This window comes from Lagopus muta, chromosome 1 (genome assembly GCF_023343835.1).
Source record: "Lagopus muta isolate bLagMut1 chromosome 1, bLagMut1 primary, whole genome shotgun sequence".
NCBI classification, from domain to species: Eukaryota; Metazoa; Chordata; class Aves; order Galliformes; family Phasianidae; genus Lagopus; species Lagopus muta.
In genome coordinates, this window is record NC_064433.1 from 132,890,670 (window position 1) to 133,034,848 (window position 144,179).

At 39.6% G+C, this 144,179-nt stretch overlaps 3 protein-coding genes across 3 annotated transcripts; 2 read left to right on the forward strand and 1 right to left on the reverse strand.

Annotated features, from left to right (window-relative positions):
- The first annotated feature begins 409 nt into the window (after positions 1 to 409).
- Positions 410 to 39,553, forward strand: LOC125698313 (sodium/hydrogen exchanger 2-like). The gene is made up of 13 exons (XM_048956540.1): positions 410 to 652; positions 3,676 to 4,207; positions 9,498 to 9,961; positions 14,717 to 14,967; positions 20,706 to 20,923; positions 21,818 to 22,020; positions 24,453 to 24,542; positions 25,900 to 25,970; positions 27,449 to 27,610; positions 28,200 to 28,296; positions 29,187 to 29,318; positions 31,375 to 31,465; positions 33,579 to 39,553. The coding sequence occupies exons 1-13, from the start codon at positions 410 to 412 to the stop codon at positions 33,947 to 33,949; spliced, it is 2,925 nt and encodes a 974-aa protein (XP_048812497.1). The 3' UTR covers positions 33,950 to 39,553.
- Positions 39,554 to 40,120: 567 nt separating this feature from the next.
- MFSD9 (major facilitator superfamily domain containing 9) lies at positions 40,121 to 51,196 on the reverse strand. The gene is made up of 6 exons (XM_048934271.1): positions 51,059 to 51,196; positions 47,222 to 47,309; positions 45,846 to 45,889; positions 44,530 to 44,659; positions 43,077 to 43,286; positions 40,121 to 42,572 (listed from the first exon to the last, which is right to left on the reverse strand). The coding sequence occupies exons 1-6, from the start codon at positions 51,143 to 51,145 to the stop codon at positions 41,782 to 41,784; spliced, it is 1,350 nt and encodes a 449-aa protein (XP_048790228.1). The 5' UTR covers positions 51,146 to 51,196; the 3' UTR covers positions 40,121 to 41,781.
- Positions 51,197 to 61,719: 10,523 nt separating this feature from the next.
- Positions 61,720 to 85,291, forward strand: TMEM182 (transmembrane protein 182). Its single transcript, XM_048934272.1, has 5 exons — positions 61,720 to 62,085; positions 62,471 to 62,570; positions 63,576 to 63,674; positions 72,742 to 72,879; positions 83,839 to 85,291. Exons 1-5 carry the CDS (start codon positions 61,945 to 61,947, stop codon positions 84,060 to 84,062), a joined length of 702 nt encoding a protein of 233 aa, XP_048790229.1. The 5' UTR covers positions 61,720 to 61,944; the 3' UTR covers positions 84,063 to 85,291.
- Positions 85,292 to 144,179: the final 58,888 nt, after the last annotated feature.

Genomic DNA, 144,179 nt, shown 5'->3' on the forward strand with positions numbered 1-144,179 from the left:
GTGGTGACTCCCATGAGCACACTGCGGGTACCAGAGCTGTTCCTTGCTCTAGTAGTAACTGACAGCAGTAATCAATAGATGGATTAAAAGGTAAATACAGTAAATTATGTGGGTTACTCTCTTGAGGTATAAACCAGCATGTATTCTGTCACGTGAAGCACTGTTAGCACTGTCTCTGATAGAACAGGCAATGCAGAGTAGAACAAGGGATGAAAGTACACACGGGTGCAGATGGCAGGGTGCAGTGGGGGCAATGAAGCATTGGTGGGTGTATGGTGGGAAGGCCCTTATGTCTCAGCTGCATTCAGGCGTGATTCTGTTTGTGCTGTCCATGAAACAGTGCGGAGCGACCTGACACCAAATTGTTCTGAGGCAGGAGCAGATGCATTGAGCTGTCAGGGGCAGAGCCATGACGAGGCGCCGTGGTGCCGGGGACACACCTGCACATCTCCTTGGCTGGGAGACCCCCCCTTCTCTGATGGGCTGTCTTGTGCCTTGGGAACATTCTTCTCCATATTACAATTTCCCCAAGAGCAGAGTCCCCAACATCTCCGGGACCAGCGAGGGTACAGAACTTCAGCACAGGACTGGTGGAGATGGAAAGCAGCATGAGCTGCAGACACTGACCCTCAGCATCTCATATCACGCTCAGGTACACGGCACCTATGTCAACAAGCTTGAAAGCCAAATATTCCCTGCTGTATGGTGTGTCATGAAGCAGAGGTAATTCCCATCTCAGTGCTAGATAAACTCAGCTATATAATCTACCAAAAAATAGATAATTTATTTTGGCATAACAATAATTGGTATCAGCTCTAGTAACTGCTTGCTGCCCACATTCTCTTCACTCTCACTGTCTATCAAGGTCTGTGTCAATGTACTTACTATCTCTATTTTTATCACTGCAGTGGAAATCACCAGTATCAAGATTAATTATGTCTTTCACTCATTTTATTTTTTTTTCACATTTACCAGCTTCTCACTTTTCATATCAAAGAAAAGAAAAAAAAAGAAGAGGAGAGGAGAGGAGAGGAGAGGAGAGGAGAGGAGAGGAGAGGAGAGGAGAGGAGAGGAGAGGAGAGGAGAGGAGAGGAGAGGAGAGGAGAGGAGAGGAGAGGAGAGGAGAGGAGAGGAGGGAAAACAAAAAAGGAGAAGAAATGAGGAGAAGAAAAAGGAAAAGGAGAACAAACAGCAGCAGCAGTGAAAAACGTTTCCCATGAGAAGAGCTCTTCCATCACATCTGTGGGCTTTAGCACCTTCCCACCCAATGCCTTCTTTCCCCTCTTGTGGCAAATTGAAAACCCTCAGCTTGTTGGTCAAATGGGCATTATGAAGTGTTACTAGAGAACAGGGCAATTGTGAGTCATGCTGTCTTGATCCAACCAATTCTTTTCCACTGACATTATTGAAGCTAATGCTCAGTTCACTGTGATATCCTAAGGCACAAGTCAGATAACTGGAGAGGATGTGTAGCACTGCTCTTTTCATAGAATCACAGAATGATAGAATCATAGAATCACAGTATCATAGTATCATAGAATCCTTAGAGTTGGAAGGGACCTCTGAAGGCCACCTAGTCCAACTCCCCTACAATGAACAGGAATAGGTTGCCCAGAGCCTTATCCAGACTAACCTCATTAGTCTCCAGGGGTGAGACACTTACCACAACACTAGGTAATAACCTGTTCCTGTCTCACCATCCTCACTGTAAAAGATTTTTTCCTTATATCCACCCTAAATCCACCCTCCCTGAGCATGACATTAGGACAGCAGTTACTGACACTTTTGCAGCAGTATTTTCCAGAAAGATTTTCTTCATTTGCAGGAAAAGTCATAAGAAGAGACATGGATCTTATGATTTTAGAATGAATTCCATTTGTGATTTACAGTATGGTTTGTATGTGAGAGAACACTGTCTACTTCCTTCACCTGAAGGAGCTTCTCCTCTCACGGGCAGTATTCTGACTGGATCTGGAGATTCAGGAATGAAAGAGTATCATAAACTCATAGAATCACAGAATTGTTTGGGTTGGAAGGGACCTCAAAGCCCACCCAGTCCCAAACCCTGCCATGGGCAGAGCTGCCCTCCACCAGTTCAGGTTTCCCAGGGTCCCATCCAACCTGGCCTTGAGTACCTCCAGAGATGGGCCACAGGTTCTATGGGCAGTCTGCTCCAAGTTTTTTTTTTTAATTTTTTTTTTTAATTTTTTTTCCTTGCCCCTATAAAGAGAATGTCCTCAGAAGTACCAATGTTCAGTTGTTTCCCTCATTTCAAAGAATATACTGTAACAAGTAAAAGGATGTGTTAAGCTATCGCATGCAACCATAGGGCTAGATGATGTGTATGCCGGCTAGAAATTTAAATGTGTTCTCCTGAATGAGTTGTATATAAAATAGAAAAGTCTTTTATTGGTGACATGCTTTGAAATTTGTCATCAGAACCCCAGGTTTAGTGCCCTGCTTTTAGGCTCTGGGGTAAATAAATGGTTGCCACAGATGTTCCTCAGTGCCACATCCATACAGTTCTTTAGCACCTCCAGAAACCATGACTCTACCACTTCCCTGGGCAGCCTGTGCCACTGGTTTTGGTTTGTTTGAGGTCAAGGAAGATAGATAGACTTTGCCATAAAGTCATGTACAGTGGTGTGTGCCAATAAAGATTTTATTAGTTTGAACTTTGGAATACCACATTACTCATAAGTGATGATGTTGTGTGTAAATCCATTGTTTCAGGAAATACAGGAGGCTGATGCTCAGTGTAATGTGAGAGAATCCTTGCCCTGCTGAAAGATGAGACCAATTTCCGGTGCCTTCAGCACGAGCAGCATTTTGCCAGTGACATGTTCAGTAGCAGCAACACACACACACACACACACACATATTTATGCGAACATATATATGCATACATGCATGTAGGCTGCACCGAAAATAGTGCCTTTTATTTATTTTCATGGAAACTACAATAAAGAGCATAATAATATTATGTGACAGAGCAAATTCTCAACAAACACTACTTTTCAACATAGTCACCACTGTTAGCTACGTGTTTTCACCAGAAATGAACAAGAGCCTGCGTGCCATGCTCATAAAAGTGACACCACTGGAGGTGACCCACTGTCACCACTTCTAAAGGCACCACCCACTACCACACTGTGCTCACATCCAGTGTTTGGTGTCCATAAACGTTTAGTAAGTGCTGATGAATGTTAATGAGTGCCATTTTTGCATGTGGAGGGATTTGATGACACACCTGTGCTCCATCTGCGCTTCCACGTCAGACACCATTCTGTCAGACCACCCCTCTGCTGCCACCTGTCACACGACAATAGCATGTAATGGAATATTGGTGGGAAGGTTCAGCCTCTACGTTTGCGTTTGATGTAATGGGCCAGCATCATAACATAGGAGGCATTACTTTTGGAGCAGCCTCCACATAAATAAACATATATGTGTGTGTGTGTGTTCTCAAATTTTGGCACTGTATGAGCAACAGACATAATATATAGCAGTTAATATATACACTTATACATATTTTAGATATAGTATATTCTATACTATATAGCATACATATAGATATATATACACGTACACATCCATCGACGTCTGTAGCGCCTCACTCCCTCCTGCCGTACGTACGCACACACGCACATACAACACTCCTTTCGACTAACTCAGACTTCGGCACTCCGGCGCCCGGCCCCAGCACCATCGCGCCGTCTGACAGCGGCTGGGCGGCGGCCGGGGGCAGCGGGGGCGGCCCCGGGGCTCGCGGAGAGCCGGGCGGGGGCTCGCCCAGTCACCGGCGGGAGGCGGAGCCGGCGGGGCCGTGGCGGCGGCAGGTGTCCGCGGCGCTGGCGGCGGGATGGTGGCGGCGGCCGGCGCGGGGCCGTAGGGCGGCGGCGGGACCGGCAGCGGGGTGGCGGTGGGGGCGCCATGGGCGGCGGCGGTGGCGGCCCCCCGCGCCGCGGCGCGCCGCGGAAGCTGCTGGCGGTGCTGGCGGTGCTCGCGGCCACGGTGGCGGAGGCGCGGGGCACTGCGGGGAGTCAAGCGCCCGGCGCGGCGGCGATGGGTACCGGCACCCCGCCGAGCCCCAGCGGCACCGCCTTCGAGGAGACGCGGCTGCACGTCTTCACCTTGGACTACCCCCACGTGCAGATCCCCTTCGAGATCACCCTCTGGATCCTGCTCGCCTCCCTCGCCAAGATCGGTGAGCGCGGCCCAAGGGGACTCCCGTGCTCCGCAGCCCGGGACCGCCGCGGGAGCCCGGCGCGGGGAGCGAAGCACCGGGCGGGGGGCGCGGGGCGGGGCTCCCGGGGTCGGCGATGCCACTTCTCAGCGTCACGCCCCGGGACGGGCTCGTTCGGAGGGTTTGAGGTGGGAAGGTGTAGGTGAGCAGCGGTTACCTGCAGCCCGCTAAAGCACGGGCTGGTAGGATTGGAAAGCTGAGAGTTCAGCCGGGCACGGCAGGGTGTTCCTTGATCGCTCTGCTGCCGTCGGAGCTCTGTTTTCTTCCTCTTAAAATAACACCGGCTATAATGACAGTTTCCTAACAGAACAACAGATCGATGGAGAGCAAATATTTATGAGGAAGACTCCTCGTTGTACTTTCCCCACCATTCACTCGTGTCCCGAGAAAGATAGAAAGTGCGGCACTGAATGAGTGAGAAAGGCTGCTTATTCCCTCATGTGGAAATTATTTGTATTGCATAGTTTCACTGTTTTGTGTGGTTTACAGACCGTGTGTCTAATGAGCTTTCTGTGCCCCAGACCAAATTAACAGGTACAGCAGAATCATCTAAAGATGTCAGGAAAATGCATACTAGAGACCTATTTTAGAGTAAGTAAAACTGCATATGATGGACTCTGTCTCAACTAAAAGATAATGGCAGGGATAGAGCTGTGGAAACCCAATAAAAAAGTCTGCACTTTCTTGGTTTAAATGGGAAATCTCATTTTGCATCACAGATTTGGCTGGTCCTGTGGGCAGCCAGGAGTTGGACTCAATGCTCCTTGTTGGTCTCTTCCAACTCCAGTTATCCTATTCTGTGATTTCAGTCAAAGCTGTGGTCATACTTTGATAGAACAGCTTGATAAAACTTTGACTGACTTCTTTTGACATTTAAATGGGGTCACATTATTTACACATTACATGTCAGGTAGTTGAGTTTCTGCAAAAATGAACATTGCTCTCCAGCCACAGTCAGCATTGAGCTGGGGGCCTGATCCTCCACCCCAGTACCTCACTGTAGCTTCATTGCTTGGTGCAGAAATACCTTTATCTTGAAGCCAGCCATTCAGGCTGCACATCTGAATGCATTAAAGGTGCATACTTAGCCTTGAGAATGAATGTAGGTGTTTGCAGAATCAGGATATACTTCCAGAGTGATGCACTCAGATAAATCATGAACCGTCATGGCCAGAACATGAGGGATTTGGGAAAGAACTCAGCCATTCGAGTGCTGCAGATTTGTTCCAGCTTCTGAGCCTAGATGCAGCAAGAACTGTTGAATCAACTAACACTTTGTTTGCTTCATTAACAATGAAAGGAAATCCATCTGAAACATGTCAGCACATACATACGCAGTAATAGATTCTGCAGGACTGTATACATTGTAACTGTCATGGCATTTTGCTAGTGCGCTGGCATCTAAAAAGTAAGAAAATCAGAGTTGCCTACTTTTACTTCCCAAGCTGACTGCAGAGCAATGAATAAGCTAGGAGTGTAAATGAGGAGAAATGCCTATAATTGTCAGATCCCTTCAGCTACACCAAACGAAGGCTGATGTGGCAGATGTAGGGCACTGTCTCTGCTGTTAGCAGCATGCTGCAAGCAACCAGGGCCAGGTCCCAGGTGTGGCCACACCAGCTCCACCACGCCTACCTTAAGGGCCCCGGCTGTGGGGCTGGAATTAGGAACATCCAGTTCTGGCTCCCAGGCTCCGGCTGTGCTCCTTATCCAGTGACTGCATCGCGCGCACCTGCCCAACGCGGGATCTCTTTGCTCCCAAGCCTAAGTCTGTAGGACAGGGTGGTTTGCCTCAGTTCAAAGGGATGGAGAGGAGTGTTGAGCTCCTTCTGCAAGGCAGCTCTCGGGGACATCCCTCTCTCCACGTTTCTTCCAGGCAGCGCAGGCCTGTGTCGTGCCACCTCAAGGCGCGCGCACTGCCCAGGAAAGTTGGGTGCTTAATCTGGCATCACACATTCCTTTCTGGGGCTGGGCACAAGGTGCTTACTTATAGCACTGCTGAGCAGCAAACCTTTATGAACAGAGCCCTGAGTTCTGCTCAGCTGCAGGAAGCATGGAAGATAAGGTCACGTTTAATAACAGCACTCACCACATCCTTAGGATCCCAAAGAACTGTATCCTAACACTTGCTTACTGCCTTTTTGAAAGAAAATGCATGTTTTTGCAGAAGTGCAGTTCGGTTGAAGTGGAAGCATTCGAAGATATGCTCTTTGTTACGAGGGATATCTAACTAAAAGGCTTCTCAGATCTCCTGATTGTAGACTAGGATTATCAAGAGCACAAAGGACAGCATAAGAAAGGAAAAGTTGTCAGGGAGATCCTAAGCATTTTGGTGAAGTACATAGAAATTAGGAGCTTAGTATTTATATTCCAACAGAGAGCAAGAGCACCTTTTGAAATCTAAGAAATTGCCTTGAGCAGAATTGCTAATTTCTGTCTACCTCTAGTTACTTATCTTGTGTGGTGATACCTTACGTGAGGTGTGTCAGTAACATGCTGATGAGCTCACAGGTGCATTAGGTGGAATCCAATGCACCCCAAACATGCTGTAATCTCTAAGCAGTGAGACTGGTCTGCTTACTGCCCCGTATTGCTGAACTCCTGTGCCCCTAAACTTAGAAAACGTTGTCTAACTCACCCAGATTGTTGTTACTTATATGCTTAATCACAAGCACAATTAGAAGTGCTGCCTCTCAGACCTGACCTGATGCCCCATCCCTGGAGGTGCTCAAGGCCAGGTTGAATGGGGCCCTGGGCAGGCCTGAGCTGGTGGGGGGCAGCCCTGCCTATGGCAGGGTTTGGGGCTTGGTGAGCTGTGAGGTCCCTTCCAGCCCAAAGCATTCTACGATGCCCTTCCAGCACTTCTCTCCCTAATAAAAAGTTCTTCTGAATAAAACTGTTCAGCACCTCAACCCTGAGAGTTGGACCACTCACACGTAATCGAAAGTACATGTCTCGGTGGCATTGTCAGCAACAGAAAACACTGGACTTCACCCAAGAATAGAAAACCAGGACTCCAAGGTCCTTTCAGCTTGAAGAATATTGAACTTGCACATTAGGCAATGCCCAGTGGCCTGAGGGTAAACATCTTCCATGCTTCTACTGCATAGTCAGGAGTCCAAGAACAAGGTCAGAAGAGGAGAAAGTAGCTATGATCTTGGGTTCAGCCAAAGGTCATTCATGTGCTGCATAGTGGGAGCCCTTCAAGAATGAGATAGAGTACCAATTGCTCTGGGAAGGTATGAACTATCTAAAGAGTGACTTGTAAAGGAAAAAAAAACAAGAAAAAGATTTTTATTTTATGTTCATAATAGACATTTCATTGCTTTTGCATTAGACCTGCTTGGAAGCTTTTTTTTTTTTTTTTTTCCCTCATTAAAGCTGCATTTGTATAAATACCCTTGTTTTCACTTTTTATTGAAAAAAAATGTTTTAAGATACTTTCCAAGGGCTTTTAAATCTTCCAGCAAAAACTGTTTGCTCAGGAGAATCTTCTTAATCACTCTGTCAGAAATTTTGGCATCCTGCCACTGCAGAAATGAAGACAGACCATAATATGTTCAAGTGGAAGTGTCTGAAAGGTGAAGAGACGAGTGTGCAAGAGGCAATTCTTATCTTCCCAGGGTCATTACCTGCTCTGCTCATACAGCAGACTGGATCCTAGTGATTCCTGTTCCAAAGAATGATAGTGAATTTAGCAATCCTAATGCGTCACAAGGCTGTTTCCGTATATTAAAAAGCACTCTGTTCATCCAGAAGGGAGAAAGAAAGGAGGCTTGAACTGCTTATTTTTAAAAACAGCTTTAATAGTTATTGAAAACATAAGTAAAATTCTGTAGATTAGAGCAACTTCCCCCTTAGTCTTGTTTAACCATTTGTTTTCCATAATTGTAAAGTCAGGCTTTCTTTTGCCTGGAAAAAAATCAGTGATGAAAGGAGAATTAACAGAATAAGTGCCACAAGATGCAGAAGCCTCAGACTGGGAACCTGGATGCGAACTGTTCCAAGTTTGCAGAAGTTTAACTGTTTCGACTCCAGGTGTGAATTTTACTGAAATAGTTTTACTGAAATAGACGCCCGTTATTACCACACCCAGTGTTTCCGCGCAGCTCTCATTTAAAATAATTTAAATGCTTTTTACTTAGGCGGGAATTGTAGGATCTTGTGGGTGTGGATAGTTTTCTATATAATTATATGGGCCAAATATAGATAAGGAGGAGCCTGGAAAAGATTGGTATCGCCACGACCTGGAATGTGACCTTTGTGCATAGGGTTGACCATTCCATTAGATTGGCCAAAGTAAGTTCCTTTCAAACATCTGTCATTCATTACTGGAAGTCACCCCTGCAATAATCAACTTCTGAAAGTAATTGGAATCTTTAAATCAAAACTACATGGCTTTGAGAACTTTAGTAGGCAGTGGAACACTCAACCATTAGGTCTTCATCCAGAGCATTTTTTAATTTTTTTTTAATTTTTTTTTTATCACTGTGCACAGATTTTTGTGACAGACTCTTGGAACTACCATAATTCATATAATAGAGAAGGATTAATATAATAATACAAGCTGCAATTTATTGTCCCTTTATAGAAAACATACATCTTTTTGTTGTTGTGAAATCAATTTGGAGGCTCTGTTAAAGAGTAATGTGGCTGATGATGCTTCCTCATGGTCACTGAGAAAGTACCTTGGCTGAGTGGATGCAGGTCATATGCTATTGCTCTTGGTTTTCAGACTCAAGAAACCTAAAAATAAAAAGAATGTGTTTGTTTCTTACGTTCCTTTGGGAAGCTGTGCACGGAGGAAGGGGTAGTTATCCTGATTTTTTTTTCTCTACCTAGCTGTCACTTGCCCTTTAGAAGAAGCCTTTGGAACGTGTTCCTGTTGGATTCTAAGTTACAAACAGCCACAGCAGTAACAAAACAGCAACTAAAGAGCTTGAAAAAAGCAACAAGAAACGACAATGTAGTTTCACAAACAAAGCATCAGTTGCTCTACCAACCTAGCTATTGGCAGGAAACTCTAGCTATTAAACTGCTTCTCCATCAAATTAATTGAATTAACTATGCTGGATGACAGGTTTGGATTGGCCTGTGATGGTGGTCCATTTCAGTCTTGTCAGTGAAAATGAAACTGCTCTGCAGTTGATGTTTGTTTACTACAGAGACTAAGATAACAGAATGTAGAGCAGTTGTTTGGATTCTTTGCAAATAACTTTTTCATTTTCTTGTGTTTGAATTTCCTTTGAAGGCTTCCATCTCTATCACAAGTTGCCCTCAATAGTACCTGAAAGCTGTCTCCTTATTCTGGTTGGATTGCTTCTTGGAGGGATTATTTTTGGAGCAGAGGAGAAGTCCCCACCTGTAATGAACAGTGATGTGTTTTTCTTATATCTCCTACCACCAATTGTACTCGATGCTGGATATTTCATGCCAACTCGTCTTTTCTTTGAGAACTTTGGTACTATATTCTGGTATGCCGTGGTGGGCACTCTTTGGAATGCCATTGGCATTGGAATTTCACTTTTTGGAATTTGCCAAATCAGTGCATTTGGTTTGACTGATATCACCTTGCTGCAGAATTTGCTCTTTGGCAGCCTTATTTCAGCTGTGGATCCTGTGGCAGTACTGGCTGTGTTTGAAAATATCCATGTCAATGAGCAGCTCTACATCCTGGTGTTTGGAGAATCGTTGCTGAATGATGCTATAACTGTGGTAAGTTACCTGATAAATGATTAGTTGATTAAAATGATAAATGATTGCTTGTATGCCACTATGTGGCCTGTTTGAACGTATGTGGTTATTGCAATTTGCCAAAAGAGGAAAATCAGTAAGTGCTAATGCATCTACGTAATTCTCTGAACTTTAGATTTAGGAACTACAATAGTCTAGCTACAGCAGAGCAATGAGTAATGGTACCATATTTGTTCAAGTCATTTTACTACCTGACCTCTTTAGTTTCTGTATGTTTGAATTCTATCACTTCTGTAATCTTAAACTGGAGGCTTGCCTCGCCTGCAGAACTAATTGGATGGGACAGGCAAAAGGGCCAGTGTGAGGTGTTATGTGTATTCTTAGGGAGAACGGGTGAGTTATTGAGCTACCATGAGCATGGGATCCAGGCAATGCCAGGTGTTCACATGTGTCTGTCTGGTTCCGACTGCCCAGAGCCCACCTGTACATTCTCCCAAGTTACAGATGAGCCAGGAAAGCCACCTGGAGGTAGCAGTTTCTAATCATTAACCAGCTGCATCAGGTTTGTGGTGCTGACCCGAGGACAGAAATCTGTAAATTCCATTAACACTCCCAGTGCCCCTTGTTTGTACCTGATGACACTGTGTCTGGAACATTACTCCCATTTATCTATACCTTACTTGAAATCCTGCCTATGTTAACTATGTCATGGCATGCTTTATGTTTGTGAGCCTTGGAAATCCATTTTTTTCATATGACAGAATGATCGGGAAGATTGATTAATTGGGTCCTCACCTTCACTTTCTCTGGCTTCTTATCAACTGTCCCACTCCTTACAGAATTCTGCTGCAGTTTTCCTCCTTTCTGGGGCATTCCCTCACCTGCTTAACACCTGTGTGTCTCAAGCTTTTAATCCGAGCCTTGGTACTGATAATTTCTTATATGCCCTGAGGCGTACTGTTCTATACAGTCTATGCTTTACCAGACTCTATGTCGCATCCCCTTGTGTGGCCTTGACTTGAAGCCTAGCTGTACTCATCAGCTTATACCTGCATCTGCCTGTTGATACTGAACTGGCACCTAAGACAGTCGGGGAAAACAGTGGGTGTAAATTCTGAGTTTCAAACAGTTCAGCCATGGCTGTGTCTGTCTATACTCATTCTTAATGAGCACACGTAAAAAGGAATCCTTTTTGTATTATTTTTCAAAAGGAAAAAAAGAGTTACTTTAATGTTAATAAAAACATTTTATTTTTTTATTTTTCCTTCCAAAATTGCTTTTTCCGATAACAAAATCAATTGCCTTTCTACAGGAACAGCAGTTAATCTAGCAAGTTTTGCTAGCAAAGCACTTCATCTTGATGGTGAAAATGTGTGTGCATGCCAATGCCCAGTGGTGGGATACTTCATGGCACCCTTTTCTTAGGCGCTGGCATGGCACTGATTTGTGGCTTTCCTATAGGCATCATTGTTGCCTTCTTCAGAGTCCTTTCTCACGAAGTGCCTGCCCAAGTGCCCCACCATGGGGAGAGGTACTCTCAGGAGCCTGTAGGGCCAACCCAGCAGGTACACTGGCTGTACTTTTATTCATGGGAAGTGAAAGGGATTTAGAGTCTGTTCAGTCTAAATTCCCAGCTATTGCTTACCGGTGATTCCGGGCAGGAGACCAAGTGGTTTCCACATGCTAAGCACTGGTCTGTTAATGGCTCCTTGTTATGGTTTTGCACACCTGCAATCGTGCTTAAACTCAAATTGCAACTCAGGCCATCTCATGAGGCTGCTCTGGAGTGCCCTGGTAGACCTTGCTCCCACACCATGGCGGGGCTGCTGGAGCAGTCCTTGCTGCAGCGGCCTGTGGTGGGACGAGTGATGGGGCAGGAAGGGTGCTGAAGTCAGGCTGGCCTGGCTCCAGTAAACATGCTTCCTAAATACTTAAAGCTCTTCATCCTGCTAACCTGCTTGCACTGCTGGGCTGCTGCTTTTCTTAGGAAAGCAGCATCATCTGTGCTTTCCCTTTTCAGGAAACTTGCTATCCCACCTTCGTTTTAGCTATAAAGCGGGGTGTACATTCTCAGAAATCTTGTCTCTGCTGTGCTTCTCATATGGCTTTCATGCCTAACTGGTTTCACAATTTGGATGATCCCACTGGTGAAATTTTGAAGCTTGAATTTAGTTGAGGACAATATTTGGCAGTCAGTTGTATTGCTTCTCATTTGTTGCCTTACCACCCACCCGGTTCAGTGACAACTACTATGAGGATGCTAAATGGCAAAATCACAGTTGAAGCTGAGTTTTAGAGGTTCAAATTCCAATTTTGGGCTTAAAATCACACAGAAGGAGCCAGTTTTATTGCAATAATATTATTCCTGCATTAAAAAACATTACAGCAGCACTCTGCATTCTACCTCTACCAAAAACATTATTTTTACATTATTTATATTATTTATACTTTTGAGTAATTTCAGAATTAAAAACAACTGAAAACTGATGAAAATAAGTAATTAGAGTCTAGGAGGAGCATATATACTCTGAGACATGATTAGAACCATTAGTGACTGATGCCTCCTTGGTGTAACCTTCAGCGAGTTCAGCTAAAGGATGTTGAGTAAATCCTGAACTTGAATAAAAACAGTTTGCATGCCAAGTGCATTGCAAAATGCGGCTGGTGTTACTGTTGTTTAACTCACCTGAAAGCTTAATGAGAGTTGAACTACCTGTGCAGTAAAAGGGAATGGAACCTGATTGTGATCTCATGTACAGTAGTGCAAATAAAGAACAATAAGAAGGAGATTAAAATCATTTTCTTGACATTCTGTAGTCCTAGCTACTGCTTCCAGCATGGCATGGTTTTCATGTACATTGCATTTCTTCTTTCAAATAAATTGTGACAGTAGACTCTAGATTTATGTCTATGCTGGAAACAGGCTCCATTCTGTTTGCAGGTTGAGTTCTTTGTGGTTGAGATGAGGTGATGCTATGGAAAGTCTGTTGCTTGAGTAGGTCAAAATTATATGCTTTACAAGCAGCTGTCAGTGACCTTTCTTCAGATACTCGCCAAACATATATATAAATTTATATACACACTTATATAGTTACTTTTGAAAATGTAAAACAAGGCTTTTTGACTCACAGAAAATGATCATGTTCCAAAATCCATACCGTGGTAGATGAGATTCTACAGGTTTCTTGAAGAATAGTGCAATACAGGGGCAATTGCAAGTGCCAAGAGGTGACTCAGGGAGACTTCTCTCCTTTCTTGACACAAAACAGCAGTTGTTTTTTTTTTCAGCCTGTGATTCAGGGAGCCCTGTAAGTCTGTGGAATGAAGGGTCTTTGTAAAATGAAAAATGAAGGCACACCTTGTCAGGAGGCTTAATTCTGGTATGCTTCTTCTGGTATGCAAATTCATAAGGTCTAGAAATCAAAACATTGAAAACCAGTGGAGCATATGACATTACTTTCCTGTCCATTTCCTTTTGTGTGTGAATGGGAAATAAATATCGAGGAACAGGGCGAAAAAAAAAAGCCTTGCAGCAGGAAGGTGAATGGGTTTGCCCAGGTGAAAAATACACTTCTCCCAGGTGGACTCATCCTAAGAGCATCACGCTTATGAAGCAAGCAGCTCATGCTCCTGCTCTTCCCCTGCTTGTTGCTCTGAAGTGGAAATCAGAAATTACTGGTGAACCTGCTATGTTTGATTTACCCTTGTTTTTTTCACGCTTGTGCTGGAATATGTTTTTTTTTCTTTTTCAGTTGTTCTTTCCTTTTTTCTTTCCTTTCATTTAGCTCAAAGGACCCTTGTTAGTCCATGTCCTCAATTACTCTTTACTGAGGACTTTTACCTATGTAAGTCTTCTCAAATTTTGGCTAAGAAGAGCTGTGAAGCTAATTTTCTGTCACGTGAGAGAGCAAAACTGCAAAGGCGACAATTCCTTCCCTGTGTTCAAATACCTACAATGTTGGCACTATGCAAGTACTGATAAAAGATTGTTCTTTCAAATAGTATTTCTGATAGAGAAGTCTATTTGATTCGCTAAGAAGTCCATAAAGAAAGCAGATATTTAACTCCTGTAGCTGCCCAAGCTGGTATTTGTTGTGAACATGGTGGCTAAACCTGTGACCCCAGTTTCTACTTCTGGCTTAGGTGTGCTCTGTGCTCGGAATAGGACCAAACTTTGGCCTGTACACAGAGATCATGTAGCCATCGTGATATCACAAGGCTGGAAGCACACATGTAACATTGGGCAATGCTTGAATCTTCCAAATCTATCTGCAACTGTGAAAACCATTTAAGATTTTTTTAAAGAGTGATTTTTTAAAGATTGATTCCATCTTTTTAGTAGTAACTACTGATTAGAGGAACTTGGACTTTATATTATTGTTTTAGGTATAGAGAGAAAAGGAGATCTGATCAAGAAAATATTATAATCCCATTCACCTTATTTATTTAGGAGGGCAGTTGTAAGAATTTTGAAAATGAAACTGGGCAAATACACAGGTCTTCTATGGGAATTAAATCCAAATCTCGAGACAAAATATGAAGTTTGGAAAGTCCTTAAACTATTGGATTCCAAATGGTTAGTATATCAGAGAAAGGCCACTGCATGGATGCCATGTTTCACGTAATCTCTGGGGTGGCTGCAGTCCAGTGTTTCTCAAAAATGGATTCAAGGTAGACAGAGAAAGACAAAGTCCAACCATGAAGCAGAGAAATGCAATGGCACAAAGGGAAATTAAGAAGAATTCAGAAACATAATGTGCTTTCTTTTTCTCATAGGTCCTGTACAATTTGTTCAAGTCTTTCTGCCAGATGCGCACAATTCAGGTTATTGACATATTCGCTGGGATTGCTAACTTCTTTATAGTGGGGATCGGTGGAGTATTGATTGGAATCCTTTTGGGATTTGTAGCAGCCTTTACCACCCGTTTCACCCATAAAATCCGAGTGATTGAGCCACTTTTTGTCTTCCTGTACAGTTACTTGTCATACATAACAGCTGAAATGTTTCATCTCTCGGGCATCATGGCGTAAGTACCCCAAACTTCAGTAATAATAGCATCCAAATAAAAATGGGAACTGCAGAGAGGACCAGATTTTGCAAACCCTGCCATATAGCCTCATTTCCACTGTGCATGGCAGTGGAGCTGGCTTGAGGATTTGTGGCTTCTCCCATTCTGCTCCCACCCCATTGTCTCAGCTTGCCACCACACCAGCTGTGTCACTAAAACTGCCTGTGGCATCGCACCATAAACCATATCTTTGAAACGTTTCAAATTAAAAATAATCCCTAGTATTTTTGGTGGGGTTATTTTTACTCCAGATCAGTTGGGTGACCCGTGTCCTCACGAGACCCTGCCACTGGTCACACAGCATGGCCCAGGGGTGGCACACAACGATGTGGGGGCAGCCATGGCAGGCAGGGAGTGGCAGTGGTAGCTGCAAACCTCATGAGCTGGCTTTGCTGCCGATGCCAAGATATTGTGAAACTGCATCTTTGTGTAGTCATGTGAGCAGCCAGCAAATGCCATTCAGTGGAGACAATGCATGTGTCATCCAGGCAAACTCCTGCTGCATTACAAATACAGTAAGATTTGCAGAATCTAGTCCTATGATGATATAAACGTTCAGTTTAATAACTTGATACATGTACCTGTGTGTTACAATGCTCTCTGAATACATTGTTATGTACAAAATAATATTATTCTTCCTGCTGCTAACAGATAAAAATATTTTCCCTCTGTGGGCTTTCTGTCCTGGACTTCAAAAAAGAGACAGCATAGCCTTTTTCTTGATGCTGTTTATACTCTAACAGCTTCATCTTTAGAAAGAGCCTTTATGACACTTGATATGCCTAAACGGTTTTCTCAGGTTCCAAGTAATATTTTTAAAAGGCTGACCTTCTTTAATGACTTTGTGTTGTTCTAGCAGCAAATGTGAGTCACTCAGGATAAGAAACATAGATATTTGAGAGCCTATATGTTACTACTGAGTGTCACTAAGACTCAATAATTCCTGATTTGATAATTATCCTGTATGTGAATGTGAAGGTAGGTTTGATATCGTAGCCCTGACAGTATGAGGTTTTCTGGGTCTGAGAAACAATTTACATGGAAACTGACGGCTGATAAAAAAATAAATATGCCAGGAAACCACAAGGGTCAGTACTTTAATGTAAGTAAAGAGCTAAGGATTGCATGGGTTTCTTTCTCTGATATGAGCCTAAATAAAGCAACGTATGTATCCACTTTGACCGAGTTCATAAATGAGCCATCTCTTTCCCCACCTTCTATTCATAGCATTTGTGTGGTTTCTAGTTTCCTCCACTTCTTAAGACAAATGTTCTTGACATCCTATGATCAAATACTCAAAGGGCTTCAAAGCCAAATATGTGTGGCTAAACTGCACATGGAAAAAGTTGTATCAGCATGCAGGAAAATACTAAACTGGACATTCTGCATCCGGGATAAAATAGGAAGGGCAGAGTGGGAACCAGCACAGTATTGCTTCATGTGGCACCAGTGAGCTATTCATTTCTGTTTGCAATGGCAACCCTTGAATGGGTGCAAAACAGTGTACGAAGCCTCCAGGTTTTTTTGTTTTATTTTGTTTTTTTTCATCCAGCAGTATGACAGAAAATTAGTTATCTTTAAAAATCCTATGTATGTTTTGACTCTAAGTAGACTTCAAAACAGCTGAGGGAGCTGAATACCTTGGTGGCACTGCTGGGAAGGAGGAGGGAACCTCTGCAGAGGTGTAGACACTCTGATACCATAAGACATACAGCATAGCCCCCTTTCTGCAGTGATGCTGAGCACCTGCAGCTCCCATAACCCCCACATCACCTTGGAGGGAACTGGTATTGTTCAGTCTGGAGAATAGGCTCAGGGGAGACCTTATCGCTCCCTACATCTACCTGAAAGGAGATTGTGGTGAGGCTGACCCCTTCTCCCCGGTAACAGTGAAAGGACAAGAGGTGATGGCCTGAAGTTGAGCCAGTGGAGTTTCAGGCTGGATATTAGGAAAAATTATTTGTCTGGAAGAATGATGAGGCTCTAGAACAGGATGCCCAGAGAGGTGATGGAGTCACTGTCCCTGGAGATACTGAAGAGCCAACCGTTTGGATGTGGCACTGAGGGATATGGTTAGTGGGCGTGGTGGGGATTGGCTGATAGCTGGACTAAATGATGTTAGTGGTTTTCTCTAGCCTTAATGATTCTATGATTCTGTAACCTGTGCTCATTGCATTTACTTAGGCTTTGAACTCTGGAGAGTATTCTGCCCTGTGTTGTAGTGCAGTGTAGTGCTGATCCCTGATGCCATGCTCTGCAGTGAGTGCACTGGTCCCAGTCACTCAGTTCTGGTCTCAGAGTCAGCCTGAGCCAAATGACCTTGAGATGCCCCTTGCAACCTGGCTTGTTCCAGGATTCTGTGGTCATTTGTAGCTCAGCCTGTAGGGAAGAAATGCCCAGTTTCCCTCCTTTCACCTGTACCCCATGTGCTGAACTACTGATACCCTCTTCCTTCATATCCAGATTCTTAAAGATTCACTGCAAGGCCTCGCACATACACTCTGTGACACGCTTCAGGCAGAAAACATGAACACGTAATGTTTTATAGCATATAAAAGACCCATGCACAGAGTGCCTCTTTCCTGTGCAAGCAGGAAATCATTGGCAAAAAGGAGCAGAGGGAAATGAGAGGTGCTTTCTTGTTTCTCTGATAAGTCCGCATACTCGCTCTGGGGACAGATGATTCCTGAAGCACCCATGTGTTGTCCATGCACAGGGTCACTCGGCCAAAATATCTCCGGGGCTGACTCAGTCCTCACCAGCTGCTGTGAAAAAGTGCTCTGCAGCAGAGGAAGGAGGTCCTCCTGTAACTAGAGCTGGGCTGGAATCAGGATCGGGGTGCGAAAACTACAGATGTAAATCTGAACATTACCTGCCTGGTTCCCATTTCTAATTATAATGCTGTATTTGCTGCTTACTCATTTGTTATGAAGGCAATGAAGTGGCAAGACTATTATTTTTTTATATTATTATTATTATTATTATTATTAATAATATTAATATTAATATTAATATTAATGTTAATATTAATATTAATATTAATATTTTTGCAACAGTGATTTAGCAGGCTGGAAGGAAAAACTTTGAAACTACTGTAAAGTTAGTAGGTCAGGGAAACTTGAGGATTGAACACAGGGGCCTAGTTTATTGCACTCCTGACAGAAACTCTACTGTTTGTACAGGAGTGCTCTTCAGTGGCATAAAAGGCTAAAAGGCTGCAAGTTAATTGCAACTACTGTTTTTCCCTCCATTTCTTGATAAAGGCAACTGCCTCAGGTCACATAAATCAAAGCTGGAAGTGAACAGTGATTAGCTGTGGAATAGTACTTATTAGTATTTAATAGTACTTAACAGTACAAAGAATGTACAACGCTATTTGTTATACTGGTGAATCATCTCAGCTGTCAACACTAATTGGATAAATGCAAAATGTGACTGAAAAGGATATTCTATATATAAGAGCATAGTCCCTTTAAATTCTTGTAGTTAAACATGGTAGGTGTTTTAGGTTACAGCTTGTAAAGATCCAGATTAATCTGGTGACAGATTCTTACCAGACATCTATTTCAGTGTCTCCATTACCTCAGAATCCAAAAACAAACTGTTCGGAGCTTCCTTCCTCACTCCCCAAGCTGCAGGGCTTTCCTAAATGGACATAATCATGAAAACTATTTTAAGGGGGTAATAGATAGTACTGACTGTTGTGTTTTTTCTTTGATGCAGACCCAACAGCCGTAATGCTTCGGACAGTGTGCTGCAGCTGTGAGACCCTGAAATGACCATGTGTCTGAAAGGGGCTGTTTTACAGCCTGCCCATTGCTTTCTTGCTAAATTGCCTTTACTGCCTCTGCACTTGCCCCAGTGCCATCCATACTGTGTGTGCAGTTGATTGAAGGTAGCCAGGACTTGTTACACCTGTGCAGTTAAACTTCACAGGAGGGCTATCATTGGCCGTGACATAACCTGACATATCTGTAGTCCGATCAGTGCAGTCTCTGTCTTGACAAGAGCTGATTTGCCAATGAAGGAGTTCTGGAGGCTTAAAATGATAAGGAGATCTGACACCCTTCTTCACATGTATTTTTGAAGCTGCTGAACTGAAGAACCCAGGAATATTTCCAAGGCTTGAGTATATGTTCCTGGCTGGATCATCACTACATGCCAGGACAAAATCCATGTATAGCCAAGATCCTCTACCACTTTCTTCCAGAAGTGTATGGGCATATATATATTTGAGATCTATGGTGGCATCTATTCTGAGATCCTTTTGGAGCTACTGCTCATTCTGAGATTCCGTTTTCCACTTTGCAAAAAAGTTTTTCATGGAATTGTTGGAAGTTGGAATGGACCTCTAAAGTTCACCTAATCCAACTCTTCTGCAATGAACAAGGGCACCTACAGCTCAATCACGTTGCTCAGAGCCCCGTCCATCCTGATCTTGAACATCTTATGGGAAGGGGCATCCACCACCTCTCTGGGCAACCTGTGCCAGTGCCTCACCACAGAATCATATAATCACAGAATGGCCTGGGTTGGAAGGGTTCTCAAGGATCATGAATCTCCAGTCCCCTCCTGCTATAGTCAGGGCCACCAGCCTCCACATTTAACACTAGACCAGGCTGCCCAGGGCCCCATCCAACCTGGCCTTGAACACCTCCAGGGATGGGGCATCCACAACCTCTCTGGGCAGCCTGTTCCAGCACCTCACCACTCTCTCTGTAAAGAACTTCCCCCTGACATCTAACCTATATCTTCCCTCCCTCAACTTCAAACCACTTCCCCTTGTCCTGCTATCTACCCTTTCAAAGAGTTGACTCCCCTCCTGTTTGTAGGCTCCTTTCAGGTACTGAAAGGCTGCAATGAGATCACCCTGCAGCCTTCTTTTCTTCAGTCTGACCAAAACCAGCTCCCTCAGCCTGTCTTCATAGGGAGATGTTCCAGCGTTCTGATCATCTTTGTGGCCCTTCTCTGGACTCCCTGATTAGAGAAATTATGCTTACTAACACAGGCCTAGAGAATGGACATATAGGCATAGTAAGCCCTATCTGTTCTTTCACTTATTAGATGATATCCCCATTTCATTCTTTTTTGGGTGCTTTAAATGCTTAATAGCAGGTTGTGTTTTTCTCCTCTGAGGCCTTGCTCAGCTCTATGCATATGGAAAGCAGGCAGTAGCCTAGAATGGAGAAGTTTTCTGTGGCCTTGCTGCTAATGTTCCCTGGAAAAAGGAGCTGGCTGCTGTCATTGTCATCAAGGGGGAGATGATATGGTGGGCAAACTACTAATGGGAAGGGAGTGCAGTCCTGCCCCAGGGCTTAAGTTGCCATCCTGTCTGTTAGTATCTGAATAATGTCTTTCTGATGTCCTTCAGCAGCAATAGGAGTAGCAATTCCTGTTCTCCAGAGCTGTTCTGGCTCTCCTTAGCTCTGCCTATCTCTAAGCGCATAGTTTGAGTGACATCTGAACATCGCATGTGGATTTGGAAGATGGCAAAACTCTCCATACTCTTATGTGTTCTCAGAAAACTTCCTATCATGGAGAAAAAAAAAGAAAAAAATCACGTGCCCCAAACAGGATTTCACTAAATCTATAACTTCGAGATTTGTTGGTGATAGAATAAGTCATACTTTGTATCTTAAAGAGCAGTATGGAAAGGTGAAAAGCCAATGAAACAGAGAATTGTGTTTCCCTTTCAGAATTACAGCTTGTGCCATGACCATGAATAAATATGTGGAGGAAAATGTTTCCCAAAAATCCTATACAACAATAAAATATTTCATGAAGATGTTGAGCAGTGTCAGTGAGACCCTGATCTTCATTTTCATGGGAGTGTCTACAGTTGGAAAGAACCATGAGTGGAACTGGGCCTTTGTTAGCTTCACTCTCCTGTTCTGTTTAATCTGGAGGGCACTGGGTAAGCAAGTCTCAGAGCATTTGTTATTATATTATATGTTATTTACAAGTGATACTTCCTACTTTTCTTCCAACAGAAAATAACAATATTTAGAAAGCCCCATAATCTTGTTTGTAACATATCCTAGATCTCAGAGTTAGCTTCCATCTTGCCCCAAAATGAAATCCAGAAATCATTTTGATCTTGGTCCTGCCCATCTGAAGGCAGAGGCAACCAAGTTTGTTAATCAGAGTGAATGTATCTAATTACTCATTTCTTTACAAACACTTTTCTTAAAAGAATATGCTATTCTGCTCAAACTTTATGCTGAAAAATACCCTGACTGCCCCTACTCCTGGCACCTAGGCTTGCTCCCTTATGCCCTGCCCTTATGTTTTCTCCAGCCTTCTGCATCTCTGTAGCCTGTGCCTTTGGTACACCACCATGCACTGATATTTTCTTGTTCCATTCCCAGTCCTCCATCTTTCCTGTCTAAGGAAATAAAGTTAAGTAACTGAGTAGGATTGTGAAGATACTTCAATCACAGCCCAGATTGTTGGAGGTGGCAAGCCGGAGTGCTCCAATGTAACATAAATCCCATTAAAAAAAGTAGTTTAGGATTCTGGCCCATGCTGAAACAAGACTTACTACAGCATTAGAAGTGGCTGTCTTGTGGATATCAGTTAGGTGCTTCAGGTCCTAAATCAAGCTGGCCTGAGGTCACTAAATATGATTAAGAAGAATTAAAAATCTTTCTTTGGTGGTATTTTCAAGCTGCTGTGTAACATTTTATTCCTTCAATAACATGCAAGTGCAGGTGTTTCAGAACAAGTGCTGGCACTGTGGGAGATTTCAGTGTGATTTTGATTTCCTTTTTTCTCTTTCTTGCATTTTCACTTTTTTTTTTTTCCTCAGGTGTTTTTGTTCTGACTCAGATCATTAACGTGTTCCGGACAATACCTCTCACTTTTAAGGACCAATTTATTATTGCCTATGGAGGCCTTCGAGGAGCTATTTGCTTTTCACTTGTATTTCTGCTTCCTCCTTCTGTGTTCCCCAGGAAGAAATTGTTCATCACTGCTGTTATCGTGGTGATATTTTTTACCGTTTTTATTCAGGTAATGCCTTTCCTCTTCTGGACCTTTTCTTTCTCAGGCAAGATGTAAATAAGCTGTGGGTAGAAAAATAGATGTCCTAAATTACTGGAAGGAATGTACTTGAAGTAACATACTTCTATATTGCTCCATGGTCATACTTAAGAAAAAAAAGCTATGCAGTCAGCGGACAGATAGCAAAACTATGTCAGATATTAAGTACTTAGGTGAATATTTAAGTAGTATTAAGCATTTAGGACCCAATGAGGTTGGAGTAGGGATTAAAGATAATCTGGGTAAAGCCCCAGTACTAATTCCTTGTTAGAATATTTAAGTTGTATGTTTACTAAGGAGCTGGGTATTGGGTGCAGAGAAGAGTGGAAAGAGGAATGGAAAGCACTTAAGGGCACTGAAAAGTGAACTGCAACATTTTAATCTGGGTGTTAAGCAGTAATATTGAATACCAGTTGAATGTCCATTCAAAAGCACCACTGATGTGAAAGAATGTGAAGAACATCTCTGGTATGACATTGGTCATGGAGAACTGGCCTGAATGAACAGGAAGAATGAGAAGAAGGAAGTGAACACTGACTTCGAAGGATAGAATACTTTAAAATGTGGATGTATCAGGAATGTGTTATGAAATGCATTGGGGTTTACTAAAGAGAAACCTGATATCATTCTTTGATAAAGAAATTTGAGAGTAATCTCATAAAACTAGATTATTGTAAAAGTTTCCCTTTTTTTTTATTTTTATTTTTTATTTTTATTTTTTTTTAGGGATGCGGAGGAAGACAGGGGAGCTGTACAGGAGATTATTAGCTTCAATGTTAGTAACACGTAGGTTTAGCTTGGCTTTCAGGTGATTGTAAAGTGAATGAGGAAGTGAGGAAGGAGCTAGCAATTTCTCCTATAAAGGGAAATAGACATATAGGGCAGTTTGGGTCTGAGGATGTCTAGTGCAACCTCATGCCCAGAACAAGGCCATCTGCAAAACAAGATTGACTTACTCATGAAGATGGCCAGTTTTATTAAGTATCTCCATGAATGGAGATTCCCCAGCCTCTCTTGGCAGCTGCTTCAGTGCTCAACCACCCTCATGAAATAATAGGCTGATGAGTTGTTGTTGACAGAATTCCTCAAAAGGTGATTCCAGGGGATGGTTTTGTTTAATATTGTTGTTACTGACCATAACATAGGAATTTTTTGGTGCTGATGTTTCTTAATGACAGGCCTTGGAAGGTGGCAACATGATGGCATTAAAGCATTAACAACATGAAGCATTAACTAGAAAGAAAAGAGTAAATGGGGACCAATATGATGGAAATAGAATGAACTTTAATAGCAGCATGTGCAAGTGTTGTTCTTTCTAGGACATTCTTAACTTTAATAAATAAATAGGCACCTCTCATTTGGAAAAAGAATAAAAAGGGAAAAAGGCACAGGTGCATTGGTTGATAATGTGCTGGAGCTTAAGCCACCAATGCACTCCAGGCATTAGAAAGATGTATTGAGACAGGTGTTTCCAACAGAGAACAGAGCTGTGTTCTAGAGTAATCACATTGGACTGGTAAGCTTGTTGTGTGAAAGAAGACCAGAATGTCTCGGTCTTGGCAAAATGAAGGAGAAGAGGGAATGTAATTACTGTTTATATCAGGGAGTGAACATCAGGGAAGGAGGAGCACTGTTTAAGCTAAAAACACAATGTTGGCAGAAGAACAAAGTGGTACAAAGTGACCATAGTGTAATTAAGAGGCAGCTTTCTAATTATCAGAACAATGAGGTTCAGGAGAAGTGTTCCACGTGAGCAATGGGGCAAAGAAACCTAACTATTTTTGAGATAAAGTTTAATTTGTTTATGAAAACAAGTACAGGGCACAGTTGTCTTGGATAGTGGGGACTGATCTCAACATGATGAGATTTCTCTCCTCTGTCCGTACGCCTGTACAAGTAAACAGTGATGTCAATTCTTCCACAAATAATTGTTCAAAAATCATTATATCATTCTGGGTCAGCCAAAACTTTTGTTCTTTCTCTGAGAACTGTGTAGTATGGATACGTATTTACCAAAAGTCTTTGTGTACTGGGTCTGGTCTGTGCCACTGTTGAGGCTACCTGAAGGTTACTCAACACAAATCCCATTAGCAGTACGTCATTTACTCATCTTGAGCCTCTCTGCTTTTAGACAGTGGGACTTTCTTTTCTTCTGTTGTATCAGTGGAGTTTGTGTGTTGACAAGAACTTTGCAACTGTGTGCAACACCTGCTTATTACAAGAATTATTTGCTATTAGGATTGTCAGACTGGATTTTTGGGAGCTAAAAGAAAAATTTTAGGAGCTAAAATGTTATCCTCTGCCATTTTCACTGCTCTGACAGAGATGGAGAAGATTGAAAGGTTTTGTTCTTCCTTAATGTTTATGGAAAAACACAGAAAGATTTGCTTTTTTCTTCACAGGGAATAACAATTCGTCCGTTGGTGGAGTTTCTTGATGTCAAAAGGTCAAATAAAAAGCAGCCTGCTGTCAGCGAAGAAATTTACAACAGGGTATGTTGTAGCTTCATTGTCACAGATGAAACCTTCATAGAGATGAAATTCCCAGTGGCTTTCAATATGATAAGGATTTAACGCACAGCATTACAGAGAAACATGCATTCTTTAAGATTTCTTTTCTAAATCTGTTTTAATCAAAACAACCACAAAGTTTATATTTTACTCTTGATAAGTATCAAAATTATCATTATTAGGTATTTTGTAATTTGAGATCTTCACTTGGTTTTGCTCACTTGTTGAGGTAAATTGTCTTTTTGTAATCTGCTTCACATAGGAGATCTGTGTTATTTTAGAACTTGACTACGTTGAGAAACCTTTGGCAATTTAATTACATTACATTATAGTTGAGCGAGTCTAATTAAACACATGTAAAATCCTCCTAAAGACGCATTTAAACTTCCTGAACTCTCACATCATCAGTGTCTTAATAGATTTGTGTTTTGAATGCATGTCGCTAATGATGGTGGTTCATTAGCTGTGCATTTTCTTGAATGTAATTATCCTTGCAGCAAATCAGCTGCAAAAACCCAGTGATTTTAAACTACAAAAATGAGGAATAATAAGGGTCACATCAGTAGAGAACCGAATCTAGGCACCCAAAAAGTCAGTCGTTTCTGAGCTTACCCTTTCAATATATCTAGCAGGATTTCCCCCTGAAATTTAGAGACCCCTGCTATGATACTTGAATCAAGAGCACAGTTGGCTGTGAGCTGCTGTGAGTATCCAGTGAGATCTTAGCTGAATTGATTTACCCTTTTGTAACTGGTAAAAAACTGAAGAAGAATGTGGTTCTAATACCAGTTGCTCAGGACATTTTGAGGTGAGGCTGGACCACAGTACCCTGAAACAGGAGCTCGGGATGTTGGTTATGGCAGATCTGTCCTGTGCATACAGAAGGGCAGTACTGGCTACCCACTTGGGCTGTCTCCTCCACAAAGTCACACCTGACTGACTGTCAAACCTGGGGAAGTCCCTGGAGAAGTTCCAGGCTTAGATCCAAGCAATTGGAGAACTTGAAAGAAATGAAAATATGGCAAAAACAACTCCAGATTTAGTCAGGAGCTCAGCAAGTTTGATGTTGTAGAGATTGGCTTCTGTCTTTCTGGGTCTATGAGCTCCAGGGGAGAGCAGGAACCAGGTGTCCCCCTGGGCATGTGAGTGAGGGAAAAACTGACCCCTTTCAATATCTGTAAGCCAGGCTCATGCTTATTTGCTTAGACTGCATTTAGTTAAGCATCGTCCTGAACTCTGCCTTGACTTTTCTGTTTCGAAGTAAGTTGAAAATTAAAGTCTAATGGTAAGCCAAATTATATCCATATATTTATGTAATGGATCAACATTTCTTATTTAGTTCTTTGATCACGTGAAGACAGGAATTGAAGATGTGTGTGGACATTGGGGTCACAACTTCTGGAGAGATAAGTAAGAACGGCATTTAAAACTCTCTTTGTTATAGAGGGAAGAATGAACTGGCTCTGCAGCAACAAACTAAAGCTGCTGGGCATCAGATTTCGTTTTCAGCATTTTATTCTTGAACGCAGATGGTTGTTTTTAGAACGCGTGGGTTACAAAGAGAGAGCGGTAAAACAATGTCTTTTTAACTAAACCACAAGCAAGTAGTACAAAATTTCCAGCTGGGAAAAAGCACAGCCCTTTGGTCCCAGGGTAGATTATTCTACCTTCTGAGGGTGTGGGTAATCTCACTCTTTCTGACGATTTCAGAGCATTTCCTGCATGTCTGCTGAGCTTTTGATCCTGAGCTGGCTTTCCTGCTGCAAACTATCTGTCTCCATGGTGTTAAGTGAGGGGTTAGTTCCCTAGCTGATGAGAAACAAGCAAAAGCTCTGGGACTTCCGCTAGGAAGATCAAGGCACTGGCTGGCATGAGGTGCATGAGGGATCCTAATGGCAGGCAGCTCCACAGTTCCTGATGGTATTATTTAAAACTCAGCATCAGTTAAGAGGATTACCAGTGGCTATACCTGAATTATTTATGTGTGCAGTTGAGCTGCTGAATCATCATCATTGTTTGTTTGGATCTTACTCCCTTTTCTCAGAAGCACATTCTTTTTCACCCAAATCCTTCAGAAACAAAGCAAGGGCATTGCTCACCCACCTTCTGGTCATTGCTCTGACAAGAATTTAAGCATTTTATACAAAGAGAAACCAGCATCAGCAGCAGAGTCTGAGGATCCCTCTCCAAATGACTTGAGGGCATGGCTGAAGATGCTGTCCTGACAGATGGATGACATGGCTACAGCTTTTCTTAGCTTGGTTCTCCACCAGTTTGTGTGAGATCTTTAACCAACAGATTACAGACTGAAGAAGGGTATCACCTCTTCGTGACCTTCTGAAACATTTTTGACTGAATTTCAAGAATAATTTCAGAATGACTGGAGTGCAGGATATTTTCTGACAAACAAAGTCACTCTGCTCCAATCAATATTTTTTCACTAAGCATCCAAGAGGGCTGAAGTTGCTCTAAATAAAAGGAGAACTTCCAAAATTTTACAAGGGCAGGCTAAAGTTTCAAAGAAAAAGCAGTGGGTGCAAACGTAGACCTTTTATTTGTTATTACAGTAAATATTTAATGTTCCCTTTGTCTCCATGAAAATGGAGAATTAGAAATAATATTGTGCAATAGAACAGAGTACATAGAAGCTAAAAGTTGCTGCTAGGGACACTGTGCTTTAGCAGATTAACCAAAACATAGGTTAAGACTATCTGAAGCAAGGATGAATTTGACCTTTTATTATGATACCCAGCAGTAAGTTACAAATATGAACAGACACATTCCCGAGGAATAAAATCCTTCACGATTGCTTTAGCAACAGTATGGAAACATTCCTCAGCTCTACCTAGTAAAAATTAACTGGTTGGGTTGGTTTGCTTCATGCACAGGTTTAAAAAGTTTGACAATAAATACCTGCGAAGACTTCTCATCCGGGAGAACCAGCCCAAATCCAGCATTGTTTCTTTGTACAAGAAGCTGGAAATAAAGCATGCCATCGAGATGGCAGAGAGTGGCATGATAAGCAAGGTGCCTTCATCAGTGTCTCTCAGGTAAGGCAGACAGGCCTTTTCAACTCAGTGTTACAGCAGGGCCACATTGTGTACTTCACAGTCTGGTCCGTAGGCAGGATAATTGCTTTGACTTAGGACATTCTGTGTCCTAATATCACATGAACAGTAACCAGACGTGGAACTGGATCATTTTGCAGCAGCTCACATACAAAGCATGAGTGAGCCTTGCTCTTCCGGAGCGTGTAGTTTTTCAGGGGCAGCTGCATCCAGCTTCCAGGGAACATTGCTGTGCTATGTGGGGCTGAACTGGGTTTGATCCAGTGCCTGCACATCTGCTGCCAGGAGCTACAGAGGAGCCTGAAGTATGTGAAAAGTGCCTTAGTCGAATTTACAACTCTGTGCAATCAATACAGATTTCAGAGGGTCAGTTTTGACCCTTATCACTTGAGTCAAATGAGATCAAGGTTTTGTTCTCACCCACTACATTTTCACCTTTTCCTCAGTTGTTTTAGAATGCTGTTTCCAATACAAAAGAAACAGTTAAAATGTAATTTCTAATCATAAAAACAAAAATATTCTCTCTTTCTCATTTTTTTTGTGTATCTTCCTGGGTTTTATTCTTCCACAGTGAATATCATGAAGGGAAAATAAAGCCACTCTCCCCCACTGAGATGGAAAACATGCGGGAAATACTAACAAAGAATCTCTACCAAATACGTCATCGAGTAAGAATAAAGTTTTGCATACGTAAATATCCCTCTACTCTTCAACTATACTTCTTACCTTCATTAAATATCTTTGGGCAAGTGTAGTTTCTGCTGTACAATATGTATCTTTTAATGCTGTTATTTACTTCTATTGCCTATGAATAAATGTCTATAACATTTTCAGCAACATATGCATACTCCTTCATGTAAACAGCGTATTTCATTTTATACTGTTGATAAAGTGTAATGTTTTTGCATATTATCTGCAATATACTTCCATTACTTAAAAAGGATCATAGGTGCAAATTCAACCCAATCTTGTCCCACTTCTATTAGTTTTTTGTTCACTTTACAATATGCGATTAGATTTCTCATTTGCCTCCAGTTGTGAAGTTGCTTGTATTAAATGCAGAGGTGATGAGCTGGAAAAATAGTGAAATAAAAGCAAAAGGACATTTCACAAAAACCATCCTGTGGCTAAGTAGTTTGAATGTCTGTGCCCTTGGAAGACGTTCAAAAGTTGAGCTTGTCTCAGCTTGCTGGAGGTAAAAATGACTTCCCCCTAGGTGACTCACCCTATCACTTTCAAATGTGCATCCTCCATTGACATATTGACTGAGCAAGTACAACGTGGGGATAAGCACTGTATTAAGCCAGCTTTTTCCAACTGCTCTTTCGTTATAAATATTGGCAGGCTTAAAAAACAAACAGGTGCTCATGAAGCCTCTGACTAAAAAAAAATCTGGTGTAGTTATTGCCCTTGTTCTTAATTGTCTTTAACGTGACTTTATTTGCAAGACTTTATGGTAATTATTAAAATAAGAAAGCAAAAAGGCCTGTTTTGTAATGTGCATAGAGATCAACACATTTGTGCTTTTCAGAAAGTAACCACAGCTTTTCTATTTCAGACCATGTCATATAACCGACATAGCCTGGCTGCAGATGCAAATGAGAAGCAGGCCAAAGAAATTCTGATCCGTCGCCGACACAGCCTTAGGGAGAGCCTGCGGAAAACTAACAGCCTGTCAAGAGAAAGACCGGTATTTGCCCTTTAGTTGATTTATAGAAAACGGTTCTCCATAGCTATATGCCACGCAGAAAAAATCTTCTGAAATGCAGGAAAAATAAATCCCCAACTTGAAAGACAGCTGCGTGTATAATGTCGCACTTACACCCTGAAATGCACACATAGGCCCCTTAGTTTGCATTGAACCCTTCTGAAAAGCTTCCATATTGTAGAATGTAATATGGAAGTGGGATCTGCTGCCATGATTTTATCTCAGAGGAACTGAGAAAGCTTCATACCCAATGTACCTCTGCGGCATGGTGAGAATTCTCTATCAGAATTCTGATGAAGAGTCGATGACTGAGGTAGAGTATGGCTTTGAGATAAACAAATTCCTTGCAGTACGCTCCAAAATGTGGGAAGGAGGAGAGCTTCTGGTCACACCAAAAAGTGTGAACACTTCATTTGAAAAATGCTGTGGGCTCCTTAGGATTCTTAAAAAGTGGCCAGTGCTTCAGGTTTTGACACAGGATAGGAAAACCACTACAATATGCAAGAAATGGTGTGTCATGGTGACATCTGACTTTCTGAAGCAGTCCTTTTATATCAGACTGTTTTTGAAAAGAGCACACTGATTAAACAGTAAATCCGAAGCCCCCCTTTTAACTCTGAAGGAAATTAATCCCCCTATAAATAGGTATTTTCAAGTTGCAGGAACACTTAGTGACCTCTACCTTCACTGATGCAGTTGTCCTTTAGCTATTGAGGCTGCTGCTGCTGATGTCCACAATAAATGTTATATCTCATTTGTGACCATTACCTGGGTTACCTGTGGCATTAGTTGTAACAGTAAGTCTGTTTCTGAATGATTTTTCTCCTTCTCAACCACAGTTACTTATATTGATTTTTTAGGGGGAGTAATGAAGAGGCTTGGCAGGAGTAAGGCATTTTTTTGGGTCTGAGAGAGAGGTGGTGTATGTCAGCTTTTTCAAACTCACAGGCTGTAATTTTAAAAATAATTGTCCTTGAGTAAATGATCATCCAGTTTCAACCCTCCTGCTACATGCAGGGTCGCCAACCACCAGACCAGGCTGCCCAGAGCCACATCCAGCCTTGAATGCTTCCAGGGATGGGGCATCCACAGCCTCCTTGGGCAACCTGTTCCAGTGCGTCACCACCCTCTGTGTGAAAAACTTCCTCCTAATATCTAACCTAAATGTCTTCTGTCACAGTTTAAAACCATTCCCCCTTGTCCTATCACTATCTACCCTCATAAACAGCCATTCCCCTCCTGTTCATATGCTTCCTTAGATTACTGGAAGGCTGCCATGAGGTCTGCCTTCTCTTCTCCAAGCTAAACAATTGCAGTCCTTCATCCTTTCCTTGTAGGAGAGGTGCTGCAGCCCTCTGATCATCAAAGGAAGGATACCCTTAAGAAATTTCTAAATTTTTAAGAATGGTCCTGTCCTGGAAAGAACCTCATATGTTCCAGGAAGCATGAGGTGCACTCTGCACCTAGAGACTGCAGAGTTTAAACTTGGGAAAACAAGGCTTCTGTGACCTGTGCTAAACAGTCACACTGGTGCCCAGCTTCCCCATCATCCTGAGCGTGATTAATCAACTGTGTAAAGTCATTTGTATGTATAAAACATTTGTGGGGTAGAATACAGATTAGCTTTTGTGCCCGAGCTTCAGTCTCAGCCTAATTTTTCCAGCTGAGTAATAAAGTTCCAAAACAGAACTGCACAAAATGAAGCTATGTTTGCCTTCCACTGAAAAACCTGTGCAGGTAAAGCTAGAGTCTGAGAGCATACATTTATTAACTCTGATCTCAGAGGGCACAGCAGTAGGTTTTGCTTTGATTGAACTGCTTGAGATTACTCAGTCCTTACCTTAGTTAGTAAAGACCTCAACCAGCAGTAAGTGTTAACTTGAGTATGTAATAAAAGATCACATATTAGCTAATCCCAAACTACTTGCGAGCCCTTGAGCTACGTAAGCCTATTCAAGCCTCAGCTGTGTATCTCAACATGCATTATGCAAGTACTTCAGTCTGCTATGTCTTAATGATTCTGTTATTCTTTGCACAGGCTGCTGCAAATACAAAAAGATTTCTTTCACTTCCTAAAAACACTAAGCTCCCAGAGAAACTACGTGTGAGAAACAAAACATCTTCCAGAGGTAATGGAAAATTTTTTGCCCTCTTGTGTGCTGCACTCATTTTGCCTACATAAAAGGAAGGTTTTTCCAGGGATGATGTACAGGAATTAGTATTTCAATTTCTAAAAGATATGAACTACTTTATCTGCAAGGGCTAGAATTTTTCTAGCACTTGTACTAAAACAGGTATTTTATTGTGAAGAAATGCCCCAACAAACAGTCCTGTGGAGTCCTTAGCCTAAAACATTTGCAGCAGAATTGCTGATTCTTTGTATCTTTATTGAATAATATCCAAATCTACCTCTTAGATTATGACCCTATGTGGTTTCTTTTCTCACTGAAGTCAGAGTAGGCAGTGCCCTGAGAACCAAAACAGTGAGGAAAATGAGTATGTGATGAGTGATATATAGATCTCACATAGAAATTTTCAAAATTCTCTGCTTAACAACCTGAATGTCTTTTTTTTTTTTATGCCTAAACTCACTAATGTGGCAATTTGGAGTTCTTGAATTATAAAATTAAAAAATAAAAATAAAAATCCAGAGGAATGCAACTATCTGATGTGAAAAGTTTGGTTAGTTTTGTACATTACTTTTGCTTGTTACCATTTGCATGACCACGCTTATGCCATGAACAGGAACAGTCTCTTGGTGGGATTAAATCTCTACACACTCACTAAAATTCCCTGACCACACCCCAGACCAATTAATTTCCCACTCTTCCAAATTAATTTAGCAATAGACTATGTCTTTGTCTGTTGCTAATTAAATCTTTGCTCTCCTGAGTGCAGGATGTCTTTTATTCTGTAGTTATGTCTACAGAGGTCACCTACTGTCACCTAGCATTAAATACTAAAGAGGAAATGTGCCTCCAGATTATTCAATTGTCAAAAAAATATACAGTTTGATATATCTAGGAGGAAAAAAGCCTGCAAACATAATCTGATGAAGACCTTCCTTGATATAAAATTATCTGGGTGAACGGATAACTATGTGGTGATAGGTTTTGTTGACCTCTTTCTCACCTTTTAAAAAGAAATAATATGCAGGCTACTAATGGAAGCTGTGCTTATGACAGTTGCACAATGTGCTATTCTTTGCTTTGATTTGTTTGAAATCCATATCTGACTTAAATCTGAGAACAAATTTGAGTCATTCATAAATAATTCTTAACATGAGTATTGAGTGACTGAAACGTGCCTGTTTTGTTGAAGGTATTGGTCAATTAAAAAGAAGGAAAAGGTTCTTCACTGAGTAGGTAGTCGGGCACTGAAACAAGGCAGTGGTCACAGCCCCAAGCTGCCAGAGCTCAAAAAGCATTTGGACACTGCTCTCAGACACAGGATTTGAATTTTGGGTGATCCCGTGTGGAACCAGGATTTGGACTCCATGATCCTCGTGGACCCCTTCCAACTTGGGATATTCTGTGCTTCTCAGTCTGCTGCAAAAACATATTGCACATCTACACAGCCTGATTGTTCCCAGCTTAGTTTACCTGATAGTGATCACTGCATTCCTTAAATGATTATCCCAGCTTTCCCTTGGCATTTTCTATTCTGCTGCAAGCAGGTGAAGGAGTCTGTGGCAAGCTGAGATTTGCAGGTGGTTGTCCTTTGATACTGTACATTCTGGCATCTTAAGGATGGGATGTTTCCTTTCATCTGGCCAATTGCCCTCCTTTGTTTGGTCAAGCATTGATGCTTCTTTTCCAAAGCCCAGTTTCTAGAGTCCCTGGAAATGCCTCAGATTAGGCTTGTTATGTGAGGATAAAAAAATCTCATTTCTTTGTCTTGCTTAGGCACCACGAGGGACTAGACCCTAAGTAACTCAGGGTCAGGCGTATTCCATTTATTCCATGTCCTGACAGATCTGAAAAGCTTAGGGAAATGTCAGCTTAAAAAGAGTAGCACCCTTTGACAGTGGAAGATTTCTAAATGTCACTGTTTTGAGGAAAGGGATGTTTGTAAGTCAAATCTTAAAGTGTTTGATGCTGGGCCTAATCTCAAAGCAATGAATTTAAGAAACCCAGTTAACCTTTTTACTATGGCTGTTGCTGCTCAGTGTGCTGTTGTATGAGTATTCCTGAAACACAAACATTTCACAGCTAAAATCTTTATTTTGTTTTCAATTAACAGTGGGTGACAGCAGTGACTCTGAAATGGATGCCACTACTACAGTGCTCAATTTAAGACCCAGAGCAGGAAAAATCTTGAGAGAGCAGAGACTGAGACAGCAGCGGCCACCCTCTGAGTTTAGCATGGAGTGGAAGAATGAAGTTGATGGAAGCCAGAATGGACAAGGAGAGCAGCAGGAGCCAGGCAGCCTGCCTCAGCCATCCATTGGGTTCAGGCAGCCGCTGCTGACAAGACCAAGATTTGGCACTTTGAGCAGGGAAGATTTGACTGCAGACCATGGGTTGGCAAGACCTGTGCCACCACCACGATTAGTTAGGCAGGCATCACAAGGGGAAAGGCAGAGAAGTAAGCCTGAGAACCAGCCATACTGAACATAGCAAAGATTGAACTGTTGATATCAAACCGTGGATGTACCAAATTCAGATTCTAAACTATCTGATCAGACGACGGGATCCATTAAAGAGAAGACAAACTTCAATGTGGATCTAAGCATTTCCATTTGGGTAAAGCCAATGCCATTAACTAAGTGAAAGGAATACTGCAGCAATTGCAAAACTGAAGACATAAAAAAAAAAATCTATTTTATAGATAACTTATGGCAATGCTTTGATTACATTATTTCCACTATTAAATAGGATGGAAATGTGCCTTATCACATCATCTCGTGGAACCAAATCATGCAGGCTCAATACCCAACTATCCAGTGAAAATCACTGCTGAAAGTCCAGTGATGAAGGGATTCTTTGCAGAAATCTGTGTCATTTCAGATTTTATTTATGATCAAATGATATTTGTTTTGACCAGAGCATTAATATGAGTAACACTGAAAATTGCACAATGCACCTATCATATAGACTTTGTAAGAAGCATAAATATATTCCTGAAGCCCAATTTGTTTGAAGAGCCATGATGTGGAAAAGAGGAAGAAGAGAAGGAACAAGCTATAGGAGGAGAATTGCATGTACAGTTCATAGAAGTTGCAACAAAGACAAGACCTGAATAGCTTGAACTTTTAGTTTCTGAATTTTTGCCAATATGTAGCTTTTAAAACAGTACTGAAAATCACCAAGGGAAATCTAAATGACTTTGATTGTCACTAATGTCAGTAAGAGCTGAGGGTACCTAAAGGTATACCAGAAGCCCTAAAATAGGAAACTTCAGGTAGATGACTAGTTCTCCTGTTCAAGATTGCTTTTTGCACCTTAGCATCTTTGCAGTGCAAACATGGCAGTAGAATAGTTGTGGAGCTCTGCACATAGAAAACTGAGTGGTGTCCTGTTTGAGTCAGGGACCACTGAGACTCAAGAAAGCTCCTTCCCTCGTGCTTGTGATCCTATTTTCTTTTTATTTCTTCATCTATAAAAGGGGAAGGATATCCTTTCTTTCTCTCCCACTGATTTGTTTGTACAGAAAAGTAGCACTCCAGGGGCTCTGGAATCAGTTGCAGTCACTGTGCACCTTAATAGCGCTCATAAGAAACGCAGACTTTCTTCATCCCAGCATAAATAGCAGTCACTTAAGAACACATGGGTAGGAAGGATGCATTAAAATAAATGATACTTAATAGGTCTCAGGAATTTGCACTTTCTGTCCCACTTTATCCTAAGTTTTGAGCTTGCTTCAGCACAGATACACATTTCAGCACAATGCAAAAATCATTTTAATTCTTCTTGTTACAAGATTCGTAACTTTCATTTGAGAATGTACACTGTGAAATCATAATTTTTCATTAGCACATTTCTAAATCTGTGGGCAATAAGATTCACTTTTTTATTTAAGCTTCTTTTGAGAGGACTATTAAAAATCAGAATTTGCTTTTAAAATCACAAGGTAGATTTCTTTGAAAAAATTTGTGGGCAGGGATGGTAAATGAGCTTAAAAAGGGATGATGACTTAACAGCTATTCCAAGATATTCGTTTCATGTACGTATTTGAAATGCCAAACTTGCCTAATGTCTTTTATTGGCTCATGTCTTTTAATTGTTTTACTATGTTCCAAGTATGTAATTTCTGCCAAATGCAAACTTTAAGCTGTGGAGAGATGGCTAGGTCAACCCTAGGAATCTTGGTCAGATATTCATGGCTATTCTCAAAAAAAATTTGTGGAAAGCGTTACTTATCTACCCTTTAATGGTCACCTCCTGTTTGGGAATAAAACTGGGCTCAAACAAGCTAATAAGCTTTAAAATCAAATGTGATTGTCTTTCTACATGGAAAATATGTTTCAGCTGTAAAGTTGTCAGCAAGCACTTTGTCACTATGTTACTGACAGAATGATTGAATAAGAAAGAGGCCTTGAATTTGGATTTCGTTATTGAAACTTCTTTGCAGATTGGACTGTTTAGGTTAGGTGTTTTATAGCAGACCCACCTGAAATCTGACCAAATAAATATGAAATGTTGCACATCAACCTTCAGTTAGTTCCCTGCAGAGCTTCTCCTTCATGCGCTGTTAATGATAAATTGACTTGTGTCTGGGGAAAGATGTCTTATTTTAAGAATTGAATTTGTTGGATTTGTTGGCATAATTTTAAGCAGTGAATGCGGGTTTCAGGAACCTGACAGCTTTGCTTGTCGCCCGTTAATGCAGCATGTGCTTGGATCATTGCTACTTAAACTAGGTTCTCCATAGCAAAAGCACAAAGTTGGAGGATGTTTGATGTAATAGGGTCCTAAGCTCTTCATGCTTCAAAACACACCAATATTTTGTTACTTTTTCAAAACACTTTGAAAGCCACAGAAGATGAGCAGTAAGGCAAATCTCCAGGATGGTTACACTGTGAAGCAGAATCACGGGTCTCCTGAGACTTGCACTCCTCCCAGGTACTCTCTCCCTTCCCCTCTGCTGCTTATCACACCCTTTTCAGGCTCTTTTCTGCAGCTGCTGGTCCAGAGTTAGTCACCTACAGAAGCTGCTTCCCTGGGCATTTGAATTTCAGTAACAAAGAGAACAGCAAGTGATATAGGCTATGTCCCAGGTAGTCCATCTCATTCAGCTCTTGCTCTCATTTAAATCTCATGTTTGAAGTTTGTCTCTTCCTTATTCTTTTACTTCCCTGCAAAAGGAAAACAAATTCAGTAGCACTTCTGGCTCTTCCTAAAGTGTCCATCAAGCTTCAGCTTGTGGAGGAGATTTTTCCTTAAGGTTGTAGCAAAGAAAAGTTTTCCTGCTAGAGAACGAGATGCCCAATAAATCTGTCCTTGAGCACCATCTGATGGGGAAAATCATGTATTGACTGGGAACGTTTTTTGCTTTGGAAAAACACATCTTCAGCAGTGACTGGGACATTTGCCAAATCCACAGGGGTTGTTTTTTTTTGTTGTTTCCAGATGGACTCCTCAGTGAAATCTGTATTATCAATATTTTACTGCCTTTTAAATGCCCAGCTGTCCAGTTTTAGGGATGAGAATGTAGAGAATACATTGTGTAAGCCCTTTCTGAGATTCTGAAATTCAGCTGCTGAATTTGAAATTGGAAGTAATTAGGATAAGAAAAGTGGCAAAGCAAAGGCTAGAGTGTAGACAGACACCAGCTACCTATTATAACCAGATATCTGACAATGAAAGCAACAATAATTTGCTGTAAGAGACCAGATTTTAAGGGCTTTGCTACCTGGTACTAAAGTGTAATGCAAGGGCCACTGAAAGCACAGGTATTTTGTTAAATAAGACCATGCTGCCTAACAATCTAGCAACTTGAGAACATCCTCTGTTGAAGCTGCATATAAATAACATAGGGGAACAAACTAGGTTGAAAATTTGGCCAAAATAACATGCTATTCTGCATGCTATTCTGAATAGTGCCTTAAGATCTCTGGAAGTAAACACAGTGCATCAGCTTTTTCAAGAGATGCCAAGTTCATCAGATCCAAACACCAGCAACATTTTAAGGCTGACACTGCAAGTAGTTTTTCAGCTGGTCACCATTCTCAGAATTGTTCTGCCAACTTCTCTCGGCTTCTGAAGAGAAGATGAAAGATCTTGAAATCAGCTAGAGGAATGCATTTTGTACTTCAAGAGCTCTGATTCTATAAAACTGTGCTTTTGAACATGCTTACAGCACAGCTATGCTGGCTGTGTTTTAATACTATATACAATGTATAGTAACACTACTATACACCGTGCCAGCCAGGCCAACAATAGACTGGAGGAGTAGCCTGGCAAATAAAATGCAGGAGGTATCAAGTCCAGGCAGTAGAAAGAGGATCTGCTATAGGACACAATAGAGAGGTAAGTCATAGGCTACCTAACTCACCTTATTCAGGTGCTATTTAAATTCTGGAGAGAAAGGACTAACAGTCCTAAAGTGATTTAGCATACTATGATGTAATTTGTACTTTCTAGATAAAGCTGTAGCTGTGCTTGACACTGTCAATTGTGTGAACCACCATGAGGAAGCTGTCTTAGGACACTCAAAAGGTTTAATATCCCTCTTGGCTTGTTAGATGGCCAGTTAAACAGGAAGCTACTTGAAAAAAAACACCAAAATTGTTAATAAAAATATATGGCAGCTTCAGCTTGATTCTCCTGCAAACATTTACAAATACCTCAGCATTTGGAAGCTGATCAGATTTGGGTTTGTTAAGTCTCTCTTGGATACTGTGCTGCACTGCTTGAAAGTTAACTTCATCAGAATTCCTCCTGCAGGTGCTAGGCAGTTTTCTAATAGGACAACACAATGGGACATTGGGTTAGCATCATTTCTAAGGCAAGTACTGATGCATTTCCTGTACAGGCGCACAGGAGAGATTGTGGAAGCTCTGGAAGCCTCTGTGTCCTGTAACATTCAACAGGATATCAGTGAGTAAACACAGGAGGGAATACAACAGTTATGGGGATTACTCCATTTCTTTATCTGAAATGTGCTGGGCTTTACATTTGTGTGTTGTGAATTGAACCCACATTCTCATTGCAAAAGGTTTTGTTTCAAGAAGTAAATTTTGGAAGCAAGAAGGTAAATTCATTTTAAATACTGCAAGTTATTTCGTTATTATTTTACATCATTTCCAAAATCTTCTGTTTACTACATTTGAGAGAACAGTCCCTGTTCCAAAGCTTTTGTCAGAAATAACTCCTAGATGCTAATATTGAGTTAAAAATAACTGAAAATGTATCTTAATTCCTCCTTGTAGGTTGAACTATGAGGTTTTCAAGGCTTACCTTTTAAAAAAAAAGCTCCCTTAGCTATTTTATTTCGCATAGGGAAGAGATCTGAGCTCCACTCAAAATAGGTTGATTCTCAAAATTCAGGCCACAAATAACTGCCTTGCAAGATTCCTGCACAGCTATTTGTAAGTGTTCAAAAAGTATCTGTTGGAGTGTATGAAACAGTAACCAAAATGCAAAATATATTTATTTATATAGAAAATAACAAATTGAGTATCTCTCATAACCCATCAGTTATTTTACAGAAAAATTATTGCACTGTATATGCAGCTCCTTCAGCGTCAGCTGATCATGAAGATAAGTGCTAAAAAAGTGAAAATTTCAAATGACAAACAAAACTACAACCAACACATCTGAGAAAACTAACTCAAAGAGTGAGCAAGGGAAAAATCTCATTTTGCAGTTATTTCAAGGTTGAACTTTCCACCTAAAGACACACACCTTTAGTCCTGGATCTTTCGTCCTTTGGAATCTTGAGATCCCAGAACTGGATTCAAGAAACTGCTGAGGAATTCAGTGTAGCCCCAAACAGCTGCAGCTTCTCCTCCCTCAGCTTCAAGGGAGGAGTCACACCTTCTCCTCCAGGGATGTCACTTACTCATCTTGCTGAATTTTATCATGGCAACCAAGAGACAACACAAGGGATTTAAATGAGGTCTCCACACACTAGGAATGCTAGCTTTCAGCATCCCGTCTCAAAACTGGTGAGTTCATTCTTTGCCTTTCTTTCTTCTTTTCCATTCACTGTCAGGTGACTTCTTGGTTGAATCCTAGGGCTCCTTCACCTTTTATGTGAAAAGTTTATTATTGTAAATAACAATTAGACCACGAAGAAAAAAAAAATTTGCACCTCTTTAAATTGACCATCTGTATTTCACACCATAGTTTCAGCAGAGTGAAAAAAAAAACCAAAAAAAAAAAACCCCAAAAAACAGTGACAAAACGATAAAAGTAGATCGTAACTTCATTTTATTACTTTTCCTTAATTAATAAATAAGTAAATAAATAAAATAGTGCAACTTTTCTGTAACTGAGGCTTTCCAAAGAAATGTTTGCACAGACCTTTATTTTGGCCTACAATTAAGAACCTTTTGTTCTGTAGCATTACTTGTAATGTCCCTGAGATCACAACCTCCTAAAGGTTTCTCAATGCAAATATTAATTTCATTTTTATTTAGTGTGTATTGAGACCTACTTTTCAAACAAAAACATTAAATGTGTAGGCTTTGAAGCTTTTATAAGCAGAAAAGTAACATTCCGGGAGTTTTACAGTAAAGCTGTATTTTGTGGTGTTTACAGAGTTTAGCTTTAAACAGTGCAGCAACTCTAAAGTGTTGTTACCTAGTATAACCAATAAGCATAATAACAATTACTAAATCTTTCAAATATGTTTATTTTTGAGAAATTCTCCACCTTCCCTTTTAACTTTTGCTACAGTTGCAAAACAGAAAACCCTGGTTTACAGAAGGATAGTTTTAGTTGCTATTTGAAAACATGGATTGAAAGAGGATAGGCAATGTTGGGTGAGAATGTCTTGAAGCATCTGCCAAGCAAAACAAGGAGATAACATACTTAAAAATGCCTCAAGTTCCTCTAGTAAATTCAACATAGATCATTGCAGTAATTATCTATGATGATAGCTACTGAAATCATAGCAGCAATAAAACATTTATTATGTCAACATATAAAATTAACTCAGAGTTCTCTATATTGTCATGGTGGCATCACTGAAATGACTGAGGTTTCAACAAGGACTTACACAATCTCAGGCACTGGAAAAAGAAGGAAGTGCAGAACATTACCTGTGACTCTCTTGAAGTAGCAACATCATTTGCACAGATGTGTTGAGGGAGACAGCCAAATGGTTATTAATGCAAAATTTGACATAGTGGATGGTAGCTTCAAGTAGTTTTAGAAAAAGTGCATGGAACATCACCAGTGCAAAGTATGTTTCAAAACAAATTCAAACAACGACTAGTAAGCAATATGTGCTTGAACAACAAATAGCAAAGTTGCAGAGTACTACGACTCTCACTACAGCTCTGAGAGTAAAGTCATTACTTAAGCAGTTCAGACCAAGACTGAAATATAAATAAATATTTTTCGTCCTGTCACTAAAATGTCACCTATGCCTCCAGAGATGAGAGAGAATGTATTTACTCAAAGTCACCTTTGAACTCTTCTCCAGCAAATCTTGAACAGTCAATCAAAAGACTTGAGAAGCAAATTTATTCTTAAAATGAAGGCAGGAAAACTGCACAGGAAGCATTAGAAGATAATTTATGACAACGTTTCTCAGTAAAGTTATCACTAAACACGAACTAGCAGTTCAAGTTTCAGTAAAGTTTAGGTTCAGTCTCAGTTTCAGTCTGAATGACTCCATGTTATTCCAAAATTGTCCATTTTAAGCTTGCTAATACAAAATTAGCATACATCTAAATCTGTTGCCTGGGAAAGATGGTAATCAAGGCCAGATGGCTACCTTAAATTTCAAAGACAATGTACACTCAACAAAATCATACAAACAAACATCTTGTTAATTATCTATTGTCACAGCAGAAAATGGCAACAGACCACAGCATAAGAAATTAAGCCTGGTAAGTTATGATCCAAATTTTCCTGATAAAATAATAAAAGCTCACCTCTAATTAAATAACACAAATTAACTTGTCTGTACATTTTACAAGATATCAGTCTAAATTCTGTTTCAAAATCAGCTACAAACAGCATCTGTGTACGTAAGTCATTCTTCTATTCCCTCCAAGAAAGTTAGAAGTTCTTAAAAAAACCCAGCCAGTGCTATACATTAACACTTGTCCCTCTTGTAAGAATTCTAGTGGTCCCAGTTCAGAAAGACAACTGTCCTGCAGCATTTATTTCTATGTGTGTATATATACACTTGTCTCTGCATCAACAAAATTGGCCCTCTTAAAAGATCCTGTTCCTACTGTACAGGTCTGGCAGGTGTATGTATCAACCCTGGTTGATTCACTGTGCTTCTTCTGTAAAATACATCCGTGCAATCCAAATTGCAGCTATTACTGATTTTTTAACTTAACATTTCCACTACTGCAATATTTTTGCTTGTTTATGTTCATTATGAGAATAGCTATTAAAGCTAAGACAACCCCCAGACTTGGAGGGCCGCAGGGACTGAATTCCTGAGCAATTCCAGAAAGGAGTGGGGCAATTATACGTCCCACTGATGTCACAGACTGTCCAACACCCAGGAGCGTACCGCTGGCCTCATTGCCACCAATGGTCAATTCGAGGTCAATGATGCAAGTACGACCTATAGTAGTCGAAAAGGCTAAGAATGTGGAAGACAAAACGACCATCCACATGCCAGGTGCTGATGCATACAGAAGAATCAACACGCAGGTAAAAGTGCTAGAGTGCAACAGAAGTCTGTAAGTGTTGTGCTGATACAGTCTTGTTATTGGTCCAAGAAGACAACCAGCCAGAACTCCAAGTGTACTGCTATAGCTCATTAGGTATCCAGAGAACAGGGGTTTCACCCCAAATCTCTCATCCAAAGCCAGAGTAAAATTACTGTAGTACAGCAGTATAGCAACAGACATCAGTAACCGTATTAAAAATATATCCCACAAATCAGATGATGCAATTTCTTTAATCCTCTTCAGCACTGTTGTAATTTGGACCCACGGAGACTGGAAAGGCACATCATTTACCATAGCTCCATTAGTTACTGGTTTCAAGTGCGAGTCACAATCTCTTTTTGCTGAGGAATTGTCTGTCCTTTTCTTGCCATGTTCATGTTTCTTGTTGACAATGTTTTCTTCATTCCAGGGTAACATCCAGACAAGACCTATACAGACAAAAATATTAGTTGATTGTATTTAATTGCATAATTTTTACACGGTTTCCCATTAGTCTGATGGTAACAGTTTACAGAGTGTAAAAAACAAAGTTTAAAAAGGAATTGAACTACTTTTTAAAAATCACTGTAAAAAATTACAAGGATTACATATAGTGTTATTCACAGTTCAACTTCAAATGCAATGAAAGCAAGGAAGGAAAGCACTGAGACAACACACAGCATGCAAACCTAAGGGCTGAAGCCAAAACTCTGATTTTCAGTTGTCATTTTTGGGCACTTAAGTTCCTATTCCCATGCTTGTAAAAGCAATATAAATAATTTAACAGAGAAGCAACTGGAGGTTATCTGCTTCAAAATTCCTATTCTTCTCAACAGCCGTGTATTCATAATACAAAACATGTATGCCAAATATGATAAGAAACACTACAAATTCCAGGTATTACAAACAGCATAAATACAGAAGAGCGGAGCAAAAAAAGATACAAAACCTACCAGCATTCAAAAGGAAGATAGAGGCACAGATGAAAGACGTTTGATAAAAGCCGTTTTCCAACTCCGTAAGGTAGCCACCAACAACAGGCCCCAGAATGAAGCCCACACCAGAGGCTGCATTGAAACGGCCCATTACTAAAGGGCGGTCTCTCTCAGAAACCAAGTCGGAAAGCAGGGCTTTAGAGATGGAAAGTGTGTGTTTGAAAATACCTGCAACATAAATAAAAACCCAAAATGCAAAAGATTAAAAACCACGTAAGCTATCTGATGTATCAATGTAAAACTTGTACAATTCCTATAATTAATATTACAGATAAAAAATTCTTTGTGCTCGAATCATAGTGTGTTGAGCCACAATCATGGTCCTGCTTGTTCAAGGATTTGGAAGTAGCTATCTAAATTATTTAGGCATTTGTTTTAAGGGAACATTCCTCCAACCCTACATGGAAGGATAAGTAAATAAGCTTGTGCTGGAGCACTCTAGGAATAGCATAGCCTCTAAAATAGGATCCTGTGGGTAAAGGTGGAGTAGAAATGGCTTGTTTGTTTATAAACGTAGCTCTGTAACAACTTTGCTGAGTATGGAGATTTCCAGGATTACAAGGCATTATAAGAGACTGGTGTGGGCAGACAAGTGTGCTGCAGGAATAGCAATAGCACAAACTTTTATATTCCTTCACCCTGATCAGAGCTATGCTATCCATCACAGGCACAGTGCTGTTAGAACTAAAAATCATTACTTCTACTGTGTAATCAAACACCAACCACATCATTCATTGGCAATTTTTCTTTAAGTAAAGAAACAGTATGAAGAGTTTCTAGACCAGGACCATAGGCCACAAAAGTACCCTTTTGTAAATGTGTTCCAAGCAAAAGCAATGCTTATTATATCAGAATATGTAAGTAGCATATCAGAATACATGATAAATATTCAGCTACTGTAAGAATTGATACAAACCTTGCCACAAACTTAGTTTCAGTGTTGCAAACACACTTGCTTTGGCACATATTCTATTGAAGTGCTGACCTAAATTTTCAGCCAGATTTTGCAGTTATCACTTTGAAATATGCAATCAGCATAAGAGAAAATCAATAATGAACCAGTTCATTCATAATTCCATTCTGCCTAGTGAGCACAGGTCACGATTTCCAGCAGATATACCAGGTATTTCTAATGACTAACAGTACAACTTTCAAGGAATTGCTGCACTCCAGTCCTACAAAATTCAGCTGCTTAAAGCGGTATAAAAATTTTGACAGTTTGAGTACATATTTCAATTGTTAGAAAAATCATAAGAATGTTTAACCTGTAGAAATGCCTCTACTACCAGGGTCCAGTAGGTACTGCTGGATGATGCTATGTCAGTACCTACATACCACCACTTCTCTAGTAGTAATTCTTAAGCTGAGACAACGTGAAATTTAAGCTGCAAAACGCCAAGTGTTTACTCACCTATAGGGACTCTAGAAAGGGCAAACAGGAACACAGTGGTGCACGTTCCAAGAAGGAAGTAACCCAGTGCACTGAGAAGAATACAAGTAAGCAGAGAGTACCGTCTTCCTACTATATCACTCCAGCAGCCCTTCACAAAACAGGAAATTAAGAACATTTTATAACATTTAACTACGTACAATGAGCAATCAGTTTATCTAAGTTAAACTGAGAAAGAAGTTCAAAGGACTGTTAGCAGAAGCTTAATAAGCTTATTACACAACTTTACTAAGTGCATGAAGTTTGGAAGTGATGAGCAGAGTTCTGCCCTGCTGGGAGTGCATCTGCTGAAACTGTACTCTATTTCATACCATGTAGAGGGATTTTTTTATTTTTATTTTTTTTAATACTTTCTCCCTTTAAAAACCACAATCCTGGCAATAAACATCGTCAAATACTACTATTACTAGCACTCCAAACACATTAGCACAACCAACCACAAATATTAGGTAGCTATGCTCAGACACTTGCTGAGCATCCTAAAAGGAACAGTAGGAGGAGTTTGTCATCCCAAAGCAGATGAACAGTAAGTAGATATGAGAAGGGAGAACAGCAAACTTGCTGTAGTATGTTTATAAAACAGCTTGATTCCAAGAAGGAAGTAGATTTTTCAAGAAGAAGGTAAAGGTCTTGCAGTTCACAGAAAATGCCACATTAGAGAAGCAAATTATCCCAGGTGTCCTATAGAACAAACTCTGAAAGGCTTTTTCACAAGATGCTCAAAATCTGCTCTCCTGAGAGACAGGAGATAGCAGGATAAAATTAAAGGTTTTCCTAGTTAAATACAGGGATCTATGGTATTTAAAAGTAAAGCATGCTTTCAGGATGCATGGCCTTGACAAAGTTCAAAGACACACAACATGAGAGCTTAGGCCGTATGGGAGATTACAAGACACTGCTTATTAAGCAGGGAAAGCAAGCTCTCTATAACAGGCTTATAAAGAGCTGACTCATGAGATTGCTTTCTGGATGGGCTATTGAATTAAGAGAACTGCTTTACTAGTGCTTACATTGGAGACAGAATGGCCTGGGTTGGAAGGGACCACAAGGATCATGAATCTCCAACTCACCTGGCACAGGCAGGGCCACCAACCTCCCTGTTTGATACTAGACCAGGCTGGGGAGGTTGGAAAATAAAGCAAAACAAAAAAACAAAAACAAACAAGGAGACAACCGTGTTTGATTGAGAATTAGCTCAATAGAGATAAGAGAATTAGATCCCCCCATAAAATCCATAGAAATGACAACGTACTTAAAAACACAGTGTTAGAACTCACCACAAACGTGCTGGAAAATAGTTGCATTATACCATAGAGAGATCCTAAAACAAACAAGTAAAATACCAAGAGTAAAAATTATTATTTTCTTCTATGAAAACTGCATGAAATTTTAAATGAGAAAACATGAAAGTAATTCTGGGAATAATTTACTAAAAGAAGAGGAAAGGATGAAGCTTAAAAAGCAAGGGAAATAGTTTAAGGAATGGGAAAAAAAGCCCACAATAAAGTGACTGCTAATCAAACTTATACAACTTTGTAATGTAGAAGGATGTTGCTTTGGGTGGTGCATTAAGCAAAAGAGATCTCAGCATTTGTGATTCCTTTCTCAGAATCAGAAGAGAATTTCATTACTGGGAGGCTGTAATTACTTTCCACTCAGCTCTTCAACGTATTACAAGGCACCACAGAAACCCTAAAGAAACCACACACCCTACTCTTTCATTTGGGAGTCTGAGTTTAGCTGCAGTTAGTGACAGAAGAGAAGCAGAAAAGACAAGCACATAGAAACATCTACCAAACCTTTTCATTTATAAGAATACATCTCAAAATCTATTTTTTTTTCAAGTTTAAATCAAAGCAGATGAAAATGTATTTTTGATGAATCAGTGCTTAAAGTGCCACCACCTCAGAGCAGAACGAGGGTTATTGCACAAAAACTGCTCCCATCCAAAATAAAAATAAGTAAAGAAAGAAAGAACAACAAGCCCAAGTCAACCACGTGTAGGTAAGAAGAATACCATAATTCCATATCACAGCAAACCATAAACAGTACTACAATATATAAATAAGATCCTTAGAATCCTGGAATTTCAACTTAACATCTCATTTTAAGACAGAATTCCAAACCTTCAGAATTTACTGATAAATAAGTTTCTAAGGATGACAAACACTTCTGCTAAAAGGTAGTTACAAGGAATTTAACTGAATTGGAAGCAATCAAGGGCATTGGAAAGCTGAAGAGAACCAGCTGTAGACACATTGTCTGCAAAGCCTGCAAATAACAATAAAAAACAAAGCCAGCAGCTCTGGCTCCCAAGGTTGCTGAGATGTGAATTCTTGGATGCTGAAGAAACCAGGTCAGCTGGAAAAGCACCTGTACAAGTATTGTACAAGTACTGTAAGACTTCCTTCTTCTTTCCAAGAATGTACTTTCCCAGACATCTGCTTTTGGCAACCAATAGGTTGTGAGCTTGGATAGATCTTTGCATCAAACACAGCACGGTTTTCCTTACTTTTCTATTTGGAATTTGGCACTACTTTTTATCACGCTACTAGCAAGGAAGAATTATGCTATAACATCCAATATACAGGAAGGTACATTTCAGTTCTCATCATCTTATTCTTTGGTAAATCAATTGATTATTGCAACTCACCTATTATTCCAGCAACTGTATGACTTGCTCCTAGAGATTTGATGTGAAGATTCATTAAAGGAACAACCATACTCACACCGAATAAATCCTGAAAAGAAGGCAGGAAAATTTTTAATAAGTGATTATTTCTATAAAGATGGTAGCAAACTGTTTTAAGAACAGTCAGTCCGCATTTCAAAAGCTTTAAATGTCTTCTATATCAGTACAGGATTCAAAGAAAATTCTTCATGGTTAATGTGGTATGTCACAACCTCTACAGTGTACCCTGTAATGGACAAAATTAAAACCACACAGGAAGATAAAGGAAAGGTCTGCCTCACAGAGGAGTGAAACTTATAACGTTAAGACTCATCCTTCCTGCACATACAAACATTCTGAAGATATATATCTAAATAATATATTTTTTTTATTTCTGTCACCTAAAACACTCTGTGTTTGGGTACAAGGAAAATCTACAGTATTTTCACTATCAACCAGGACGAGGAAGAAAGGAAGAAGTTGAGCTTTCTGTATAACTTCAGAAATGTAAGGACAGAAACATTAAAAAAATATATCATGAAGTGTAAGTAGAAAACTTTTTGTATAAGGGCGAAGGACACTACCCACCCTGAAAGGTACACGAATCTTCTACTCAGTTCTTTTGACACTTTATCTTTTGTTGAGCTAGCCACATTAACCCAATAGTTCCTTCACTATGTGCTCCCGGCATGAGTCCTTTATCAGAGCTGAACCTTACAGAAGAGAGCTATTGAAGCAAGATCACCTTTTATCACTGACTGCTGCAGCTTCAGCAGACTAGCTAGCTGTTCATAGCACACACACAGTCAGAGTAACTGTAACAATGCACATTACTAAATTCTTGCAGTCTATCATTAAGTACCTTACAATGGAAACAAGAAATTAGGACATTAAATATATTAGCATGAGTGAAAAGCCCACACAGCTTACTAAAATTGTTAGTAAAACAGCATCAGAGCTCAGAAAACTATTCCATACACTAGTATATAGAATCATGGAATAACAATAATTCACACTGAAGGGACCTCAGGTTTCTAGTCATGCTCTCAGCAGGGCAAGCTTTGAGTACACACCCTCAAGCTTTATCCATACTTGTCCTAAAAATCTTCTAGGACAGAGACTGCACAATTCCTCTGGCAACCTTTCCTACTGCTTGGCTGTCCTCATGTGAAAAGATGTGTCTGTGTCTCAGTACAGGAGAGACATGGACCTGTTAGAGTGCATCCAGAGGAGGGCCACAAAAATTATCCAAGGGATAGATCACCTCACCTGCCTACAAGGACAGGCTGAAAGCTAGGGCTGTTCAGTCTCGAGAGGAGAAGGCTACGCAGTGATCTGATAGCAGCCTTTCATTATTTAAAGAGGAGCTACAAGAAAGAAGGGCACACAGACCCTTTAGCATCATCTGCTGTGATAGGACTAGGGGAAACAGTTTCTAACTAAAAGAGAGGAGATTTATAGATACAAGGAAAACGTTTTTCACAGCGAGGGTGGTGAGGCACTGGCACAGACCAGTGAGCTTGTGGATGTCCCATCCCTGAAGACATGCAAGGTCAGGCTGGACAGGGCCCTGAGCAACCTAATCTAGCTGTAGGTGTCCCTGTTCATTGCAGAGGGGTTGGACCTGATAAGCTTTAAAGGTCCCTTCCAACTCAAGCAATTCTATGATTCTTTGAGGAAGGCTTTCTTGCAATTACAGTGAGAGGTTCTGACTGCATACAGGACCTTTGTCCCTCTTTCCTTTGCCATGCACCACACTAAGGAGCCGGCTCCATCTTCTTGGTAACCTCCTTACCCATGTAGGAAAGGCTGCTGTCAGGCTCCCCTCAGCCTCTCCTCACAAGGCAATCTCACTAGGCATCCTGGTGGCCCTTCAAAGCTCACTCCTTCCTGGGCACAGTATTTTAGATGCATTCTCACAAGTACTGATTGAGGGAAGGTCATTTCCTTGTTTGTACAGCTCAAGATGCTGCTGACTGCCTTTTAATCGGGGCACCCGTCTGTGTTTGGAAAAGGTTAATTCTTGCTGACTGCAGGACATGGTAGTTGTCCATGTTGAGTTTCATAAGGCTATTGTCAGCCCATCTATTCAGCCTGCCTAGAATCACAGAATCATTAAGGCTGGAAAAGACCTCTCAGATTGTCTTGTCCAACCATCAACCAATTTCATCATGCCCACTAAACCATGTCTTTCTTTGCCACAGGTGCCCCTTGGGTAGCATCCATGTCCTAAACTGCACCCCACACTGAAATGTCATCTGAAAACGTGAAGAGACTGTGGATCTGCCACTTTACCTGGGTCAAGGGTAAAGGTATTAAAAAGTCCAGATCTCAGGACACACATCGGTGGTACTGGACTTGTCACTGGCATGCAGGTTGTGCAAGACCCATTAATCATTCTTCTGCAATAGGTTGTTATCTCATTTAAAATTTCTTATGTCAAACGTTAATGACACTGCATTTGCTGGCTACAGGAAGATTGTGTAACAGGTAACATGTTGCTCTTTATTACATTTCACCACAATCTAAACTTTTAAACTGCGCTAATTTCTTGCTGGCTTTCAGAATGTACTGCATGCTTTATGTCAAAGTATCACAGAGGAGGTATGAAGACACAAAAGTTGTTACTACGCTCTTTGTCCACTATATTATTTTGTAGGATAGAATAATAGAATACTGAGTTGGAAGGGACCTCTGAAGGCCACTTAGTCCAACTCCCTTGCAGCATGCATAGATATCCACAGCTAGATCAGGTTGCTCAGACTTCATCCAGCCTCAACTTGAAAGTTTCCAGGAGTGAGGCATCAACCACAACACTAGGTAACCTGTTCCAGTGCCTCACCACCTTCATTAGAAAAGAGATCTTCCTTACATCTAACCTAAATCTAACCTCCCTGAGCTTGAGACCATTTTCCCTTGTTCCATCACCACAGATTCTGCCAAAGAATCTGTCCCCTTCTTTCCTGTAGTTCTCCTTTAGATACTGAGGGCTGCGATCAGGCCACCTCATAGCCTTCTCTTCTCCAGGCTGCACAGACTCAGCGCTCTCAGCCCATACTCATAGGAGAGGTGTTCCATCCCTTGGTTCATTTCATTTAAGTTCTTTACTGTGAGAGTGGTGAGGTGCTGGAACAGGCTGCCCAGAGAGATTGTGGATGCCCTGTCCCTAGAGGTGTTCAAGGCCAGATTGGATGGGGCCCTGGGCAGCCTGATCTAGCATTAAATGGGGAGGTTGCTGGCCCTGCATGTGGCAGGGGGGTTGGAGATTCATGATCCTTGAGGTCCCTTCCAACCCTAGCCATTCTGTGGCCCTTCTCTGGATGCACTCCAACAAGTCTGTGTCTCTCCTGTACTGAGGACTGCACACTTGGATGCAGCACTTCAGGATATCAGTTCAAGGGCTGAAAAAAAGCAGAGTGTTTTTACACCCAATATAAAGGTCACAGGGCAAATCCAACTGCTACGCTGCACTGTCGCAACAAGCATTCAAGCCCCAAAAAGGAGTTAGAGCCTTAAAACGGAGTAACTTCATCAGCAGCGCTAAGGGGGAACCCAGGGGAAGCCCAGATCGGACCGCAGGGCCGTTTTCTGCCCAACTTCGGATTCTGAGGGAACCAACGGCTGCCCGGCGCAGCTCCCCCACCACCGCCACCGCTGCCACCGCTGCCACCGCGAGTACGGCCCCTCCGACGGCCGCCGGGAGCCCCGGCAGAGGGCCCCAGAGCCACAGGGCCGCCGCGGCCGGCTCATGCGAGGCTAGGAAGGATTTCCCCCTCACCATCACGGCCGCCCACTCCACGCAGCCGGCTCGCCGCTTACCAGGAAGCCCACGGCGTACAAACAGCGCACAAAGCGCCGTGCCGCCGCCGGGCTAGTGGCGGCTTCCCGGCATCCATCCTCCTCCATCCGGCCGGCGGCTGCCCCGGGCCCGCAGCACCACGCAGCGGCAGTGCTGGGCATGCGCAATGCCGGGGAACGACGGAAACATGGCGGGGGGGGAGGAAAGGGGGGGCGAACGGTTGGTGGTTGAGGGTGCTGTCGTAACTTGGGCGTTTTGTTTGTGTCAGCGATTATGTTTGTGTCAGGAGCTAAATTTGTGTTTGTTCCCCTTCAGGCGGGGGAGGAAGGTCGCTTCAGTTTGTGGAGTCTTTCGGAATCCTTGCCTTCCCCTGCTCACCTGTAGGAATTTGCCCTTCCTGTCACTTCTTGTGTGTTTGTGGGGAGATTCTCGTTGTGCCTGTCACCACAGGGCCCGAGGCCCCGAGCAAAGCAGAAACGGAGGAGGTCTGGAAGCAGAAATAAGCCCTAGCAGAGTGTTGATGGTTCTCTTCGCATTCCTCCTGGCTGCTGTAGAAAGATGGGTTTTAAACCCTTCTCGTTCTGCCTCCCCTCCATGGGAAGCAGCCCTGTCTGACTAGGCATCCTGGGAAGATAGGCATTCCAGTTTCTTCTTGAAATGTACATAGTTAGAATCAGAATAGAATCATTAAAGCTGGGAAAGACCTCTCAGATCATCCAGTCCAACTGTCAGCCCACCCTTACCATGCCCACTGACCACATCTCTCATTGCCACATCCACACGGTTCTTGAACACCTTCAGGGATGGTGACTGCACCACCTCGCTGGGCTGCCTGTGCTACTGCCTCACCACTCTTTCTGAGATGTTTCCTAATATCCAACATGAACCTCCCCTGGCATAACTTGAGGCCATACTCTCCCACCACTGATTACATGGGAGAAGAGGTCAACCCCCCACCTTGCCACAACCTCCTTTCAGGTCATTGTAGAGAGTGATAATATCTCCCCCGAGCCTCCTCCAGGCTGAACAATCCCAGTTCTCTCAGCCGCTCTCCATAAGACCTGTACTCCAGATCCTTCACATCTTTGTTGGCCTTCTCTGGACACAGTCCTCAGCCTCAATGTCTTTCTCGTAGTGAGGGGCCCATTATTAGTGATTAGTGATTATTTCATTATCTCTGAGAAGCTGCTTTTGAAAAATGATGATGATGTTTACATTTCAAACATAAGCACCAGTTAAAATTAGAGAATGTCAGTTGTTGATTGATTAATGGGATAACTTCAGTTCTATCCTCATGTTTTAATGAGAAATAAGTATCACAAGGTCGAGGGTCTTCAACAGAATTAGGTCACAAAACAGGAGAAGGGGAGAAGAGGAGAAGGGTATGTCATTTTCCTCACTGTTCTGAATAGTTAAGCTAAAAGGAAAAAAAGCTTGAAAGCAAGAGATATTCCTAAATACGTGCCTTATTTATAAGATACTAGAAAGGATAGCCCAGTGTATGCATAGGGACAAAGACGCTATTGATTTCCCAGATAACCGAGCTGTTTGATATCCCAGTGCTTGAAATATTTTGGAGTTCACCCCATTTAGCTCTTTCACTTTGAATAGCATTCTCTCAGAATAATGATATTTTTAAAATTTTGGATATAGCATTACTGAGAATCACAATTACATACACTTCCTCTGAAATACAACAAAATGCACTGAAGTATTGAAGTATTGGAGTATCATGAGAACTGATACTACTTTGTCAGTCTGCTCTCTATTATTCTGATTTGGTCACTTCAACTTTGATGGAAGAAATGGAAATGGTCCGAAGGCTGTCAACTATTAAAGTGGATGATTAAAAGGTGTTGTGAGGGTTTAGATAGTGTTTCTGGGTCGTAAGACAGATTGACTCTGGTGCCCAACTGAGACCAGCTGAAAAAGTTGAGATTCTTCGTAAATGTTAGCCTCTGCGACAAGTCTAGAAAGCAATTAGTAATTCTACTTTCTCTTCAGATTGTGAAGATCCAAATGATCTAATATAATGGGGACAGAATACTTTAGGCTGCCCTGAAGTTCTTGTCAGTAAGAACTGATTTTTAGTTTTGCCTGCTATTTGCATCTACCCTATTGCAGAATGGCTTGTAAAGCAGACAGAACTTAGTTTTTGATCGCTTCAATAACATTTTCAGTGCCAACTGTTATGGATCAAAAACCAAACCAAACCAAACCAAAACAAAACAAAAACAAAGAAAAAAACACTCATATAGGTGTCTGTTCTTTTAACAGATTTCTTACTGCTTTTGTACTGGCAAACTTGATTAAATTATTTAAAAAGTTGTGCTTCTGTCTTTTTTTGCATAATGTGTAAGAAAAAAATGTGTAATATATAATGTATAATATACATATATACACATATAATGTATAATAATGTATAATAACGTAGTAAAGATCTCTGTTGCCTTTGAACTGTCTCACTGTAAGACACTTGACTTTCTACTGGATGGTTCTTTAATTAAATCAGTAAAGCAGATCACACTCAGAAATGGAAAACAGCATGTGGATTCAGAATTTTTGGATATGTCTCCAGATTGAAGTTGTGAATGGAGACTCTTCTCTCAAGAAGTACATCTAGATGGTCCTCTTGTTTCTTTTTTTTCCATTACTTAGAAGCAGCATGGTAGTATCAAAATTATGTGGTGTGAATACTAATTCACTGTTATGACTAGTTATGGTATCATAACTGAAGGATAATGGGAGGTGGTTCTAAAAATGAGCTTTAGTAGCAGGAAAAGCTTATCTTATGATGTGAGGTTGCTATACATCTGACTCTCCTCAAGCTTGCCTCAGATTATGAATGAGCAAAGAGGTACTCTGGGGGAGAATGTCTGAGGTACAGTTTGCTAATGAGAAAAAGGGATACAGGATCTGCAGTCCTTCACTAAAAACATCTGCTGTGGCAAATGCTAATGTGTCTCCTGCTAAGGAAGGAGTTGAGGTAGTCTGTACCTATCCTTCCTCAGCCAACTTGGAGCTGTGTGTGCTTCAAGCCAAGATAAGGTGAAAGCTCTGATGGAAGTCATCTGAAATCTAATAGAGTTCTCTAAAAAGATCCCTTCATTCCTTTATCAGGGGAGAAAATTTAAACCTTATAAATTGTCAGATAAAGTTCTTAAAATTATTTTGTAAGGCAGATCTATGACAACTGCAGAAATTCATTGCAGTAAATGGAACATATTCATGAATTCCTTCCTGCGTTACAAATAGGAAATTTCAAGACACCAAAATGCACCACCTGTCATCAAATATAGCAAATCTTACAATGACTTATTTAATTCTGTTTTGCAGCTTCAGATCATTACAGTAACATTTGTCACTCATTTCAACTTTTCATATACAAAGTGAGCCCAGTAGAAAAAGTTACAATCTGGTGGTCCAGAACATTTTGAGAGGCAGTGTAAAGGAACGAGAGTTTGGAAGCTTCTGAAAATATTAAAGACATTTAAAGTGTAATCTTTCTGAAAAGATCTTTGGATTTAAGGGATATAGGAAGAAATCTTCTAATTGATTTTCTGCCTCAAAACTATAAATTGTGGACAAGACAGAATGACCTAGAAAGCATTTCTAAGCATTTTTTTAAGGAAGAAACTATTTCAGCCACTGGGCCTAATTCTCCCATTCTGGAGTCTTCTGTGGCAACGTAACTAAGACTGCATAGCTTTCCATGGTTCTTTCAATTAGTGCTTAAAAGATAAAATAATTATGTCAGGAATAATTTAGATATCACTGATGCTGTTTTAGAACAGAGAATGGCCTTGGTAAGTTCTTTACACTCCAGTCCATTTCCTGTCATACTGCAGTTCTCTTATTTCACTCCTCCCCAACCTATGTATTGCTTTATTTATTTCTAAAGCCTCAGGAGCTACAAAGATGGAAACGTACAGAAAAGACTGGAGGATTTTTTCTCAGTTTTCCTGACTAAAATCCTAAAATAGGAAGCAAAAGTGCTGTGAAGAGACCCACGTAAGACAAAAGTGGACATGCTGAAGAAAGGGGCAGCTCTTCATGTCAGACCATTTCTGTAGTTCAGGCACATGATTGTTTCCATGAGAGACTGACTGGAACCCCTAAAATTAGTTAACTCATTCATATCTGAAAAAAATGCATGCAGGGCTGTGTCATTCCCTAATAGCACTGCAGTAATGGTATTGTCCCCGATTTCCTGTATTTTAAGATTAGAGCACTCATCAAGGATGTGGGTAAACCAGATGCACCCTCACGTACCTTTGATGATTCTACTTATCTTGGCCAACTTACAGGAACATAGATTTATCAGAACATGAATCAGTACTTTGACTCAGTTGAAACTGTTCTACCTTCCCATGTTGTTTACCTGTATTATCCGCTGTAGATATAATGTACAATATATTGCAGAGTACGATATGTGAAACAGTGATCCACTTGTATTTACACTAACATTTTATGGAGTTTTCCTTACCTCCCACACAATAAATAAGTATAATATAAGATGTAATCAGAGAATCATAGAATCTCAAGGTTGGAAAGGACCTACAAGGCCATCTAGTCCATCTTCCCACTGCCATTGCTTCCACAAGCTACTAAACCATATCTGGTAGCTCCTCATTCAGACGCCTCTTGAACACTGCCAGGGATGGCAACTCCATGACTTCTTTGGGCAGCCATTCCAGTGCCTGACCACTCTCTGAGAGAAAAAGTTTTTCCTTTATGTCTAATCTAAATCTCCTCTGGTACAACTTATGGCCATTTCCTTGGGTCCTGTTTCTTGCCTGGGAGAAGAGGCCAAACCCCTTCTCATCAAAACCTCCCTTTAGGAAGTTGTATATTCTATATTTTGTATTATATTTGTATTATATATGTATTTGTAATATTAATAATAATATTTTAAAATACTATATATATACATGTATATATATATATACACATTAAAATATGTAGGTATGATGGCTCATTAAAAAGATTGTTCTCATTAGTGTAATAGTGTTCCTGTTGAAACTATAACTGGCTTAGGTCAGAAGTGTAGTTACTGTATGTATAGTTACTATCATCCCTTCATGAGTTATGCATTTCAGCATAGCAGTTCTGCAGAATGAATGACTTGGTGATATCTGTTCAGAATGGCTTGATTTCAATCCATGTGTAGATAACTTCTGCTCTACAATCTCTACTCAGGATTTATGAGATCCAACAATGTGCCCTTGCCACAAAGGCAGCTGCCTTTGTTATCTTGGTCTGCATTAGGAGGGATGTTGCCAGCACATCTGGAGAGGTGGTTCTTCCCCTGAGCACTGTTGAGGCCACATATGAAGAACTGTGTCCAGATCTAGGAACAAGAGAGTCATGACCGTACTGGAAAGAGTCCAACAAAGGGCCACAAAAAGAAAAATAAATAAGACAGTGCAGAGCCTTTCCTGTTCTGAAAGGTTGAGAGAGGTTGGCTGCTCAGCCTAGAGAAGGCTCAGGGGGATTTCATCTGTGCTGCATGCCTGTCAGTCTGACCTTGGTGCCAGGAAGGTCATGTAACAGAATCATCTTGAGTGCCATCACATGGCACATAGCAGAAAATCAGGTGATCAGACCCAGTTGACATTGGTTTATGGTAGGCAGTTCCTCAGTAAGTTTGCAGATGACACCAAGTTGGGAGGAAATGTTGATCTGTTTGAGCGTAGGAAAGTTCTGCAGGGGGATCTGAGTAGTCTGGATTGATGAGCTACATACAATTGTATGGCATTCAACAAAGTTAAATGCTGGATCCTAAGCCTGTGCAACCTCTTGCAGTGGTATAGCCCTGGGGAAAAGCAGCTGGAAGTCCCATCAGCGGACAAGAACATGGGGATGCTTGTCAACAGATGGCTGAACATGAGTCAGCAGTGTGCCCAAGTGGCTGAGGAGGCCAATGGCAACTGGGCTTGCATCAGAAATAGTGTAGCCAGTGGGACTAGGGAAGTACTCAGCACTGGTTAGACTGCTGCTCGAGTACTGTGTTCACTTTTAGATTGTTCACTACCAGAATTGAGTTAGTTGAGCATGTGCAGAGAAGAGCAATGAAGCTAGTGAAAGGACTAGAAAACAAGAGTTATAAGGAGTGGCTGAGGGAACTGAAGTTGGTTTTTCGGTAGAAGAGGCTTCCTGATAGGAGGCTGCAGCAAGTACTGTGTTGGTCTCTTTTCTCAGGTGACAAGGGACAGGATGTGAGGAGACATCTTCCAAATTGAGCCAAGGGAGTTCTAGATTGGATATCAGGAAGAATTTCTTCATGGAAAGTTTGGTAAGACATCAGAACTGGTGGAGTCCCCATTCCTGAAAATATTTGAGAGGTATGGATATAGAACTTAGGGCTGTGGTTTAGCAGTGGACTTGTTAGTTAGGTAAATAGTTGGACTTTATGATCTTAAATGTCTTTTTCAACCTACGTTGTTTTATGATTTTATATAAATACCTAAAGGTAGGGTACAAAGAGGACAGAGCCAGGCTCTTTCCAGTGATGCCTGGTGACAGGATACATGACAATGGGCATCCTTTCTTACTGTGAGAATGAGAAAGCACTATCACAGGTTTCTCAGAGAGGTTGTGGAGTTCTTCCACCTTGGAGATCTTCATATGCCACCTGGACATTGTCCTGGGCAAGCATCTCTAGATGGTTCTGCTTGAGTAAGAGATTGGATCAGATGACTTGCAGAGGTCCTTTCCAACCTCAAGCATTCTGTAATTCTGCAATAAGTGACCTGATTAACTATAGTATTAATTTTGAAGTGATCACATCTCAAACTAATAATTCCAGGCACCCTTTTAGTCAGTGGAGAAAAAAAGTCGTTAAAAAATAAAGGAATGCAACTTTAGGGTGTGATTCATTGTATATTGAACTAGTCATCCAAAAATAGATCAGGTGGACTGTGTCCTAGAAGTGCCAGTGTAACTGTAAAGGAAAACTGAGGTGACAAGTTTAATTGAAGGCAGCTACACTGAAACTGTTTAGTGTTAGGTAAGATGAATCCCAGCCAAGGACTTAATAGACAAGTTGTTCTATATACTCTGTATGTCTGCCCAGCACACTGCTGACAATTTATCTTGTAGGTGCAATGTATAATGTGCTACCCAGCTGGGAAGGATGGACAGGATAAATATCTGAATCAGTGGATGAGATATACTGTAGATGTTCAAAATGTTTTTCTTCAGCAATAAATGGGCTTCAGGATTTCAGAAGGACCCAGTTCTGAGGCAGCTAGAGAAACTGTTTTTTGGTATGTAGTGAGACATGCAGATGTTTCTAAAAGTCTGTTTTAGATCATGGACGTATCTGCCAGCACAGATAAGAAGCTGCTTGCCAATTCCAAATGTACACACATGACATTTACTCAATCACACATAAACATAAACAAGCAAATAAACAGCCCCCTCCTCCCATAAACTAATCAAGCTTTTTCTCCTTCAGATAGAAAAGGAGGAAAGAAATAGCCTGCTATTGTTTTGTTTTTAATTATTTTCTATTTTTAAATATGAGGAGGGGCTCAGATAATGTATTGATGCTGGAACCATTTAGATACGTAAGTAAACAAAAATATGCAGATTTAGGAATTAGTTTAGCCTTATCTGCAAAAGAAAATTAAACAGAAATAAAATCATAAAACTTATGCCAGCTTTGTTCAATGAGACTGGAATATATCCATTATGGAGAGCCTTCAATCTTCACGCTATGAATCAACAAAATCAATGACTGTTGGGAGTAATTGGCCAAATTGATTGTATGTTAAAACTGATTTAATTATATCATTGTCATTATGGTTGGGATAAATTTGGCTTTGATTTTAAAGTGTCAATCTTTCTGTAGAAATTCTGTAGGAGTCTTGGAAGGAATTGGGGAATTAACTTGTTTAAGAATCATATTAATGGTTGTTTTTATTTGATAAGCCTAGCCCAATTTATACTGCCTTGAACATTTTTATATTCTGTAGAGGAACATTCAGAATTTAATTTAATTTAAGAAAATGCACCCTGGGACTTTCTGTGAGCATTTAAGTAGTGTAAAAGGTGAATTTTTATGATGATATAACTGATATGAATATGTCTCCTGATTCATTTCTGCCATAGTCAGGCATAGTACTGGAGATGTTAGACTATTTGGAAGGTAGTGCTGCCAGAGAATGTGCCATAAACATAAAAGAGAATAATTAAAATAGATCCTCTCAGGAAGAACATTCTATGCTGAGACCAAAATGCATGTATGGTATATTAAAAATAAATACTTTTACTACAGAGCTTCAGCTGTCATTTGAATGCAGTGAAACTCTTCATACAGACTGATTTCTGTGAAGCTACACATGAAAGTATGTTACTTCCATGCAGAAATGAGTTCATAGAGTCACTGATGTGTTTTCTTTTATCTGACCTGAAGTCACCTGAAGGCAGGTGGGTGCAGTAAGAATGAAACCAACCATTTTATTTCTTTCATTATTTGTGTTCAGTGGCTGTCAGGAGACTGGAATTCTCTTTTCACTTCAGATGTAACATTGAAAAAGGCATTTTGTCACTGTGTGCCACAGTTTCCTTGTTGCTTCCTATGAATAGCAGCACATAATAAAAGCATTTGTATTATTTTCACTGAATTCTGCTGTGCCTTTTGCAGTACTTATACATAACCTTGTCCAATTAGTATTCTCTTCTATAGTGTCTTTTACAGCGAGGATGCTGAGGCACTGGAACAGGTCGCCCAAAGATGTAGTTGATGCCCCATCCCTGGAGACATTCAGGATGAGGCTGGATAAGGCCTTGGGCAACCTGATCTAGCTGTGGTGTCCCTGTTAACTGCAGGGGAGTTGGACTAGATGACTTTCAAAGGTCCCTTCCAACTCTAAGGATTCTATCATTCTATAGAGTGGCAGCTGAAAGCCAGTAGGATACCTTGAGAAATCAGTGGAGCTAGGTGTCTACATGAGGGAATGAACTGAGTTCTTTGGGTGTAGGTCATGCTAAACCTCTCTTCAGGCTCCACCATTTTTATTTATTAGAGCTATATTGACTGTAATGCATAGACATGTAGCTCACATGAAATTGGTTGGATCTGGACAGGTAAATCCTGCACTGAATCTGACTTTTCCATTGTTCTATTTCTGATTTTTTTTTTCTACAATTTTTTTTTCTAAGGGGCAAGTAGGTGTTTGCAGAAAACATGCTCAAAAATATGCATTATTTTCTCACACATTCTTACAATCCTGGAGTCAGTAAGGTTGGAAAAGATCACTAAGGCCGTGTAGTCTAACCATCAACCCATCCACACTATGTCCACTAACCATATGCCTCACTGCCACATCAGCACATTTCTTGAATACCTCCAGGGACAGTGACTCCCGGGGCATTCTACATATTTTTCTTCTTTTCCTGGATAAATTTTTTATTTATTTTTCTTTAATAGCATACTCTCCAAAGATCACCACCTTCAGGTATAGCAAAAATGTACCACAACAGTGTCTGTCAGGGAAAGAAAATACGACAAAAAAAAAGGTTTGTTTGACTGGAAATTTATTTACTGTTTTGTGTACACTGAAACTATGCAGTGCAGAAGTGTCTAAAAAAAGTCAGAAATGCTTGTGTTAAATTACTATAGTGTCAAATTTGAATAGAATATGAATTGTAACTTGCAAATATGGCATTAGGCAGATGATGTAGTGTTACAAAAACACTGAGGACACATCTCTGGTTCATTTGTCTGGATATTCGAGAGGGCAGAATCAGTCTCTTCTGTTAGTTTCCGTCAGTACACTGCTGTACTGCCCGAGCAGACAGTAGCAGTAGGAATACCAGTTTAGAGAGCTAAGTCTGATGCAAAAAAATCTGTGGCAAATACTTTCTAGGGTGAATTGACTTCATCTTTCCCTTGATCCCAGCATTTCCCAGCTTAGGAAGATAATGGAATATTATTTACTCTGCTGATAGATGATGCCAGTGGAATGTCACTGGGTAAGACTGCAGGATCCACTGTATAGTGTAAACTCAACGAATTTCTACAGGAGCTTGCTCTGTGGTCCACTGGAGATGCTAAGGAAGGACTGCTTGGCATGACAAGAAATTGTTGGAAAAGCCTTTTTCTTGTGCAGCGAGTCCTTAGAGTTTATATATGTCACCCGATCACCTTCCAAAATGGCCAAAACATACATGTGGAAAAGTGTCTTCTTTTTGAAAAAAGATTAATGTTACTGTACAAGTGTGGGGAGCTGTGGTACAGGTATAAATTTCTAAAACTAAGTGCACTTATAATACCTCCAGATCAGGACTTCTCAAAGGCATCTCTGTGATTTGGCTACCATGTTTTCAAAGTTTCATAAAAAATCTCAGCCTTTATTTAGTAAAGTGGCTGCTAGTAACTTCCAAAGTGATGTGTGTGTTTCATTCCCTGCTAGTAGCCAGGGAACCTTTCACTACCAGTATTGAATCTTAGAAGCCCTTATTGCACCTCTGCACTCTGTATCATGTTTTGGATGGACTGACAGGGCTATTGCAGCTCCTGCTCCACTGAAGTTCATGTACCAGCTGCAATAATATTTCAAGTCAATCCTTGATTAGTTAGGGGAAGGTCAGCTATTTCTGACTGGCCTCGCCCAGACAGAGAAACAGAATGAAGCTCTGCCATCAGTGTCCTAAAATAGATGGCCCTTTTCATCTGTCAGGCTTGAGCCAGCCACACGGAACACGAATTAGGAGACACAAATCAATTCACAGGGCATTGGGAAACACAGCAGAAAATCAAGCAAAGAGAAACTTCTTCAGATATGAGCCGCACTCTCCAAACTACTTTCTAGCCACTTGCCTAATACTTTTCTTTTTTTTCTTAAGTAACTAGAAAAAAAATTGCTTTTTTTTTTTTTTTTTTTTTTTAAGTTCAATAATGAAACTGAGTGTGGGAATATTTTTTGGAGGTTTATTCGCAGCTCTAGGAGTTTTGCTCTTTTTGGTGGCATTTGGAACTGATTATTGGCTTCTTTCTACAGAAGTAGGAAGGTGTTCAAAAGCACCTGAAGATGTTGAGGTTAGTATGGATTTTTATTTATAATTTCTTGGATTTATTTGTTTCATAGGGATTGAATTTTGTATGAATTTTTGAACATACTCATACTGACATTCTGGAGGCTTTTAAGCCTACTTCAAAACTTCTTGTAAACAGCTGTAATCGAGTCTAAAATTCATTAAATTTTTATGATACTACTTTTGCAATATGACATTCTCTCACTATAACTATAACTGTGAACTATAACTGTGTAGAGAGGCTATAGCTAACCTCTGTTCAGACAGGCTGCGTGTCATTTGTAATGGTGTTATTTTTTACATATCTTAATTTCACTTGAACTTCATTCTTTCAGCTGTTTGAAAAATAGTATGATAAAGGCTTTCATTTTTATTTTTACTTTTCATAGACTGAGATGGCCACGTTTCATCATGAAGGTTTCTTCTGGAGGTGCTGGTTTAGTGGAAATATAAGAGAGCATAACACCAGCATGTGGAAGTTCTGGTACAGTAAGTAATACCTTTCTTTTTATGTTATCTACAATAGTTGGATCTCAAAGCTGTGGAGCTTTTCTTAGTGCTGATGAGTCACTGAATTTCATTTGGTTTCTTCAGTAATCAGGTTCTTTATCCTCAAACAAATTCAAAAGCGACAAACACTTTTAAAATATGTACTAAAGGATATCCCAGGACAAAATCCTCCATGTTTAACTATTAGCTTACTCTTTCAGTAGTAGCCTGTCATCTTAACTGAGAGTCCATTTTTATCAAGACAGTCTCTTGCTGTGTTGTTAATGGTCTGTTCATTTTCATAAAGCAGAGAAAAAGAGCCTCATGCTTAGGACAAGTCCATGAGTTTTTGCTTGCAGTTTCTCCAGCTGATTCTATGAGTAGGTGAGAATGGTGTAGGGCACATCTCCTTCAGAAAAAAACCTCTACTAAATGTGTAGATGACCTGTTTTCTTTCAATATGTGCCAGGATTCTGGAAGATAGTATTGGCCACCAAAATTTCAAATGAAGAAAAGGTTGCAAATCTTACCATGTTGTGTTTGACCCAACCTGTGAGATATACTTATCCCTCACCTTATTGCTGAGTTTTAAGAAACCTAGTGAAAAATAGATGCTTTCATACAATTTTAACTTCAGTAACCCATATTTTGCTAAATACATTACTTGGATACGCTGTAATGAGCAAGAAATAATTAACTCTCGCAACAGAAAAATGCATATGCATGTAAAAGCATATGTATGTGTTGCAGTGTACCAGATCCTTCCCTTCAACCAGGCTGCTTTACTGTTCCTGTAGTATAAATCTGAGCTGCCCTTTAAGGAGTGTCCCTGGCAGAAGATCAAGGCTCCTGTCTCTTACGAAAGCAAAATCCACTGCAAAGCTACTACGAGGGAACACTGAATCTTGTCCTATGAAACTCTGCTTATCAGTTTGAAGAACAGTCTTAGGATATTAAATTCTCAAAGCAGTAAAATATTAATAATGATCTTTCTTTTTCTTTTAGCCAATCAGTCACCTTCTAAGATTTGTACACATGCTTACCTCTCACCATTTCCTCATATCCGAGATGAACACAACTCAACTTCTTATGACTCTGCAGTCAGTAAGTATTTTTTTTGGCTGCAAATGGATACAATGCCCATAATTTCAAGAAAACAATTCAGATGCTTCAGTGCAGAACTGCATTATCTATCCACTCAGTTTAATTAATACATTTTTGGTGTTTCGTACTTCTCAGACTTTTACAACATGCATATTTAAGACACTATTTAGCAAAGCACTTAAATGAATGCGTAGCTGTAAGTATGATGGCAGAATGGAAATCATTTCTATAAGTAGAAACATTTCATGCTTTTTTTCTTCAAAATAAAAAGTATCTTTCTTAGGATGAATGCTTTAAACAATTACTTCTTCTCATGTATTCCAATTAAACTGTTTCTTCTTAAATAAATAAATCACATGTGGAAATATATTGCATTTTTACCTTATGAGTAATGAAGAGAGGGGCCTTGTTACAGTCTAATTTTATTCAACTATCTCAGATATACTGCACTGAATGCTGGAGGTACCAGTTTCTCTCAACTGACACAGGCACTGAATATTATGTGCTATACACGAATAATATAAACTAACACTATATTACTGTGAAGTATTGTTCTGTGAATTAAATTCTAGTATTTTTAAATATTTACTATATTAAGCTGATATTAATACCAAGAAACTGGTGCAGTAACAGAGATACATACGTATATATATATATATGTGTATATAAGATACAGAGCACTGAAAACCTTGTGTTTGAATACATAAGGAAAGCTCTGGAAAGCTCTGTTTTTTCTACTCAGCTCAAAAAATTGGTCACATTTCATCAGATCAAGGGCTTTTTTCAAATGTATTTTTAAGACTATTGCTTCTGATGGTTATTTCATATAATTTTTAAAATAACCTGTGACATATGAATGCTGCTTGTATCTGAGCCTACTGACTCAATGACTTAAGTGATATCTGAAGCTGTAATTATACCTTTGCTAACTTTGAAGTGTCTTTCTAATCCATTTTTTATGCTACAAAAATGAGAAGGAAAAGAATTTTTGTTGGTAACAGTTCTGCTAATCTTTAGAAATTATGAACTGTTTGTCCACGAAGAATTCATACCTTACCATTCAGAGTCAGAGATCTAATCTGTAATGTTGAAGCACATCTAGAACAGTTTATCTTTTCATTTGAAAATGACAGAGCCATCTGCTCCTAATAATCTAGACAAAGTTGGTATTCAACCATGCACTCATACATTCACAAAGGATCTTCAAATCATATTGCATGATTACATAGAAGTGGACAAACAAAGAAGAAGAAAGGAGTAGGAATATCATCAAAAGTTTAATTAATTTCAGTTAATATTTGCCAAAAGAACACTGCTCAAATATAATTTTCCTATCTATATTTCATATTAGGAGATTAAAAATAGGCAGAACTGTACTATAGATACTGGCACAGGTAGAGAATATTCAGAGCCATTCCTGCTGTATAAATAGATACAGTTGGATTGCTTTGGATCTCATTAAAACTAGAGAGTTTTTTTTTTGTGCCTCCAGTTCATTTTCAGCATCCAAACGGAATTATTTACCAGAGCAGGTATACTTGCTTAAGAATCTTTCACAACTTTTTATTAAGAAAGTTATATCATCATCTCTTCTAGTAGTACAAACACTCAGTTTCCTTTTAGTGTACTTTGACAGGCCTGCCCATCATATTTGGCTTTTTAAAACCTCACAGAATCTACAATTACTAAATTAAGAAGTACTGAGAGTTATTGCCTTCTTGATTCACAGTGAAGGAAATGCTTTTCTGTAAAAGATAGCGGTGAAAACTCTCCATTTGACTTCGTGCGGAAAAATAGTTTGTCAACTATTTGTACATCCACATGGCTGAATCTAATATTCTCATATTAGATATGAGAATATCTCAATAAAAGAATAAAAAAGCACAGAATGAAAGGGCACTACCAAGAAATTGGGGTTATTGTTCCCCTTTTTTTTTTTTTTTTTTTGGTTCTGCTACTGTACCTTGATAGAATAGATAGAATATTTCCATTTTTGTGGATAAAAGTTTTGTCAAAATGTTCACTTTTGGGGATAAAAAAGGTCTACCACACACTTCTTCAGAATGATTTTTCACTTTGTTTTTAGAGAGATCCTCAGGTTTTATTTTTATTAGGAGTGTATAAGAAGAAATATGCTGTCATCTGAAAAATATTTAATTTGCTGAAAAATAAACAGCTGAGTAAAAAGCTTTAAATTTCATTAGAGAAATCAAATGTGTATGTACAACACAATTTTCTTAAAAACTCAAGCCTTCTGTTAAGAGAACTTTCTCAGCAAGCAAAGGCATGTGAATTCTTTTATAGACAGTTTGGCTTAAGAGGCAGTGGGGCCTTATCAGAGCAAATTGGCTTTAATTGAAGCCCCCAGTGCAAACAGAAGCACAGTTTGTAGCTGGAATGCTATGTTACCGTTCAGTTAGAATAGCTCAGGCAAACATAAGTTTCCTGAGGAACCATGAAATCTTGGATGAATTTTGATTGGAATGAGTGGACCAAGTTCTCTATTGCAATAATTCCTTTGGCTTTAGTATCAGTAACAGTTTGGCTCAGATATTTTTTTTCTAAGATATAATTAAAAAGAAGCTAAATCTATCCTCTCTTAACTTATTTACATCCTTTCATATATTGGTTTTAAAGTGTGTATGTGACATATTCCAAAAGACTCAAACACGAAAGATCTCAAAGTCTAAAGTGTTAGTATGCTCTACTCAAAAGGCTTGGTTCAAGCTGGTGAGGAGACTTAGACTATGAGCTCTTGGTGCCAAGAGTTACAGTCTTATTCAAATGCATATTTTAATGTCTCAGGTTTCCTTTCACCATTACTGTCAGATGCATGATCTGCTTGGAAGGGTTAGAAAAGACTTATTTGAAATTGCAGTTTTCTGTATCTTAATCTCAATTATTATGGTTTTATTCATGCTCTAGTTTTGTTAAGTATTATGGTGGAGAGAGGAGGACTTTACCTACCTGCAGTGTAAGATTCAATCAATAGCTGTGCTAGCCATCATTTACAGTTAATGGACTTAAAGAAATTTGCAGTCAATGCCATTTGTCTTAACCTGAAATAGGAATCTAAGTGAAGTCAGGGGAATCCTGTCTCCAGTGGCTTTCTGTGATGTTACAATGGTTTATGGTGACAGCCATGCCAGTGTGCAGCTATTAAGCAGTCAGACAGCACTTCATTGTGTCACCAGCAGATTCATTTCTATGATGATTCACAAACGTAAGTGAAACAGACTGAAAGCTAGAAATAAAAAAAAAAGTTTTTTTTTTTTTATTTAAAAAGTACAGTGAAAGTACTGGAGTAGTGATCTTTTATTTATTTTGAAATATATTATTCTAAAATATACCTATAAAAAACATACACATATGTATAATCATAATTAGATCAGTTATCCCATCATGCTATTTTGAAAATATAATAGTATAGTACTTAAATAAAAATTCATTGCAAGCTAAGTTAATTAATGGTATCACATCACTGGTTTACTTAACAGTGACATTCAAGGCTCTCACGCTTTTATAAAAAATCTCTTGTACTACCAGACAATACTAGAACTGTTTTGAAAAATGTTTGAAGTCCTTACTCATACAAGTAGTCCTGTTTGTCTAAAGTGTGATAATTTCTAAGAAAAAGAGGTGCAAGATCTAGCACTTCCTCAGATCATTAATTTTATTTTTGAGGGGTGTTTTTTTTCCGAAGTTTATTTGGAAGTAAACAGTAGTTTCTTAACTTTGTAAATTGCCTCAGTGCCGCCTGAAGCTACATTTGGAGCCATTTAATGGAGTGCTCTGGCACTTCAGTTTAATACTCCGATCTGTAGCTGCTAGTACATTTTTCCTTGCCTTTATATCTTATTTAGTCCAGTCTTGGGCACATTGCCAGTGTTGAAGTAGTGCCTATGATATGCAATGCAGAATGTTTGCAGAACTGAAGAGAAATTGTGGTTCAGCAACTATTGCATCTATAATAGTGTTATCAAATTTACTGGCATGTTTGTTACTGGGCTAAAATTAACCTACAGTAATCTAGGAAATATCAGCAATGAAATCTGAAAATAATAATTGTTTAGTGAAATGCTAGAAGTAGCCTATTTTAGGGGAAAATATGCTGTTATGTAAGATGGTCATATAATTGTTCATGAGAAATTGTAACGCAGTACGTTTACTGAGGGAGAACTCCCCAGCCACTAAGCAGTAATGAAGCAGGAAGTATTTAAAAAAGCTATATTCATACTACAAATACTGTATTTGTTTTACTGTAAAGGTTATTTGAAGAAAAAAAAAAAGATTATTACTACTATGGCATAGTAAAAGGTACTTAGTGAAACTGGAACAGTTTCACAAGGTTTACTGTGTTGCCTCACTCTTCTGATGGGAGCTGTGATGTTGTTTACAGTGGTTTATCTGAGGAGAAAATGCTTCTGATTTAGAGCAGCTCAGGCACTTACCTTTCATTGTACTTTATATTGTGGGTGGCGTTTTGATGCCTGTTGTCAAAAGTACTTTGATATCTCTTACATTAAATAGTAAGCATGTTCTAAAATACTCTGTATAGTCAAATCACAGGAAAGGTTCACTTTAGGACTTAAATTTATTGGTAAAAATTTTTGGCAAGTTCTCCAAGTCATTTTAACTGTTATTAGCAATGAAGCACTGTACTCACACAAACATTCTTCAAAAAGACTTTCAGCTTTGTAGTGCGTTCAATATTAAACAGATTTTTTTTGTTGTTTTGATTTAGTTCTTGGTCATAGAATGTTGGGCCAAGTCCTTTCTATTGTTGAGATTTTGAAACTCCTGAAGCCAGCAAGGGCAATAAAATATGTGATATATATCTGTGAGGTTGATATCAGTGTCTCTAGTAGTAAGTAAATGTGTGCCACGTGGTGTTATGGGCTAAGCTTGATCCTGAATAGCTGACTATGTAACTTCTGAGGTGCGCATTGCAACCACATAAAAACTATCATGCCTTTTAGGTGGCATGACTGTGTAATTTCTCAAATGCATTATTGCTTCCTTTTCACGTCATGCACCCGTAACATCTTAAAACATGAAACTGTGGCTTGAGTTTATTGTGGATCTGGAATCCACAAAAGGAGCCTTTTCATAACTAAACTATTTCTCCATAATCCACTCCCTTGCTCAAAACCCAATACTATGGCTACTTTTCAAATGATGCAGAAGTCTCTTGAAGAATCTGACTTAGGATGTTTTTGGAGAAAAGCAGTAGCAAGGCAGAATTACAGGTCATGCAATTTTGGAGGGATATATTGCAGCTGTGCTATTCCCGCAGCACATAGGTTGAAGTTGCAGAGCTCAAAGACAAACATACCAGCTGTACTCCTGTTGTCCTCTAAGTACTGTCTTATTTTTAGGCCTGCCTGTCACTACCAAGACAAATGTTGTACCCTGATGAAGGGACAGCTTACCAAGACAAGTTATACATCTCTCTGTTTAGCACTCTAGAGCAATGATACCTAAGGTTAACAGTGCAAATATGTTTATTACAGACTGTGTGGTAATGCTTATACTTTATTTCTTCCACTGCAGGAAATACTTGGAATAATATACCTAATTGAGGTAGATAATTCTGACATACCTGTGAAGTAAATTTACTTAGTGCCTACTACCTTTTGCAGAGGTGAATTCCTTGTTGTCTGGCCAGAAAATGGGCAGTCTTATGAACTACTTCAGCAATACCTGAAATATGCAGACTTCTCTTAACACCTTATATGGGTGCACTGAACAACTATTCATTAAAGCAGACTGCTTGGATCACAGTATCATTCCTTTTCAGGGGCTATAAAGAACCATAATTCAAAAAGCATTTTCTGTTGCTTTTTAGCTGTCATGGTTCACCTCAATCTCAGAGCAGTGATGCTATTGACTTAGAAAGTTTATTATTAGGTAGGCTTATTTCAACTAGCTCTTTTTTGTTCATCTGTTTATGCCAGCTAAACTAATGACAGCAATAGGGTTACACTGTAATTTTGACTTATTAGCCCCATGGGAATTGCTCATCTAAACAGAGAAAGTGGGAAACTGGTCTAAGCAAAAATTGTCTGAATATGAAGTAAGTGAAGTCTTCTTTGCAAAAAAAAACATTTGCCTTTTAACTGCTTTAGTAAATCATAGAATCGTTAAGGTTAGAAAAGACCTCTGAGATCATCTAGTCCAACCATCCACTACCACCAATATTACTCACTAAACCATGTCCCTAATAATTACACCTACCCTTTCCTTAAATACCTCCAGTAATGTTGTCCCCACTACCTACCTGGGCAGCCTGTTTCAGTGCCTCACTACTCTTTCTGAGAAGAAATTTTTCGTAACATCCCACCTGAAATTCCCCTGGCACAACTTGAGGCCATTACCTCTTGTTCTCTCTCTGTTACCTGGGAGAAAAGACCCCACCTCACCTTAGCCTCCTTTCAGGCAGTTGTAGAGAGCGATAAGGTCTCCCATGAACCTCCTCTTCTCCAGACTGAACAATTCCGGTTCTCTCATCCTCTCCCCATAAGATTACTGCTCCAGACTCCTCACAGCTTCACTGCCCTTCTCTGGACACACTCCAGGGTCTCTTAAGATGTTTCCTTGGACTTGTGCCACAAAGGATCATAATGTCTTGTAGATTGTGGGGGTAGGATTTTGCATAAAAAGATAGATTAGGGAACTCTGCAGATTTTTTACCTGTCTTCTTTATTTTCTAATTGATGTTTAATGATAGATTGCTGGATAAACAACTGTTAGGATTGTCAGAATACCCCCACAGTTCTCTAGAGAAAATAATTATTTATAGAGGAATACAATGGAAGGTTATGCCAGAAGATAGCTAGGTCAAATCAGTATTTCACTTATAATGCATAAAATAGTTATTCTGTCCAAGCAGAGAAACTGCTTGTCTCTTCTATAGTCACAGAGAGGTTTAAACATTTTTCCATCAATTATATTTGTACTCCTTTTGTGTTTATTTTTCAGGAATATTTGAGCAAATCAAGCTTTTCTGGTAAAATTTCACTAAAAGCTTATGTCAGGAGCAGATAATGAAACTGCACACTGATTTCATTATGCTGTAGAAGCTTATGTCCTCTTCCATCTCTAGAAACACTGCTGTATAACTTCAGCGAGTGACCATAATGATATTGAAGTAAGCCCTTTCAAAGTTCATTTTGGCCAATGTGCCCTGTTATGTAGCATGACTTTGAAGTACCTTGGGCCATCCATGTAAAATAGTTGGGTGGTTATAGGCTGATTTAGCAGTATTAGGTTTTAAATGAGGAAGTAATGTCCCATGGACTTGGGGACTGCAATGGAGCTTAACAAAGTAGCCCCATGAGTAAAATAATATGAAATTGCTTCAAAGACCCAAGACTGAAGGACTTAGGAGATTTACTTTCTCTAGCCTCCATTCACTGTCCATTTGCATCAAGTGAATCATTAAACTATGTGTTTAACTTTAAACAGGTTCCTAAATCCCCTAAGAATTTGAGTACTTAAAGCATAACACACACTTAACTGCTTAGCTGAACCAGAGCCTTACTTCTCACCTACTATTTATTTATTTGTTTACATAGAAGGAAGCCGTGTATTGGATATGAACCAAAAAAACAGTTTTATTCCTCTGCCACCTAATTTCAGACACATTCATCTTCCCTATGCCCAAATCTGCTGATCAGTGTGGCGGAAAATTATGTCTCTGAGTCTTTGCCTGGATTAAAAAGGGCGTTATTTTAAAAGGGTGGCTAATGTGATGTGGTGAATGTGATCTAACTAGCACATACATATATAAGGCTGAGATAAGCAAGATGATGTATATTTTAACATGAGTTAAGCTGGTCAAGTTGAAAACTGTAGATTTTTGAAACATATTGATGGGAAGCACAAGCTGATAACATGTAGTTCACCTCCAGATTTCAGATGAGAGCAAACCTGAATTATTCCAGAAGCTGGCTTTAGCAGGCAGGATGGATTTGAAACTTTCAGGATATGAACCAGTATAATAGTTACTTAGTTGTGTTTTGCTGTAACAGTAAGTAGGTGCTGTCAAATGATAAGTGGCAGTTTCTTTTGTGACTCACTTTTTCTGACGTGCCAGCTGGCTTATGTGCTTTCCCTCAGTTGGGTGGAAATGTTTTTCACTGACTGAATTGTCAGTGCTTCAAGATTTTCTGAACTGACGATGGAGATCTTTGCAACTCATAATTTTACTAATGGGTTCTGTTAATGTACCAATTTTTAAATTCATGGGAGAAATTTATGTCAGTCTTGTAGCATTTGTAAAATGATGACTTTGTTAAATGGATGTGCAATTAGGCAGCTAAAAAATAGTTGTTAGAAAGACTCTTTTGGCCAGAGTATGTCACAAAACTCTCGGCTCATTTATCACCAGCTGCATCCATTAATTAAGCACTGCTTGGCACTGTCTAGCAGGGACTTCTGAAACATCAAATTCTAATAAAATAAAAAGAACTTTAGAGTGGAAACAGCCTGGTTTAAAAATTGTTTTTCAAGTTAATTTTTTTTTTCTAAAGTTTCTAAGGTTTCTCTTCTTTCCTGCTTTAGATTTCCTTTTGTTGTATATAAACTAATAAGAACGATGTACTTGAAAGTTATAGAGAACTTACAGATTGCTTTTGGTGATAGGAACTGAGCACTGAGTAAATTCATAATGTTACAGTTCTCTGTTTCTCTCAGTCAATTTTGGTAAAACAATTAGATCCAGCCAGTCCAATCATTTCTCCCAAAGAATCTTTGCTTCAAAAGATCTGATCTTTTTTTTCATAAATTTTGTCAAGTTACTGTTTTTCAAGTCACTGTCTAAATGTTAAGCAGGTAGACTTCATTTGAGGTAATTTAAACCCTGTTTTCCATGATCACCAGATAGGAACTGGGTTCTGAATTTCCTTTGATCCACGTGACACATAATGCACATGCACAATGGAATGAATGTTCGGTTTGTCAATAAGTGGAAGAGTGGAAAAGAAAAATCTTTATTAGCCAAATACATAACTTGTTTAAGTTCTAAGTAAGTGTGATATGCATTCTTTTTCTTTCTTTTTTCCAGTTTATCGAGGCTTCTGGACAGTTCTTATGCTCCTGGGAGTGATCACTATTGTGATGGCTAGTTTTCTGATCATCTGTGCAGCTCCTTTTGCCAGCCACATTCTGTACAAAGTAGGAGGAGGCTTTTACATTATTGCTGGTGAGTATATTGTTTGCTCCATCAATTAAGGCATTAGAATAGAAAGGATGAGGTATTTCTCCCCATTTTCTGTAACAAAAATTATACAATCATGGTTTAAAAAAAAAGAAATTTGTGCCTCTGTGCTTTGACTTGAGGAGCATCTGCCTAGGGTGCAATTCTTTCTACTGTTATCTGAAGCCATTCAGAAAGCTACCTTTTGATTACAATAAAAAATTAAGAAGTACAGGACCATTCATGGAATCACTGCATTTTCAATCTACTTATTGAGCAGGAAAAGGCATGTATCTTTAGGGATACAGCCTTGTAGGATTCTCAAGGACTTCTGCTAAGGAGCTTTTTTTAGTCAGGGACACAAAGACAGTGAAGGTGGTAATGGGAGATTCTAAAGAAGCTGAAAGACACAGCATATTCACATGACAAGTATAGGAGACGTGTTTTGTATGTGACTGGAGTACACAAAATAGTTGTCAAATATGAGTAAGTGGGAGCTCTAAACTTCTGTGAATGAAATACAGAATTCAGTAAATTCGGAATATTCAGTAAATAACCGAATTTTCTCTTTCCTCATAACCCACACATAATTTGTAGGATGCATCCTCCCAAGATTGAGCTGATACGGCCAGCTTTCTGGGTCACTGTTCTGTTAACTTTGACAAGTCTGGAAAGATGTAAAAGACAATAGTTTTTTAGGATATAAACGACAGTATGTGCTCATCATTATCCTAGTTTGTATGCATCTTGGTGTTGTGGGGCAGAACACTCACACCAAGATCAAAAGGCTTGAACTCTATTTCTAATTCCATTATTGACCTACTAACCTGCTTACCTTCTTCATATTCCATATCTGCATACACATGCTGATAAGATCATAATTTCCTCTTAAAACACTTTCAGTGAAATGTGAAGTGTTTTATAATATTGTTGCTGAAAAAACTCTGGAATATTTGCATTTGCTCCTTTGGGAATTACTCCTCCACACTTTTAAAACGCATGTAAAAATATTCATGATCTGTTGGAAATTCTAAGGTATTTCATTACTTTTGTTCACTGATTTGCTAATTAAAAGCTCTCATAAGTCCTGCTCATTTGCTACATTTTTAATCTGTGAAAATCTCTGCTGTCTCTAGAAAGTGTTAGAGACTATAAGGGAGGAAATGGTAAGACACCAGGAACTAGCAAGGAGACCTCTGAAGTGAAGTGTGCTCTCTCCACTCTGGGTCAGTTAGTCTGCCCTAGTTTAAGCAAGTTAGATTCCACAAGTCTAGGCTAGTCACCCTTGGCTTCCCTAAGGCCTGCTGAAGGCAATAACAATAGTCATTAAAAGTCAAAACTTTAGCTAGGAAGTTCTCCAGCTGGCAATTAATTTCATCCTGGAGGAGGGGCTAAGCTATTCTGAAGGGGGCTCAGATGAACGTACTATCGAATCATAGAATCATCTAGGTTGGAAAAGACCTTCAAGATCACCAAGTCAAATAGTCTGCCTGACCTACTAAGCCCCATCACTAAACCTTGTCACTTACTGCCACAACCACACATCTCTTCAATCCCTCCAGGGATGCAGACTCCACACTCCTGGGCAGCATGTTCCAATGCTTTACCAAGCTCCCTGTGAAGAAAGTTTGCTTAATGTTCAATCTAAATTTCTGCTGGCATAACTTATTCTATCACTTGTTATCTGAGAAAAGAAACCAACACCCTCCTTGTTGAAACTTCCTTTCATGTAGTTGTAGAGCAATGAGATGACAGCTGCTCCTTGTAAGCTTTGTTTTCTAGTCCCTTTACCAGCTTCATTGAGCAGAGCTGTTTTATTTAAGATATTACTGTTTTTCTTGTTGAAAAGCAAGAGCATTTAGTAAAATTCTGCTATGATTTCCCAAAATAAAGTGGTGACAACAGAATACAGGACCCATTAGGCTAGCACAAGATATTTTAGCTTGGATGTGGAGATAGAGATCCTGACAGCTCTTCTGCATCTGCTCCATCATACCAGTAGGACAGAGATGCTTGGGAAATGTACTTACCTAAATATCATTATCCTATTCAAAACTTCAGAACATCTACAAAATCATACCCAAAAGTTTGATGCTCTCAGCTCTTCTCACAAGTCAGCATACTCACATAACCAAGGTGTCTAAGACATGTCCATAACTTGCTGCCAAAGTGCGATTAGCCACCACAGTTTTTTTCTGTGAAAGTCTGAAAGCAGAAGATAGGAAGATTGTTCACATTCTTACTTTTGTGTGTCCTTAAAGAAGAATACAAGATGAAGCAATTTTAATAGCTACTACTGGACTGAAGTATTTGTATCCTTTTGCAATCTTAATTGACAAAATGGGTACAGACAATTCACCTAATTTCTGCTAAAGAAGAATGATTTGCCTTACAAAACACTTGACAGAGCCTGTGGAAGAGAGCCTAAGCAGAGATCCTGAATGACATAGAATAAATTTCAGTTGTAAAAAACCTCTTACGGCAATCACATTTCATTTCCCATTCTCAGCAGAGCTGGCTTCAAAAATAAGGCAGCACAGAGCCTTATCTAGTCAAGTTTTGAAAATATCCATTAATTGAAAACACAACATCTTTGAGTACTTGTCCTACTTTGACCAGTTTGTTTGTGATTTTTTTTCCATGTGTTCACCTGACATTTTCCTTGCTGCAAATTGTAACCATTATGTCTAATCCTTTCACTGTGCACTTCTCTGAAGACTTTATCTCCTATTTTCTCTATACCTCCATTTAGAAAGATAAAGACTGTTTTCTTCCTTAGACTAAAACTTGCCAGATGACCCTCTTGTCCTCCATCCCCCTAACAGCCATTTTGGTAGTCATCAGTTTAGCAGTATCACTCTTTCACGGGTGAGTTTCAAACTGGACACAGTGTTCCAGGTATGCTGTCACAAATGCTGAGTAAAGGGCAATAGTAGTACTTTGAGAGCTGCTGATGGTGCTTTTATTAAGTGCGGCTCTATATGAGCCTGACTTTCCTTTTTGCTGGACCCTGCTTAAAATCTTGCACACTGATAGGGATCATTCTTGTGCTTTAAGGAAATTGCCAATGAGCAACAGCCAGTTCTTTAGGATCCTCTGTCCTTCAAGGTAGCCTTTGCCCCTCAAAATAATCTCCCTTAGGATCCTGTCTACCAATTCCCTGAACAGGCTGAAGTCAGTTCCCCTGAAATTCTGGCTCCTAAATCTCCTGTTTACCTGCTGCATTTCTCCTAGGATACTAAACTATTTTATGGTCATTATAGCCATATCTAGCACCATCTATCATATCCCTGATCAGCTTTTTCTTATTTAAGTCCATCATATTTTTTCCATTAGTTTGTCTGTTCCGAACATATCAGAAAAAGTCATTGTTGATGCAGTCCAGCTATTTCGTGGATTGCTTGCACTCTGTAGTGTTGCCCTTATAGCAGATTCTGAGATTGCCGAGTTGCCTGATGGATCTTCTCTCACCCCAATAGTCTTCATGTCTCTGAGAAAGGGTCTCATGGATACAGAAGCCTAAACCCTGATTGCAACTCTAGCCACAAAGGCAAGAGCTGATGCACAGTGCATGCCACGTTTTGCCTAAGTCTTTGAGCAGCAGGTTTGAGACCATCATCACTTGGGCACCTATGCTCTTACCTCTCACTGTTGGTGCTCTCTAGGAACACACTTGAGGACTGAAGGTCTCACTGCCAGTGTCACTGGTTCCCACGTAGATGAGCTACAAGGGGGTTATACTCCAAAACAAAGCAATCTCTGAAGCTTTTGTTCCAGTGTCATAGATCTTGGCTTCAGAAAAGGTGAACAACTACTCAAAGAGAAATTCTCCTGCCTGATCTGTGGCAGAGTCACAGAACTGCCTTTTGATCACCTCAATCTTTAAGAAAATCTTCAAGGTTCTTTTATTGAGCAGTGCTTCTGAACTACTAAATGAAGAAACACGCACAATTAGTATTTGTGGCAGCTTATTGACTAGCAGCTTTCCATGTTAAGCTTTCAAATTTCACCTGAGCTTGCACATGGAACTAGATATGCTATGCCGGGGGAAAAAAAGCACATATTAGTTCAACAGTACCACAGTCAATGACTCAAGCTGTCTCTTTGCAACCTCATTTCCATATCTTCAACATCAAAAGATGAAGCAAAAGCAGCTAAAGTAGTGCAAACTGTAAGAAGTCCTATGGTTTCTTCAAATACCATAAGACGAGAAAGTTGCTATAACATTATTACTAAGAGCAGTTCTCAGTAAAATCCAGATTATTCTAGGGCTGTTCTTGCAAGATGTCTGGATGGCGGTTAGAGCTTTCTTGTTGTACTGATAAGAAAGCAAGACCTCAGGGTGTGCATAGAACATTAGAGAATCACACCCTTGTGAAGATTACAAATTTCTGCTTCCTGCCAAAAGAGAAAAAAGCCTTCAATCTTAGCTACTAGATGAGGACAAAATCTGTCTTCAGACATATGTGCCAACTCCCATAATTCTAAAGTGGGATCCTCGGCATATACTTTGGAGTGGAATGTAAACAGTACTTTTCAAATAAAGGTCACAAGAGGCCAGAATAAGTGGATCTATAATAAGGACAGGGACAAAAAATTAATTGAAATATATATACATACACATAGTTGTGCAAGTTTTCCTCAAATGAGAGTTCTAAACTTCTAGGCAGAAGTTAAAACTCACATCATTCTTTCTAGCACCTGTTGTCTTTGTGTCTGCATAGTAAGAGATTCATGCCATAAACAGCCATTCACCATTGACAAGTGAAAGGCATTTCTACGTGGGAAGAATAAGTAGTAAAGGCCAGCAAACTGCTTCTTGAATTCATAAACATTTCTAAAGGTTCTGTATTCTTTTTCTTCTGCAATATGCAAAAGTATTGGTTTGAAACAAATTCAAAAGAATAAAAGCTAAAGACAGAAATGAGTGACCTCAGAGAAGTCCATGTCTTATCACACTGCACAGAGCTGTGTATCAAACATATGTGTTCTTAAAAAAAATGCAAAATGGGAGGAAAAAAAAAGGAAGGAGGAGGGAAGTATTTACTTGTCTTAATCTCTCTCAGACATACTTCACGTTCTAGGAATAATTTTCCCCATCATTCCTGAGTCATGCAACTGCTGTTCTATTTTACAGTCACTAGAAGCCAAGGGCAAATGGACAGCTGCATGCTATGGAAAAGGTCTAAATGCTGAAAATGTAGAAATACATCATAATACACATTGTTCCTAAAAATATCTGCTTTTTTTGAAATTGAGGTTTTTTTGTTTTGGTTTGGTTTTGGTTTTTTTTTTGTTTAATTTCAGCAGTTTTGCCTGAGAAGTTGGCTATGTGAGTTCATGACATTCATGATAGCACGTGCAAAAGTGTAGGGATAGATTTCCCAGAATAAATATATACTAATGTTAGCATATTCTCCTTCATAATGAGCAAGCATCCCTTATTAAAGTTGAAATGGATGCTTACTCAACTCCTGTTGGCATGACTAATATTCTGAAGGAAAGAGACAAACTGGTGAAGGAAACTTGTGGATACAGAGGAAGGATGGAATAGCAGTAGTTACATAAATAAAAGGTTTCTCCCTGTTGTCTTCCACAAGCAGCATAAACTTTATGTAAGAAAATACTCTCCAGCAGGAAGGAGTCTAACTCTGATCTCTCCTTAGTTTTGCATAGGCATGGCTGATGTTTGCGAGTTACTAGCATTTCAGTGATGTTCAGTCCAAATCTTGTGATTGGGGATGATGTAAAAAAATAGATTATTTTTCTACTTTTAGCAATACATGATTTTTCTTCAAAAATATTGAATTCTCTATACATATATTGAGGCAAGCAGAAAAAGGAAGCTTAGAGGGATCTCACAATTGTCTATAAATACCTGAAGGGAGGATGCAGTGATGACTGAGCCAGTCTCTTCCCAGTGGTGACCAGTGCCAAGGCAAGAGGCTGTGGGCACAAACTGGAACACAGGAGGCTCTCTCTGAATACCAGGCAGCACTTCTTTGCTCTGCAGACAATGGAACACTGGAACAGTCTGCCCAGAGGTGGTGGGATCCTTTCCTTGGACATCTCCAGGAACCACCTGGACTCTGGGCACCCTGCTGTAGGTGGCCCTGCTGGAGCAGGGATTGGGCCAGATGGCCTTCATGGGTGCCTTCAAACTCAGCCATTGAGTGACTATGTGATCTTCCAGTGAGCTAGTTTAAAATACTTAAACAGACCACAGTAGATTATTTTTCAGCAAGATTTTGTGGTTACTACAATGCCTTTGGTTTAAATACATTCCAGTGAATGTACTTTTCAGTTTTCACTTTCATTCTACTTTTCAGTGGAATGTACATTCACCAGCCCAGAAAGCCAACCTTATCCTGGGCTGCATCAAAAGAAGTGCGGCCAGCAGGGCAAAGGAGGTGATCCTGCTCCTCTACTCTGCACTGGTGGGACCTCGCCTGGAATACTGTGTCCTCGTGTAGTCCTCAGTACAGGAGAGACACAGAGCTGGGAGTACGTCCAGAGGAGGGCCACAAAAATGATCCAAGGGATGGAATGCCTCTTCTGTGAGGAAAGAATGAGACTGCTGAGGCTGTTCAGCCTCGAGAACAGAAGGCCCCAGAGACACCTGATAGTAGTCTTTCATTATCTAAATGGGAGCTATAAGAAAGAAGAGGGATAGACTGTTTTTAGCAGGGTCTGTTGTGATAGGATAAGGGGAAATGGTTTCAAAATAAAAGAGGGGAGACTTAGACTGGATATAAAGAAGAAGCATTTTATAATGAGGGTAGTGAGGCACTGAAACAGGCTGCCCAGAGAGGTGGTGGATGCCCCATCCCTCAAGGTCTCTCAAGGTCAGGCTAGATGGGGATCTGAGCACCTGATCTAGGTGTAGGTGTCCCTGTCCATTGCAAGGGAGTTGGACTCAATGACCTTTAAGCGTCCCTTCCAACTCAAACAATTCTATGATTCTAGTATGAATAACAAAAGCACAGCATTGCAGAAGTAGTGTAGATATATGTACAAGGTTGCAGGATGGATAGACAAAAGAAGGATGCTTATTATAAATACCTGTGTTATGTGTTAAGCAAATCTGAACTGGCTTTGAGAAGCAAATCTCCTTTGAAAGCCAGAATAGTACCTGAATATTTAAAACCTCTGAATCTCGGGTTGTTTTTTTTCTATGGCTCTCTTCTTTTCCCCCTCAAAACAGATATAAACCCTACTTTTGATCTACATTTTTGCATTTTTGTAGTCAGCATATAAAGTAGTGACTGCTAATTGACATGCCTATTACAGTTCATAATTAATGTCCCAATTAATGTCTTGTGGTCTTCAAAAACTATCTCATGTTATATGTATCTGAATCTTACGTACTACCCAGTCCACTGAACAAATTATGGTCTGCTTTTGATACTACTTCTCTTTCAAACTTTTCTTGAAGTTAACATCTGTTTTGTTAAAATGCGACAGTGCGAACTGACGTGAAGTTATATCTTCTGAAAAGAAACATAATTCTTTTAGAATCTAACAAACAGCTAAATATTCAAACTATAGTAACCTTTCTTTAAGCTCATAACTTGCCTTTGAATTGGTGTTTTGATGCAATCAGTGTGGATGCCAGGAGGAAAAACCCTTCAAGTCAGAGACTTGCACATTTAAGCACAACCTGAAGTGCTTAATGGATGGAAAGGAAGCAATGCCCCTGGCCCTAAACATCAAACATTTTCAGCAGATGCATTAGTGATAATGGAAGTACATGATCTGCTTTCCTGTTCTCACCACTGCTTCTAATGTACTCTAACATCTCAGGAAACAAAACCACACTGACAAAATGGAGGGCCTATTTGTGAAAAATGTTTCTGTTTCCCTTTTGCAAGGGAAACCATTTGTAACATAGAGGAGCCTCAGCAAGCTCCCCTGTAAGAGCTTAACTGCCATGGAATCATAAATCTGTGAAAATTAGACAAGATGAGCAGTAACAAATGAAATCTATTGGAGCCAATGTGACTTGGCCAGTTTTTACTTAGCCTGATTCCTTTGCTTAAGACATTTCTTGAAAACACCGAACAATATACCTACTAATTAGCTTCCATTAGTAGATAGTGAGAGCCCTTAAATACTCTTTCAGTGCCTAATTAACTAAGAAGGTTTACATATTCTCCACTCCTTTTTCTTCTTTTTTAAAGGACATTTATCTCTGCTTGACATACATTTCTTGAGCAAATTTCCATACCCAGCAATTTGCCACAGACGCGTGTTAGCAGCTTGCTGTGAAATCACCTGATGGATTTCAGCTTAGCTGAAGTTGTTTTACCACTGGCAGCACTGGCTTGCTATTTTGCACCTATGTACAGTCAGCTCTAGTTTAACCACTGAGGTGTTTCTTCAGACTGCCTGAAGAATAAGGGGTGCCCTTTTTGAGATTAAAGCACCTCTCAAAGACTTTTGTTTTGATCCTTCCATATTAACTGGGCTGCTTATCTTTGTGACTGCCCAGGATGCTGGACGTCAAAAGTGTTCCAGATGTTCAAAGCCTTGTACTTACCTGATGCCATAAGGCAATATACATCACTGCTTTCTGTATTCATTATTCGTTTGGATTAAGGTTGCCCCAGCGTAGAGGATAAATTGAAGACTATGGGCATTTGAAAAGAAACTGCCACAGCCATCTGAAGAGATAAATTCCAATGTTTGATTGGGTTTTTCCATCTTATCAATGTATTTTTCCAAATAATTGAGTTGTTTGTGGGACATTTTTTTTTTGTTGATGTTTCGAAACATTAAACAAACTCCATGCCTAAGAATTTATTTTATGAAGTTGGATCAGAATCTTTTCACTTTTTGCATCAAAACTTTTGAGCTCTGTTTGGATCTAATTTGCCTTTGTTGCCTATGTTATCTGTTACATGTTCTGTTACAGAAATCTTCTGCTCAATTTGACTTTTATTTGGAGTCTTCAATTTAATTTACTTTTTTATTTTTTACATCTGACCCTGAGGTGATCCCTCCTTATGATTGTTTCAACAGTTGTATGTTTAATACAACTGTAGCACTAAATACTGTCAAAATTTTGTTTTTCTTGGGTAAAATGCTTCCAAAATTCAATGTATGCCTTTGAGTGTCAAGGGTTGGGTTTTTCCCTTCACTGTTTATTTTTTAAACTTTGTCAAGAATTCAAGCCTGTGCAAAAAATGTAATCCTGGAAATATATTACTGTATTTCATAGACAGGAAAAGTGCCTGCCTCCTTCTTATTTTAAGTTTTTCTCTTCTCTTTCAGTCTCTTAGAAATTGCAATTCTTTTGGGATTTTCAGGTTAACTACTTCAGCTTATTTTCTTCATGGGCTTCAAAAGACAATGATCATAAACACTGAGTTGTGAGCTTTCACCTGTCAAATGTTCAGGACATCCAGAATGTAAACTTCTTACATTTTGACAATAAAGCAACAACAAGAATGTCAACAGATCGCCATCATCAATTGTGGAAGCCAACCTGTCTGATTTTGCCTGAAGCAAATGGGAGATTGATGCAACTCCTATCGCTCCCCATTAAGTGGATAGTAATGGCAGGGAAAGGCAGTGATGAGGGAGCATCTCAGGATGGGGATAAGGAATGGGAACCATGAAAGAATATCTGGATGAGTGGATCTGGAGGCAAATGCCTCTTTGTGGATACTTTCAAAGTGCATTTACGGATTTTGTCACAAGTGTCACATTTGTTCAGGGCTGTATTGTAATAAGTATTTAGCAGGACTGGGAAGAGACCTCAAGCACCTTAGACTTGTACTCTGCTCTCTTCAGCCTGTAGATTTAGGTTTGGCAGTAAGTGTTCCCAGAGGTACTGCGTTGCCTTATGGTTCTAATGAAGTATATGTGTCATCAGAGGAAAAGATAGGTGGTGTGCCCCTAATATTTTAATGTTAGAATAGATAGCCCTGCTCCTATTCCATGTACTACGACAGCTGAAGCTCAGGGAGCAAGTGGGTACAGGCTGGAGCATGCAAAATATTCGGACTTGTGCCTTCAGCTTTCCAGTGAATCTTCTGCTGGAGCATCTGTGCTTCAGGCTTGCCTTTCCTAAGTGTCCACATTCCTCTAAACTAAAATAAAAGATTAGGCATGCAACTGATACTTTGGAAAGCATTTTCTTCTTAAATCTCCTTCTGGTTTATAGTAACAAAGAGATTAGCAAAATTTGTAAGGACATGTGCTCCTATTGCTATCATGTGTATACAATCCAAAGGCCTTTCAGAGGAGTGGCTGGGAGAAGGTTGTGAATTATGAAGTGGATTAAATCCAGGAAACTCTTGTATGCACTCTGAAGTTGATACTAATACCTGCTTCATAGTGGTTACTTCATTATTACTGGGTTTTGTTCATATACCAGCAATTTCTTTTCTAATGTGGAAGATTTTGAGCGAAATATATTTGAATTTGTCTGCATAATAGTTGATAAGAATACTCCAAATATTCCAAACAAAGTGCTTCTCATTAAAAAAGAGGCAAAAATGTAGAGAGGTGATGAGAATAGAAAGATTTCCTACCCCTTACTGTTTTTCCCCTTATATGTCATCCAAAAGACTGTGATAGAAACAATATCAGAGTATGGGAAGCATACATAGAATTTATTTTCCAGGTCACCCCATCCCACCTTCTCTCCTTCCACCTTCTCTGGCTTCTGAATTCAAAGCAGTGAATTTTATTCTCAAACATGACTGTGCCACAGTCTGCACACCAAAACCAAACGTACCCTTTGCCACGAGATTGTGACTTTCATTGCAGATCAGAAGCAAGGCAGAGAAATAAAGAAGCTTGTTAGAAGAAGCCAAGGGCAAAAAATACCCAGTAGTGGCTGACTGCCTTGCAGAGGGGCTGCAAACATGGGTGGATTTCTAGGTATTACTGTAACCAGTAAATGCACTCAGCATTTGTCTCACAATCTGTTGTTAAAATTGGATGTTTCTTTTCCAGGTGTCTTGTTTTCACTGGTAGTCGTGATGTATGTCATCTGGGTCCAGGCGATGGCTGATCTTGAAAACTACACAAACATGAAGAAAATGGATTGCCCAGACTTTGCTGTTTATGTACGCTATGGCTGGTCTTTCATGCTGGCTCCAATAGGAGTATTTTTTGCTTTATTAGCAGGCATGCTGTTCTTGTTGGTAGGGCGTGCCATTTATTTAAATTCAGACTAGTCATACACTGCCAAACGGAGTATAGGAATCCTAATGAAACTTCATGACACAATTTTGTGTATCATTACCGTTATGACAATCCTAAGTATGCAGGCACACTTACGGAATTTCTTCTGTTACTTGTTTAACAGTAAAGGACACAAAACTCAAAACAGGAAGAAACCACCTTTAATACCCCTTTTAATTCTATAGGAAGTACACACATAATTCTCCACAGTGTATTATTTGCAGCATTTTTGCAGTTTTGCAAACCAGAAGAAGACAAAAATATTCTGCAACCAAAAGCCCAATATGAAATGGGCCAAATCAACATTTTATACATTTGTCTTTTAGTATTGATCATGTGCTTCTACTTGTGGAGAATGGTACAAGATGGAGGGAAAACAAATGTTCAAACACAGTAATTAAATCTACCTCCTCTCCTGTTTTCCACTACTTGCCTTAGCTTTGATGCAACCAAACATCTGCAGTCTATAAAAATAGAGTGCAGTTGTTCATGAAGAGTCCATGGGAAGAGGGCAAGAAAGAAGACAATTGCAGTGAATAGCAATTTGGTGCTAGTCTGTACATGTAAAAGCTTAACTGCTTCTGTTACATTTCTCCTTTCTGTATGGATTTGCTGATGCTGTATACTCGTGTATTCTGAAATTCATGTTTGTTGCATGATTTTGTAAGCCAAAATACCATATCTAAATCACTAGTTAACCTTATGCCAAAAACTGTACTTTGAATTATAGCTTTAATATTTTAATCAAGTATTTGATTTATTTTTGAAATCTGGGAGTAATTGGCTCCTCCCAGAAACATTTCCCTGGTGATGTAACAGGAAAGATTTACTGTGATGGTAACACCCAGAGTATGAAAATGTATATTTTATGTAGCCAACATTTTCTTAAATATTAAAAATCTGCATTACAAACCAGATCTGGCCTGGCTGCTAGTCATCCCTTGGAAAGCAACAAGACAAGCAAAGGCAGCAAGGGAGGAGGATCTGGTTCTGTGCTGTAGAAGTAGCTTGTTCTTGGTATATGTGAATGTAAGATGAAGTGAGGATGGGACTATATGCATGGTATAGAAAAGATGGGGTGGAGAACTATGAGGAAACTTGCTTTGTCTGGCATTGGGCCCAAACTGAAATTAAATCCGTCTGAGAGTGTGTTCATTTTCACTTTGTAACCTAATAACTCAATGGAACTGATGGGGAAAAATAAAGACTGCATGTTGGTTTCTTCTCGTTTGTAATGCTTAATTCCACAGCTGTTCTGAATACTAAAAGCATCACTAAAAGGCAGGAAAGGAGTGCCCACCTAGAAGATGTGGTAAGCTAGATTGGATATTGCTTCAGTTTCAGGAGCTTTTGTGTTTGGAAGGTTTCCAAACTCCCCTGCTACTTATTTATTTTTCCATCACCAAGATTAGCTTGATACAATATAGAACAGGAAGAAACAAGGGCAGGGGGTAGAGGAGCACGGAACTCTGATGTTTGGAATAATTACCAAATCACAAAAATATTTTTATAGGCTACTAACATGATGTTTTTAATTACTGTGTACGAGGGTATGATGGGTGAATTTTAACCAAATATTCATAAACTTATACATGAACTCCACATAAATGATAGCCATCTTGAGAACATTAGGTTTACACCGTAATGCCCTTGGTTAATCAGGAAACGCTGAAATTTACCCTTCCTCTGCTGCACATGGCGTTATACACCTGCCTTTAATTACACAATTGCATACTGTTTCTCAAATAATACAGTCTGTTGGTATTTACCCCTTTACAGTCTAGGACACTCAACAGTAATTGGGGAGGTAAATTCAATAATTGGGAGTCATTGGGCTGCACACCCCTCCCGAAGCCTGTCGGTTCTCTGCGGGGGGGAGGCCTTCTACACAGGAGCTTAGAGGAGGCAAAACACTTGAGCCACTTTCTTGCAAGCTTTAGAAGCTGGAGGAATTGAGAGGTGCCTCAGAGCTGGACTTCTTCCAGGAACTTAGCCATGTGTGCAGCAGCAACTAATAAACTCTGCAAGGAATGAGCCAAAGGCTCCGGTGGAGCCCTTAATTCAGCCCATGTGCATCTTCAGGGCTCTCTCCATTAGTCAGCTAAATTAGCTACACTCCTATGGGCAAGACACCATCTCTCAGAGGCAGCTCTTTGGGTCAGGCTGCGGGAGTAATGGCCATTGAACATCCAAGGTGTTTCTGACAGTTCTCTTAGAAACTTCAGGGAGCCTTTCTGGCGTCAGTAGAAATTGCTTAAGCCCTCATAAATTCTTCACTCAGACTTAAACTTTTGGCACTAGTCTGTAGCTCTATCCATTTGCTTTAATTGGATACCATTTTCTTCTCCTAATGGTAGACCTGAGAGATTCCTTCTGAGAGGTACAGACAGGTTGTTTGCGCACACCAAGACAGGGGTTTCACTGAGCACATGTGATGTACAAGTGACAAGCAGCTGTCATAGACCAGGGTGTAGGGTTGTAGGGAAGCATTTCCATGTAAATGTTACCTAAAAGCATATTCTTACCTCTGTACTTCTGGTTTCATTAAAATCTATGTGCACAGGAATGGTTTTCATAGAATCATAGAATCACAGAATGGTCTGGGTTGAAAAGGACCATAGTGATCATCTAGTTTCAACTGCCCTGCTATGTGCAGAGTTGCCAACCACCAGACCAGGCTGCCCAGAGTTTGTCAGAACTGTGGGAAGACAGACCAGCTAGGGAGACTCCCTCTGTAGCACTCTTCCAGACATTTTTTGTTTTCGTCCAGAAAATCCTTGTCGATGATACAGGGATTATCATGATTAAAACTGGGTAAAAGATTGTAAAGGGGATTAGATACTGTAATCAAAATATTCTGTGAAATTGGTCAAAGAAGTCCATTCCCTGCAAAACTATTGGTTTTGGGGGTTGTTTTTAATTGCCTGGCTGGCTCAACAGCCTGTGATCAAATCAGCAGAGATTTTTTTTTTAAAGTCACGTGTCTGGAAAAGTGATGGTGAAAGGAATGGGTAGGTAAGAAAGATTTTTTGATTAGTTTCAATCTGATCATCTGATTGTCCAGAGCAAATCTGGTGAGGACAGTGACTGCCCACAGTGGCAGTGCAAAAACGAGGGGATGGAGGCAAGAAGAAAGGCTGATTGTCCCTCTGCACTGCTCTCTGCCAGCCTGCTGTGCAGCTGTTGCGGATTCCCAGGGGGCATGCTGACACGATGCGGCAAAGGCAGCTGCTGACACAAACAGACGGGAAAGGATGTGCCCCTGGTTTATCCTTGATACTCATTGGGGTGGCTGCTGGAAGTTTCTCTGGAGTTGACCTTGATGAAACGTGTGGTCATCTGTTGACGTTTATGTTAGGGAGCTAAAGCAATATTTGCCTTTTAGGAAATGCATCATAAAGGCTGATCTGTTTCTCTGCAGGATGTCTCTGCAGCTGGGTCTGCGCTCTGTGGCGAGCTAATAAGCTGCTAGTAGGACGCTCACAAGTAGTGCCTGTGCTGCTGTCTCCATTCATACAGAATCCTAGCTGTCTGCCACATACATTGCGTTAATTACTAAGAAGTCAGATTGAACTTCTTAAAAGAGCTATTTATCTTCTGATGGAACAACTGGGTTTTCTTCTCTCTCTCCTGTTCCAATCGCTACTTCCAGCGGTGTGATTTCCACACAGGGAAGACAAAATAAAGTATGCTGAAATTCTGCTGTGTTCACTTTTAGAGAAAACATGGATTCCTGCTGCCGAAGTCCACAGAGATGCTAAAGTCAATAATATATAAGTATTATCTATGATCTAAAGTTTCAGGAGGGATGAAGAATTCTTAAGCATAGACAGCACCACTTTTTCATCTGTGTGTCTTAATCAGTTTGCTAGTCTGTCCTTCTAGTCCAAAATGTTGGTCATCTACACAGGAAACACATTAGCAGTAGGGATCAGAAGAGCATTTTGGCATGAAGGTAAGAAGGAAAGGAGGGCTGGCAGCATCCTCCTGTCTGACACCTCTAAACTCTGCATCTGGTATTTCCCTAAGATGGACCTCATGGCATGCTACCATGCTACCAGGCTTTGCTGTGAGGATAAGAGGAGTGCCTGGAGCAGAAGTCACCCCAGCTTATTTGCTGTAGATCTGTTCCTTACCCTTTCCTAAAAATGGTCAAGGATGCATTTGGTAGACAATAAGGGGAATATGTACACATGCAAGGTGCTTTCATGCTAGAAAGCAGTGACTCTGAATATGGTTTCAGCAATGAGACAGTCTCGGTGCCATCACGATGATATTTCACATTTGGCACATCATTGACCCCAGCCTGTGCCTTGGCTGCGGAGGGAGGCATCCTCTGAAATGACCTGCATGCAATTCAAGTTTTAAACTGGCTAAGGAAAAGACCTCAAATAAATCCTTATCTAAGATGGAAGCACTTCTAAGGAAGAATGAAACCCAGAAAGATAATAAAAAATGTTATCCCCTCCACTCCTTTACTCTATCACATCAGATTGACTTATCCTCTGTTATGTGGGTTTACTTTGAAACAGATCACTCTCATTGCAACACGTTCAGTGCTGCCAGCCACCACATGGTTATTTGGCAGCTATTTAAAGCTCAGATCATATTACTGAGTCGCAGTGCTAGGCACCCATGTTCCAACTGGTATACAACTGATCTAAAGAGAAATCAGCTTTAGGTTTTGTTCTCTGAAATTAAATGTAACGGTATGATCTCTGTGATCATTTTTCCCCCTTTTCTCCTCTTTTTTTTTTTTTTTTTTTTTTTTTCTGTGTGCATTATTACTTTTTTTTTGGAACAATGTTTTGCTAGTACCACAGGGGAAATTCAGTTAGGCTGTCAGCCTGATGTAGTGTATAATCAGACACCTTAGCTTTTCCTTCTCTTGCATTTGCTTAAGAGCTTATAAACCACAGAGAATAAAAATTGCTAACTAGAATGAAATGACCTGTCAAGTGTAGATATAGTATTTGTGAATGACTTAAAAAAAATTCCACCGGCTTCAAGGACCCCAGTCTCATTGATAGGCTGTGCTCTCTTGAAATCTGGCCTTTCTTTTTGCCCCAGGTAAAATGCTTTGATGGTCATCAGTCTTAGATGATGTGAAAAGGACTAGTTTTTTCTACCCATGTCCAGCCCAGGATGAGACTATGCAGCAGGAGAGGATGTCATTGTGAGGTTTGGAAGAGACTTGAATCCTTCTCTTAATATAATGAGCCTAAATCTTGAATTTTGCAAAACATTGGACAAGGTCAAGATGAGTGGCTCCCAGGAAGAATTAACCAATAAAGATTTCACACTGCAGGAAACTTTCATCATTGGAGAATAGGAGAATTTTCCATAGGAACAAAGTGACTGAACTCAAACCCAGCTAGCTGTTGACCCTGATAGATATATATTCAGTTGAGGAGCTGGGGTGTTCAGCTTGCATTTAACTTATCTCAGGAAGTATAGGGTAGTGCTATACCCAGAAGCACCATATGGTCAGGAAGTTGGAGTTTTGAATGTAATCCTTATTTGATTATTTTATTTTCTGATGTTCTGCCATCTCCTCTCTCTCCCTATACAATTTCAGGCATTAAAGCTTTGCCCTGAACTTCAAATAGCAACTTCTATTGCTAATCAAAGCAACACAAAAAGTGTATTTATGTTCCTGGACTAGTTCAAAGGCAATTCTGTAACTTGTTTCTTCAGTGCAAACATCACATAATCGAAGAGTGTCACACTTAGCCCTCTTAAGGAGCAGGTTTTATGGAGAGAAGCTTTGAGTTTCTCTGAGCACCACATACAGCAGCCCTCGATGTGCCAGGACCAACACAGGCAATGAGAAATAAGAGGATATGGATGTAGCTTAAAATATGTGCATAAAACTGAAAGAAGGCACAGTGGGCTGGCATCATATTCTCATTCATGTAGCTCCAGCTTTTTCTGTAGCAAACACTTTTCAATACTGTGCGTTGGAGTTATGCAACACACAGCTCACGTGAGGCTCTCCCAAGTCATAGAATCAGAGAATGTCTGGAGTTGGAAGGGACCCAGAAGAATCATCAAGTCCAACTCTTGGTATCACATAGGACCACCCAAAAATCAGACTGTACATTTGAGAGTGTTGTTCTGGGTCACTTCCTGATCTCTGGTGAGCTTGATGCCATGACTACTGCTCTGGGGAGCCTGTTCCACCACCTCTGATGAAGAATCTTTTCCTGATATCCACCCTGACCCTCCTCTGTCAAGAGTCAGCTGTGTCTGTGGAAATGAGCCAGGTGGGGTTCAGAACTGGATGGTATGGGTAGGTTGTGACTCTTCAGATGGGTTCATGTGTACAGAAGCAGAGTTTCCTACTTCACTGGAATATATTTCTGATTCACTTCTGATTCTTTGTGTCTACAGAGTGCAATCCACAGGAGGTACCTGCTTCTCATCGCTGTCAGGAAGAATGTTCTAGGCTGCTCAGAAACAATCAGCTCCTACAAGATAATGAGAACCTTAGTAGTACCCTACTGTAGAAACAGTAGAAGTCTGTATCACAGGGCAATGACATACACACTCAAAGATGGGTCAGTGACAGCTGGTTCTAGTACATGAAACCCTTTCATAGCTCTAACCTGTCATTCATCCAATAGGAAAATATTTGGACAACCTTTCTGTTGTAAGAGGCTTTAATTCATAATTCAGATGTATTGAAATATAAAGTAATTATATTCCAACTATTAATTGCTATAGAAAGGCATGTTTGACTTTTTTTTTTTCCGTTGCAGAAAAGAACCCCAACAAATTCTATGCATATTTCAATGACAGTGAAATCCTTCAGTTTGCCCTTGGTAGTCTATGTCTGTATCTCTGCTCCAGTGCAGTGAGCACACCCCATGAAGACTGCGCATGAATCAGCGAGGGGCTCCTTAATTTGACAAGGAGCTCCAGCGCTTGGAGAGGGAGGAAATTCGTGAACTGGAGAGACCACAGGAGAAGGCTCAGCTAGAGACCAATGTCCTATATCTTGGATTTGAGACTCTTCGATCAGCCGTGCGCTTGGGTTATTTGGTCAGATCCTTGCTCCAATGCAATCACACACCGCCTGTTCACTGATTGCCTGTGAGAAAAGGGCATGTGCAATACAGGAGCTCCTGAACTACCTGATCTTCCAGCAGAAGACCAACAAACAAACACTCCCCTCACAAATCATCTATGCCACCAACTGATTTCTTTGTGAAAGAACTGCAGCCTGCATCACGTCGATAGAGATTTCTACCCTCTGCTTAGCAGGAAAGGAAACCCAACCAACGTCCATTTGCAAACCGTAACCTGGAAATCCTGCCAGCTGTGTTCCCGGAGCCGGGAAGGGACTGCAGGGCCTGCAGGGCGGCCGGCGGCCACCAGGGGGCTTCGTTCCGCCTCGCACGGAGAAGCGGCGGCGGCCGCTTGGCTTTCCCCTTTCCTCACGGAGAATGTGTTTTCAGCGCTGGGTTTATCCCGTTCAGTCCAGATTCTTAAATTCTGCCTCCTTAACACCGTTCAGGTTAAAGGCACTTCAGCAAAACTTATCCTTTTCCTAAGTGTTGTGTTACCTTAATAAAAATGAAGGCTGTTTCTGGGGCAGGATAGCCCCAAACATTTTCTAAAAGCCCTTACAGCCCTCCAGAATCCTATTTCTGGAATGCTGCTCTCCTTTTTACTACCAACAGGTATTTCAACCATTTATTCCTTAAATAATTAGCCATTAGACTAATTACAGAATCATAGAATTGTTTGAGCTGGAAGGGATTCTTAAAGGCCGTCTAGTCCAACTCTTCTGCAATGAGCAGGGACACATATAGCCGGATCAAGGCTCTCAGAGCCCCATCCAGCCTGACCTTGAATGTTTCCATGGACCCTATCCACCACCTCTCGGGGCAACCTGTGCCAGTGCCTCGCTGCCCTTGTAAAAAACTTCCTTACATCTAGTCTAATTCTCCTCTCCTTTACTTAGAAACTATTTCAGAATCACAGAATCACAGAATGGCCAGGGTTGGAAAGGACCTCAAGGATCATGAATCTCCAACCCCCGTGCCACATGCAGGGCCACCAACCTCCACGTTTAATGCTAACCCAGGCTGCCCAGGGCCCCATCCAACCTGGCCTTGAACACCTCCAAGGACAGGGCATCCACAACCTCTCTGGGCAGCCTCTTCCAGTACCTCACCACTCTCTGGGTAAAGAATTTCCCCCTGATATTTCCCCTTGTCTTAATGCAACAGATGTTACTAAAGGGTCTGTCCCCTTTTTTCTTATAGCCCCCCTCTGAAAGGCTGCTAATACGTATGAATAACATCAATACATCTCTTTGTTATTATTACTTAAACAATCACATTCATGCATAGATCTCGAAGTGCTTTTTAAATGAGGTCAGCACAATTAATCCTGCTGAACCACTGCTATGCAGAGCTTCCAGACTGCTGTCACTGTGCATCAGTCGAGTGCACAATCCTGTCTCTAACACCTTTAAGCCAAGACTGGAGCCAAAACCAAATCGGCAGGAAGCCTCCATATTAGATAAGGTTTTTGGACACAGAAGCTCCCACTGCCTCGAAGGGAAGGAGAAAACAGCCTGAAAGCATTTGGAAACTGCCCTGCTGTGGTTGGAACAGTTGGGGATCACTGAAGAACTGCAATAAGGGGAAGAAGCAGCAGCTGGCAAAAGCTAGGAGAGTTAGGTGCAAGAGGAGAGCAGAGATCCTTAAGTAGCACACAGCCCAGGGAGCTGTCAGGGTCTGAGATAGGCTCCTGTTCTTCCTTGATAAGAAATGTACCAGGTGATCTGGAAGAGCGAGGGGGCTAAAGCCCTAAAAGGAGGCCTCCAATTTTAGAAATGCCTCTTGTCCCCATAATCCCTCCATTTTTATAACATTTTCTAGGTATGACATTATACAAACTACGTAACAGACAAATCCTCCGTTTGCATTAGATTTAAGTGGCTTCCCTCCCATCACTCCTCAATGTTAAAAATACATTACAGAAATTACTATCCCACCTAGGAAAATGTGCGATGACTCTGGTATCTGTCGTTTACGTCTAAAACATTTTGGCACCTATCCTGCCAGGTTGTCTTTTCCTTTCAGCTTTGAGTGAGAGAAGGGGAAGTGCAGGGTGAGGGGCCAGATTTTTCTATTTCCCTAGTTGGTGCCTGCATGCATTGCAGCCCACATTGCAGGCGTGATAGGATCTAAATGCTGAGCAGGAGCAGTGAAATCCTCAGGAGGAAAAGAGAACAGAAAGTAGAGAGAAGCCACACTTCAGACTACCCTAAGAGTGGCTGTATCAAATCAGAACAAAGATACTTAAAAATACAGAGCCCAAGATCTTGTCTTCCTACAACAGTCAATATTTACAGAGAAACTATCAGCAAACAGCAAGTGTGACATGATCTTTCCTCTTGATTCACCTTTCAGCTTCTGCAAAGGGGACAGACACCTTTCTGCCTTCATCTCATTTTCATGTGGACTGAATTTGGCCCTCTACATTTGAACAAGTCCCCAGTCTCCTTCAATCCCCTCTCCTGCAGCCATCAGCTGCTACATCAGTGCAGCTCACATCAGGCATTTGTAAGCACTAATCAAGCACAGAGATCCCTTTTCCCTCTGCTAAGAGCCTGGCTCAATCTGGAAGGAAAGGAGGAGAATCAATCTGCCTGATTGCTGTATCCCCTTCATTTTGCACTTCGCAGCCCCTTGCCAAGCAGAGCAGCGGGAGAGTCTCAGCTCGATCAATTCAGCTGCTCCCGGCAGGTGTCACTATGGAATGGCAAAATGCAACTCGAGGACTGTGAGAGCTGCTGCAGAGCCTGGCTGCAGGCAGCGCGTCCACCGAAGTGCCACATTTGTACCATGGTGCTACAACCAGGAAAGTTTCCTAATTAGATCTGAAACAGGGGTGCTGCTGCCCTCTGCTTTCCCCATGTTTGTCTCTCCACTCTCAAAACCCTAACAGTAGGTTGGAGGAGTTTTCAGTCTTTTTTTGTTTATTTGTTTGTTTGTTTGTTTGTTTGTTTATATATATATATATATATATATATATATATAATATTGTTTAGCAGTGAATGAAGAGACATCCTTCTTCATGGATCGCTGCCTCATGCAGTAACATAGCACAATGACGTGTAAAGTTTCCAGAACTTGTTGGTAATTACTGATAAGCCCAGTTCAGCTCTCAGTTACATACAAAGCTGAGTAAACAATGGGAGGAAAAAATTAATTAAAGCCCATGTTTGCTAAAGCTGGCTAGCGATTCCATCTGATCACGATGCTGCTCCTTTTATTCCCTTGCAACAAACATTTGGGTGGTCAGGTTGTGCTGGTGCCTAGGTGCACAGGAGGAGCTTTTGTCTGTGCAAATAGCACATCTCTCACAGGCCATGGGCCCTTCTGGTAAGCACTCACCCATGCCCTTGTATTTGCATCTGGGAAGGTGTCTGGAGGCCTGGAGAGGTGGAGGTTAAATGGTTGCCTCTCCCAGGCAATACCTGAAGTCTCCACACCACCAAAAGCAACAAGGGAAGAAGGAAGAGAGTACAGGTGGGAATGGGAAACAGTGGGAAGGACACACATCTAGAGAAATGTCACACATTTTGAACCCACTGTACTCTTGGGCAATGTGTCTTCTGTGACACAGCACAGCCTATGTGAAGAGGAAGAGGGAGATTCAGAATGCTTACCTGTGGCATGGGCTGGACACATTACAGACACAAACACTGTGCCTAGATCACACTGCTTCACTTGCTGGGAATGCTGGGACTGGTCAAGTTCTTAGAGACTTATTCCAATCAATTGTAAGTCTTGTTGAGTACTACACAGCACCTTGAGCACTGAATGGGTTGCTTGTTGCTGCCTGATTTCCCATCAGGGGCTCAGGCAACTCCTGGCTATTCCAGTGTGACAGGAGTCAGGGTTCTGCCAGGGATCTAAAAATCATGTTCTCCTCCATGACTGAACCCTCTCACTGTGGCAGGCCTGATTTACTAGTGTCAAAGCTAGTCCAGTCTTAAGAAGGTGGTCAGACCAGATGACCCCCAAACATCCCTTCTAACTGAAATAGCTCCATAAATCCATGATTGTGGGGTCATTTCCTGCTATGCTCCTTTCCCTGAGGTGCTTCCTCAGAGCCTTAGTGATTTCTTCAGATTCAGCTCAAAATCATGGAAACTAGGTCAAGCTATGATAGGAAAGCTACAAGGCCGAGCTTACCATCAGAAATCACGGGGAAGATACAAAGCCTACACTATGATTCTTATGGCATGAATGGAATGGGATGCATCCACTAGAAGAGCTAGCTGCACAGCAAAATATATGTGTATATATGTAGGAGACAGTGCAGTTCTTTTGGAAATAGCTTGTATAGAGCACCAAATTGGAATGATGTTTTGATGTCAGTGAACCGTTTGATGATGAGTCTTGGCATTTTCAGAGACTTGTGATGTCTTTCTCCTCTTGAGAAGAAGTGCTTGGCAGATGAATCCATAAAATGCTGTCCTTTTGTGCACTCATTTTACAAATTGTTTGTGCCCTTGTGCACAAAGTTGTGTTTTATGGAGTGCTAGGAAAGGCTCAGATCAAAGCTAATGTGATTTATCCACGATACTTTCAGCAAGAAGAAGAGTTCAAAAGATAGGAAATCACATGAAGAAAATTAAGCTTTGCATATAATTTCCTGTGTTTTATGGAGAGCTAAGACCACAGAAAGAAGGATTCTGGTGAGCAGCCTAATACTGATCCCTTCTTTCTCCCACTAGCACTTTGGATAACGTACATCCCATCTAATTTAACTTGTGGCAACTCCTCTTGGCCTCCAACCGCTGACCTGACAGTGTGCTTCTACCACAAACTCTGTGTAAGTGTAATTAAATTCTCTCATTTCCTTATTTGAGCTACTATTAGGAAAGAAAAACAAAACAAAACAAATGTTCCTATGCTCTAATTTTTGTTTATTTCAAACAGTTGCTGGATGTAAGCAATTCTAATTAGACTGCAAAATTCTTCTGTAGATAGTTTGGATGTTGCTAAAATTGATGTCAAGTGTTACAGAAATCTGTACTGTTTGCAGTGATCTTTCTAAATTCCACTGGCATAGAGGAGTTAACAATAAAAAAAGAAAAAAGAAAAGAAACCCCCTAGATCTATTTACTGTTGCTTTTTTGACTCTTCCCAGGGTCTTAATGGAATCTGCAACGCCAGGAGCACAGTCTGACAAATGTGCATGGTTCTTGGGCTTCAAATTAGGATCCCAAAGATCTGCAGCCACAGTCATTTGCTGTTTGAAAATACATGAGCTCTGGTTTTCTGTAGAAGTTTCATGCCCATTGCTCATGCGCTTTCCCACCAGTGTTCTTTCAATGCCCTGAAACATTATGCAGTGATCTAATGCAGACATTCTGCATCACCTTTCCTCATCCTCAGAGGCAGTGAGCTATGACTTATATGTACAGAGGGCGTATGGAAAATTCTTTGCAAATACAAGGAGGCCTCTTTTAGAAGCTGCTTGTGAGCCTCCTTTCACAGAAGATCATGCTTTTCAGACTAGGTATCATGTTGTTTGAAAGCAGATTCATGACAACTGCATTTCCAGTTATAGGGTGAAGAGGGATTCAATGAAACTTTATATGTATGCTAGAAGTCATTTAAGAAGAAAAAAAAAAAAAGCTGAAAAAACACAGAAGTTACTTATGAATGATTGGGATTACTCTGTATGCTACTGCTGAATGAAATTTTGCTTTCCACTCTGTCACTGCTTCTTACAGCGAGATTTGGCAGGATCTGCCATTGTCTGGGTCAAAGTGAAATACCTGTTCAGTTTTGAGGAAGAATTAAACATTTTTATAACACATCTCGTGTTATTAAAAGTATTATTCTTGGGATGCAAAAAAGCTTTGTTCCTGCACAGTAAATGAGATATAAGTCCACTGAAGGAAGCTAAGACCAGTCTAAGCAGAGATCAGAAAACTGTACCAGATTTTTTTTGTTGCTGTTTGTTTGTTTTTAAAGAAAGAAACAACAAACAAACCAAGCAAAAAGAATGTTGGAAGAGACAGTGAAAGATAAAGATGTATTTGAATGATCTGGTAATTATAGGTACACCAAGAGGCATTCATTTGTTTATCTATTCTTCCTTTGCCAACATTGGCGAGCAGGCAGAAACTAGGCTCTTCCAACCTTCTCTGTCATTTGCTGCTTCTTTCATCTGCCTTCCAGTTTTGAAATCAAACACTTACCTCTCTCTCTTCTATGGAAATCTGCAAGGTTTCTGTTGTGTTTCTTTACTAGAGTTGGCTTCCAGTTCACATGGCTGTAGAGAGGACCAATATGAAAGGCTGATTAGTTTGGAAGATTGAATTATTCTTTTCAGAAAAAAATATGAAGGCAATGAATCCTGCATGCTAGGAATATTACTCATAGTGACAAAGATGGTCTAGGTGTTGGAAGGGGTGATGGATGTGTAATGAACATAGCTCTGTTCTATATATTTACCACTGGTATAAAGACAATTGTCCTAAACACACGTCAGATATACAGGAAGGAATAGTGTCTTCCCCTAACTGTCTACGTTTTGACATAGAATAAAGCACAGCAGCAATTAGGAGGATAAAGCAAGAAGTAGGAGAACAGTAGTAAGATCATACAGCAAATAAGTGCCTATACGCGCAATTAGATCCAAGCCATTTTAAAGTGGAATTCTGTGAATAATCTTTTCTTCACTTCAAAGGTCAAACTGAAAAAAATATATATATACATGATATATACATGTATTTTGGGTTGATCTAAAGCATAAAATTGTAGTGGTTTTCTTGGCAAAATGGAAAAAAAAAAGGTAGAAAATACTTGGCGTTGAAGTCAAAGTTAAAAGTTCATTTAGTTGGAAGAATCTAAGCACTCATTAAATGATTTAATTCAAGAAGTTTAAAAACAATCATTTTTGAACAAAATTTGAAATACTGTGAAAATAGGGAAATAATTTCTCTTTATTGGAATATTTTTTTCAGTCACAAGTATTGGCCAAACGAAGCCAGTTAGGAACAATTTTCACCTGATCTTTTTGTCTAGTGAATGTTGACTCTCAGTCTTCCTTGTCCTTCAAATTTTCACAAGGTAGTGCATTTCTTAAAATAACTGCTTTAAAAAACTTCTGAGGAAAATGATGGCATGATTTTTGAATGAGAAATTTTAACTCACTTCTCTTGGAGAAGAAGGAAAAAACTAAGATTACTGAGAAAATATTCCAGTGAAGCTATTCTGTAGTTTTTTACAGGGTAATATGAAAATATCCAAATAAGTCTTGATAAATGAAAAAAGTAGTTATTCTTGAGCAGTACATCAAAACTGGTACTGATAAATTACCAGCCCTGAGACATAAAACAGAACAAAATAGCATGTGGTGCCAGTGTATTCAGGTAAGTGTTATGAATTTGCACTGGTGTTATTAAGTTATCATTTTTGCAGCAAATTGGTGTAGAACAAGGGTCTTCTAGGTGAGCCCGTAGTTCTGTGTGGAGCTGAAGTCAGACAATATTTGTATTTGATCATACTGGTTGTTCAGGTGTCAGCATGGAGCAGGAAGATCCCAAGACTGAAACCACTCGTTTTCACTCCTTAGGAAGAAGCTGGTGTGTCTTCGTGGGCTGTGGTTTCAAATTATCTATTCTTGTTGTAATAGTTCAAAGATTTGTTGTTTACCTGGATCATGAAAGATGACCATTGCATGGATTCTTCAGGACGTTCTTGGCAAAGGAACAAGTTTTGCCCAGGATTTAGTGATCATTTTAGTAGTAGCAGGTTCCTGCATTCCAATTCTATTTTACTTATACTGAGAGATACTTTCTTTCTTTTAAAGGCACCTCTCACCTTAAACCAAGAAAGGCGCTGCTGAGCCAGTTAGAGACTGTGCATCATGTAGCCAACCTAGTGGTGAGGGTGACATCTGACAGTACCAGGAGGGGAAATGTGGGCTTGCCAAGGACTCTATTGACCCCTCCTCACAGGGCCCTACAAAAGAACACAGGTGGTTACTTATGACTGAGACCTAAGCAGATATTTGAAAGCAAAACACTTTGATCCAGTCAGGATACAGAAAATAATGGACATTGTACACACACTTTGATATACTTGCTTTTCTTTTGATTTTTCTGAAAGCTTCCTGCTCTCTGTCTTTCCTCTTTCTGCTATCATTTCCCACTTTTCTCCTACTATATCCATTTCAGATAGAAAAATTGTGAATGAAAGCAAGGCTCCAGAGCAGCCACTGATCTGAAGAGGAGCAGGCATCTGCCCATAATGGTTTTTCCATTGGGTGCTGCTGAAGTAATCAGGCAATTCATTTATTTTTTGTATTAAATCTTTACTAAACATGGTCAGTCTTGTTTCTCTATGTTTTTCCCTATTTTCTTCTCCATAAAATGGAGTCATATTAATATGTATTCATAGAGCATTTAATAATGATAAAAATAACATCATCGTTGCCATTAACAGTCACACTCGATACTTTTTTTTCAGACATTATCATGACTTCTGTGGATCTGTGTGCCAAATAAATAAATAAATAAATAAATAAATAAAGCTTCTCATGGTGCATAAAGAAATTGAAACCTGTTTATTTATGAGTGGGTAAGAATGAACTGCCTCATTAATGTGGTATAAAATGGGTATCATTCAGCATCCCATACAATCTTGTATGACGTGTTGACAGGTGCTGTCATGCACTATCACTTTTAGGTTATTGCACTCTAATAGACTACAATTATAGCTCATTTAATATGATATGACAGTATGAATGCACGTGTGAGGTTACAAGCAGTTACATTCACAAAGCAAGCTGGTAGTTCGTTGCTGCTGCAGGTCAGTATTACAGGGGTCGAATTGCCTTTCCATCATCACAGAATCCATATGTCTGCAAGTACAGGTGTGGTAATTTCACACTGACGGGCAGTACCACCATACTACTCTCTCATTCCCTCTCCTCAGAAAGACACAGGGAGAAAATGTAATGAGAAGAAAGCTCAAGAGTTGAGATATGGACAAGCAGATCTGAGTCATATCAGGGGCAAATTAGAGCAATGAGAATGAAAAGCAAACTAAAAACACTTTCCCACATCCATCTTCCCCACCTCCCCCTGCCCTGAGCACCTCAGGGGAAATGGGAATGGGGACTGCGATTAGCTCATAATGCTTTATCTCTGCTGCTCCTCCATTGCCACTCTCTGCCCCTGCTCCATGTGGGTCCCTCCCACAGTGCCATCCTTTCTGATGTGATCCTGTGTAGACTTCCCACAGGCTGCAGCTCTCCCAGCACTGCCCTAACATGGCTCCATATCATGTGGTCAGGCACTTCAGGCACTGACCCACATGGGTCCCCAAAGAAGGCAGCTCCCCTTGCCTTCCTGCCCCAGCACAGGCCACTCTCCATGGGCTGCAGCTCTGGCCCGGACTGCTCCTGTGGGGCTCTCCATGGACTATGATTCCTTCAGGTCTCATCCACTGCTGCCTTGTGGGCTCCTCTGTGGCTTCACAAGATCAGCCCTCACAGTGCCCATGGGCTGCAGGGAGATGGTCTGCTCCTCCACAGGTCTCTCCTGGGATGCAGGGAGCTGCTGCTCCATACCCAGAACACCTCCTGCCCTCCTACTGCATTGACCTCTGTGGACGCAGGGCAATTTCTCTCACATTTCTTACTTCTCTCTCCCAACTGCTCTAGAGCAGCAATGTTTCCCTTCCTTAATTCCCTTCTCCCAGAGCACACTCAGCATCACTCATACCTCAGCTCTGGCAGTAGTGGGTCCCTCTGGAGCATCTGGATCTGCTCTGATCTGACATGGAGCAGCACAGTACCAAAACCTTGCCATATAAACCTAGTACAGCATGTCTTATAAATAAAATTCTTCCAGTGTAGCATTTTCATTCAGTCTTATCCTTACATTTCTTGCTCTTTTCTTTGCAGATGCCAGTAGTTTTGCTTTCAGTTGTGCCCCCAAACGTTGCTCCAAGAACTGAAGAGCTCTTGGCCCTCCCTATGGCCAGCTCCACCATCAAGGCAGGTTGCCTGTTCACCCTCTGGGCAATGCTGTGCACAGCAGCCACCAATAATGTTTCCTGTAGATTGAGAGTTGCTGAAAAGCTGGGCTCCAACTTTTTGTTTCACTCATCAAAAAGGAAAACTGAAAAATTGGTACTGAGTAGAAATATTTTAAACCAGTTAAACAAAGTAGAAAATGTCTCCTTGGGGGGGTTGAATGTTTCTCAGTGGCAGTTGCAGTCCAAGCATTGCATGGTTTTCTCAGAGTGAAATTTACACTGCAGTCATGTAGATGGTATTATGAGCCAAAAAGATACCAGCTACTCTATATTTTTGTCTGAACTGTGTAATAAAGTAAGTAGCTTTGCTACTTACTTTCTTAAAATGTATTTCAGCTATTGTTTCAAGTGCTTAGGTTGTAGTTGTGTTTGCATGAGCAACTATAGGATATTTTCTTTCTGGGAGTCACCACATATTTAAATTCAAGCTGGAAATATAAAAGCCTTAGAAACTGATTCTGTATGATGTTTCTTGGGAAGTCACCAAGCCAGCTTTCTAGGCCTGCACAGCTGTGTTACCTTGATAGCCGGGTTATGTCAGATAGTTCAGGATGTCTCTCTCCTGTTCACACACCCACTGAGCTGGAGCTCTCAGCTCCTCAGTGATGAAACATCTCCTTTGCATTACAATGGGGATCTCAGCTTCTCTGCTGAAACTCTGTTCTCCAGCAGCAGCAATCATACATTTGGCATGCGTAATGGAACAGCATGCATTCTGCCTCCTTTATTCCTCACAGACACTGGAAGCTCAGCCTGCTGGACTGCCACCCTCCACCCTCCCTACATCAGCAGCCTCCTCTCTTGTATCATTCAGGATTCCCTGCCACACCTTTCCAAACCTCCATCTCCCTGATGTCCTCTGCATGCCTTAACTGGCTCCTGTCATGGACTCAGTGAAAGGGGAAGAGAAGTGACTTTGAGATCAGGTCCTTCCCTCTTTATGGTTGGGATGCTGCTCCTCTGCCAGTGAAAATGCATGTTCTGGCATGCCCTGTGTGACCAAGAAAACAGGGTACTTTGACAGCAGGTAATTTCCAGGGGAGAGACCTATGCGCACTTCTGGGTGATACTCCTTGCCCAAAAGATGAATACTAGAGTCATCATCACATACAAACCCTGATAAACCAACTGTAGTTAATTAGGAGGTCACATTGCTACAGAAAACATCACAGATATGTCCCTCTATTAAAAAGGATAGTGTTATTTTGCATCTTTTCATGATAGTTCATGCCTCCATTCTAATGGAAGAATTGAAATGATACAGGATAATGTGTGCTGGAGAGGAAATACAAAAAGTGATGACATAATCATGCAGTACTTGCCTTTCACATCACTTTGGGGCAGGACTCTGAAAAGCTCCCACTGCAGTTTGGGACAGAAATGCCTCTGAAGACCAGTGACACTCAGAATCCTCAGCCTGATTCCTTCCTACAATCTTTCATTTAAGATCACTTGTTTTTAAATTGTCCTATGCCAAGGACAAATTTGTGAATATCAAAGTAAACACGAATACTTTGTTTAATATCTCCTTGGCATTTGGAAATTAATTAAACTAAACAATATTCTAAATATTTGGAGTACATTCATTTGGAATGAATGTTTCTCCTGTCACAGTTATCAGCCCTTTTCTTCATCGTTGTGACCAAACTCAAAGCTGGTAACACTTCTTTCATTTATGAAAGCACTAAAATTCAAATGCTTGCTTTAGCATACCATTAATTTCACATGGCCAAGATCTAATAAGAAGGGGCAAATGCTAATAATGGCACAGCAAAATTATCTGCTATCATGCAGCCTGAATGCTACAAACAATAACACCTACATGCATTCAGCGATGCTTATGCTACAACAAAAAAGCTAGCTAAAATCAAAATGAATCAAGACTGAGGCTGTGGGTGCACAGAATGGAAGCTTTCACTTCTGAATATTTTAGGTTTTTTTTCCTATTTGGCATGAAAATCTCTCCCTTTAAATTCAAGGGCAGATGGATCCAAAGCTTCTGCCCTGCAACTGGTTGGCAAGAACCGTATTCTCCTTGGTTCTGGTTGTTACTATTTTTGCCCATACCTGAATAAAGATTTTTTTTTTTTTATCGCTAGGGAGTTTAGAAAAGGGAATGCTGCTTGAAATAAAAATCCAAGTGAATTTCTTTGAGGATCTTCTGGGGCTCCTGAGGAGGGTGTTCCACAGATGGCAAGGTCCTCCTGCCTTGGACTGCACCCAGTAGGCACCTGCAGTGGGGCTGGGGGAGCAAAAGGAGCATCACCAGGGGAGAGTAATAGCTGCAGAGGTTTTCCTTTCCTGCAAGCCAACCAGCTGTGAAACAGCCCCAGCAATATAATAAAGCCTTCCCTGCTACAACCTTTGGTGATTTTATCACACATCTTTTAACACTTCATGCTTGTAATAATATCTGTACATCCCCTTTCTCATCCTCACTTCCGTAGTCCTGGAAAAACAATATCTTTAGCTCTTTTTGTTATATACGGAGACTTCAGTTGTGGCTCTTAAAGCCTCAAACCAGGGGATATCTACAAAGGCAGAGCCATTCTTATTTAAAATGAAAAATAAATAAATAAATAAATGAAATATCATTTAGATCTCTGCCTCATGGCTGATTTGTGAATTTCTGGCTTTGGTAATAATCCATGTTATAGGTAGATGTTACAGCTTCATCCAGTGTGAGAAGTTCATGAAGGTAGGCATTAAAGGCAAGACTTTGAACTCTGTACTTGGCATTTACTTTCAGAATGAAACATTTAAGATATGTTAGAAATCACTCTACAGTAGCCTGCTGAAACACATTGTTTCACCTTGAAAGCTTGACTATAACAATGCAAAAGGGGCTAACATTCTTTCCCTCTTTGCTCCTTAAGTTTTTGACCTGCATATTTTTAAGTATTGAATATTCAGACTTATGTATGTGAGGAGTAAAAAAGACAAAGTCTGATAAGTAAGTGTTTATGTAGATGCTATGCAGCCTTTCTTCTATTTTGTCCACCCAAAGGATTACATTGGTGATAACAAGCTAATAAATAGAAGCATTGGCTTTTTTTAGAAAGACTTAAATATTATTGAACATTTGTGAAATCAGTGTTTGTATTTTTCTTCCTTCACTCTCATTATAATTTGCCCGATATGACACATTTCTCTTTTTTTTTCTTCTTTCCCTCTTTCTTCTTTCCTTCTCTCCCTCCCTTCTTCCCCTTCCCACTTCCTCTTCCTTTTTCCATTCCCCTTTCCCTCATCTTCTCTTTTCCCTCTCTTTCACTATTTTCAAGATAAATCCTATCATTGCAAATTCATAACTGACAGAGTTGACAACCAGAATATTTACTGGGAAAACAAGAATGCACAGCAAGACTTCATGATTCTCTCATATGTTTTTCTTTGTAGGGTGCACTCTGCAGTATTTGGTGCATGTGTCAGTAGAGATGAAAAGATACTTTACAGGGAAACTGAAATCTATTTTCAATGACATTACTATAGCACAAAATGAAATACTACAAATGACAGTCAGTCAGATTTCCATAAATACAGTTCCTCTATAGCCAAAACTCTGAAGTGATTTTTATTCCTAATGTCACCCTTGGAGGCTCTGAAATGTCATCCTCATTTTCTTTTGAATAATTGCATTTAATTTGGGGGTTTGGATCAGTTAATACTACTCATTTGTCAAAAAAAAACAGGTAAGAAACAACAATTATCCTGTTTCACTTCTATACCATGTAAGCATTCTTTAATTCTTAAAATGTTATCACTGGAGGAGGAAAGGGAACACATCTTTTATTAGTCTTTCCCAGTGAACACCACAGCCTAGTCTTTGTCTGCATATTGTAGTTGGCCATTTGAACCTTGAGTTGCATGAAGACCTGGATAACTTCCAGTCAGGGAAACAGAGCAGTTTCCCCAATGAGAGCACAGTCACCTTATAAATCATAGAATCATAGAATCACCAAGGTCGGAAAAGATCTACAAGATCAACCAGTCCAACCATCTTCCTGTCATCAATAGTTCTCACTAAACCATGTCTCTCACAATGTCTAAACATTGCTTGAACATATCCAGGGTTGGTGACTCCACCATCTCCCTCGGCAGCCCGTTCCAACCCCTGACCAATAAGTCTAGTTTGCGTGTGGAGAAGACAGATTAAGTTTTCTTTAGCAGCAAGTTATGTAGAGCTTTAAAATGAAATCAGTGATGTAAAATCAACCTTCGAAGTCCATTTCAGGCTTTCTTTTTATTATTTTTCCCTTTGGATATAAAACACTTCAAATAAAAGTTCTATTAATAAAGCTCTAACCACAAATTAAATATTTCTACTGACATTATTTGACTGATAATATCAATTTCAAAGTTCAAATTTTAATAAGGTATTACAAAGCATAGGAAGAAACAAGCTAATCAAGCCAAGTTTCATATTTCCTTTCTTTGTATAAAATGATAAGTGAATTTAAAGTTATGCTTTGTCTCTTTAATATCTGCTAAATATGGATGAATTACTGAATATATATTTATTCTTAGCCTCATTTGAAAGCAAATATTTACAAGGCTTTTCTCTTGTAATCTGATTTTAATATCTCAACTGAAAATGATTCATAACATGTGGCTTCAAATACCCTGTAGTTAAAGAGGCCAAAAATTAATTAGCTGATTCTAGCAAAGGTTTCTTGGAACTGACCTTGAAAGGAAAACAACAAAAACAACAACTAAAAACATTACTGTTTATCAGATCATTGTATATTGTTGTTGCTTGTGTAAAGTATTTCAAAAGTAAACAACAGAGATTGCCAATAACGTGTGCCTGGTTCTTGGTGCTGATGGTGTGTTCTATCCTTTGGGTTTTGGTAGTTTTTCTAACAGGGCATTGGGGGCCAAATGCCTTTGGTCCTCCTTTTGATATAGAATTCATTCAGCTGGGTCAGTGGATGTTATTCAAGCAGTGGGAAGCACCCCCTTTTAATCTGTGTCCAGATTAAAATGCAGAGAATGTGGAAATGCTCACAGGGGTCCTGTTTTATTTATTTATTTATTTATTTATTTATTTATTTATTTATTTATTTATTTATTTTCTTGCATCTTATAAATATACTCAGGAAGCCATCTGGGATCAGAAATACTCACTAAGTACCGCTGACCTGAAATGCGACTGTCTTTGTGAAGTCAGTTTCTCTCCTTCCTTTGAAAGACAAACTTGCTGATGCTGACTGCTAAAAATAAAGACACAAAATCTTTTCCAGCATCTGGAGTTTTCTGTGCTTTAATCTGTTCATTTCCTTACATATTGTTATATAGGTATTTCTGTGCACACTCTGATTAATGTACAAATATGTATTTTACTCAGTAGGATTAGAGTCAAATGGGTCTGATTCTCCACTTCCTTGCATCTTGCATCATTAGCTATAAGTGTAGGTGCAGTTCCTCAAAGAACTGTCATTTTATAAGGAGATTTAAGGAATTAATTTAACTCTTGCTTTGCCAGTTTACAAAAATTATCCATTTAATTTAGTGAATTGCAAACAAATCTTTATCCCTCTATTTTTGGGTTCCTTCAGTTCCATTAAGGACAGTTATTTTCCAAAGGATGCTATGTAGTACAAGACCTCTTCAATGAAAGAGGATTCTTCTAAGTGTATAGAGGTACATGTCCAAATGTGCTTTATTTCTGTTGTGTAAGTGCCAGCCATAAAAGCCCAGATAAACGATCTATTACTTTCACACATCACCTCAAAAACACCCTCTTCAGTTCCTGTCAAGAACACTGGACTGTGAGCTGTGTTTGGAGGATGGTCAGTTTAGGAGGACACATTGAAAGTTTGTGATTTTTGTGTATGTGCATTCTGGGCTAATTCAGCTTTTCAGTAAAACACAAATTTGCTTTGTCTGTGTTGTGCCTCCTCCCCTCCTTGGAAACTGTGATGTGGTCGTAGCTATTGTGTCCTTGGCTGCTGCAGCTGCATTATCTCAATGAAGTGTCAATGGCAAAAGCTGTGACAGCAGGTGCTTTCATATAATCCTGTGTTAGGGTTTAAACCTGTATAATCTGCATATTTCTGATATTCCCACTCACATGTTAGATTGGCATTAATCATCCTTAAACTGATCAAACAGTAGAAAATATTTGACAGCATTTCTTTAGGGGTGATGTGCCTTAGTTTGATGTGAAAAATATCTTCATGATTGTCTCAGTTTGGGATAAATCTGGCACCAAAATACTGCTTCACCTATAATTTAGATAAATGCTAATCAGGTCAAGAAGTCTTTGGGGATTTCATGGGTTGTTTTTTTTTTTCCTTTTCATGGGAAGGAAAATGAAGCAAGATCTGTATACTTAACCAAACAGGAGTGTAGCTTCAGTTCTAGAACTTGGGCTTTCTCAGTTATGTAGCATCTGCTGTGGTTTTGATAATATTAATTCATTAAAAATAAGTTAATGATAAGCATGCATGGAATTTATTCAATATTAAGAGTAAAAGCATGAGACCTACCCATGTGCATGTGTACTATGAATGCCTAGTCTGAAGACTTGTAAGAACATGGGCTGAGGGATGCAATGCTACTGATAAAGCTGAGGTGATATGCACAGTCCTGGCATTTCTGTCATTGTCATCGTGCACTCTTTTTGTATCACAGAATTATAGAATCATAGCGTGGGTTGGGTTGAAAAGGACCATAATGATCACCTAGTTTCAATCCCCCTGCTATGTGGAGGGGTTTCAACTATAAATACTTTGGTTTGTCCACGAGAAGTCTTTCATACAAGGCCTGAAAATATAGGTTGTATCTGTGGGACTCTGCTAGGTCAGTGTTGTCCACTGTCATTCCCTGAGGTACTGCATTTAAGAGTTTTCCTGGAAAAGGTGGAAAAAGTCAGCTGCATACTGTTCCCCTGACTTACTGAAGGTTTTGTATTTCAAGAAACAGGAAAAAGGGATTAAATCAACACATTTAGCACTTCAGATCAAGTTGCCTCAAACAGAAGTAATTGCATTTTTATCAACGAATAGGTTCACTTTAAGTAGTTGTTCCTTCAGCAAAATTAGGTTCCTTCAACAAAGTTAGGCATAATTGTTAACTTTTTATCTCATCTCTTAATCAAAACAGTTTATGGGAATGCGAGCTACATTTTACTTCAGAATTAAGTTGAGAAACAGTTTTAGGCAATCTCGTGTGATTAGTTAAAGGTGATACAGTCTGCTGTTTAAAAGCTTCTGCTGTATACAGTTCCATATATTGCATTTTATCAGTGTGGTGTGATTTAACAGCCACAGGAAAGACGGAATATCCTGAGTAACCAGTGATTGCTACAGGCAACATGATTTGACAGAATCCTACTTCCAATTCTGAAGCCTTAGTTGAAGAAATACAGATATGAGGGAAAAAAAAAAAAAGAAGACAATTATTATATTTTTATCTGTTTTTCTTTGTTTGTTTGTTTTATTTGTTTTATGTCAGACAGTGCTTGAGAAGTCTGGCTTCCTGATTTTTCATTTTTGCTGCTTTTTCAAAAACAAAGGAAGCAATGTGAGTGACCCATTCCATGTACATATTACCTGTGGTTTTAGTATGGTCTCCTCATTATAGTAGCCACATCCTTCCCTTATAATAGCTCCTTTGCTCTCATCCATAGTGCCACTGCTTATTTCCTCCCTCTTCATTATCTCATCCAGCAAGATCCCTTCCTTACCAACTGACCCAGTTGAGGCTCACAATAAAAAGCATGTGCTGTAGGAATACCAGAGAGCTTGCTGTGATCTTTGACCAATGTTTTATTGGTGTTTGCTGCTAAACAGATCCCTTTTCCAAATCACATCCCTTCCTACTACCATTATGACCATCATTAAAAAAAAAAGAAAGTATCTAAATGCAGTGCTTTGAAAATAAGTTGGGATGCTGAGGATGTAGACACAATGATTTAGCTGTTTCAACCAACACAGCTCCAGGGAGCTATCTAAATACACTCCTAAATTACTGTATCAGTTCTGCAAACTTGCATAAAAATCTGTGCTGGTTTATGGTTTCTTGAATGCTCCTAGTCATTGGATATTAGCAAGTTATGCTACAGGGTTTACAGTAAAACATATACACTCCACAGCCTGTTATAGCCATAATCCATATTTTAATGCTTTATGTCAGGCATCCCTGCTGCCCTCTAACCATTCTTTAATAATAAGACAAAAGTGATATTTTAGGGTAACAGTTAATAAATAACGTGACTCATCCAATCACACCTTTCACTAAAATATTATTATCTTTTGACAGGTTCATTACTGTAGAGACATCGAGGACTGATGAAACATTGTCTAATTCTACCACTAGTACATTTTCTGTAGTTGTCTTTCTTTTAATTTAATTCTCTTACACTGAAAGCATACTGTCCATTGCAATTATTGAATGAGCATTTAATCTAGCATAACTAAAGCATTTTAATCTTTTCTTATGGAAAAATGATTAAATGGTCATAACATTGCTACGATATGCACTCATCTACTCTTGACTTAGAGAATCAAAGTTTTCTTCTTTCTGATAACTAAACTTCAAGTAAGATTTTAGCTTTAGTGAAGCACATTGGCTGCCTGTGCAAATAGAGGGCTGCTACTAATGTCATGACACTGAAGAATCAGAAAAACAACTGGTGGTTATCTATTACTTCTGGTAGGATTGTTTCTGAGCAAATTCTGCATAAATCAGTGAGTTTTGCTGAATAACAATTTTTTTTAAAGTTATTATTCCTTAAATCAGAGATAATTCATGATAGTACAGACCCAAAATGTAAGAATGAGAAAATGCAAACACAGGTTTGCAAAAAAACACTTCCAGCATAATGACATATCAAGAAGTTGTCTTATCAGATACTGCATGTATAAATCTAACTGAAAGTGAATTTGAAATACACAAACATACATCCAGAAAATAAAATATTGGATTTCAAATTTGCCAGCAAAATTTGGCTAGAAGCATAACCCAGCCCTACCAAAAAGATGTCTGAAAAGAATCTAGCAGAAACTGGAACAGAAAAGTCGCTTGCAACCTTTTTTCTTACTGAGAACTAGTTTGCATCTGTCTAGAACAGCAGTTTCCCTGGACAATGTGGAAAGGAGCACTAAGTTCTTTTCAGAACATGCTGCGGTCTCCACATTCCTCTGGAGAGGGAGTATCAGAAATCAGATATTTGCAGAGCTCTGTTTCAGATCAATTCATAGACTTTAAAAGAGATTTTAATAATGGCTAGATTTGTCAAAAAGAAGGCTACATTTGTTGAATAGATTTATCACTCATTCCAGTCCCCTAGCCAGCTGGGTTTTAATGCCTCATTATTTTGCTCTTAAATAATGAAATCTGTACACATTACAATAAAAGATGGTACAAGATTCCTAACCTTCTACCAACATAATAAAAAAAAATTTGGGTAATAAGTCACTATCTTTATACAGAACCATACATGAAGTCACATTTCTAATTTAAAGGAGAACATGCTGGGATGTGTATACACTCCAACATTCTTTAACACATACTACAAGTATGACTTGAACAAGTTGACATTTGGATTGTCACCATTCAGTAATACTTCATCCCAGGCAATGATGGAAAATGGCTCTCTTTTCCTCCCAGGAAAATATAATTGTCTACCAAAAAAAACCCCCAACAAAACAAAACAAAAACAGCCACCTTACTCCTCCCTCTCCCTGCCCAATAAACAAACAAACAAACAAACAAACAAAACAACAAAGCAAAACAAAAAAGTGCCCAATATGAGGCTGTTTGTCTACTTAGTGTAAATTGAACAGAACAGTACTGCAGTAACTTGCATTTCTCTTGACCCTTTTTCAGCAGTACTTCTTGACACGACTTCAGAAAAGGGGCAGTTATTTGCTTACATTGTAACCACGTCAATGACAAATGAGGACTTCATGTTTCCTCTCTTTTTCACAATTGAAATCAGAGTCCTTATCAAAGTTCTGCCAATTTCTTACTCTTTACTTTTTGTTGCATTTTATGCTTTGCCCTCCCTATTTATTTGCTCACTTTTTTTTTTTTTACTTTTTCCACTGTCCAGTTCCATACATGATTCGAAAACTCTTGTGTGGACCCTTTACAAACCTATTTCTGTCTCTTTTCTTTCTCTCACATTCACATTTCCCTAACTCAATTCCTTCTTTCCAAAATTCTCACTGAATCCTCCTTGAGATTATTCACTTGGAAGGGCTGTATATGTAAAGCAGTATGCATAGGAGAATTAGTGCACTTAACTAAAGATTACTGGCTTCCCTTCAAATCACAAAGCATTCATTACGTTTATTTGTAGTTGACTGGAAAAATGCTGAACTTAGATACTATTTGTTAAATATGCTGACTCACTCAAATTCACACTTTTCAAAATACTTACAAATTATTTTGACACGTTCTATTCTGACCTTCTCTGGATAAAAATCCCTTTATCCAGCCCAAAATAACTGATGCTTTTGTAAGCTAGATTAATAACGCTATAAACTTCTGTAAAAGTCTGAGATATAAAGAAAATATTTTAACCGCTTTGAGACATTTTTCCCCTTATTTTCAATGTGGGAAAAAATTTCAAAATGCTGACATTTGTCCCAGCTTGAGGATGAAAAAAATAGAAATCTTGAAATACTTTGATTAGCAATAAAACCATATGGTTAAGAGGAACAAAATGCACATTTGGCAACAAGATCTTCTCCTGTAATTCAGCTTATTAGTGTAAGAAATTGGTTCAGACAGGTATGAAGTTTGATTTTCACTTGTGCTACTGACACCTCATTCTCACCTGTCTATGAAAAAGGCCATGTCTCTGAAAAGGTTACGATAACATATGCTCCCACTACAAGATGTCACAGTCTCTTTGTTTCCTTACACCAAAGTAGGCTGTAGCATGTGTATGTTATGAATATGTGTTCGGTAAAAAGCTGAGTCTCCCTTCATCTGAAAAGAAAGAAGTGTGAAAAAGTCATACAGGAATTTCAATATTTTGCACCAAAACAGAATGAAAACCAAAGTATTCTCAAACTCATTTCTACGTTCTTGATTGTCTTCCTTTCGTCTAAATTAAGAGTTGAGGGTATACTCCATGAAGCTATATCTTACTATCTTCCTTTCTTGCTGTCATGAAGATCACTTTGCAAGAATCTCCATAAAAACAGCCACGCATTTCCTCTTTGTTCAACTGTGGATTCAGAGAGCTTTAAGAGTGATTTAATACCCGCTACCTCTTTAATTCCTTTTCTTGCTTCTGTACTGCAGTCCTGCTCAGACAAATACCTCTTGGCTCATCAGTGTTGTGGCTGGAGATCACTGGAGCTTCGCAAAGGGCTTTGAGGATGCCAAGAGACTGCCTTTAACACAACCTGGTAAGAAGATTTCCTTGGCACAAGAGAAGAGATTGTGCACATTTCTACCAGACAATCTCTGTTTTGTCAGTTCCTTATTGTGAAAAGAGTTGATCCTACTGGTCCGGAGAGACTTCTTCACAATGATGCATAAATATGACTACAGTTTAACATTCTTAATTTAAAAGATGTTTTCAGTACAAGTACATAGTAGTCAGTAAAAAAGACAAAAATATGATATTATCTTCTATATCTAACATCTATCAGCTTTGAGAACATCACAGTAGCTTCATCATTTCTATGCATATTTATTCCAATTTACTAAAATGCTGCTGATGTTTTACTTGGACAAGCCTGGATGCCTTGCTATTTCAACAGCCAGTTAACTGACTGTAGTGCATATGGAAGCTGTGTGATTGAAATGAAGGGAAAAAGCATGCATCTGGTCTGATGAGGTGTCTTTGGTATGTAACTACACCTCCTTGTGGTTCAGCTCTCCTTGTGATACTGTCTGACTCTCTAAAGGACTTGCAAAGCTTCATAATTTAATGAAGAACATTAAGCAGACCTGACATAAGGTCACAGATATAGATGTTAACAGCACATTTTACCGTAGTTGTATTGTTTCCCAAAGTACATTCTCAGATAAAATTGTACTGGCTGCTGTTTTGATTTACATGCTTCTTACTTACATCATGAAATATTTATCTCCAGGCAAAATCCCATTGATTGTAGTTTCTAAACACTGTCTTCCAACTTCTGTACAGCCAAGTTAAACTGAGATTTTACTGTTACAAGTGTAAATAATATGTTTCAGCTACTAACTGTATTGCAGAGAAGCCAAGTAGGAGAAGATAGAGTACTTGATAAAATCAGATAATCATAAATTGTACTGAAAATTAATAGGAGATTTAATATGATACTTTGAAGCAACTTGGTGTGGCAACTGAACTGGCTGTTAGTTCTTGTGACTATTTTTGTGTATTTAGATCTAAGGACTAACCTTGCTTCTGACTTTGTACTCTATAATAAGCTCCCTGGCCATTGCAAAATTAAAGGCTGAACTGAAAATAATATGGCTTCCTATGCCCTCACTGAGAAAATTCTGTCTAACCTAGCTGTTTTATTTTAAAAAGTAGCTATGAAAATCAAAACAAAGGCATTTAAACGTGCTGCCAAACTGTTCCATAGATTTATCTCATTTCCTTTTGTTTGTTATTTATTTTCACATTCAATAGCTTGCTATCATTCAGTCTTTGCCCTCAGGTTTGTTTGGGAAAACGGATTAAGAACACTGTCCCAGGAGTAGATTTTACTGTCAAAAACATCAGGATCTGTGTAAATCCACTGCATATGTTTTAGGGGACAAATTAACAATACTATCTAAGTCTTTTGATAATGTAATGGCTAGCAGGTATGCATAAAGAAGAATAAAAACAGTGTCTGATATTATTCAATGGCAGTAAATGGCTGTCCAAACTTAAGGAAATGATCCCCAAGTCTGGCTGACTTTAAATACTAAAGTCCGTAGGAAAGTTCAGAGAGTAAATAACATTTTTCAGCAGATGAGAAGATTTTCAGGTCACAAGGCTAAAATAACAAAATGCATGCATTTTCTGTGGAGTCAGAAGTTTCTTCTGGAAACAGATGATGTACATTACTTACAGATTTCTATCTAAGTTTTACCTTGTGCTGAGTTTTACTTCCAGTGGGTTACTTTGTGCTTTAAGATGTCAGAAGGTTGTCTGCAAAAATGCTCCCTATCAAAATACTTTCAAATGTGTGCACATGCAATCTGGCAAGGGAGAGAAAATGACCATGGAACACTCAGTACTTAGCCTAGTTTTTACTTTTCTGTAGGCTAAAACCTTTCTGACTAAGAACATTGAGAAATACACCCCATGGTCCTACAGTAAGTTACTCTGGGAGCATTTATGTAATTTAGGTCTCTGACTCTAGCCCCTGGACCATGCCCACTCAATGTTGCTTTGCTTTATCTTTGTTTTCAGAAAGCATCAGCTGCATTTTGGCTTGGTTCCCAGACAGTGTTGTTCCAGAGCAGATATTTTGACCCTTACTAGAGATAAAGAAATATAAACTAAAAACAATTAAAAAACAAAAGACAGGGAAGGGGAAGGGGAAGGGGAAGGGGAAGGGGAAGGGGAAGGGGAAGGGGAATGGATAACAAACAAAACACTGGAACTGTAGAAACATGAGGAAATTCATAGGCAGTTTACATGGCAGACCTTATCTTTAGTGTGACCCTAATACTTGGATAAGTCTTGCACACCTCTAAACTTGTGTTTGCTTTTCATGGCCTATGCTTACCTTGGGATTTCTTGACTTTGAATACTGAATATTCTTGTGAGACAAAAGTCTTTGCTGGTTTTCCAGCAAAGTTACTTGGGTTGACTGTATAGCTATAGATAAGAATATAGGCCTAGCTTAACTGTGAATATAGGCCTAGCTTAACTGTGAATGTGCTTATTTTTTAAAGTGACAACCTTTAGACATATTTTATCAGGCACCTAGGGAGCTCTTTAGTCAAATTGAAATGTGCTTGGATTTACTTACCTGGAAAGTTAAGCAATATCAAGAAGACAGTCTAGTCTGAGCTGAAAGCTAAGTGCCATCCATGTATAATTTAAGGCCTAAATTATATATTCGTCTGCAGGTTTAAATGTGTCCATTTTATACTAGGAGTCAACAAAGAACAATCGAAACCAATGAAAATTGTCAGCTAAGCTGCCCCTCAAGCATGAAAGGTCAACATAAGTAAGGTGAGGAATAGCCTTCCAATGAGATTTAATGGAAGACATAGCTGATCCCAGTACTCAGAGAAACAAAGTACACCGTGAAGCACTTTGTCCAATCTGAGAAGGTACTATGTGTGTATGTCTCATAGGTCTCTCTTAACTTCCATTTCCATTGAGAGAGGTCTGCTGGCACTGCCAATGTTTCAAAGCACACATAGAGAAATCAGATTTCTATGTCTTTGCCCTTTGTTTGTGTGTCACTAATGTTAATATCAATCGCCTCAAAAAAAGGGGGTGGTGTGGAACAGTACAGAAGATGGGCAATTCAAGTAACTGAAGAATGCTCTCTGGTTCTTATCACATACACTGATGCAGGAGGACTGGAATTAGGCCAGGACTTCAGAATTTCTAGTTGCTGGATACCAGTGTGGCACGGAAGGGCATTCAATATCCTGTCTTTGTTTCTTCATTAGGGAATAGCCTCTTACCTCAAAACGGATATCAACAGGAGACTGAATGCTGTGAAATTCTTACATTTTAAAGGGCAGGCAAAGGTCTTTGGTTAAAAATGAACAAATACAGACTGGACAGTGAGCTGGCTGAAGAGTGTGATAACCTACAAGGAACAGTACTTTTGGTTCACCTCTTCACAACTCATGCTGCCTGCCCTTCATTTTCCACCTCTCTCTTTTGGTTCATTCCAGTTATCTAATTCTTCCCTTCCTCAGTGTCTTAAGTCAAGCATGTCAGTCCCTTTTACAGCCTTTTGTGTCTATTGATCAGACTCTGTCATCTCCTTGACTATCCTTATCTGCAATTGAACCTTCCAAACCTGGGCCTCTCCACCCCTCCTGCTCCACAAACCTCTCTCTACCCTGGGCTGTCAGCATAATGAAGGCTTGATTTCAATACTTCCCCTCATTTCTCTGTTCACTGCTCTGCAGGTTAATGCAGATTCCAAACTTCAACAAGCAGCTGTTAAACATGTCATTAACACTGCTTCGGCTGCAAATGAAACTCTGCTATTGGGATTATTCCGGGAGCTATAGTTTTGTGATGAGCTTTGTCAATCACAGCTGACCTGCTGTGTACAGAATGAAACTCAGATTATCTTCTTTCTTCCTCAGACTCTTGTCATTTTTTCACAAAGAATTACTATTCTGCTCCCCGAAAGATTGATTACTTGCACAAATAAGAGAGTCTGAGACATTAATACAAAATTCACAGGCTTTTCTTTATCTCAAACCTGCAACTCCCTCTACATTTCCTCCTGGTAATTATATTAGAATTGTGTACACTAGGAATTGCCATCTGATTATTATGAAACTAGTTTTGTCATGACAAAAATGAGCTTAAGTCTTGTTTTTTTGGAAAATGATCAGTACAGTGCACTGGATGAGAGAGAAGGAGATTAAATCCAACTTGCTTTCATCCATGAATGCTTTCATCTCTTTTTCAAACACAGGAAATGATTACCATTGCTATAAGCTGCGGTTCATATGAGTGAAAAAGGATAAGAAAATATTGAAAATTCTGTAACCAACAGTAGGACATAATACAGGTCCCTGGTACCCACTGAGAGACATGTACTTTATTTTTCTGTACTAGCACAGTCAAGGGTTTCGCATTTTAAGAGTTGCCTTCCACTGAGGTGTCATTAAGTACCAGAGAATATTTTAATTAATTTGCTATTTCTCCAGGTTAGGATTTTATTTTACAGTAAGAAAGCAAAATGTGCTAAAAAAAAATTACCTCAAAAAGCATGTGCTCATCAGTCACTTATCCTTGTTTCTTCCAGCAATTCTGGAATATTTGAATTGCCCCAAACTGATCCCAATCTGTCCTTTGTCCATAGTACCTGCAGTATATTTGGAATAAAGTAGGACACGTTTAACGTTATTCTGGCAGGTTGACTTCTGTTCTTTTGCATCCTATTTTAACGCATTGATCCAACCACTGGTTTGATATGCTTTTAATTTTGAAGTTGAAGAAATTGCTTGACCTCTCACAGAGCACTATTTTTCTTTTTCTGAAGGTTCAATTCCAATGAGTTGTGCTTCCCTTGATATTAAACTCAATATTTGGAATGAGATGAACTTTTGGGCAGGGCATATATTTAAATTTGAGCTCACTTCCTCTAGTAAATAAAATCATTTCAGCAAATAAGACTGTTTCAAGTTTCATCGTCCTCACCCAACAGATTTTCTATTTACAAGGCCTGTTGAGCTTGTGTTGAAAAGCAAGTCCTGGCATCATTTCCTCCGAATCACCATTCAAAGCATTTGGGTTTGTTAAATAGCGTGCCCAAGTCAGTAAGCAATTCAAACTCTCTTAGGCACCTGAGCCAACAGAGCTGCTAAATGTAAGGTCACGTTCAAAGCCAGATCATCGCCTCATGAATCATGATCACACTCTGAACAAGCGGAAAGCAAGACGGAGGGGAGATAGCATGTATTTGTAGGAGAGGGAAGGAGGAAGCATGCAAGCGGCAAGCATGAGGTTGCTGTGCTTCAATAGGAGAGATCAAGAAGACAAAGAGCAAAGTGTTGGGGAAACCTGGGTGCTTCTTCACCCCTGGAGCTGAGCTGCTAATTGTCTTCTCTTTTAACCCATTTGTGTAGCAAAGAAAGAAAGGAGAAGGAGCTGAGGTGTGGAGTGAGTGACAAAATGCTCACCAAACAAAACCTCACAATTATTAGTAATTGAATATTTCATATTTTGAGTCATTCAAGCTCTGTGAGCCCCAAATAGCACTTTTAAGCATTCAATTTTTTTCTCCATTGACTTTAATTAAGCTTGCCCCAGGCTGGCAATCCCGATGAACGTGGAAAATATTTTTTATAAAGAAGCTTTCTACCAGTGCAGATTTTTTTTTATTTTTATTTTTTTTTCTTCTTGAACTCATTCAGCTGTTATTTAAACCCAAACTCTTATTATGTCATCAGGTACAATCTTAGAAATAAAAAATACAGATACGTTAAACTGCTGCACATAAATATTTTCCACTTGGTGATTGTGAAAATTACCATATTATTTCCTGATTCAGACATGCCTGATGAAGCCCAGCATTGGTGATAAGTGACGGTACGTATAGTAACTTCTGTGTAGGGACTGGCATGAAACACTGTACTGATAGGATTCATATAAATACCTGCATTAATGCATGCAATCTCACATTTTCTGCTTCTCATATTTAATCAGTTCTACAACCTTAACAGCAAAACACCCTCATGACTATAGGGTAAGACTGCTTAGAAGTCACTTTCTCCCTGTATCACAGTGACACCCTTTTGATGGCACAAAATGACTTCATTGTGTCCTCATATTGTCAAGTTCATTGGCTAAATTGCCCTTGATTTGCTGATGTTATCGAAGCCACACAAACCCACGCTAACTGCAGTTATCCTATCATCTGTCACCAAAATACAATCACTCTGGTAACTATCTTCTTTTCCCTGAGACGTCAGATACTCTGGTATTAAGGCATGGCACAGTGGAGTCTTATGGAAGCACTGAAAACATTCAAAAAGCACGTACTTCAAGTCAGGAAGTTGGACTTACTCTCCGTGTGCTTATTTTGATGGCTGTCCCAAATAGGCTTCTCCAGGTAAACTTCAGCATTCTGCAGAACAAATTGTTTGCTATAAAGAACTGAATTCCCTCATTAGCCTCAAAAATTCCTGTTTTGCCTTGTTTTATGTTGGGGTAGCAATTAGAGCACCACACTAAATGAAATAGCTGTAGCTGCTTCTTGACATGCTTGAATATTACATTAAAGCTAGCTTGAATAACTTTGCTTCTCTGCTCTTTCCAGTCTCAGTCTATTTGCTGCAGACTTCAGCTCTTTACCCTTAAGTGGCATGACATGTCAGCAGCTAGGTCCTCTGCAGACTAGCTTCGAACCAAACTCAATCCGTGGCCATATTTGAGTAACTTCTTTGTAAGCCTTTTAAACTATTGCTGTTTTCTTGCTTTATGGTTCCAAAACTAGACATGTTTTTTGTACCTTTCAACAAGACTCTCATGCCCAGATTGGCCGGTACATGCACTAAGCCAAGGGGAAAAGCATATTTGCACATGACCTGCCTATCTGCAATCTTGAATTAATGATTCCTTCAGTAATTACTAAAGATCTGTGGTCAAATCTTTTTGCAGGTGGGCCAGACAATAAATAGTACGGCCCTGAGCTTCAAAAATTTGGGATACATAGGCTTACCCAGCAAGAATGGCTTTGTGTACAAGCTCACTCGAGTGCTTCTTGTAGTCTTACATGAGTAATCAGGATACAGAGGCTGTATGTGGGGCTTCTGCTATAAATGTAGCTTGGTGCAGATGCTGCATTAGTAGGATAAAATATTATTAGTAATAGAATGCAGAATTAATTTTAAGTAGGTAGCTGTGCAGTTTATTCATACGAACTAAATTTTGGCTCTATAGCAATCTCAGCCAATGCTCATATTGTAGTTAATACTAATTAAATTTCATAGGAAGCAAAGTGGTCACAACAAGCTGATTTTTTGGAGCTGCCTTGTTTTTTGTAGTGGTCCATGCAAGTCTACGGGTATTTTGCTCAAGGACAGAAAGTCCTTGAGCATGAAATGCTAAAGGTGACTATGAAAGATGAGTAGGAAATTCTCAACTGCTATATCTCTCTAGATGTTGTTTTCTTTTTTTTAGACTTTATTCATGTTGTGGGTTTTTCTTTTTTTTTCCCCACAGTCAAAATAAAAGGAATGGGTGATCCCACAACCCTTCTTGCTCCTTTTCTGAAGCATTCAGGAGCCTGAACACTCAATTTCTCGTCTTACAAGCCTGTAAACTTTTGAGATAGAGTGGCATAGTCAGCAGCAACACAACTCATCTCCTGTATATTAAGGGGGGGAAGGCCAACATGAGGGTCTGAATTTCTGTTGAGCAAGCAGAATTTAAATGTCCCTGCCCAGGCAGCAGACAAAAATAGATACAAATATATTCAGTGTAAGGAAAGGTGTGGATTTTTTTGTACCTTTCTTTTTCTTTTTCTCCCCACCCACCTCCCCCTTTTTTTTCCCTATTGCCCCTGTGCTAGTTTGGGCTATATTTGGGGTTACCCACACTTACAGATCTCATCATAGCAAACTTATCAAATACCAAATTATTTGACTATTTTCTGTGTCAAAAGGACAGTGTATTAAAAACAAGTCACAGACAATTCTTTTCCTGTAAAGGTTAGGGATTCTCAATGTACATTCAGAGCCATACACACAAGTGCAAATAAGTCAACTACCACAGCTATTTAATCAGGAGCGTTTGTTGATTTGAGCGGAGCCCCTATGCTGTGAAATGAAAAAAGAAAACCAAATTTTCTTGAGCAATCTTGCTGTTCCTGCTTCAGGTGCTAGGCCATTTCACTAAAGCAGCTCAGACGAGAATGTCATTAGTTCTTAAGCCCCAGGTGAATTTGCCACTGTTCCACATGATTAAGCCAGATAATTGTGTGTTGATAGCGAATGTGGTTGGTGAAATACAATTTCTAGGACCTTCCTAAACAAACACAATGTAGAAGTGAGTCAAAGTGCTGTCATTTCAGTCCTTTGTCACAGGCTTTGCACTCGCAGACATCTCTGGTGAGGACTGGCGAGTAATTCTATGGCATGTCACCGTGCTCTTAAAGGTGACCTGGTTCAGAAAGTGGATCATGCATCTTTTGGCATCCAGTTTAAGGGAGAGGGAGGGAGAGGGCCTAGTTAATGTGCCTGTGAACAATGCAGACTTCCATGTTCATCCTGGTTTAGACAATAAATGCTGGAGATTGCTTTGTCTTCAAATAACTTTGCAATTCTAGACAGTACTTTCAGAAGTGATTAAAATGCCATGAGAAATGTGCAATTATATATCTTGAGAAGCAAGCCAGAGAAAAGTTTCTAAGGGCTTTTTCAAACAGGGTGCATCTATTGGAAAAATGAAGATCCAGCAAGCAGATTTATGGGATTGTAACTTCTCTGCTGACTTTTCCCGTGACCTTGAGCAGGTGAATAAAGATTTTATTTTTGATCCTAACCCTAGAAGAGGCAGGATCATAGATCGGAATTATTCTAAGGTGACGAGTAGATATTTAATGGCATTGATAGCTTCAGCAGCCCTGATGCTCCCTTATGTTCTGCTATTTGGTGAATCACAGCTGGAGACTGACTTGGCTGAACTATTTTCTCCTTTGACCCCAAAGCACAGATAATTTTTCAACATACTTAATTCTCTGACTAGAGCAAGCTATAGAGCTGGGAACAAACATGTTTATGACATGGAAAGTGAGGAGGGGAACGCAAACGGGTTGCTTTTACTGTCCTTGATGAAAAACAGTTGTGATTTTACTCATAAGAAAAGAGCTGGTAGTACTTAGGCTGGCACTGAAGGATCCCTATATTGTGGTAACATTCTTTGAGATGTTTTGATGAAAGTTACAGTAGAAATGGAGGGTGCTAGCAAACTGATTCTACTTACTTAGCACTGGTCGTGAGATGTTCAAAGTGATAATCCTTAATGGAGGAATTCATATTTAAAAAAAGAAAAACAAAAAACCATACAGGAAGAAGCATAATCTGATGAGAACCTGATTTCCTTGATTCGCCTATGTTATATCTTCTCTATCTGACTGGGCTAGGTATATTCTTTGCCTTATTAAGAAGCTGCATAGTAGTGCTTTTTGTTTTGCCTTTTTTTTTTTTTTTTTTTTCTTCCTCCTATTTACAATGTTTCTTGGAAGATGAGAAAGACAGAATAATAGTTTCTAGGAAAACAGAGTCCTTCCAAAATGTGAAATGAGTGCATGTTCAGTTCAAACACATGTGTGTGTGTGTACATGTTTGTATGTTTGTGCACGTGTATCTGTATATATCTCACCTGCTAAGCTCTCTTTGTCAAACAGAAGGAGAATATGAGCAAGCAGATAAAGGGTTGGGAGCACGGAAGAAGAAGGAAACCTCCTTGCATTTTTGAGTACATTAGAAATATTTCTCAGATTATTATTTTTAATTTTCTCCTTTCATTCAATACACAGGCATGTATTATGTACAATCACTGTCCTATAATATCTGACAGTCCATGCAGTGGAAGAAGACAAAAGTTTTGTCTGATGATTAATGGTGTCATTAAATGCTGGTTGTTTATCTGTGCAAGCTAAACATTTCCAGTGTGTGTTCTTTCTTCCAGTGATCATTTTCCCCATCTCTTTTCCTGCAGATTCACTTTCTTACATAGCACAAATCATGTATCTCCCAAGATGCTGAAGGAGTTCCTGGAAAGACTGTTTCAGCTCTATGTCATGGTGAGACCAATGTTTTCAGGTACCATAGCTACCATTTTAAGTTCTGAAAGCACGGGCATTTGTGAGGAAATGATGGAAAAAGAGTAAGAAGAGACTTGCATATTTTCATGAAAAGCTGAAGTATTGTCTAAGAAAAGTGATCTAATCTGACTTCTGGGTAGTATATTAATATTCAGAGGCAAGAGAAGAAGTCAGAACGTGCATACCTTTAGCAAGCAGGAATAGTTTTATCTAGAATAAGACAAATTGATTAGGTTGACAGTATGGTGAGCTGGTTCAAATCAAGTGCCTTTAATTAATTTTAACTAGATTGGATTGAGAAGAAATTTTAATTTTGATGGATGTTGCAGGGCTGAATCACAGAGGATTTATAGAAACTTTGTTCTTTGTATGTTTAACTGTGTTGCCTGAATCAGGACATGAGATTTGGGGGAAAATAATATTATATTGCTTTCTTTCAATGAAGGTGCTCAGAACTACCACAGGGACATGGGCAGCCAAGGGATAAGCACCACAGAGCCTTGACAAACCGTGTTATGCAGCAGCTGGGAGTGTGTTTAATTAACTTGTGAAAAAAAAGTATTTGTTAGTCTTCACCATGATCTAAACTTTATGATCAACCCTCTTACTGAGGAGAAAAAAATCTTGCTAACACCATCTTTTTAAAGACAACTTGTTGGTTGGTAAAGTTTGGTGAGTAAGTATACTTAGCAGTGTCTTGAGACAAATAATTTTCTTATTCTTCCAATTATTACTAATAATATGTGTTTCATAAGGGAACAGGAAAACTGTGGATCCAAATGGCCAGAGTAGATCCTTAAAGCAACTCCAAAAAGTGTCAAAAAAAAAAAAAAAAAGAGAAAAAAGAACATTGTCTACAGTCCTGTCAGAGCTCCCCTACTGGCACCACAACGTACATTTTAGAAAAAGCAAAGGGAATTTTTAATAATTTCAAATAATTGTGTGAAAATATCCTTGATCTCCCCTTAAACTGCTAAATCTTTTTAATGCTTCTAAAAAAAAAAAAAAAAAGGGTTTAAACTGCTTTGATGAATGTGAAACTTATCTCCCTGCTTGTAATATTTCCAGAAATTGTGCTATTAAGTTGATTTGTTCAGGGACACAAATCATTACTAAATTGGACCTTTTATATTAAAAAAGGTTTTAGTCAAAGTTAACTCTTTGGGTGAAAACCATGCTCTAAGTGGGCTTCTAGAATATTAACCTTGAGTTCTATAAAATGAGGCCTTGATCTTTCTTATCCTTAATATTCAGTGTCATGTCAGGAACTGTGTTGGTCACCGACACAAGCTTCCCTTTTGCTTATGCCTGAAGGCAGTTATCATCTGTGCACTGAATGGTCCTCCGACACTTCCAGCAGCAGATAGGATTTTTCTGTCTATCACTGACAGTCTTTTACACTTACTGGGGATGATTGTATTCCTTGAACTCACAAGGGAACTAACCATAGGGCTATACACAGCTAAAACACACAGGCCTTGCAAACCTGGTCCACAGACATAATGCTACTCACTCCCCTTTCCTCTTGCCTTTACTTTAGTGAGATGGCTTTAACCTTGGGCACTGAGAAATCTACTTTTCTCCTTCTGTGCCCCTTTTTGAATTCCTGGAAGACAGGCTATTTCAATGCCCATCCATAGGGAGGGACTAGAGAATAACAATCCAAAGCTACCATGTCATTCTTTATTCTTGATTAATTAGTTGTTGGTGTGTTTTGTTTTGTTTTGTTTTGTTTTTTCCCAGTTAAGGAAAAACAATCATTTAGCTTTCATAATATTTCAACAGTGTTCCATAGTGAAGCCTAATGTTACAGTTTCCTGAATATGAACTAAATGAGCTAGAGCCACATTTCTAGTCCACTACCCTTTTGTCTAGCAGATTCAGACAGATGGTATCAACCAGTTGGAACACTCTTAGTTATAAGCCATTAAGATGAGCAGTGGGTCAGAGCCTTAAAAAATAGGTAAGTATGTATTTGCTTATAAAATGAGTTTCTAACTACTGAACAGTATAATTTAGTAAAATGGAGGCAAACCAATTTCTGTTCTGAAACTGGTTGGAATACCAATTTTTGACTCTGGTGATCAGAACTATTCTCATTTTCAGTTAGCTTTATTGTTAGATGATCTGAATTAATAGAGAATGCCTTCCTTTCATTTACAGTAGGATATTCCTCAGGCAACTGTATAACTGGATTTCAGTTTTTAAGAAAGAAACTTGAAAACTTCCATACATTTCAAGAGGTTTTGACTGGGTCTTTAAATGGCCATACCCACTGCAAGTTTTCTTGGGTTTGAGTGAACAACAGAAAAAAGAGAAGCTTACAAGAAAGAAAAGAACAGTTTCACTAAGATATGCTTAAGATATATTATTCAAAACAAAGCTCTTCTAGACAAATACTGTCTTTTCTTTGTCTGTAGTGTGCATACAACAATGAATTCCCGTGCTTGACTGGGTCTCTGGCTCCTATTAGAAGACAATTAGTGAATCCTGCTTGGTTTACATCCCTAACACATCTTGACTAGTTCTTGCCTTTTAAACTGCAGGAACCTTGAGGCAAGCTCTGACTTTATTTGTGACAGATAACATGATGTATGCTGTTAGAGGTTAATTATAAAAAGAAATCCGAAATGTAACTAAACCCTCCATAGCAAGGAGACAATCCTAAGGAAAACTTTGCAACAGTTTTAAATGCTATATGGTATTATCAGTATTAACAGCTTTATTAGAACCTTGTATTAACAAGTCTTAGTGCCATATATTAGTAGCAGCTGGCTCTGCATTAATTATCTAGTAGTTTAAACGTGACAGCATTATGTATTTATAGTGGTCAGAAAACTTGTCATTATCTTAGCTAACTTTATCTCAGTAAAGTAACTCCAAGGATTCTAATTTATAATGATAACACAACAGAGATCCACAATATAGCTACTCGATAGTGAATGTTATTTTACTCCAATTAAATCCAGAGTATCTTTAAGAATGACCACTGTGCATGAGCATGACATGTATAACAATTACACTGCCAGCTCGTAGCAGTGTGGAAAAGATCGTCTTGCTTGGGAATGGATCAACACAACTCAACCCCCTCTGACTTGCTAAACTAAACAAACATGTTATTTCAGGTCTGTTCAGCAGTTGTCTGTGTTGCCCTGTAGTGTCATGGTACCTAATACCCTGATGGTCAAGATCTGTACACAAACATCTCCATAGCTGGGTTACATTTCAAAGGATGCAGCTGGATGTCCTATATGGGGTGAACCTGGGGATTGATGTGGTGATGTACCTTGTGGCTCACTCACAAAAATTGTCTATAGTGGAAAATGTAAGACATTTAAATGTCAGTCCTTGTGAGATATCAGGATCATTTCAGTGGGACTTACACTGATATTGAACTGAGCTAAAATAAAATGCTTTGGTTTCGTTCAAAAACTGTTATTCTGTGTTGCAGTTTTGTAATATACAGCATTTCCTTTAGATCAGAAATAGGGAAGTGGCATGTTTTGACATTTCTGAACTTTGTGATTTTCAGAAGTTTCAGTAGTTGATGTTTGACTTTCTGTTCCAAATTGGGATAAAAGCAAATGTGAAGACAGTGAAATTTTCACTGGGACTGAAAACACATGTTCTTTCAGCTCTAGCTGCATCCTTGTTCCACATAAAAAGAATTTCAGATATTTGCTAGGGATTCTGAACTTCGACTAGTTTCACTTTATTTCCTTACACTATGAAACAACAAGGATGTAACATCTGTATAACTGTAATAGGTGTCTTTGTTTGTTATTCGGCTTTCTCAGAAGTGGTAAACTCACAGTGTGAGAAACTGAAAATTCAGCATGTGTTTGAGTTTCTCTGGAGGCATATGAACTGCAGCCTTTCTTCTCACAGTGATTCTGTCTTGTTTTGCCCAGGGGATTCAGTGTTTCTGTCTGATTTGCCCTTTCCATGGGCGCTCCTTAAGCAGAAGGGAGGTGGAGACTAGCTCTTCTGGGAATACCTGAGATGTGTGGGGATGTACCAGCTCCAGGCTGCTTCCTTGGCACTATCCTTGGGAAGGATTCAGGCACAGGGATTCCTCAGGAATTGAAAATCACTGTCTGATGATATGTTGTTAGGGCTCTGTCATGCTCAAGTGTGGTGTGAAATATGGTCATCAGTGATTTCACCCATTATGGAAACATATATAATGGGAAAGAGTGCAAGTTACATATCTGTCCTCCGTCTTAAGTGAATAGCAAAGGAAATGAACCCATGGCAGCCTATCTGGTGTGTCGCATCCATATCCACAAAGAGTTCTGTTTGCAAATGGTCTGGGTGTTGTTCTAGATGAGAATGAGCTTCTTCCTTTGCTTGCTCAAAAGGTGAGTACAATACATTTAATTCCAGTGAGCTTATCTGTAACATCCTCCATATCCTGACACTATGACACTGAAAAAGTGTATCACCTCTCTAACGACCCTCTCCCCATTCACAAGATTTCAAGATACATTTCAAGATGTGTTATTCTTCATCTCATGCATAGCACAGAGTCTCAAAATGCTGAGGAACGCAGTGTTGTAGAGTGCTGGAGAAACCCTTGTGATTTTCTGCGTGAGGTCTCAGCACCTCATTTTTCCCCTGGGGCTTTGCTTTTAGAGAGCAGTACCAGCTCTGCAGCAGGCAGTGGTTTCCCCTCTCCAATAGGGATGCTCCCCATCTTTGTCGTGTTTTAGTCAACTCTGCAACATGGCAGGTGGGCTTCCTGTGTACAGACAGCTCTCAAGCTGCAGAGAGAAGGGGAGAGTGTGACAGGCCAAGGGATAAGCCAGCTGAAGCAAAATGCAGAGCACATATAAATGAGGCTGCTCAGGCAACGAGGTGCCTTTCCCTTCTAAGGCTTGAAGACTGCTTTGAGAAGAGCAGGGTCAGCTTTGAACGGCTTTGGGCAGCGTTGATCGTGGTGTGAGTGGCGCGCATTCTGTATCGCTCACCCTGTATCGCTATTGTGAAGCTGAGGATGCTGGGGGAAAGCCCTGAAGTGCAAACACATACATGAATAGCTGGCAATGAATTTAGCTACTGAGGCTTTTGGGACTTTTAAATTTTCATTTATTTTTGTTTGTTTTTATTTATTTGTTTATTTGCAATACACAGGTACATTCAGGACAAAAAGTGCTGGTAGCCTCAGCACCTTAATGAACCTTGTTGCTGATCAGGTGCTGTGTTTGTTGTAGCATAAACCCCATATTTCCAGTAAATGGGTGCTAAATCTCTGCTAATGCAGTATCTTCCCTGCAGAAATTAAACACTGCTGAAGAGACTTCCCTTAAGTGACCCATATGAGCATCTTGCTTTGTTCTACAAGTACCTGAAAAGTTCTTCACTCAAGCCAGTGCAATGCAGATATTACAGGTTGCCTACTTTTATTATTATTGTTATTTTTACCTTATTTTACTCAGATTTAAGTGTTAGAAGGGTTTTTCCCAGTTTCAGAGCACTGACTCAGCCAAACCTCAGCCTTGTTTGCAAAGTAGTTTTTAATACCCACCTGGAGTGTGGGTGAAGGTGAAAGTTGTCAGGCTGTGAAAAATGGAATTGGTGTTGGCTGACCTGAAATAGGCCGTAAAGTTCTATTCCTCACAAAGGCAAGATATATTATTGCTGTAACGCCATTATTCCGCTCCATCACTTTTAAACCTTGTTCCCATTATCTGCAAGTTAAATATAACCCTATGTAAAAACAGGAAGGACAGCGCTAAGTTGTCCAGCTTAACAGCACACACTTAAAACATAATAGAGCACTTGTTACTGTATTTTATGGAACGGAAACTCCAAATGTAAAGATGTATTAAGGAAATATCTCAAAGTTATTAGGGAAGGATATTTACAATTACAGATTGCTTTATATTATGCTTTTATGAACATCTCAGGAAATGAAATAGCCCTCAGCTGTAGAGAGTGAAGAGGGAGGTAATTTTCCTTAATACGGGTGATAAAATTAATCTGATTGAAATCGCTAGCGATTATTTTGCAGAATACTGAGTGGCAGTACAATCACTTACACTCTTTTATATTTTTTTAGTCAAAGCTCGTGTAGATGAAAGCTAATTACAAAGTAGTGATGTGAAGCGCTAAGGAAATAGTTTGTATAGCATAGAACAGGCACAGCTAATTGGGGTTTGTGATTACACAGATTGTTGTTAGGGAGAATTAACTACCAGCAGTCTCTCCTGCAAAGCTTCTCATCAAGGGAAAGTAAAAATAGACACTGGATCTGTTATTTATCTAATTATGCTATGAATATTTTCACAAGCGTGTTACACACTCTCAAATGGTTTGTTGTTCAAAAACTTTCAGACTCATGTTGCTTCTGATCAAAGTATCAATATGAAGTTTCTGACATTTGATTTTTTTCACGCAGTATTACACACTCAGAGCTTTCTCTCTGTGAAGCTATTCCTAGGAACAGAGCAATATGAGTTTAAGCATTTGTACAGAGTACTTTGGCAGAGTGCATCAAAATGACTACTGGAGAGGTGACTGGGCAGAGTGAGTTACAGTGAGTGACCCAGCTAAGAAAAACCAACAGATTTGAAATAGCACTGAGATCTCTTTGTTTAGTTATTATTGTTTGAATCATCACATGTGACTACAGGCCACTAAAACCTTGCAGATAAGCAAGAAGGCAGACCTTTGTTTTACACTGTTCTCTACAGAACGGGAAGGGGCGGAGGGAGGAGGTGTTCCATATGGAGACCCTGATCTTGTAAACTAATCTGCATGGGAGACTCCTTATGCTGCATGGAGCCTCAGTGAAATCATTAGGACTCTGTATGGTGCAGTGTGTAATCAGGCTGATAATAGATGCTCATTGAATTTGTTACATGTTTTGCTCTGCTTTGTTACTGCCTTTTACTTGCTGACCTAGAGCATCTTGCTGAGATTGAAAGCTATCATGTGGTAAAGTTTCAGAGAAATCTGTAAGAGCTAATGTAGAAAGCTGCTTAGAGTCCTGATTTCTGATGGATTATTGAATTAATGGATATTACTTAATAACAGATTCAGCATACTTTGGTCATCAGCAAAATGGCTGCAAGAATTCAGGAAGACCCCTGAAGACTTTAGTGTTGGGTTGTTAAACTACATATTCTGAATCCTAACAGAAGCATTACTCTCCATAGAAGCTCTTGAGGGTGTGAGGGGGGTGCAATCATGAAATGCTTAGGCGCTGTCATTCAAACAAATTGGCTAGCATTAATATTACTGCTGAAAGGAGCACCACACCTTCCTATGAGCAGCGCTTCCTGGATTTATTGCTTCTCGATGGAAACTTCATATACTCCTATTTCCATGCATATAACATGTCTCTGTACCATCCCTCAAGAAGTGCTTGAATAACACCCAGCTGCATTCCACACAGGGGCTGGATCCTTAGCATTTGCAAGACATCTTATGAGAAAACTGCAGCAGGGAAGCATTTTCCATCTGCATAATCTCAATTTTCTGTATCATACAGAATGTACAGTCTTTCAGATTCAGTTTAGAAGCCTGAAGATGAATGGGTAATTCGTGACAGTTTAATAATTCATACAAAAAATAAAAACAAAAAGGGTCAGATGCAGCTTCTGAATTTGAGTGGTCAGTTTGAAGCACTGGGGTTTGCTCTGTAAAAATTCTGAGTTCCCACAATATTCACTCTGACTTAAAATTGAAATGCCCCAAGTCAGAAAACAATTTTAGCACATGCTTATATGCTTTTATTTAGCTTTCTTTTTACCTTCTTCCTTCTTCCTTCTTTCTTTTCCTTTTCCTTTTCCTTTTCCTTTCCAAATCTTTTGGCCACAGCTTGTTAAACAGTGTGTTAGTTGTCCCGAAATCCAGGAGTTCCCAAACCTGAACTAACAGCACTGCTACCATCTCTCAGTGTTCCAAAAGTTAGTCGTGATGTGGAAATTGCCCTGGGCCCAGAAGTACCTCTAGCTGTCTGGGTTCTGAGGAAGGAGACAGTCAGTAGCTTAGTGAAGGCCCCAAGGATGGCCCATTACCAACTCAGCTCCTGGGTTTAAGGACCCAGGAACTTGGGGTAGGCTGTACACTAACCCTCACTGACATGTCTCACCCTCACCACAACTAACCATTAGGAGATGTGGCATGGAGCATGGCAGGAAAATCCCAGAAAGGGTATTTTGCACATCCTCCATGCAGGTAAACCCAGAAAAATCTGAAATACAGCAATTTGAAATGTGCCAACCAGCAATACAAAAAATAGTATTTTGTATTTACAGAAAAAAATAAATGTAACAAACAGATTGAGATGGGAAAGTGCTGGTATACCTTTCAAAAAAAGAAAAGAAACAAAAAAAAACCTCCATACCTGTATATACAGAAATGGCGTAAATATTTTTCCAGAGAGGCTTTTGCTCTAGATAGTCAATTTAAGACAAGCTGGGTCTGATTTTCCAACACTCTGGGTTCCTGCAGCTTTCAATGACTTCACACTGAGAGGCCCAAAATCAAAGCAGTAAATATAGCACCAAATATCCACCAGCAGTGCTAATTCCCCAACGCCTCCACTCCCCCATCCCTTTGGAGGAGCAGCACCCCTGTCACAGCAGAGATCCCTATGAGAGGAAAGCTGGATTCTCATATATTGTAACATCCACCCTCCCTGTAAGGTTGGCGGATGCCTCTCCTCTGGGTTCCTGGGTTCCCTCATCCTCCTGGGGATGAGGAAGAGTGAGGTGTGTGTGGCTAGCTTCAGTGGAGAACGTGCATGCATGGTAGCATTGCATACAGCTCTCTTGCCTAAAAAGCCCATGCAAAGCAAGTTGGAAAAATACAGCTTGCCCTCTACGGAGGCAGTGGCTCAAATCCACCGTGATGGAACACAGGTAGTGAGCTTTAATTACTTACACCTCCCTTTCATGGAAAATCCCTGCCATCTAGGTGGCAGGTGAAGAGGACCCTCAGCTATAACAACCAGTGCTAGAAGGGAGCTAGAGGAGATTTACAGCCTATCAATGTTTCTGTTTCTATAGTGCTGCCAGCAGGTTATGAAGGCACTCTGCTGTGCTGTGGGGGTTATTCCCTAGCATGGTGCCTGCCTGCAGTATAAGGAGGTGGCATTTTATAGCCCCCTGCAAAAGAGAGAGAAATAAGAAAAAGGGAATGAATATAGAAAGGGAAACGTTAGCCACTGGTTGGTGTAATTTACATTTCGGAAAGTATCGAGGGCAGAGTTACAGCAGACAAAACTGCTCATAGCAGGAATAATATATAAGACCTCTTGTTTTTCATGTAGATACACAGAGGACATACTTGATCAGACAAGCGGTCCACCTCCCTCAGTAAACTGTTTATAAAATTGGGTAGCTTCAGACGAGTATGCCAGAAACTCTGCATTAGGCTGCATCAGAGACAACTTGTGCACAGAGAAAATTTCCTTCTAATCCATAGACTCTTCTATGCCCTGAGGCATATGAATTTACATCCCTTCCCAAAAGTCTTGGAATCTTTTTTTTGTTTGTTTGTTTGTTCTCCTGCTTTTTATAACAATAAATGCATATGTCTTGATTTATTAATGTTCAGTATATGCAGTATTACAACACTGTGTCACATACTTGCTATTTATTTCAACCAGAAAATGAGTAGAATTATAGTGTAAAATTCCATACTCTTTTATACTATTATTAATGGTTTGCCAATAGCAGCACACTGTGTTCTATATATTTATCTGCAGCTTCATTGCCATCCTGTATGAGCAGAAAATAAAAATTTTATTATATGAGTATATGCAAATGATAAAGTGTCTGGACCTGTGCTAAGTAATTTTCCTGTGCTCCTCCACTTTGACCATCTCAGCCAACAGACACTGTAAATTATGTGGTTTTCAATAAAAAATCTGTAACTTGAGTGAATTCCTACAGGATAATGCCTATGAAAAGCAACATTCAGCTGAGAGGAATCACCGTGTCACACTGCTCAGGGACATATCCTTCCTTGAGCACACAACTGGGTTTGTTATTCTGTGCAAACTGACTCTGTGCTCCTCCTGATTTTCATGGCACCTCATACCATGTGGTCATAAAAATGCTACACTGTTCGTATATCAGGATATCCTAACTCTCAATAGGACTTACTATCTTGGGCTTGAGTCTAGACTTTTGGCTCTGAGCACATGCCAGCCAGATGCAAGCCTTCTCACAGATTGCATTGCAGAAATGACCAAATGAAACATCAAAAAGCACAAACATAACTTTGACTTCAATGCATTTTGAAAGAAACTCATATCAGCTAACTGGACAGAACTCAGTAAATCTACTGAACTATTATATTAATTGTCATTATTCCCATGTATTACACAGACACCTAATTAGGATCTCCTTTGCAAGATAGTAAAGATATCCCAGAGACTTACAATCCACAAAGGACACACATGAAGGACAAAGGACAGTGGGGGAAAAAAAAGATTATTACACTCTGATTTTAAGATGACAAATTGAGGAATTGAGAAAGAGACTTGCTTGCATTTTCCTTCAGAAAGATGGGAGATGGAAAATATATTAACAATGTGAAAAGAGGACTAAAATACTTGAGTTCTGAGTGGTTGGTTTTGGGAATCAGCTTTCACACCCAGTGTTATACATAGAGCTCAACATTTGGTGCAAAACCTAACAAGAATCATTGGTTTAATTTGTTTCCGCATGCACTTCCAGTTCAGTGTTTATGTGGCAATTCAGTATAGTTGATGCAGAGGGATACGTACCTCTGGAGATCAATTTACCCCATGTTAGATGACTCACATTCTGGAATAGTTTCGCCCAGCTTAGTAATGAATTTTAGATGTCTACAGATATGCTCGGATGCCTACCACATGCCAGCTGACCAATCTTAGCAGTCCTTTGCAGTGAGTCCATTTCAGTAACTCCTATGGAAGGCCTCTGGCATGTGTAGACGGTAAGGGACTATGGAGAGACCAACCAGGGCACAATCTCAGACCTCTGGTAAATCTTGATCTAAATATCAAATATCAAAAGTTATCTTGCTTCATCTGGATTATACTCAAAGTTCTCATCACTCCAAATGAAATGGCTGCCACATTGTGTTTCTGTAAAACACTTCTGTTTTGTTGGACCAGATTCCCTATCACCGTACCAACTTCTCATCTGCCTAGGGTAGTATGTGGGAGCCTTCCTTTACCAACAGTCACCTGTCCCAATCAATAGAGTTCAACAATATGATTATACGCTTCATCACATCCTGGAAGCTTGACTTAGCATGGTTTTGCTATAGATACCTTACTGGTAGTAGCTGAGTCATTATGAGCATGATAGAAATTGATGCATATACCTGGAGAATGACAGACTATATCTTCATGTAGGCATTTTATTGGTTCATACTACTGGTTCTATGAATATAGGAAGCTACAATTTATTTAAACCTTTGATTTGTTTATAAAAAATTCCTTATATACTTTACAGCAGTATCGCTTTTAGTCCAAACATATAAATTATCTACTAACTAGCATGCGATGAAAAGTTCAGTGGGGTTCATATTAGAGATGTGAAACATTACAAATTGCATCCCCTAAAGGTCTGGGCTTGCAGTGGTCTCTGTCCTCAGATTTTGCGATGACGCTTCTAACACAATAAATATTCAGTAAATACTAAAAAAAAAAAAAGGGGGAGGAGGGGAAGAAGCTGTCAGTGTCTTGTGGAAGTTTCTCTTCAATTCCTTGCCTGTGGTGCACTTTGCTTGAACACTGCTGTGGCAAGTTTTATCTACATGTTTATCTGTCTACACCAGTGGATACAGTGATCAGGATATTAGCTCCCACCTACACCTAGCCTTGTCCTTTCTCCTACATTTTCATTGTTACCTAATCCCTTGATAAGCTCTATATAGTGCTCAGCTCCTGGGTGTCTCAGTACAACAGTGCACAACAGATTTGCATATAGCTAAACCACCCTATGAAAAATTCCCTTGGTGCCCATTTTCTACTTAAAGTGGTGATTAAGTACCTCTATCTACTACAATTTAAAAAGCATCAGCATGTTCCTAGGTGCCTGTTTCAGCTGGCTGGAGAGGTAATTTTGTTTTCATGGGAAATACCAAAATTTTATTGTTTCTTCTTCCCCTCCCCCTCTGATTTTCCCCACGCTTGTTTGTTTCTCTTGTATAAAAAAAATGCAAAGCCATGTATGTCAGTGACATTGACCAGAATGATAAAAGAGGGGATGGGTGGAATGCCACTTCTTTTAAAAGCAAAACAAAACACACTTAACAAAGGAGTGAAGGAAATCTAAGCATTGTTTTTAAGCCAAATTAATTATCAGCTTTTCTTTTATGTTTTTAGTAATCAGCGCATTAGGTAGGAAGTCTATTTCTTGTTAAAAATCTTCCAGGTAAAAAAAACGTTTAGCATCCCAAGAGTAAAAATACATACATATATATATATATATATATACAGAGACATAGTATTACTTAGGTATCCACTTATCATAAAGGGCAATCTTTATAGTTAAAAATTATGAACCATCTGAATGCTAGGGCCAAGACTGCACATTCAGTGTTAATTGAATTCTCTTATGCATTTGCTTAACAAGACGGACTTTAAATTCAGATGTACTCTTTGGCCTTTGTACCCATTTGCTGGAACAAAGCAGCAGTAACTGTGGTAGATCTGGACAGATGAACATTTTCTTTGCCTTGAGGGAGACAGAGTCGCTGTTCACAGCTGTTCCTATCATGCTTCCCCTTCTAGTTGATAGCATGGAAAGAGGCAGCATTGCGGCCCTGCTTTAGCTGTGGAAGTGGGTGGCTCAACCAAATTGAAGATGGCTATTGAAGATGGAGGTATACATAACTGTCGGAAAGGGAACACCTTTCCATCATATTGTCATGCCTCAATACTGGTTTTAAGTGTGGTATGAGATAAGAACTGCATTTATTTATTTATTTGCTTATTTGTAATTTTCTAGGTAGTATTGCGTCTTGGATTTGAGCTTTTCTGAAAACTCAGTCAATTTAGCTAAGTATAAGCAGCATGATAACATGCTTTTAGTACCTGAAACAGTATCCTATGTGGCTCTATCTGCTGGTCTACACTACAGTGATTAAGATGACCAGGGATGCTCTAACACTGTGTGGTTGGCACACTCATGTCTACAAGGCTAAATTCCTTTCTACTGCCTGGGAGACTGCTAGCTGGTCCAAAATGTGCCAAAGCATACTAGCAATTAAGCATCATGGATAATCCTAAATTTGGTCCCCAACACTGGTTAACTCTCTAGGAAACAGGCAGCTATTGTGAGCCATTCAGAGTGATGGCCAGCATGCAGGTAGCTGATACAAAGCTATATTACAAAGACCTGTCTTTTACATGTGGGACATTTCCATGGCTTAGAAGAGAAAAATAAGGTTATGACAGCAAGTGAAGACAAGAAATCAAGATGGCATATAATCTCATCCTCAAAATTTGAAAATAGACAGCTTTTGTCCCACACTTTGACCTTCATTAAATAGGAACCATTTACAATCAAGGGAAGTGGAATTAAAGGGAATTCCACTTCTCTCTTTAATAGACCTATTCAGCAGCACTTAATGCAATATAAAATATGGAAGAAAAAAGGAGGCCTCTCCGTTACCTGGATTCCAAAACAACTGCAGAGATTAAAAATATCTTAGACTTCCTTCAAGAGCCAGAAATGAGTCAGTTTGAGACACTAACTAGCCAGCACATTTCAGGCTGTTGATTTTTTGTGAACGTATTTCCATAAAGTAATATTCTGTTTCCCCCTTTTTCCTATATTTTTTGCATCTGTACTTCCTCTTTTATATGCCTACCACCCACTCCCCGCTAATGATTTTTGAACTTCTTGAGTTCAACTAGGTTTTTGAATGAAGCAAAATCAAAAAATGATGCCTCCAAGTAAGTGAAGTACTTAATATTTTTGCAAATATTGGCAGCTGAGTAAAAGAGCACTCTTTGTAAGAGAAAAGCAGGTAGAGTTCAGTTCATGTATCCCATTTGGCAGCAGCCTGAAGCTGATCAGTGGTGAAATTCTGTCTAGCAGCTTTGCTGTGCCTTGTCTGGGATGGTGTTTTAGAGACTGTGAGGGAAAACTGGGTTATTTCAGGTGGAGCCAAAAGACAAAATCTGTAGGAATACTCATTTCATTAGTTTGTCTGCTCTTAGGCAGCATCTGGTCTAAGTTCCAGAAGTGCCCGGAAGGGAACAGCTGGGCTATCTTGGACTTATCCATTTATGGTGCATTATTGAATTTTGTGATCTTGATGCAGTGGCTTAAGTGGCTTCATCCTGAAAGTACTTTGATAATTTCTTAGAAAACATGTAGTATTCTTCTTGCCAGCTCTGAAGAACTGCTTAGTTGTGCTCACTTGCTAGATATATCACCATTGTGAACAATTGGCATGCTGGCTTCAGCTATGCTGAGAAGTCCTGTACACAACTGTAAAGATCATTTTTATACAGAAGTTTTCTTTAAGCTGTAGAAGAGAGTGTAGACTAATTGGAAATAACTGTTTGGTTTGGATAGTGATGATTTTTGTAGACTGCTTCTGGCACATGCAAAAGAGCACACGTTGCACCTAAAATATGCAACATTTAGAATCTTCTTCACTTTATTTAAATCAGCTGTATGCCTGCACATCATTTCACCTCTGTATGCATGAACTTAGTGGGAAAAAAATCTTCTTCATGTTCTCAGTCTCCAGCTTGCTCATGTAAAATCAATTTATCCAGAATAAAGTTATGTCCTGCTTCTCAAAATAAGCTATTTTCATGCCAAATTTCCATGTCTGATCTGAAGCATTTGAGGTAGAGTCTTATTCTGAAGACCAAAGAAGTGTTTTATACAAGGGAAAACTTTTTTTTCCTCATGTTCAAAAATGGCTCAAAACACATATAATGGAAAGATGTTTGAAATACCAAACTGTGCATACCTGATTCAGACAAATGTGCAAAAAGGGAGGTTGTTCTCCTCTCCTGAATGGTGTAGATTATTCCAAACGTTTTCAGCTCCATTAGCCCTGCATTTCTCACCTCCCACACATTTGCCCATGGCAGTGGGAGGCAGTGTAGGCACTGATTGTAACAGCTTTCAACTAGAATAAACTAGAATAAATTTGTTTCTTCAAGATTAATTATCTAATGCATTACTGTGAATGAAATGCAGCTCATTCAAACTGTGAAGACTTCCACCTCAGAGATTGAAAATTTCATCTCACTCATAAGTATTTCAACATGCTCCAGTTGGGCTGGCTAGAAAGCTACAATACTGTCTAATGAAAAACCTGAAGCCTGAATATTTGCTTGACTTTGTAATACAGTGACACTGAGACAGTCAACCCAGACATGCCGGAGAAGAGCAGCCACAGCTCTGAGCTGGGAAGGTTACAGAGGAGCAGTAAAGAAGATAAATTCCTCTCTGCAGTCCTCCTTGCCACAGGGCTCATTCAGAGATTTCTGCTTTCGGGGATAGAACAAACCATGGGACCGTTCCCCCACCAGCTCTGTTTATGCAAATAAAAACATATACTTAAAGTGTAAATTCTTTTTAGTGTGACCAGTACAAGCCAAGGTCCAAAATAGCAATGGTAGTATAGATATACCAAAGAAAACTTCTCAGCTTCTGAGCAGGTTGCATTTTGTTGGCTTTGCATATGTTGTCATGATACCTATGTAAAATACCAACTCAGAGATTGCTTTCCAGAGGTGTAGTAAACCTATCATGTGTAAGCTCATAGCTCTGAGTCATGCCTGGAATATTCACTTCTTATCCAGTGTAAAGTGCTGCTTGCTGCCACTGTTTGTGATCAGATAGTACATGCGCTCAAGTAATATTTTGTTTTCCTGTTACAGCATGTATGTAAATGATTAAAGTTTTAGTCTAAAGTTTTAATTAAATAATTAAAGTTTTAGCATTCATTTATTATTTCACCCCGTTCCTTAACTTGTAGTCAGGCCTCAGACTTAAAAGATCACCCATGCACGTATTAAGAATTGTGTCTGTCATATTTCTACTGCAGCTCCAAATGAACTATTTTTTAACATATTTTTTCCCTGGCTCTACTCTTATTACACATTTTACATCCACTTGTCTAAGTTCCCATACTGACTGTGACCAAAGAGTATCCTTCTGATGAGGCACTCTTAATAGCTAACATTAATAATAACAATAATAATAACAGTAATAATAATAATAATGCGGTAGCAGAAATTATAGTTTTCAAATATTCATGCATCAGCAAGGTAGAAACTCATTTTAGAATTAATACAGGAATGATTCAAGCAAATGCAAATAATTGTACAATAATACAATGGCAAAACATTAGTTCTCTGTGGGAGCATGGAGAATTTAGATATAATTTGTTTTATTCAGTCCTAATATTTTAAATAACCAGAATTCTGAGTATGTATGCCTACTCCTTCTAACAAATAAATATTTGAATGTTTCCTCCATACTGCATGCTGTTTAGCCAGAAAAAAAACCCCCACCAACAACAAAAACCAAAACCAGGAAAAAGAAATGCCAGCTGCTGAATGCTTGGGCTGTATTTCACAGAGTTTAATTACTTTATACTAAGATAATGATCAAGAACAATACTTATATTAAAAAAATGAAAATGATTGTATTTCATTTTGCTTTTTAAATGAGGGAAAAATGAAGCATAAAATTTTTTAGCCACAGAACTATTATTTTTTACTACCATCTTATCCAACCCACAGTTCACTTCACTGTAAAGCCACAGGCAAGTTCATTCCTTCAACAATAGGCAGCATTTGTTTGGCTATGGAATGAAACATCTTGGCTTATGTTGATACATTATGACTTAGGACCAACTGCTTTAAGAAATTAATGGGTCAGGTTGAGCTGTTTCCTTAGGGATATGATTAGGGTTTTACAGACCTAGAAATTAGTCCTATTTGATGAGATGTCTGATAGAATTCACTGGTTTACTCTTCAGGATGGAGACTCAGTTTTTATAAGAAAATAATTATTTTAAGCATGACAAATAAACCAGTAAGTGAGATAATCATAATTTGGAAGTATTTCCGATGTTACACCATTAAAAATTTGGGTGAAATTAGAGGTGTATGGGTGGCACTACTGCACTGTTCAAGGTCCAGTCTACATAAAAACCAAAATTGTCACAACTCAGAAGGAGAACATGAACCAATACTTGCCCCATCTATATTAATAAAAGGAAATGAATCGTATATTGGGTGAGCTGATTAGAGAAGTTAAAAAAGGAAATGCTAAAGTGCACATGCAGAGCTATTGTACTGCTGCTTCTGGAAAATTGAGTCATTACTGATGAACTGTACTGAGAAAATAGTCAGTACTTTAAAAATAGTCAGAAATTATCATGCAGCTAAGCTGTACCAATGAGAAGACTCAACCTAAAGAGTGCTTGCATATAACAAAAAAAAAAATACTGTTGTATGTTATTGCAAATTTCACAACTGAGAAAAAAAAAGCAGGTTAAAAAGACTGAGAAGCTTTTCTGTTTTACTCAGCAGGGACATTTGTGTTTAGAATTGCATGCAATGAATATGCATAATATTTAGCTTTATTCTTGTCATTGTTTACAGCATATGCTGCTTCTGCATTGGCAAACCATATTTCCCATTTGGGACAAAACACAGTGTATACCACAGAAAGAAGAGAGTCAGTCTGGGAGTCTGAGTTTACCATTATGTTTCAATTGGGAAATCCCATGTTCCTGTGCTTTTATTTTTTCCAGCTTCCTTTGGTCTTCTACCAAGCAACATATTACTTTAAACCAGATAGAAGATTTGAAGGAGATCCTTTGTTCCTCTCGCATCAAGTTCAGGTTGCTGGCTGGGCCTGAGATTTTGTGAGGATTGAAAGGGAACTTCCTTTGGAAGCTTTCCATACTTGTGTATTTGCATGTGATCAGATGATGGGAGATCTGGAGCTCTTCAAATATTCGCTGACTTGCACATGCACAGAAATCCAGATCTGCTGTGACTTGGCCTTCCTTGGGATGCAGCTTGAGAGGGTGACATTTCTTTTATACTGTCCAAAATGACTATAATTCAGTAGGATGCTAAATAAGTCCCTAAATCTAGTCCAGTGATTCAGGTTGGGGAAGAGATGCTTTGACAGAGGGGAGACTTCCAAGCAGCCTCTTAAATTGCCATTGCATATTGCAAACCCTCGCTGGTCAAGGAAAATCAGTTCAGGGGTTGCTTACCCAGCCATACTAACCCAGCCTCCATACCCCCTACTTCAGAGCTCTAGGGTATTCATAAGCAAGGTAGCCAGTCCATGGCTAAAAAGCCTCACAGTCAAATGAAATCAACAGGAATGCGCTGACCACTGAAGCTGTTTGCTCCAATGTCACATTGCTGGTCTATAAGGAGGCAGAAAACTGGTACAATGGCCAAGATGATCCTGCAGGTCAGGTCATACTCTGCAAGGAGATCTTGGCCATATTTCCCACTTCTACTAGAAGTATATTTTTGAGCTTATGCTATTTAAAAAAATAACAATATTTTAAAATATAAACTTCAAGAAGCTGAGGAATTTGCTGCTGGATATTTCTGATATGGATAGCTTAAAAAATTGATTAAAATTCTATTTGTTTGGATTTCAGAAATTCAGGTTTTCTGAAGTTCTTGGAAGAGATAATTGATATAGTCTGGCAAGTATTGCTTGTAGTCTGAGAAAACATGCTTTTATTCAGATGAGACTACGCCAAAAAGTGCCAGAGTTCCTAGCATCTGACTTATACACTTACACACACATTGTTTAATTGTTTAAGTAGGATGCCTTCAAAAACAAATAATAAATTCACAATTCCATTTTCATTAAACGATGATACATTTCTTACAGATAAAATTTAACTTTCAAGAAATACTCTGAGTTCTCTACTGGAAAGGAAGATGACCTTGTAAAAGCTCATTACTACATTATACAAAAGGACTGAATTTGTCTCCCTTTCCCTCACATAATTCAGTGGAAAAATACAAACTGCTGTAATGAGGTTTATAAACTACCATCTCTCAAATCTGACTTTAAAATTTGGTTTATTTAGAACATAGAAATACACATGAAATTTAATCAGCATCTCGAGTCACATTATGTACTCTCTGTTCGACAGGAACTGAGCACATAAATTAGCTGAACTGGGAGCTAGTCCCAGATCCATCCCTACTTGGCTACAGCACCTTTTGCTAGGAACTTCCAGCAGGGGAAGCTCTTAGCACATCTGTCTTCACACTTCTTCAGGAGAGAGCAAAGTTTAGTCAAGACGGAGCAGCGGGTGGCGTGGGGAGAGGGCGAAGGGAGGAAAGAACCGACAGTGCTATAAAGAGTCGTGTTAGCAAATTAGAAAAAAAAGATGTATTCTGTTCCGGTGGTTTTCTTGCACCGTAGAAGTTTGAATCACGTATATACAGGGTATACAAGTGTGGGGACAGTGAGAGCATTTTAGTTTGAAATCGTGGCTCACAATACTCCTTCTGTGAAGGAACGGCATCCAGTTTGGGACTGACAGGCAGCCTACAAGCTTTGTGCTCGTACACTAATCCCTTGTCTGTGGGTTGCTGAAAAACTACTTGCATTTTTGTTCCCAGTTCACCTTGGTGAAAAAAACCAATTCCACATATGATAAATCCAGTGTCTGCAGAAAGGCAGTCACCTAATTGCACAGTGAAGCAGAAGAAAGCCTTGCAAATGGTATACAATTTTCAAAGTATTCCAAGCCTTAGGCAAAAGCCTTTCAACTGTGTCTAAAACTGAATGATAAAATATGTTGTACAAATTATCTGTGAACAGGAAACATGTGGTAGTGGCAGGGGACTGAAATGTAACACTTGTAAAGAAATGGGAACTGCCAGTCATTGATACCCTTTTACTTTTCTCTCAGTCACAAGTTTCATCATATTTTTTTCACCATCAGTTGATGTTCGAGTTTATAATAAGACATTTATCAGATCTCACTAGGCCAATTACAGCTCTGCTGCAAAAACAACTAAAAATAATACCCCATGTGAAGCTAAAGGCTTAGTTTTGTCCCTTTCTTCATACTTTTATAGAGTTTCTGTTTTGTTGTCGTGAAGATGTGTGTGGATGGAATTTTGAAAGCACTTCATTGCTGCAGAAATGCCTGAGATGCCAGTCAGCAGCACTTTGGACTAAAGTAATCATAAGTTGAGAAAACTTTCTTGAGTCCTGTCTATAAAACAGTATTAAAAAGCGAAATAGAGAGGAAGAAAAGGGAAATGCACAATTACTGTTCAGCAGGAATAATAAAAAAAAGCGCCCTTCTATTCTGAAAGCTCATTTCTGCTTCCTTGCTTTTAAAGTTCCTGCATTAATGATGTATCTTATATGTTCTGTTTTTTAAAGATGTAATCTTTATCACCAATACCAACCACTGTGCACTGTGGTCCTCACTGATGGAATTTTTTATAGAAGAACACTTCAAGGGTGAGGGGAAAGCAAAAAAAAATTTTTTTGCTTCACCTTACCCAACAAAAAGCAAACAGTATGGCCAAATCTCAAGAAATATATTTTTGACATAATGGAAGCTTGACATTAAATATTGTGCTTAAAAATGCCACTCGTAAGCAGGCTTTTCCTCCCTTCTCCCCCTCCCTCCTTTCCCCAAAAAAGAAAGAGAAAAGAAGGAAAAACTACTGACAACAACAAAAATCCCACTGATTTTTTTTTTAAAGATAAGAGAATACATTTAGTTCCTTCTTTTTCAAAGTGTTCAAGTACATGAATGCCTGTAAAAGTGTGTGAAAGTCCATCCGCTCAGTACAGTTCTTAAGTGACTTGATGAATGACACCTCAAACCTGATTTAAGACAGTATTACTTCACTGTGTAAAGCTGTCCTAATTAGGCCACATTAGGTGTCCTCGATTTACTGTAGAACCAGAACAGCCATTGTGATAGAATAGTTGGTGCAATTTGGTGAACCACTGAACACGTAACATTTGTGTCTGTCAAACTGATTTCCTGCTGATACTGCTGTTGCATATATGACATAGAAAAGTAGTGTAGAAATAATCAAAATTTTGATTGTGTCTTAAACAAAAAGTCTTGCTTTCAAATTCTGTTAAGAAGCGTAAGAATTAAAGGTTCTCCAGCATTCTGAGAGACTAATGAAGAGGTTGTGTGATTTAAAGGCATGCTCATTGGGCTGGGACTCATTAACACAACAGGGCAAACAATAAGATTTTTTTTCATTCAGTGATCAAACCCAGGCACTAGGCAAAAAGTCTCAGGAATATTTTTTAAAACTGTTCTATAGTTAAAATAAAATTGAAACAAAATGAAAATTTTCACACTTCAAATTATGTGTGTTTTTTCTTTTTGTTGGTAATTTTTCTTGGGAGAATTCAAACGTGAAATTACATTTTAATTTGAAATGGCTAACAATTATTCTTAATTATTGTATCACTTTTCAGAAGGCATTTTCTTTAAAAAAATATTGCAATTAATTTTTATGTTTCCACTTCTTTCCTGTTAACTGGCCTCAAATATTTTTCTGCTGATGGTACCTGTGCCAGTAGTGAAAATCATGAGAAACTGCTCAACCTGGTTTCCTCCTGCC

Excerpts from the sequence above, each read along its gene's own strand:
- LOC125698313 (XM_048956540.1), top strand. The coding sequence starts at position 410 with ATGACGAGGCGCCGTGGTGCCGGGGACACACCTGCACATCTCCTTGGC. Across the intron at positions 9,962-14,716 it reads TGAATGATGCTATAACTGTG|GTCCTGTACAATTTGTTCAA; the intron begins GTAAGTTACCTG and ends TTTTTCTCATAG. Across the intron at positions 22,021-24,452 it reads TTTTTACCGTTTTTATTCAG|GGAATAACAATTCGTCCGTT; the intron begins GTAATGCCTTTC and ends TTTTCTTCACAG.
- TMEM182 (XM_048934272.1), top strand. The coding sequence starts at position 61,945 with ATGAAACTGAGTGTGGGAATATTTTTTGGAGGTTTATTCGCAGCTCTA. Across the intron at positions 62,086-62,470 it reads AAGCACCTGAAGATGTTGAG|ACTGAGATGGCCACGTTTCA; the intron begins GTTAGTATGGAT and ends TACTTTTCATAG. Across the intron at positions 63,675-72,741 it reads TTCTTATGACTCTGCAGTCA|TTTATCGAGGCTTCTGGACA; the intron begins GTAAGTATTTTT and ends TCTTTTTTCCAG.
- MFSD9 (XM_048934271.1), bottom strand. The coding sequence starts at position 51,145 with ATGGAGGAGGATGGATGCCGGGAAGCCGCCACTAGCCCGGCGGCGGCA. Across the intron at positions 47,310-51,058 it reads TGTACGCCGTGGGCTTCCTG|GATTTATTCGGTGTGAGTAT; the intron begins GTAAGCGGCGAG and ends CCTTCTTTTCAG. Across the intron at positions 45,890-47,221 it reads TACAGTTGCTGGAATAATAG|GATCTCTCTATGGTATAATG; the intron begins GTGAGTTGCAAT and ends TGTTTGTTTTAG.